Source organism: Neovison vison, chromosome X (assembly GCF_020171115.1).
Source record: "Neovison vison isolate M4711 chromosome X, ASM_NN_V1, whole genome shotgun sequence".
In the NCBI taxonomy this organism is placed as follows: Eukaryota; Metazoa; Chordata; class Mammalia; order Carnivora; family Mustelidae; genus Neogale; species Neogale vison.
Genome location: NC_058105.1, coordinates 29,086,237 through 29,195,211, shown reverse-complemented (window position 1 = coordinate 29,195,211; position 108,975 = coordinate 29,086,237). Strand labels below are relative to the sequence as shown.

At 40.8% G+C, this 108,975-nt stretch overlaps 1 protein-coding gene and 1 non-coding gene across 5 annotated transcripts; one reads left to right on the top strand and one right to left on the bottom strand.

The window, feature by feature from the left end:
- Positions 1–50,874: 50,874 nt before the first annotated feature.
- On the bottom strand, positions 50,875–101,922 carry CUL4B (cullin 4B). Of its 4 annotated transcripts, none has more exons than XM_044235729.1 (21): positions 101,847–101,922; positions 87,796–88,338; positions 85,559–85,674; positions 74,899–75,002; positions 73,934–74,003; positions 73,065–73,138; positions 72,049–72,211; positions 71,817–71,906; positions 71,435–71,517; positions 70,116–70,183; positions 68,863–68,981; positions 68,065–68,257; positions 62,386–62,490; positions 61,746–61,856; positions 61,421–61,512; positions 59,667–59,774; positions 58,689–58,802; positions 57,748–57,853; positions 56,085–56,257; positions 54,400–54,552; positions 50,875–52,264 (listed from the first exon to the last, which is right to left on the bottom strand). In XM_044235729.1, the coding sequence occupies exons 1-21, from the start codon at positions 101,905–101,907 to the stop codon at positions 52,169–52,171; spliced, it is 2,742 nt and encodes a 913-aa protein (XP_044091664.1). In that variant the 5' UTR covers positions 101,908–101,922; the 3' UTR covers positions 50,875–52,168. The 4 variants fall into 4 exon arrangements, with proteins under 4 accessions (XP_044091664.1, XP_044091665.1, XP_044091666.1 ...); XM_044235730.1 differs by having other exon boundaries at positions 61,427–61,512; XM_044235731.1 differs by lacking the exon at positions 101,847–101,922 and adding an exon at positions 89,098–89,183.
- LOC122897837 lies at positions 65,183–65,286 on the top strand. The gene has a single exon (XR_006382669.1). It is a non-coding gene; the product is annotated as a U6 spliceosomal RNA (small nuclear RNA).
- Positions 101,923–108,975: the final 7,053 nt, after the last annotated feature.

The following is a 108,975-nucleotide window of genomic DNA, read 5'->3' as shown; positions in this document are numbered from 1 at the left end:
CTTTAAATACAAGAAAGAAAATAGGAAAGAGAAAAGTAAGATAGGAGGATAAGGGGGGGGGGAGATCATCCATATTCCCACTACCCAGAGAGATAGTTATCTATCTATCCTTCCAGTTGTTTTTCCACATTTCCACATGGGAATATATTCTTTAATGAGTTTGTACTAAACATACTATTTGGTACACTTGACAAGTGAGCAGATGAAAACTAAAATAGTCAATAAAGGAAAGCATTCAAAAACTACTAAAAAATCTCAAGTTGAGATAAAGCACTAATTCTCAAATGTGAGTGTCCGAAAGAGCCATCTAGGGAGTTTTAATATCATACAGACTCCTATACCTCATTCACAGAGATTCTGAAACAGTAGGTCTCTGGCTGCCCTTGGAATCTGCTTTTTTAATAAACACCCCAGGTGGTTCTCATTTCTATGGTTCCTGGACTACACTTGGAGAAACACTAAAAAATCGAGCCCCAAAAGCATCAGATCCAAGAGATCTTAATCTGGTGTCAATGGATGAACTTGCCCAGAGTGGGGGAGGGTAGAGGGGACCATCTGTGAATCTCCAGACATTACTTGCAACATTTATGTATGTGTATATTTCAGGGGGAGAAGGGCTATAGCTTTTACCCGGTCTCAAGTGGGACCTGTAAGTCCTCACCCTAACACACACCTCTGCTCAAAAATTAAGAGTTATTGATATATCCCGTCACTTGCTTTAATATGGTTAATTCCTGAAAGTGCGAATACTTATTCACGAATGTCTTCTTCAAGGGTGCAACTGAGTCACGAGCAGCGGCTTGCTCTATGAGAAACTAATGTAGGCTACAGTATTAGGCAAAGCTTTGAGCAAAGGAAGGTCATTTGACTGTCCTACCATCAATAAGACTTGAAAGGAGCCATGTCCTGGAGAATCCTTGATTGAGGGGAGTCCTTACAAGTTTCCCCACCCATTCTTACTGATGGACTCTGTCCCTTCTCCCTCAGCTGTAAATCACCTAACTACAATGTTCAGCGAAACCCCAAGTTCTAGAAGAAGACACAAAAAAGCATAGTGGAAAGAACATTGGATGGGCAATCAGAAGAGTCAGGGGTGAGATACCATTTCCTGGCAGCGTGACCTTGGGCAAATCACTTCATCTCTTCTAGTGTATGGGCTGCCAACGTAAGCGCAAGTCACTTCATCTCTTTAACTTCTGTATTTTTACCCATAAAATAAAAGTGAGACCAGAGCAATTTCTTAATCCTGGCTGCATTGGAATAACTGGTGGAACCTTAAGTTGCCCCTTGGTCTCAGCCCTTGACTCTATTCGGATTCAGTTGGTAGGGAGTAGGGCCTGGGCATTGTTTTTTTTTCTCAGAACTCCCAAGGTCAATGTTAATGGGCCAGAGATGATCTCTAAGGTGGTCCCAGCTAAGATTCTGTATGAATAAATGTTCATTGGGTTCCTGGGTGGCTCAGTTGGTGGCGACTGCCTTTGGCTCAGGTCATGATCCTGGAGTCCTAGGATGGAGTCCCATATCCGGCGCCGTGCTGGACAGGGAGTCTGCTTCTCCCGCGGACCTCTCTCCTTTCATGCTCTCTCTCTCTCTCACTCACTCAAATAAATAATAAAATCTTTAAAAAAAAGAATAAATGTTCATTTATTGAAAATATAAGGAAACAGTGTCACAATTAGTCCAATGTCTGGTTTAATAAATCGTTGCCCTTAACTTTCTGCAGGTATCATCGAATAAAAAAATGGAAGACAGTGAGATCTAAACAGCCTTGTAAGCTAAACCTTCCCATCACAACCTTTCCCCCTGACCAAAAATAAACATTAGTTCCCTGACTGGGACAGGAACCTCAGGGGACAGAAAAATGGGGCGGGGGGTGTTGTTGTTTTTTTTTTAAGATTTTATTTTTTAGGGAGAGAGAGCTCAAGTGAGTCCACAAGTAGGCAGAAGGGCAGGCAGAGGGAGAGGGAGAAGCAGGCTCCCCGCTGAGCCGGGAGCCCGATGTGGAGCTCAATCCCAGGACCCTGGGATCATGACCTGAGCTGAAAGTAGACGCTTAGCTGACTGAGCCACCCAGACGCCCCAGAAAAATGTTTCTGAAGTAAGTAAATGGTGGGTGTGTTGTTAGAATGAATCAATTAAACATTCTCAAATCTTCGTTTGGTCTGAGCTTCCTTACTCACCACCATTTTGTATGAAACACTGAGAACCACTCCCTTTTATAGGCAGGGACCATGACCCCAGCCCAGCTGAAGGAGCTTAGCTTGTGTTTGGGACCAGCACCCGTGTTTGAGAAACTCTGTGAGATCCCTTCCCCTCTGAAGCTTCACATCTGGTGTCATGATTGTTGCTACTGCTGAATCCTGAGCGCTTTTATGTGCACTTCCTCTCCTACCAGACCGCCTACTTCCCCAGTGTGCAGAAATCCTCAGCACACCCCTCCCCACCCTCTACCCCCATAGGTAGTTCATGACTTTTTTTTTAAAAGATTTTATTTATTTATTTGACAGAGAGAGATCACAAATAGGCAGAGAGGCAGGCAGAGAGAGAGAGAGAGGAGGAAGCAGGCTCCCTGCTGAGCAGTGAGCCCGATGCAGGACTCGATCCCAGGACCCTGAGATCATGACCTGAGCTGAAGGCAGCGGCCCAACCCACTGAGCCACCCAGGCGCCCCATGACTTTTTTTTTAAGTTCTTATTTATTTATTCGTTTAAGCAAGCTTTACGTCGAACGTGGGGCTCAAGCTCATGACCCTGAGATCAACAGCCGCACACTTGACTGAGCCAGCCAGGTGCCCCTGTTTATGACTGTTTTTAATTTTTTTTCAAGATTTTATTTATTCATTTGACAGAGAGACACAGTGAGAGAGGGAACACAAGCAGGGGGAGTGGGAGAGCGAGAAGCAGGCTCTTCAATGGGCAGGGAGTCCCATGCAGGATTCGATCCCAGGACCCCGAGAATCATGACCTGAGCTGAAGGCAGACGCTTAACAAATGAACCACCAGGTGCCCCTTTGACTCTTTAAAAAAAAAAATCTTCTTCAGGAAGAAGATTTTATTTTTAAGTAATCTCTACACCCAGGGTGGGGTTCGAACCCACAACTGTGAGATCGAGAGTCGCACGCTCGTCACTGAGCCAGTCAGGCACCCCTATGACTCGGCAGCTTTGAGAGCGCATGACTTTTTGGCCAGGGAGCAGAGCATCGCTGGCAAACACATCCCTAAGTGTGAACACTCTGAATGGCATGAGAAATAATGGTCCCATCAGATTTGGTAAATGATAGACAATGAAACGTGTGGCTCAGAGGAAGGCAATAGATGTAAAGATACAGAGATTCAGAATGGGAAAGTGATAAATGTTTATGAAACACAGGGGGTACAGTCGGTGGTATTGTGATAGTGTTGTACCGGGTCAGATGGTAGCTACGCTCGTGGTGAGTGTAACATAACATAGATTTGTTCGATCACTATGTTGTACACAGGAAAGCAATGAAAATTGTGTGTCAACTATACCTCAACTTAAAAAGAAAAGTTTGGGGACACCTGGGTGGCTCAGTCGGTTGAGCATCTGCTTTCAGCTCAGGTCAGATCCCAGGGTCCTGGGATCGAGCCCACATCTGGCTCCCTGCTCAGCGGAGAACCTGCTTCTCCCTCTCCTCCCCGCTTGCACTCTCTCTCTCCCTGTCTGTCTCTCTCAAATACATAATGCAATCTTTTTTTAAAAATTTAAAAAAATTAAAAGTTTTCTTGGAAAAAAAAGGTCTATGAAATAAATGAATGAGTGGCCCTGGGGTATCAGCGTCACCTCGCGGCTGTCCTACGGTGGTTTTATTTGCTTTCTCGCTCTGCCATCTTTCCTTTCCCTAGCCCTCCTCCCTTAAGTTTCTCCTCCACTCCGTTTTCCATTTTCACTTTAGCATGTCCCCTTTTCTGGATCATGCCTCCCAATTGTGATAATACGGTCCTCACAACGCCAACAGAGGTCACCGTGGACTCAAGAGGCTGCCAACCTTTGAGCCCAAGCTCTCTGGGTGAATGGAGACCTGCTGTTTTGAGTTCTTCGTTTCCTTCAGCGGGATTCTTCTCGACCATCCCCCTAAAGGTATGGTTTTCCCTGCTAAAACGAAATGGTTTGAGCATGCATCAAAATAACCAAAAGAACCTTTTAAATCACAGATTGCTAAAAAAAAAAAAAAAATCAATCAATCAATCAATCATTCACAGCTTACTGAGCCCCACTATGGAGTTTGAGCAGGTCTGGTGTGAGGCACAAGAGCTCGCTTTTCTAGCAGCTTCCCAGACGATCCTGCTGCTGCTGTTTTGGAAACCATACTCTGAATAGTGAGGTCCCAAACTCGCCTCTGTGGCTACCTATCCTCTGGGGAGTGGAACTGAGAGGTGGGGGAGGAGGAGCGGAAGGGACTTTGATTAACTTCGGCAGTATTTACATTTTTACAGCAATTGCATTGTTTTTGCAATAATGATTTTTAAAATTTTTTAAATTTTATTTTATTTTATTTTGTTAGTGTTCCAAGATTCATTGTTTAATAATTATTTTAAATTAATGAATGCAAATTATTTAAAACGTCAAAAATTTAAAAAGGGATAAAACCAAAAGGAAACATCCTTTCCCTTTCCTTAAGCTCCAGTCACACCCCTCAGAGTAATAACTGTTAACGTTATTTTTTAATGCTCTCAGGAAAAAATTATTCATGTACCTGCATATGTATTTATATTCTTTTTTTAATTAGACAAATAGGAGCATGCTGTACACATTGCTTACTGACTTGCTTTTCTCACTTAATGGCATATCTTGAAGATATTTCTTAAAAGCCATGTAGCTCTATCTGATCCTTTCAAATGGCTGCTTAATATTTAATTGCGTAGCCATATCGTAATTCGTAAAAACACAAATGCGCTTAAACCGCTCCCTTCAAACAAATCCCTAGATCTGCCTGCAGCACCACCTTGTGGTGCACATAGGAATTGCATCATAGAACAGCATCAATATAAGGGAATTTTAATAAACCATCTAGACTGAAGTCGCTCGTGTGGAAAATTGGAAACTTAGCACAAGATAAACATTGCTGGTGTGGCCAGAGCAAAGTGGAGTCCAGCAGTTGTGATGCTGAAGTGGGTTTTGGGAACCCATTCAGCCATCAGATGATTATGCAAACTTCATGTTTTGCCCATCTGATATCCCTCTCCATGCCCAAATGAACACTTTCCCCTGTTCCCCTGGTCCCCCCCAGCCCGAGTTGGAGAAGACAGGAGCATATCAGCTGATGGCAAGAAATTGCTTCTTAGAAGAGGGCGCAGTTAAAACCCTGGTCTCCTGTGTGTATCGCTTTACTCTTTCAGGGAGGGGCAGCTCAGCCTAGGAGGGAAGAGAGGGAGCCCTGGCCTTGGACTGCCTCTGATTCCTGCTTCTTCCACTTCCTAACCATGTGACTTCTGGACCTCAGTTTCCTCAACCGTAAAATGGAAGTGATAACAGTGCTATCTATCACATAGGATTATTATAAGGATTAAGTGAGGTACGTGGAAAAGGCTCGCGTATAGAAAAGAATTAACAAATATTTCCAATACTGTGATCAGTGGGGCTCATTATAGTGGTCCCTTCCCTCGCTGTCAGCGTGTCACAGACCTAGGCAAGTTCCCCTTGGTGCTCACTGAGTAAGGGAGGGCCGTTGCTATCCTTTAAATTCTAAAATTCCTTCTATCTAAATGTGACATATTTCCAGTGAAGAATATTTGTGAAACACCGCTAAGCACAAAGAAAAAAAAAATCAAAAGCCTGTAGACCTCCTGCCTAGAACATTCCTTCTCTTCCCACCTCCTAGAGCAGGCTGGCTTCTGCCTCTCCAGGTGAAACGACTTTCTCCAAAGAAAGTCTTTAACCTTCTTTAACCAGCCCAGGCTGAATTAGGGGAGTTTTACCAACGTGCTCCCCCCCCCAATATCCTGGACTTCCCTCATCATGGCATCCATGACACTATAATTGTTGATTGGCCCAGACCCCACAGGAGCCTGCAAGTTTCCTCAGGGCAAAGGACGTGGCCATTTTTTTCACCAATCTCTTCTCATAGTAAGTGCTCGGTAAATGTATATTGGATTAATGAATGAATGGCACATCTAATAATAGGTTCTGGCTTTTGGAGACTATATGACCTAAGTGCTGAGCTGGAGGAATAGTCTCCCCAGCAGAATACTTCCTCAGTTTTTTTTCCATCTGAGTCACATCAGGGAAAGTGGCCGTCTTCTTTCCATTAGACCAGCCGGCTGACGATCGACAAACGTCTGCTTTCTACCTTTACCACCTTCTCTTTGTCTCTTGGTCTCTCTCTCTTTCTGAGTCTCTCTCTCTCTCTCTCTCTCTCTCTCTCTCACGCACACACACACACACACACACACACACTTACATGCCGCCTTTCATGCCCCATGATCCCTACATTCTCTTTTTTTAATATGTTATTTATAAATTTGCTTTTTTTAAAGATTATTTATTTATTTATTTGACACACAGAGATCACAAGTAGGCAGAGAGGCAGGCAGAGAGAGACAGGAGGAAGCAGGCTCCCCGCTGAGCAGAGAGCCCCATGCAGGGCTCGATCCCAGGACCCTGGGATCATGACCTGAGCCAAAGGCAGAGGCTTTAACCCACTGAGCCACCCAGGCACCCCTCAACACAACAGATTATGCGGGAGAGCGACCCCAGAACAGTATGACCCACAAGCTGAAATGATGTATTGCTTAGGAAATAATGTGCCATTTCCCTTCCTTTTCAGTAGGGGTTTGGAGGACAAATCCTTAACCCCACCTGGTGACAGTATTCATGGTGACGACAAGCTGACTCTGCAGGTGTAACTGAGAAGGCCACAGCCGGCTCTTTGGCACAAGATGGCGGCCCCTTGTTGCAGACCCTTGATTTGAAGCGATGGACAAGTTCAAATCAGAAGGGCCCTCGTCTGCGCCAACCTCTTCATTTTGCCCAGGAAGCTCATCTTGTTTACCCAGGTGTGCAGCCAAGCGGGGACTAAAACACTCACCTCTGTACTTCTTGTCTAGTGCTCTATTCTTGATTAGCTCACCCTGGGCTCTAAAAGGCCCCACTCGGGGCGCCTGGGTGGCTCAGTGGGTTAAAGCCTCTGCTTTCGGCTCAGGTCATGATCCCGGGATCCTGGGATCGAGCCCCGCATGGGGCTCTCTGCTCAGCAGGGAGCCTGCTTCCCCCTCTCTCTCTGCCCGCCTCTCTGCCTACTTCTGATCTCTGTCAAATAAATAAATAAAATCTTTTAAAAAAATTAACTTAGTAAAATAAATAAATAAAAGTCCCCACTCATTGACGTTTCCTGTCAGTGAGAGAGGCCCGGAAAACTCGGAGGGCGCTGCTCAGTGCTGATACAGAATTGATCAAACAGAGACCTTAGCACTCTTAGGAACTTAACTGTGGGAGTTTCCTAGCAACTTCCCTCGTCCAGATGTTATTTACTCCCTCTTTCCAGTTGACTGTTCCCCTAAGCACTTGCTGGCTTTACCATGGGCTTTAAGGAAGGACAGCCCATCGGCCTACCCCCGCACTACGGATTTAACAGAAGTCCAGAAAAACAAGTCCACGTCCCTTTGATTCCATCCCTTTCCATCGGCGTCTCTCTGTCCCCCAGACACAGTGGTTTCTGCGAGCCAGGGTGGCTTCCAGGGGTAGACAGGTCTACCTGAAGACCTGTAAAGCAGGATGAAGTCACCAGCCCTCCAGATAATACCTAAATGATGGGCTTTGCAGGGCCCCACAGAGCTTTGACTGTAATGCCCCATCTAACCCCCTGCTCCCACGGCATATTCGCTCACTCTCCTCAGCTTACAAACCAGGAAAGCCAGTTCCTGATCTCAGTGGCCTTTTTAGGCCACTTCATCTCTTTGGCTGCTTAATCGCACTTTACTATGTGTTTGAACTCCTGTCAGTGTTTCTCAAAGTGTGTTCCATGGCACCCTTGGGTTCAGGGGAGGTATCTCGGCATGCATAAGGAAGACAATGGCTCCAGTTTTCTTTGTTTTAGAGCACAAGTTTTCATGGCCCTGTTGCTAGAAAATTACAAAAAAAAAAAAAAACAAAAAACACTGTGCAAGAAAATCACCGTGTTCACTTTCAGCGGTACTAGTCTAAAATCCTAGGTTCTTTCTCAGGGTCCTGCCTTATGATGAAAGACTCTGGTGGATTTTGTTCTAAAACTAGAAGCTTGGGGGTGCCTGGGTGGCTCAGCTGGTTAAGCATCTGCATTCCGCTCAGGGCGTGGACCCAGCTGCATAGGGATCCCTGCTCAGTGGGAAGCCTGCTTCTCCCTCTTCTGCTCCACCTGCTTATGTTCCCTCTCTCACTGCCCCTCCATCAAATTAATAAATAAAATTTTAAAAAAATAAAATAAAAATAAAAATAGAAGCTCAAATGAGAACACTCAAAGAGCACATCCACGAGTCCTCTAGAATCACCTCTAAGCCGGAGACGCCCGAAAAGGAATAACAGCTAGCAGGTCCTATATGCCTCGGACTGTTGTTAAGACTTTTCCATGTACGATCTCGCAGGATGTCCATGACAGTTCTATACAGCAGGCACTGTTATCTCTGTTTTACAGATGAGGAAACTGAAGCACAGAAAGTTTAAATAACGTGCACATCTTTGTCAGTTTGAATTGCTATAATGACTTATCATAAGTTTTCATTCATTTAGTGCCAATGCTCATTGTGTCTGCGGCAGACATGGCTTGTTTCCTACTAAAGAGGTGCTCCCCCTACTTCTTTAGTGACACAACCTTGATTACGTTACAGGAGACAATATGCTGAGCTCCAAGAGATGAATCACAATTGTTTTAAGCCAGCCATGCAAGTCTTTGCTAGTGGTGGCTATAAAAGGGACAAAAGTGACCTAGTTCTGACTGAGACAGGAGGAGGACCCCGAGGGAGCTCTGAAAGAGATTTTTTCCTCTCTGAAAAAGAGACCAAAGTGATAAAGGCCTGCGTCCATCTATTGCTTGGGATACTAGAGTCAGGATGCAATGTTTGGTGCTGTCGCAGCCATCTTGGAACCATGAGGGAAGACATCATTGTCGCCCTGAGGATGTCAGAGCAAAAAAGACAAAATTTTTTTTTAAAGATTTTATTTATTTATTTATTTGACAGATACAAGTAGGCAAAGAGGCAGGCAGAGAGTGAGAGAGGAGGAAGCAGGCTCCCCGCTGAGCAGAGAGCCTGATGCGGGGCTCGATCCCAGGACCCTGGGATCATGACCTGAGCCGAAAGCAGAGGCTTTAACCCACTGAGCCACCCAGGCGCCCCTAGACAAAAATATTTTTTTTTAATTTTTTTTTATTTTTTATAGTTTTATTTATTTTTTTTTAATTTTTTTTCCAATTTATTTATTTTCAGAAAAACAGTATTCATTATTTTTTCACCACACCCAGTGCTCCATGCAAGCTGTGCCCTCTATAATACCCATCACCTGGTACCCCAACCTCCCACACCCCCCCCCAAAAATATTTTTAATATTGCTGAGTTGCTGCATAATTCCCACTGGGACTGCCCACCTCCCAACTTCTTGTTAAGAGGGATAATACATGTCCGTATAAACTTAAGTCACTCTTCATTGGGGAACTTAATTGCCTGACCTGAAGTCATCTGAAAGTAGTATCTTCCAGCCAGGAAGCTATCCATCTGTTTCACCATCATTCAGATCTTGAAACGTCTCCAAGATGCACCTCAAACCCTACCTGCAGACCCCACCCACCTCTTTCTCTGTTAAGATTCTGGACTAGTATTTACCTACCATGTGTCCTATTGCTCGATATTTTATTATGACGGGGTTTTGTATGACTTTTCACTCTAGGTTCTCCCGGGTTTGTTTGGACTCGCCAACTAGACACAGTTCCTTGAGGGTCATGCCTCCTAGTAGCTTATCTACCCCCAGCACGGCCAGCAAAACTTAACACTGTGTCACACACATGGAAGTCACAAAATTTCCTTGCAGGAATGAAAATGATGGCAATTACTACTGACGTTTTTAGTGCTGACTAAGAGGCACCTCACATCTCTCCTCACAATAAGTCTATTTTTACTCTCGGACAAGTAACTCGAGGTCCAAAGTAAACAGGTGACATATTATGAGCTCAAAGGATTTTCTTGAGATTTGGCAGGCAGCTAAAGATTATTTGACTCTCAAATCTCTACTGAAGAACATAGAAATCGGTGGTTCTCAGTAACGACTGCACGTTAGAATCACCTGGGGAACTTTTTTTTTTTAAAGATTTTATTTATTTATTTGACAGAGAGAGCTCACAAGTAGGCAGAGAGGCAGGCAGAGAGAGAGAGGAGGAAACAGGCTCTCCACTGAGCAGAGAGCCCCATGCGGGGTTCGATCCCAGGACCCTGAGATCATGACCTGAGCCGAAGGCAGCGGCTTAACCCACTGAGCCACCCAGGCGCCCCTCACCTGGGGAACATTTTTAAACCTGCAGATACCAAGGTCCTAGCCCCAGAGAATCTGACTCAATAGGAGGTATGATCTGGACATGAGAGGTGGTAAGAGTTGAGACCCGTTGTTCTAGATCACTGTGTGGAAGTCCTAAAGCAGGGGGCTCAGACTCTAGCGTCCGTAAGAATGACCTGTGGTTTAATGTCAGATGATTCCTGAGCCTCACTACTGGAGAATGGGAGTCTGAGTTGGGCTCAAGGGTCTGCATCTTTGGAGAATAGCCAGGTGAGTCATTTGAATGTGGTCTATGTGCTACATTTTATAACCAGAAAATTCTGTGGTGCATTTTTTACTTGCTTAAAAATATAGTTTTAGAGGCTCCTGGGTGGGTGGCTCAGTCGTTAAGCGTCTGCCTTCAGCTCGGGTCATGATCCCAGGTCCTGGGGTCGAGCACCCGCATCAGGCTCCCTGCTGAGCGGGGAGCCTGCTTCTCCCTCTCCTGCTTTACCTACTTGTGTTCCCTTTCTCGCTGTATCTCTCTCTGTCAAATAAATAAATAAAATCTTTAATATATATGTGTGTGTGTGTGTGTGTTTATGTATATGTATACACACACACACTTTTAGAGGAAAATTAACAGGAAAAAAAGTAGCTGTTACAGATCATTAAGGGGAAAGGGCGCATGGGTGGTCAGTTGGTTGAGCATCCAACCCTTGATTTCAGCTCAGGTTGTGATCTCAGGGCCCCGGGATCGAGCCCTGTGCTGGGCTCTGCCCTCAGCTTGTGAGCGCTCTCTTTCTCAAATAAATAAAATAATCTTTAAAAGACAGAAAGTTCAAGTCAAAGAAGGTGCTATCTCCCAGTGGATTCTGCCCCCGAGTCATGTATTCAGTTCTGGGTACCGCAGTTTTAGGGCACTAAGCTAGAGAGCCTCCAGAAAAGGGAGACCAGGGTGGGGAGGAACCGGAAAATCTCCCCATGGGCACATGCTCAGGCTGGACAATAGAAGTTTAAGCGGGGGTAGCAGTCTTCCAATACCTACAGGGCGAACACGGGGAAAGAGAAAGACTGTTCTCTGGAGTTCCAGGAGAAAAGGGGAAGGTTTGTTCAGACTTCCAAGGAGCCAGGATTCGGTTCAGTAGGAAGACCGTGGACCAGGAAGACCTTAACAAGTACTAACTCATAGTGACTTGTTGTGAGTTGCCGCAAGTGTTTAAAAGCAGCCGAAGGAGCGTTTGTCCAGAAAAATGTAGAATGAGTTTCAGCACCAGCAGAAAATTTCAATCAGATGACCTCTAAGCGCTCTATCAACTTGGATCCCGCAGCTTTTTGAAATTCCTTGTGCCTCAGAAGGAGGCAATTTAGACGAGGGAATTTACAATAAATGGAAAATCCAAAGGACGGTGATATCACGAAAAGAAAGGGACTACAAGATAAGGAATGCAGGCAGCCTATATAATGCAGAAAAGGCAGGGAAACGGAATCTGCGCCTGAGCCTCTAGGGGAAATGCAACCCTGCAGACACTTTGATTTGAGGACTTCTGGCCTCCAGAACTGTAAGATCATAAATACGTGTGGTTTTAAGCCGCCAAGTTTGTGGTGATCTGTCAAAGTAGCCAGTAGAAAACTAACAAACCAACACCTGTAGGCAAGACTCGCAGATTTTAGGGAAGGAGAGGTAGATCCCAGAGTATTGTGCCCTTAAAGCTGGCCTTTATAAGATCTTGGTGGAAAATGTAGTTTGTTGTTTGGGGGTTTGGGTCGGTTTATTTGCTGCCTTTGCTACTTAAAAAGTCCCAGAATAAAAGCAAATGCCACTTTTCGATGGTCTCCTGACAGGTTTCTCATGTAGCCTTCTAGAAACCTGCCAGTTTTGGTAACAACTATGGGCCAGTTTGGGGGCAGGGCTCGGCGGTGAGTCCTGTCTGCCCGTCCCACGCCTTCCACCAATCACCTTTCAGAAAGCCCACCCAGCACCTCCGTCTGGTAACTTCTTTCCAGCTCAAGCCCTGTTCAGGCCCTCATCCCTTCAATCTGCCCTGCAGGTGGGGTTGTTTAACCCACTGAGCCACCCAGGCGCCCCTAGAATGTCTTTATTATTATGTTTATCGTTTAGGGTTCGTCTTCCCCCACTAAAATGCTAAGGACCCAGGCGCAGGAATCTGTGTCTTTTCTGTTCCCTGAGGTGGCCTAGGCACCAGGAACAATTCCTAGAACATACTAGATACTCAGGAAGTACTGTTGAATGCATGAGTGTATTCTCTTCTCTGTGCTCATGCTTGGCCGGATCCTGGGGTAAAGCTGTAAGAGGAAGACGTTGTGTGGCTCAGGGTGGGTCTGCCCAGGGTGACGCACAGGCTGCATTTCACTGGGACTGGATGGGCTGTTGACACCTGGGGGTGCGTCCCCTGGCGCTCAGCCCGCTTCTCCCCTCCTTAGCACTGACTGCTGTTCCAGCGCTTGCCCATTCTCCCCACATTTCTCTCCTCGCCTCGTTGGGCAGGAAATGAGTGGGAAGGCAGTTAAACCACTCTTCCACTGACCTAGGCGCTTACGGATGTATTGAAACGCTTTGGAGGGGCGCCTGGGTGGCTCAGTGGGTTAAAGCCTCTGCCTTCGGCTCAGGTCATGATCTCAGGGTCCTGGGATAGAGTCCCGCATCGGGCTCTCTGCTCAGCAGGGAGCCTGCTTCCCCCCTTCTCTCTCTCTGCCTGCCTCTCTGCCTACTTGTGATCTCTCTCTGTCAAATAAAAAAAATTATTAAAAAAATGATGAAGCGCTTTGGGGAAAACACAGAAGATGGTTAGAACAACAGAGTTGGGAGTGATCCAACATGCATTTGCAGGAAAACCTCCAACAACTGCTAAACTTAAGCAAAAGTTCCGGCGTGGTTTGCCTTACATAAACCCAATAAAGGAGAACTCAAAAATGTAGGAAGGGGAGCAGAGCACAGTACCCCAAAGTGTGTCACTTGGGGATGTGGAACGGTTTGAGCTGAAGGCGATTAAAACCCAGCAAACTCAGGAAAAGCTTTTTACCTCTCCCCATAACCACTTAAATGAATTTAGATAGTATGTCTGTACCTGGAAGAGAGCTGTTAACCTGAGATAACTTTTTTGTTCTTCTTTTTGAGAGGGAGAGAGAGGTAGGGAGGGGCGGAGGGAGGGAAAGAGAAAAAAATCTTAAGCTGGAACGCAGCACAACCTTGAGATCCCGACCTGAGCTGAAATCAGGAGTTGGATGCTTAACTGACAGTCGCCCAGGCACCCCCAGGGTGAACTTTTTCTTTTCTTTTTTTTTTAAAAAGAGTTTATTTATTTAACAGACAGAGATCACAAGTAGGCAGAGAGGCAGGCAGAGAGAGAGAGGAGGAAACAGGCTCTCCACTGAGCAGAGAGCCCCATGCGGGGTTCGATCCCAGGACCCTGAGATCATGACCTGAGCCGAAGGCAGCGGCTTTAACCCACTGAGCCACCCAGGCGCCCCAGGGTGAACTTTTTCTATCAGAGAGATGTCTGGCATGGCAAATATTTGTTTACCCAACAATAGCTTTTCTCATCTTCCTGTGAATTGTCCTCCTCCCCCTTGAAGCCTGAGGCCACTACCCCCTTTCTCCTCAGCCAAGGAAGACAACACCAGCCTCTAGGACCTGCCTGTGCCTGGGGGGGGGGGTCTCATATTTTTATTTGTTCATTTTCCTCCTGTTAATCTGTCTTACGTCAATTTGATTATGAGGCCAGGCCAAGAAGCACAGAAGGGAAAAAGGGAAACGTTCTTCACCCCTTCGCCTGTAAGAATAGATTGAATCTGAGGGTGGAAAGAATTTACCTCTAGGTTATTTTAAAGAGTTTGCTCAATTGAAATTTTTTTTTATTATTTTTTTTAAAGATTTTACTTATTTATTTGTCAGAGAGAGAGAGGAGCAAGAGTGAGCACAAGCAGACAGAGTGGCAGGCAGAGGCAGAGGGAGAAGCAGGCTCCCCGCCGAGCAAGGAGCCCGATGCGGGACTCGAACCCAGGACGCTGGGATCATGACCCGAGCCGAAGGCAGCCGCTTAACCAGCTGAGCCACCCAGGCGTCCCTCAATTGAAATTTTTGAGCCAGAATGTCACCAAATGGAGGATTAGATGATGCCTGTTACATGAATACAGTGGACTATTAAGTGGTTATTAAAAGTTGTGTTCTTGAGGCGCCTGGGTGGCTCAGTGGGTTAAAGTCTCTGTCATAGGCTCAGGTCATGGTCCCAGGATCCTGGGATCAAGCCCCGCATCGGGCTCTCTGCTCAGTGGAGCTCTCTGCTCTCCCTCTCTCTGCCTACTTGTGATCTCTGTCTGTCAAATAAATAAATAAAATCTTTAGAAGTTGTGTTCTTAATATAATGGGAAGATGCCATTGTTGTAATGAGGGGGGAAAGTTGGAAAGGAAACTGTATAATTATGGAGGGGTGGAATATTAGCCACCCCAAAATGTCTCTTTAGCATGTGGATAATTTTAAGCTGATTATATATTTTTTAAAGATTTTATGTATTTATTTGACAGAGAGAAATCACAAGTAGATGGAGAGGCAGGCAGAGAGAGAGGGAAGCAGGCTCCCCGCTGAGCAGAGAGCCCGATGCAGGACTCGATCCCAGGACCCCGAGATCATGACCTAAGCTGAAGGCAGCGGCTTAACCCACTGAGCCACCCAGGCGCCCCTTAAGCTGATTATATTGAAGAAATGGAAGATTCAAGAAGTTTTTCTTCTCTCCCTTCCCTCTAACTGCCTAAAAGAATTGAAATAGAAAACCCACTCCAGGAAGGGAAGAGTCCCCTTAGATACCTACATTATACTATGAACTTGGGGTGGTGGACACAGAGGAAGTTAGCAAAATCTGTAAAAATTTCTCTCTATGTCCCATTGTTTCTGTATGACCCAGGAAACATTTTTCACCAAACATTTATTCTTTTTTCGTCTTCCTAGGAATTGTCTTCTTCCCTTTAAAGATCCAGAAACTTAATTCCTTCTCCTTAATGCTAGATGGTATATAAACCTCAATTCATAACTGCCTGTGGTCTCATATTCTTGGAGATGGAACAGAGCCCCCTCCTGTTAACCTGTTCAATCTGTCTCTTGCCAGTTTAATTCTTAGACCAGCCAAAAGATCCTTGAGTGGTAGAGAACAATTTTTCTTTCCAACGATTGAAATTTTTATTTTTATTTTATTTTATTTTTATTTTTTAAAGATTTTATTTATTTATTTGTCAGAGAGAGAGAGGGAGAGAGAGCGAGCACAGGCAGACAGAGAGGCAGGCAGAGGCAGAGGGAGAAGCAGGCTCCCTGCCGAGCAAGGAGCCCGATGTGGGACTCGATCCCAGGACGCTGGGATCATGACCTGAGCCAAAGGCAGCTGCTTAACCAACTGAGCCACCCAGGCGTCCCACGATTGAAATTAAAAAAGAAAAAAAAATTCCATAATAGGGGCACCTGGATGGCTCAGTGGGTTAAGCCTCTGCCTCCGGCTCGGGTCATGATCTCAGGGTCCTGGTATCGAGCCCGGCATCGGGCTCTCTGCTCAGCAGGGAGCCTGCTTCCCCCTCTCTCTCTGCCTGCCTCTCTGCCTACTTGTGATCTTTGTCAAATAAATAAATAAAATCTTTAAAAAAAAATTCCATAATAAAGAGACTGGAAAGACACCAAATCATTAACCAGAATTGTTCCCCAGCGTTGAGATTGTAAATAATAGCCTTTTTGTCTTTTGAATTGTCTGATTGTCCACATTTTCTATAATGAGTATTATTTTCATTATAAAGATTAAAATGAGGGGTGCCTGGCTGGCTCAGTCCGAGAAGCATGCAACTCTTGATTTTCAAGCCCCACACAGGTGTAGAGGTGACTAAAGCAAATAAAAAACTTGAAACAAAATAAAACAATAAAGATTAAAATAAACGTTTAAAAACAAAAACCAAGCTTTGTATTCTAAAAATTGAATTTACCCAAAACTTATCTGCATTGTCATTATTGGGATGCATTTCTGGGGGAGGGAGAAAAAGTTCCGGGACAACTGTTTATGAAGTCTTTATCTAATTCTTTCATTTACTTAAGAATGGATCTGTAATAATCCAGAACTAAGGTGGAAGAGTGAAAGAAAAAAAAAAAAAAGCCCGATGATCCTTTGAAGAAAACGTGTGGCAATTATTTAAAACCCCTAGCTTCTCATTTGGGAGCTTGAAACGAATTGGCTAAATGAATTGAACAGCTAATTTATTTGTTCGTTGTATCGAATGGGAGAATTCCGCTTAAATGTTCGGAATTGGTAGGTAGCACTGTACAAGAAAAGGTGAAGGCGGTGATGACAAACCAATAAATTAAAGGAGGCTGTTTGGCGAAATCGCTGAGTCAAGAGTCGGGCAATCACGTGAAGTTTTTAATAAAAACGAAACTAAACCAGAAGTGGTGAGCTTTGCCTCCCTTCCCCACCCCTTCTTGGTATTGTTACAGGCGCGGGGAGCGTCGTCGGCAAATTTCCTTCGGCTTCTCCGCGGGGTGGGCCGGGCGGGCCGGAGCGGAAAGGGCGGTGGAAGGAGGGGGATCTGGGCCGGCGGGTGCGCCTTTGCACTTATGGGTCGGCGTTTCGGGAACAGCGGCGCATCGATCCGGACCAGACATTGGCCTTTTGTGTCTCTTGCGTCTGGTACCTTTGGAGGGCCGGCTGCCGCTGTGGGAGGCTGCGCTCGGTGCCAGCGGTCAAGGAGACCTTGCTTGGCAAAGCGACTATTGTATTTTGAGCGAGTGACTCCCGGAGGCTTTGCCGCTTTCTAGGCATTTCTCCAGGAGCTTTCTCCCCCCTGGAGGCCTAGCTTCTAAATGCAGCATGTTTTTGCCTTGTGACGCTGTTTTATTCTCGGCTTTGGCGCCAAGAGTGGAATGCAATCCTTACCAGTTAATTATGGCTTCTTGGAGGAAAGAACAATAAAGTGTTGTCCTTTATGTCTAAAGTCGGTACTTCTGAGTTCAATCGCAGTAGTTGCTTTGAAGTCTTTACCTGGTGTAATTACTCACCTGGTACCCTTTATGAGCGCAGGAGCCTGCACCAAAGTGTGGGGCTCTCTTGGGTTGGCTCTAGTCAATTTCGACATAGAGACACCCCACTTGTGTCGCGTATGTACATATGTCAAACCTCATCAGATTGTACACTTAAAATATGTGTAGTGTATTGAATGTCAGTAATACCTCAACAAAGCTTTTTAAAATGAACACATTCAGAGAAGTAATAAATGGTAATCAAAATTAAGAACTGATAAAATGCAAAAATATATTTCTTTTATCAATGTCACTGAGTAGTGAAAAAAATTATTATCTCCTGCCTTTTCTTGGTGAGTTGTTACTTATTTTAAAGCCTTAAATTTCTGTAAATATAGGCACATGGTTTTACCTGTGAAGTTTTTCCTAAATGAGGACTTTTCATTAGTACTTTATTTACTATGGTTGTGACACCTAAGAAAGCACAATGCCATCGGGCATCAGAAACAGAGAAGAGGCGTGTCTGGGTGGCTCAGTCAGTGAGCCTTTAGCTCAGGTATTGCTCAGATGGGGAGTCTGCTCTTCTCCTTCTCCCTCTGCCCCTCTAATCCCACCATTAGTGCTTTTTCTCTCTCTCAATAAAACAAATAAAATCATTTTTTTAAAAAAACAAAACAAAACCAGAAAAGAAACATCACTGCCCAGGGGCACCTGGGTGGCTCAGTCATTAAGCAACTGCCTTTGGCTCAGGTCATGATCCCAGCATCCTGGGATGGAGCCCCATGTCAGGCTCCCTGCTCATCAGAGTGTCTACTTCTCTCTCCCCCGCTGCCTGCTGCTCCCTCTGCTTGTGTTCTCTCTCTCTCTATTTCTCTAAAATGAATAAATAAAATCTTAAAAAAAGAAAGAAAGGAACATCACTGCCCAGTAGATGTAACACATGACCAGTGTCAAGAAAAAGGCTAAAGAGTCAAGCTGGCCTAGGTCTGAACTCAAAATCTTGCCACTCAGCTGTAGGAGCAGCTAATTTTCCCGGGGCCTCAGCTTCTCACAGGGTCCTAAGTGAATCAGGGTCAGCAGAGGAGGAACAGAAAAAGGGATCATTTGGCCTCTATTCTAGAGTTGGGGGGAGGGGTTGGCTCGAATCTGGGCTGCTGCATGGTAGTAAAGTCTTGTGAAATTGATGGTAGAACGGTTATCACAGAAGTTAATCCTAAGTGCAGTCCATGGAACCCCAGTGCTAGAGGGTGGGAGCTGGTGTATGTCTCCAAGATCTGAAAACTCCCCAGGCCTTGAGGACCCTTAAGGAATAAATGAGATAGTAATTGTTAGGGCTGATTTAATGTTAAAACCTGTTTAACTATTAGGGCCTGCTTAGCCAGAGCAACTCCATATTGCCTAGGTAGCCATATTGTTGTTTACATCCACAGACTTCATTCCAGGAATAAATGCCCCAGTAGTTCCTGGTATGGTTCTGGGTCGATTCCGGGAGTCAACGCCTTAACAATAGAAGCCACATACCTTGGGTCTGCAGTTATGCCCTATAAAACCAGCCTGTGAGATCGAGGCGTCATCCCTCTCTTCGGAGGCGGCCCTGGCTCGTCACTCTGACTCATAATGCTTGGTATAGAATAAGAAGACTTGGCATAACTTTCACTTTGTCTCAGTCTCATTCCTTTGATAACGGACCCAACATTCTGAGGGCTCGTCCGCAATTAAATGACGAGAACTGAGTCAGCATCAGAATTTCTGGGAAAAGCCTCCGGAGGTAAGATCTCGAGATTTTATTCTGCAGGATCTGGTCTGTCTGGTTGTGGAGCTCCAGGGTATAGCCCACCAGGGAGAAGTTAAGTTTGTTGGTTTAATTAAGATAGACATGTCTTTAAAGTTACAGCAGAAAATGTGAAATGTTAATCAAATTTTACTGAAGGTCAAATAAGCTCATGCTATTTGTTAAAACCTATTATCAAAGAAATAACTAAACTGATGGTTAATTGTCTGTCTCAAAGTTTTAATGGGTAATTGTTAAAGTAACTTTCAAAGTCTTTGGTAACCTGAAACTTTAAAGTTTTGGTTGGATGATAAATGAAATTAAATTTGTTGGACATCTAGGTCTTAACCAAATGGGATAAAATGCTAACACATTGAGTATTTGATGTAGGTTTGTGCTTTTGACTTGTAACTGAAAAGAAACTAAGAATATTTAAATCTATTGGTAAACATATTTTGTGCTTAACTGATTCATAAATTTGCCCTCTACAGAATTCTGTTGTAACTATTCACAACTGGTTAGTACTTAACCATCACTAGAGACTGAAGTGTTTCTAAGAATAGAAAATTCTGCTAACTGTAACTAAGACTGATGGAAGTAAGAGAAAGAACCCTATATGTTAAAAAAAATAGGAGATACATAAGAAAGATAAGGAATGGGAATACATTTTGTTAAAGATAAAAGGTAATTTTGTCCTAAATGAGATGGTTGTTTGAAAGGAAATGGCTTGGGACAAAACCTGGATGCAAAAGAAAGTTGTAAAAGGTTTATGAAGGGAAATCTTCAGGAAAAAAAAATTTAGGTGTGGTCAGGACAGACTACAAAACAACAACAACAAAACAAAACAAAAACAAAAAAAACCCCACAAGGTTTTTATTAAGAGTTTTAATGTTGTCTGAAAAACCAGAAAAAAGACAGTTGACTGATAGTAAGTTTAGAAAAAACTGTACACACACAAAAAGAGGGCCCAAGAGAGTAAGTAGTTTTGTCTTAAAGTAAAAATGTCTGGTTGCACCAGAACATGAAAGGAGATAATAAAAACTAAACTTTAGGGTATATAATAAGTCATAGGAGGATTGGGGAAAATGACTTTTATTTGCCTTGGTTTATAGGTTTAAAAGGAAACAATGAAATATGTTGAAAATTTGACCATATTAGATCAGTTTTGATGGATTTATTCACAAGAAAAAAAAAGACTAATAAATCTTTTCCTGTAAAATGTTTCTGTTCAAATGAGGCATAGTATTTAAGGAAGAAAGATTAAAGCCTTCTGTTATGACAAATCTATATTGATGATCCACTCAAGTAAATGTTAACTATTATGTATTAATTGATCTGCTGTTAAAAAGAGAATGTAAATGGGGCGCCTGGGTGGCTCAGTGGGTTAAAGCCTCTGCCTTCACCTCAGGTCATGATCCCAGGGTCCTGGGATCGAGCCCTGCATCAGGCTCTCTGCTCAGCAGGGAGCCTGCTTCCTCCTCTCTCTCTTTGCCTGCCTCTCTGCCTACTTGTAATCTCTGTCTGTCAAATAAAATGAGTAAAATCTTAAAAAAAAGAGAGAGAATGTAAATGGTTTTCTCTTTGCCTGCCCAGAGAAACTAGTTTCTATGTTTTGTTTTATCAGATCTTAAACATCCTTAATCCTATTTAAGCATGTACTTTAAAACTTAGATTTTAACAATTGTCAATAAGATTTAAATTATAAATGAGATCTTTTTGACTCATAAGGCTTTTCCTTGGTATGCTAAGTTATCCAGGAAGTACTGCTAAACCAATGATAAACCTTGGGTTACATCTGGGTAAATGTTATAGCTATTATAGAGATTCTATGCATTTCCTAAAGTTTTAATGTTTTGATAGGGGTCATCACTTGATATTTAATCATATCTATTCTGAGTTTTTGTCATTTGTAATTGTTATAATTCTCTTGTAAAATGAATTCTGCCTTAAAGGAAATTCATATGGGAGACTTTCAGGACAAATACAGGTCTTTGATATGTTGAAATCCTGGAACTGAAATGGGTAAAAATTTCCAGAAATAAGAGCTGCATTCAAACTAAACCAGAATTAGTAACATGGGACAAGATGAACTAAAAGATTGTAATGTTATGTCTCTTAATGTTGTATCTGTTATTTTAAACATTGCTGGTTCTCTAATGTTTGCTCTTCCAGACTAAAAAAGCTTTTTTTCTTAAAATGTCTGTGACTTACAGAAATGTAAAAATATTCATTTGTAAACAAATCAAGACATTCAACTTTTCTATCTGAACCCTCTAAAACTTAAAAGGTCTCGGTAAGTATTCTTTCTTCCACGACAATCAGTCATTTGCATAAGCTCGATAAAAATCTGTTCTCTTTGTAACAGGACACCACTGGAAACACTGGTTATTTTACCAAGGCTTAGACTGGAATGTCAAATTTGAAAAAGACTCAGATATGACTAGACAGCTTTAAGGAACTAAGGTTGACTTTATGAAACCTGGAGCCATAAATCCCCTTGAAACTGTTGGCCTGATACCTTGCTCACAGAGTTCCCAACAGCCTCACCAAGTAAGTAAAGAATGTCACTTCCTGGAAGGTGCAGGAACCTCAGGATATATTGGGGACCTCAGAAAGAGGAATTCACCAAAATTGACAGGTATGGCAGTCATGTCTGATGGCAAGTACTTGGCTTGGCTTCTGGCCTGGAGAGGCTATTATAAGTTCAACCTAGAGATTCCTTATAAGAAGTTCCAGCAAAGGGGTGCCTGGGTGGCTCAGTGGGTTAAAGCCTCTGCCTTCAGCTCAGGTCATCATCCCAGGGTCCTGGGATGAAGCCCCACATTGGGCTCTCTGCTCAGCAGGGAGCCCGCGTCCTCCTCTCTCTGCCTGCCTCTCTGCCTACTTGTCATCTCTGTCTGTTAAATAAATAAATAAATAAATAAATAAATAAATAAAAAGAAGCTCTAGCATAGCAGATTCTAAAAGATCTATATGATCACTCACTGTTCTTGCGGAACCTATGTAAATAATTAGGCCAAGTTTGTTAAAACTGAACTTGTTTTTCAAATAAATTAGTCCTGATTTAGCTATGTCTGGAAATGAGGGTTATTTTAGAGAGAAAAATTATGTTTCAGTAACACACCTTTATGGATATTAAGTTCTAGATTTTGTTGTCTTTAAATGTTTATTTACCTAAGCTAGACAACTTGAGATAGACTTCAGAAAAGTTGCACAATAGCTTGTTTAGATGATCTTGCCTAATATTCTGTAGGGATAATAACAGAACCCATTGGACACAAATATATGTTAGTTTTATGGAAACGTTTTCAGACTGGGTAGAGGCTTTTTCCGCCAAACATGAGATGGCGGGAATAGTAGCCAAAAAACTACTACAAAAAAAATAATTCCTAAGTTTGGGTTGCCTCTCGAGATCAGGTCAAACAACAGCCCTGCATTTGTGAGTTCAGTCTCACAGGCATTGGCCAAGGCCATGGGCACTAATTGAAAACTACACTGTGCCTACCGGCCCCAGAACTCTGGACAAGTAGAGAGAATGAACCAGCCTCTTTTTTTTTTCCAATTTATTTATTTTAAGAAAAACAGTATTCATTATTTTTTCACCTTTTTTTCCCAATTTATTTATTTTCAGAAAAACAGTATTCATTATTTTTTCACCATGAACCAGCCTCTTAAAGAGACCTTGGCAAAGTTAATTCTGAAAACTGGCGGTGGATGGATGTATCTCCTTCCCTTCGCCCTCCTTAGGGTGTGATGTACACCCTACTTAAACAAGGTTACCCCATTTAAAGTAATGTTCCGGAGACCTCCTCCACTCTGTCCATGGCTATAAGAGGTTGCCCTAGCGGAAATGACCGATCAGTCTGTACTCCAGTCGCTGCAGGTGCTACAGTCTGTCTTAAAAAGAGCCCACACAGGGATCCAAACTGCCTACACTGAGACAGAGACAGAGGTGGAACCACATCCTTAACAACCCAGAGACTTGGTTTGGATATGCCACCACCAAGTGGGAAAGTTGAAGCCTCGTTGGAAGGAACTGTTTACTATCATCCTATGGAGGACCCAAAGGATTCCAACATCTTACTGCAGGAATTAAACGGACAGAGTGTGCAGTTCCCATCCTAATTCCGGCACTAGTTGTGGCAGGAATAGCAGGGTCCACAGCAATAGGAACCACAGCTTTAATAAAGAAGGACTTAACATACTATTCCTAAAAAAGAAGGGGCTCTGTGTAGCCCTGGGAGATGAATGCTGCTTCTGGGTGATAATGCCCTAATGTCACTTGTACAAAAAAAGAGGAATTGGGGCGATAAAAATGTCAATCCTACAAACTCAATATAACTCCTTACAACAGAAAGACATAAAACTGGCTGAAAGTCAAGAAATTGACTAATCTCCAAAGAAAAGGGGGGAATGTTAGGATTGATTTAATGTTAAAACCTGTTTAACTATTAGGGCCTGCTTAGCCAGAGCAACTCCATATTGCCTAGGTAGCCATATTGTTGTTTACATCCACAGGCTTTACATCCACAGATTCCGGGAATAAACGCCCCTGTAATTCCTGGTATGGTTCCGGGTATCGATTCTGGGAGTAAACGCCTTAACAATAGAAGCCACATACTTTGGGTCTGCGGTTATGCCCTATAAAACCAGCAAGATCGAGGCATCATCCCTCTCTTCGGAGGTGGCCCTGGCCAGTCAGTCTGACTTCTAAAGCTTGGTATAGAATAAGACTTTGCAAAAAAAAAAAAAAAAAAAGACTTTGCATAACGTTCACTTTGTCTCAGTCTCGTTCCTTTGATAATGAACCCCAATAGTAATGAGTGGGAAGGCTCAGAATAGTACCCTACAGATAGTAAGTACTGCATTCAATCAACGGACTTGTTTTTATTTTGTTATTGGTGGTGGTAGAACCACGTAGCCCACAGAGTCACTGTGAGCAGACCACTGATGAGACAGACAACATTCCCAGCAGCTAGCCCGACACGTAGAAGGTAAACTTAGTGGGTCTTAGTTCTCTTCCCCATTCTCTCTCCTTACTTTAAATTGTTCACCCCAAATTCAGGCCACTCCATGAAGCTTTCCCTGCTTCATGTCCCCCGGGCCAACAACGGGACCTTTCCTGTGGCTCTGGGACAAGATATAGGTGCTAAGGGGGTAGATTTTCCTCTACCTTTCAGAGTTTTGGCTGATACAAGAATTAAGTTGACATGAGACAGATTAATAGGAGAAAATAAAATTTGATTATGTAAGTATGGGGAACCCACATACACATGAGATTCCAGAGGCAGGCAAAAAAGAGGTATATACATCATCCTCAACTAAGGAGAAGGGGGTAGGGGTCTGGGACTACAAAGGGAAGGAAAGCAACTCACAGGAAGATGAAAAAGTAAACATTTGGTAAACATATGTTAGCTGGGCCATCTAGAAACAATAGGACACAGAGAGGAATCTTAACAAAGGGACTTTTCTAAATTCTTCTCTGTCTGGGCCCCTAATTCGTAATATACTGTAGTTATTTATGGTGGCCACTCTCTTCTGGAGCAGGTCCCCTATCCCAAGTCCTTCATGCAGTTAGGCAGGGAGGTCAACGTTTCTTCTCGAGTGTTTTGGGCCTTGTTTCCAGCTCGGAATAATCTGCATGCCAAGGGGGCACATCTTGGGGAAGCATAGGGTGGGCAAGCTAGGTTGGGTCACACACGCACAAGCATCTCTGTTTGCACTGACATGTTACCCCAGACTTTGTGGACTTTAGTGGTGGTTGCTATAAGGGTAGGAAGCGGGGTGTGACAGATTGGGGTTTCCAGAAGCAGATGCTGAGGTGGAATTTGGGGGCATGATGTTTCGAGGCCAGTATCTATGACAGAAATGAGTGGGAGGTGGGATCGGACGGAGGGAAAAGTTGGACAGAGATGTCAGCCGAACAAAGCCATGGCCGACTTCACAGGGAGGTCTGGAACATACCCATCAGAGTATCCCACAGCAGGCTGACAAGGCTGGGTCTTTATACCTTCCTCTCTTTCAATCACGGGATGTGGACTGTCCCAGGAAGAGCATGACCCCACAACCTTGAGTGGAGGCAGACCCTAAGTGGGTGCCAGTTGGTGTCTGAGCATGCATGGTGCCAGATCCTTCCTCGAATGGTGATCTGGATCATACATTCTGTGTCCACCACACTGGGGGGGGTGAACCAGCAACTTAGTAACACATATCAAGGAGCTGTGGTAAAGGAAGGACAATCCAAATGGGATCCTAAGTTACAGAAATAAATATAGGTATACTAGGTTTTCTTCTAGTTAATGTCCTGAACTCCCTGACTCTACACCAGGAGTCCTTACCCGAGGGTCCGTAGATGGAGTTCAGAGGGGCTCATGACCTGGGATGGGGAAAAAACAGCATCTTTATCCGAACCAGTGTTTTACTGAAATTGAGGATTTCCTTAAATCATGGGTATAGGCAACAACCCACAGTAAATTTAGCAAAACCTATGACTTAGTCACCAGTAGAAACTGTGGCTGTGTTTGATATCACATGACTGTTACTGTCAGTATCTGCATACGTGGTTTATGCTCAACAGTACTTCGACGTTGTTACTTTTTACATCTCTAGATCTTGCTATTTATTTTTTTAAAGATTTTATTTATTTATTTGACAGAGAGAGACACAGTGAGACAGGGAACCCAAGCATGGGTAGTGGGAGAGGGAGAAGCAGGCTTCCTGCTGGGCAGGGAGCCCGATGTGGGGCTCGATCCCAGGACCCTGGGACCACGCCCTGAGCCATAGGGAGACACTTAACCAACTGAGCCACCCAGGCACCCCTAGGTCTTTCTATTTTATATATTAAGAGAGAAGCCCATATTATATCACATATTATTGAATATTCTAATAATTATATTTTGATATAATTAGGTTCCTTTGTAATCTTATATATATTATATACGTGTGTGTATTTAAAACATTATTCTATGTCAGGGTTCACAAGCTTCATCAAATTCTCAAAGAGGTGCATGGCACAAAACACATTAGGAAGTCCTGTAGTAGAAGTTTATGCTGCCAGAGGTGACTTACATTAGGTAATTTATACACAAACCGTCCCCCTACCTCATAAAACACTACTCCCAACATTGCTCCCCATTATTTCCCAAATAAAACACATTAGAAAGAAAGACAGAAAATTCTGCTTCAGGACCTTTAAGTCATGTCATGCAGTTATTTCATTCACTCAGGGTTGTAGGTTCAAGCCCCATGTTGGGTATAGAGATTACTTAACAATAAAATCTTAAAAAAACAAAAACAAAATCATAGGGGCATATATATCTTTTTGAATTAGTGTTTTCATTTTCTTCGAGTAAATACCCAGAAGTAGAATTACTGGATCCCACGGCATTTCTTTTTTTAAGCTTTGAGGAGCCGCCATCCTGTGTTCCACAGCGACCACACCAGTTCACGTTCCCACCAACCACGCACGAGACATCCCTTTTCTCCACATCCTCACCGACACTTGTTGTTTCTTGTCTTTTTTAGCCTAGCCATTCTGACGGGTGTGAAGTTTGTCTCACGCTTTTCAGCTTTGAACCAGTTATTATAATTAATAGCTGTGCCAAAACAATTTGATTTCGGCTTAATAGATTTCCACTTTGAACTTCCAATTTCTATAGTCAGTCGCACAAGCTCTTGGCTCACCAGGTGGCAGGGTCAATGGGAAGTGTGGGAAATCACAGTGTTAGGTGTACATGGAGTATGTGTAGGGAATAGAGACTAAGCAGCCCTGCATATAGCACATAGAGAGGGCAGTCTGAACATTCTAGCAACAATGGTTATGCAATTTATGCATGGTATAAATCTACAGCTATTTATTTTACTGACTGATAGTGCTTTTCTGTTTTGCAGTAAATCCTCTTGGCAGTACTGAGCACAAATAAATGAACATATGTATTTATGAAAATGTAGGTACGGAATTTAATGATTTACATGTAACTCACCCAAGATGTCTGTTGGCATCTGACACCCATGCGGGCCACAGAGATAGAACTGATCACACAAAAACCAGAAGATACCTGTCCGATGACAAAACATCAGCATCTACCTCGGAATTCAGTAGTTATTTCACAATGGAATATTACTCAGCCATTAAAAAGAATGAAATCTTGCCATTGCAATGATACAGATGGAGCTAGAGAATGCAATGGTAAGAAAAGCAAGTCAGAGGAAGACAAATACCATATGATTTCGCTCACTGTGGAATTTAAGAAACAAAAAGGAAAAAATAAGAGAGAGAGAGAGAAAGACAAACAGACTCTTAACTCCAGAGAACACATGGATGGATACCAGAAGGGAGGAGGGTCAGGGGGTGCGGGAAATAGGTGATGGTGATGAAGGAGGGCGCTTGTCCTGATGAGCAAGGGAGGGGGGACTGTTAAATCACTAAACTCTACACCTAAAATTAACATAACACTGCATGTTAACTGTACTGGAATTAAAATAAAAAAGAAGTTGGTGGTTACTTTAATAATGTACATGCAGGTAGGAAAGATTTACATATAATGCTATAAAGCATAATTTTTTAAGATCAAATGGTTGTTCGAAACTCATTTTCTTATTTTTCATCCTTAATTTCCTTGTGTATGTATGAAAAATGAAGTGGCAGCTATTAAAGTGTTGGCTGAATTTAGCAAACAAATGGTCCCATGATACCAACTTTACATCAGGGTCTCTGGGTGCTTCAAATACAAGTTAAATTAATAATAGTGCAATGATTCCGTCCAATGTGTTGGATCAAATAACAGTTTTGGAAGTTAATACATTTATTTGTTTTTTTTCCAATGATAATGTGAACATAAATTCTAGCAGAGGAAAATGTGGTAAAAAATAATGTTTCACTCAATTAAGAAGTCTGTAATCACAGGAACATTGAGATTGGTCATAGTACACATATAACTGGTAACTGCATCCAAACAAACTGTAATATTTTTTCAAAGATTAATTATTTGAGAGAGAATCCATGCAAGAGAGCGAGCAGGGGGTAGAGGAAGAGAATCTTTAGTCTCCTCCTTAATCATGACCTGAGCCAAAATGTAGAGTCCGAATCGAAGAGTTGGAGGATTAACCCACTGAGCCACCCAGGCTTCCCAAACAAACTGCAATATTATGTATTTTCTCTACAGACACAATTAATGTCTGAACATTTTTTGTATGTGACAAAGTTCATGTTGACTACCTCCCAAAATAAGAAAAATTTAGCATGGCAGCATCAGATTTTAGAAACATTTGATTTTCTGAAGAACTACTTTGTTACTCCACCTAAGTGTCCTACAATGGCACTGGATTTTTTAAAAAGAGAGTTCTCTAAATTTCAGGGTCTTTTGTTTACCATCACGTGAAAATATTTAATCAAAATATTCAACAAATAGAAAGCTAAAAAAAATCCCTTTGGCTTTTGAAGCTTTTAGTGAGTTGCGGTTAATGAAAACAGGAAGGCATTAAAATGTTTCCCTAAAAAAGGATTGAGACAGATTACAGTGAGAAACAAATAGGACTGAATCATGAAATTCTGTAATTGTGCTTTGGGATATCTTGCCTTGTGAAAAGACACTTGACTTTTTTTTTTAAAGATTTTATTTATTTGTTTGACAGAGATCACAGAGAGGCAGAGAGGTAGGCAGAGAGAGCGGGGAGGGGGTGCAGGCTCCCCGCTGAGCAGAGAGCCTGATGCGGGGCTCGATCCCAGGACCCTGAGATCATGACCTGAGCCAAAGGCAGAGGCTTTAACCCACTGAGCCACCCAGGCACCCCAACACTTGACTTTTTGATAGAGTTCTTATTTCTTAATTGGATAAAATTTTAATTGGGTACATTTATATTCTGTACCTGAACAAAACAAAATTTAAGACGGCCTATGATTTTCAGCATCCAAATGTGGTGAAATTTCCAAAAGAAGCAAAGACAACTTTTTAAATGAGTTTTGTCTTCTGAAAACATTTGTTGAAGAATGACATTTTGGGGCGCCTGGTGGCTCAGTCGGTTAAGCATCTGCCTTCGGCTCAGGTCATGATCCCAGGGTCCTGAGATCGAGTCCCCCATAGGGCTCCCTGCTCTGTGGGGAGCCTGCTTCTCCCTTTGTCTGCTGCTCCCCCTGCTTGTGCTCTGTCTCACTCTATCGCTGTCAAATAAATAAATAAATAAATATAATCCTTTAAAAAAAATCATTTTTTAAAGTATTTTTGTCAGAGAGAGAGAGCGCACAAGCGGGGGGAGCAGCAGACAGAGGGAGAAGCAGGCTCCCCGCTGAGCAGGGAGCCCCCTGGGGGACTCGATCTCAGGACCCTGGGATCATGACCTGAGCCGAAGGCAGTGGCTTAACCCACTGAGCCACCCAGGTGCTCCTAAAATTAAATCTTGAAAAATAATTTTTAGGGGTGCCTGGGTGGCTCAGTCAGTTGAGTATCTGACACGATTTTGGCTCAAGTCATAATCTGAAGCATGTGAGATGGAGCTCCAAGTCAGGCGTGGAGCCTGCGTAAGATTCTCACTCTCCCTCTCCCTCTGGCTCTGGCCTCCCTGCTCTCTCTGTCTCTCAAAATAATAAAAATAATAAATTCACTTGAAATTTTTTTCAAAAAGATTTTATTTATTTACTTGAGAGAGAGTAAGAGAGAAAGCATGAGAGGGGAGAGGGTCAGAGGGAGAAGCAGACTCCCTGCTGAGCAGGGAGCCTGATTCGGGACTTGATCCCGGGACTCCAGGATCACAACCTGAGCTGATGGCAGTCACTTAACCAACTAAGCCATACAGGCACCCACTTTAAAAAATTTTTAATGGTGGGGGGCGCCTGAGTGGCTCAGTGGGTTAAACCTCTGCCTTCGGCTCAGGTCATAGTCTCAGAGTCCTGGGATTAAGCCCCGCTTTGGGCTCTCTGCTCAGCAGGGAGCCTGCTTCCCCCCTCTCTCTGCCTGCCTCTCTGCCTACTTGTGATCTCTGTCTGTCAAATAAATAAATAAAATCTTAAAAAAAATTTTAATGGGGATAATAGTAATAGACTCATTGGGTTATTGTAAGGATGAAATGAGGTAACATGCATAACACACTTAGCACAGTGCTTGGCAGATAGAGCACTCGATAAACATGAACTATTATTATTGTTTTTGTTACTATTATTAAGAGGCTATGTTCTTGATTGCTGTTAAATTATCTTTATCACTGACTTGGTGTCCTAACATTAGCAGATTGGTGGCTTGACCTTGTTTTTACTTAGCAAAGGAACCCAGTGATCAGAAAGATTCACCAAATTAAATCATAGCATTGACCAGCATTTTCAAGAATGTTTTCTTTAGAATGTTGGCCCTGGGGGCACCTGGGTGCCTCAGTGGGTTAAAGCCTCTGCCTCCGGCTCAGGTCATGATCCCAGGGTACTGGGATGGAGTTCCACATTGGGCGCTCTGCTCAGAGGGGAGACTGCTTCCCTCTCTCTCTGCCTGCCTCTCTGCCTACTTGTGATCTCTCCGTCAAATAAATAAATAAATCTTAAAAAAATAGTATGTTGGCCCTGTAGGATGCTCTGCCAGCAAAAGGTTCTGCAGTCGACTGCCATTGGGAAGCTCTAGCCATGTTCTTGCAAATTTGTAATACTGTGTTAGCACTGTAAAAATCTGAGAAGGCTTGCGGTAAAGAAACACTTTAATTTCGTTTAACCCTCATTTTCCCAGTTTATTTGTAGCCTCTCCTCTCTTCTTTGTATGTAATCCCTCAAAATTAGTAGAGTATTCTAAAAAATATATTTCATGAAACACGGATCCAGTCTTTTTCATCTCAAAAATGGAAGGCCCAACTGGGGGGACTTTCCCAAGGCCACACAGTAATAGTGGATTCTAAGGCCTTGATCTGAGGTCTCCAAATCCTTATGACTTTTTTTCTTCTAGGAAAGTCGTTTTATATGTTTTAATCTTTGGGCCATGGATCAACTAATGTGGGCTATATATTAATTAGGAAATGTATGATACCTTTGAAAGGACAAGACTATTTTATAGTAGCCAGAGGTTTTCTATTGTAAAATCTACGGCTTCAACGGCCCCCATACTCTCTGGGACTAAAGGTCTCCATTCACAGGCAGTAGGCAGGGGCCTTAGACCACAGTCAATGGGACATTGTCTCTTGAACTGACACAAGACGAACGCCAGGGGGCGCACTTTCCTAAGGCTATCAACTAAGATTTACAGAGCCACAAGGCATAGACGCAGGGAGAACGCAGAGTAAGACAGAAGACACTATCACTGGGGGCATAATGATGTTTAAGATATTAAAGCCATGGAAGACAAATTAGAAAAGAAAAGGAATCCAAATAGCACTATATCAATGTATAGTACTTCTGTTTCATAATCAACAAAAGTAAGGTAAAAAAATGTAATGGGGGTGTGCCTGGTGGCTCAGTGGGTTAAGCCTCTGCCTTCAGCTCAAGTCATGATCTCAGGGTCCTGGAATCGAGCCCCACATCGGGCTCTCTGCTCAGCGGAGAGCCTGCTTCCTCCTCTCTCTCTGCCTACTTGTGATCTCTTTTTCTCTGTCAAATAAATAAATAAAATCTTTTAAAATATGTAATGTGGAAAAAATGTGTGTATATATGTATATACATATACAATACATACACATATCCTGTCTAAATCTATCTAAATCTTTAACAGCCAAAACATGTCAACTTCATATTAGAAGAAATAATATAGAAATAGTTGCTAATGGGGAGCTTGGGTGGCTCAGTCGGCTGGGCGTCTGCCTTCGCTTGGGTCATGATCTCAGCGTCCTGGAATTGAGCCCCACATCGGGCTCCCTGCTCAGCGGGGAGTTTGCTTCTCCCTCTGCCTCTGCCTCTTCCCCTGCTTTTGGTCTCTGTCTCAAATAAATAAAATCTTTAAAAAAAAGAAATAATTGCTAATATTTATTGAACACATGCTATGCATTAGGTATCTTATGTGAACTATTTCATTAACACTTAAGCCTATGAGGTAGATATTACTTGAATACTGTCCTCATTTTACACATGAGAAAACTGAGGCTGAAAATCTTAAATAACTTGTTCAAGTTCACAGTACTAAGTAGAAGAGACAACTGAGCCTCCACTGTCTCCCTCCAGAGCACCCAACTACTCCCTCCCTTGTCATGGCTTACAAGGCCCTGTGGATCTCAGCTTACCTCTCCAGCCTTCCTCAACACAATTTGAATCCAGCAGGACAGAAGTACTTTCGGTTCCCTGAACAGGCCACATTCCCTACATAAGACCCTCTTCCCTTCATCTTTACCTGATGAAATCTTACTTATCCTTTTGGTCTCAGCTTAGACATTACTTCCTCCAAAAGTCTCTGCTCCCCAAGTCTGGGTTAGGTGACCTTCCTCTGTGCTTCTATAGCTCCCTCTCATTTCACCACACTGTATGACAATTGCCCATCTCCTGATCTGTCTCCTCTGCTAGACTAAGAGTTTTGGAAGAGCATGGGGCACCTGGGTGGCTCAGTGGGTTAAGCCTCTGCCTTCAGCTCAGGTCATGGTCTCAGTGTCCTGGGATGGAGCCCCGCATCAGGCTCTCTGCTCAGCGGGAAACCTGCTTCTCCCTCTCCCACTCCCCCTGCCTGTGTTCCCTCTCTCTCTCTCTGTCAAATAAATAAATAAAATCTTAAAAAAAAAAAAGAATTTGGGAAGAGCAGAGACGAGGTGTGTCTTGCTCCCCACTGCATTCTCAGCCCCTGAGGCAATGCTTGGCATACAGTAAGTTCCCTATCCACAGAAACTTCTCTACCTGAGACATTTCTCAGACTCACAAAGCTGTATGGAGAGAAAACATGGCCAACTCTTTCTGCCACTCGCAGATGGTTACTGACCATCATTTCGGTCTCTGGTACTAGTGTTCTTCAGGCATGTTTGCTGTGGTTTTGCTTTGGTTTGAGCAGTTTAATGAACATTATTTTTTTTAAGATTTTATTTATTTATTTGACATATTTTATTTATTTATTTGACAGACAGAGATCACAAGTAGGCAGAGAGGCAGGCAGAGAGAGAGGAGGAAGCAGGCTCCCCACTGAGTAGAGAGTCCCATGCAGGGCTCGATCCCAGGACCTGGGATCATGACCTGAGCCGAAGGCAGAGGCTTTAACCCACTGAGCCACCCAGGCGCCCCTTAATGAACATTATTAACGTATATCTGATACATACAAAAGCAGAGGGAGTGTAGAAAGTTCCAATAAGAAGCGATGTAGGGTTATAAAATGAAATGAAATGAAACTAGAATGAAATGAAACTAGAATGTGAAAGTTATCAGGGTTGCACAAAAAACTACATAAAGAGTAGTGAACATTCGGGGCATCTGGGTGGCTCAGTGGGTTAATCCTCTGCCTTCGGCTCGGGTCATGATCTCAGGGTCCTGGGATTGAGCCCCATATCGGGCTCTCTGCTCGGCAGGGGGCCTGCTTCCTCCTCTCTGCCTGTGTCTCTGCCTACTTGTGATCTCTGTCTGTCAAATAAATGAATAAAATCTTTTAAAAAAAAAAGAGTAGTGAACATTCTTTTTTTTTTTTTAAATAGGCTCCACACCCAGCATGGAGTTCAACATGGGGTTTGAACCAATGACCCTGAGGTTAAGACTGGAGCCAAGATCTAGTTGAACATTCAACCAACTGAGCCACCCAGGCGCCCTGACTAGTGAACATTCTGTTGGGGAAATACAAGATCATGCAACATGTGAAGTATGCTTTGCTTATGAAGGACTCCCTCCCTCCAAAAAAAATCAAGAACCATCTATCTCAACTGAGGAAATAAGTGTCCTAGGCTCATTCCCAGAGTACCTTATTTTGGGATGTGGGTAGAGCTAGAGGTCTTTGCCCGCCTTCCAAGTCTTTTGTCAATCCTTTTCTGAAATGTTACCTTCCCAAGCTTCTCTGAAAATGATTACTGTGAAATCTTGTATTTAAAGATGTTATAGCAAAAAGCCAGGATAATCGATCTTTATAAAGAAGGGTCACATTCTCTTAAAAAGAAAAAAGTCAGTGAATCTCTCCCATTGTGTATCCCCTTGTTCCATCTGTATAGGATTTTAAAAAATATTATCATCTGGATTTTGGAATATATTACCATTTTTTGAGTGCCCATTAGAGGTCAAACACTTCTTAACATTATCTTATTTAATCCTCACAATGTCTCTGTGATACAGATATTATCTCCTTCTAGATTAGGAAACTAGGATGCTTAAAGGTTAAGTAACTTCCCCAAAGTCACACAACTATGAAGTGTTTATACTGGAATTGGAAACATCATTTTGTTGGATTCCAACATGCTCTTTACACTATATCAACCTGCCCCCCTTAAGTTCATCCTTACAATAAACACATAAAGGAAGGTAAGAAAATTATTTCCCCCCTACTTGAATGAAAACAGTGAAGCCCAGAACTCAGATCTTCTGTCTCAAATCACTGTACTTTTACTTCGCTGGTTAAAGGTTAATGGTCAGAACCTTTACAAGGGGAACCCCTGGGGGGCTCAGTCAGTTAAGCTCTGTTTTTGGCTCCGGTCAGGATCCTGGGGTCCTGAGCCTGCCTGTGCATGCTCTCTCTCTCTCTCTCTCTCTCTGACAAATAAATAAGATCTTAAAAAAACAAACAAAAAAAACTTTACATGGGTTGGACTTTCTTAGTGACCAAGGAGTAAACACCTGGGGAGAGGTGGGAACCGGGTGGGCCTGCTCGCTTGGTGGGATGAGGGAGGGAACCAGCAGCACTGGCTCTAGCCCTTGGATTTTGTTCCCGAGCGCTAGGCACTTCCCTGGCTTTTTGGCAACATTCCTAATCTGCTCACTGGAAATTGTCCATTGTTGACTTTGACTCTTCAAATGCAATCCTGGCCAGACTGTGTGGGGCATGATAGGTTATGTGTGTCCTTTCAAAACACTATGTTCTGGATTAGGCCTTTGGACAATTGGTTTGGACAAATGGTCTTATAGGACTAATTACATCTTGTCCCATGGCTCTTTAAGGAAGTTGAAGAGAATGACCCATTTGAGGATTAACTCTTCACGTGCGATCCTGGAACCCAGGGCTGGCTGGGACAGGCTAGGATGCTAGGGCAGATATTAAAACCCAAGGACAGATTCTGGTCAAATTTCCTGAAATGATTTCCCTGGGAATTATAGGTTTTGAATTTTAATATGATTGGACCCCTCCCTTTCTAATGTATATGTGTGTTTATCCCTGTGGATTCCAAATATTACTATTGACTTTAGCTTGCCATTAATCTAATATTAAACATTTTCTAAAGCAGTTGCGTAACATTGATGCCAAGTACACAAAGATAAATGTATGAAAATGTAGAGGACTTCTGCCTCCATCCAAGAGGGAGTAACAACCCTTTGGATTTACCCTTTGCCTTAACCAACCAAGAAAAAAAATATATAGAAAATGCATCAAACAATAGTTTTCCAGGACCCATCAGGCAATGTAGGAAAAGTGATCCCTGAAATATGGTTAAAAAGTAAGGTGTACCCTCCAACCCAGGCTGGATACAAAAGTTGGGAGGTTCAGTACAAAAAAAATAGATGCCTGGGTCGCCTGGGTGGCTCAGTCATTAAGCGTCTGCCTTCGGCTCAGGTCATGATCCCTGGGTCCTGTGATGGAGCGCTGCCTCTCTACTCAGTGGGGAGTCTGCTTCTCCCTCTGCTTGCTGCTCCCCTGCTTGTGCCTTCTCTCTGACGAATAAATTAATAAAATCTTAAGAAAAAAGATAGGGGGTCCTTATTCAAAAGGCAGGGAAGAAGTTTCCCTTTCTCCCAGTTGCTCAACCTGTCATGGTGATTTTTTAAAAGGATTTGTTTTTATTCATTTATTTGACACAGAGATCACAAGTAGGCTGAGAGGCAGGCAGAGAGGGGAAGGGGAGGAAGCAGGCTCCCTGCCAAGCAGAGAGCTTGATGTGGGGCTCGATCCCAGGACCCTGAGATCATGACCCGAGATCATGACCTGAGCCAAAGGCAGAGGCTTAATCTACTGAGCCACCCAGGCGCCCCTAAAAAGATTTTCTTTATTTATTTGTCAGAGAGGGAGAGAGAGAGAGAGCACACAAGCAGAGGGGGAAGCAGGCTCCCCGCTGAGCAAGGAGCCCCACGCAGGACTGGATCCTGTCCCCAGGATCATGACCGAAGTCAAAGGTAGACACTTAACCAACTGAGCCACCCAGGCATCCCTGTCATGGTAATTTTTTTATGTGCTATTTATTGTTGCATTCCTCAGGCACGAGACCCTTTCAGGGCAAATGCAGACCCTCAGAGGTGCCCAGAAGCCGCGCCCTCTGACAAGGCATGACACGCACGCTTAGTGCACACCTGCTGTTGGCTTCCCCCTCACGCCACCTGCCGTGTCACTGCCCCAGGGAAGATGAGCAAGGAATTTGCACTTCCCTTAAATCTGACGCCCCCAAAGACTGTGGATGAGTAGCCCCCAGGGGTACTGAAAACTCTGGGCCAGGATGATTTGGAACCTGGATAAAAGGAGGCAAGAGGTTTATCCCTGCGGATCTTCTGCTGAATGTACCACGGGCTGCCGGCCTGCAACACGATGGTCACCACCATGCCCTGCCCTGATACACCACAGGGACAGACACCTAATTCTGACTCTCTCTGTGCCCAGGCCCATCCCCACTAGAGACAAGAGGGTGGCATTAGTTGCTGGGCAAGGGAAGAGAGGGTGAGGGAAGCTGTCCCAGAGAAGCAGCAAGACAGAGGGGAAGAGGGCCATGTGTGAACCCTGGTCCCAAGCCTTTAGTGCACGCGCTGCAGCCCCATGGGCCTTCACTTACAAAACACACATTCGAAGATAAAATTATAAGGAATTTAAAGATGGTGACCACAGAGCATTAAATCCAAACACGGGCCCTTTGGGGTTTGCGGCCCTGTGCCAGTTGCTTGGGCTACCAGTCTGTGAAGCTGTTCCTATTTACTAGGGAGGGGGAACCCAGACAGCCTGGCAGACTTCCTGAATTAAGGAGACATGGCTGAGCATCTGGAGATACCAAGGCAGCTAGAGCACGTAAGAAAGAAGAGCAGAGAGGAGAGAACTGCACAGAGGGAGAACTCCAAAGATCTGCAGATGGTGTCCCTCAAATATTCAGCAGAGTACTAAGCAGCGGGCGCCTGGGCGCCAGTTGGTTAAGCGACTGCCTTCAGCTCAAGTCATGATCTTGGAGTCTCAGGATCGAGTCCCTCATCGGGCTCCCTGCTCACTAGAGAGTTGCTTCTCCCTCTGACTTACCCCGTCTCGTGCTCTCTCTCTCATTCTAATAAATAAATTAAACTTTACAAAGGAGTACTAAGTAGTGCATTCACGTGAGAAAACTACCAGGAACAGGGGAAGAACCATCTGAAAGAATTAGAGGACACAGTGCCTAGTGCACACATAAGGCCAGAAACGGTGCCTGATCCCACCAGCCGGAATGCAACAACCTCATGATTTACAGGGCACCAAATAGAGTACAGCTAGGTATTGCCTGAGTAGTGCAGAATACTATGAAGAAGCTCAAGAAGATTTATAGGAATACAAAAAGATTCAAGACCCAACATAATGAAATTGACAGTGCCTGGTATCCAATCAAAATCATAAATGAGGCAAGTAAATACAAGCCATAATAAGAATTATCAATTTATCAAAAACAAAGCAGAAATGTTAGAATTAGCAGAGAAGAATATTAAAACAGTTATAACTATATTCCATATGTTTAAAAAATGAAGTAGAGACTTGGAAGATAGGCAAAAGCAAGAAAATAAAAGTAAACAAATGGGACCACATCAAACTAAAAAGCTTCTGCACAGCAAAGGAAACCAGCAACAAAATGAAAAGGCAATCTACTGAATGGGAGAAGATATTTGCAAATCATGCATCTAAGAAGGGGTTAATATATCCAAAATATATAAAAACTCATACAACTCAGTAAGCAAAAACCAAAACTAAACAATCTAATTAAAAAAATGGGCAGAGGAACTGAATAGACATTTTTCCAAAGACATACGAATGGCCAACAGGTACACGAAAAGGTGCTCAGCATCACCAGTGATCAGGGAAATGCAAATCCAAACCACAATGAGTTATCACTGTGTACCTATTAGGACTATCATCAAAAAGACAAGTGATAACAAGTGTTGTGGAGGATGTGGCGAACAGGGAACCAGCCTAAATTGTTGGTGGGAATGTAAATTTGTGCAGCCAATATATAAAACAGTATGGAGGTTCCTCAAAAATTTAAAAACAGAACTACAGTAGTTCCCTGAGATAAGTCAGAAAAAAATATTTAAAATATATATACAAATGTATATATATATGAAATATATACAATAAATATAAAATTTTCTACATTATATAAAATAATTTGTTCATTTATTCAGCAAGTATTTTTCACCTACTGTGGTAGACTAGACTGTCTATCCAACATAACATCCAAATCCCTAAAATGTATGTCACCTTATGTGTAAAAAGGGTTTTTGCATGTCAGATTAAGGAGTTTGAGATGAGATTATTTTGAATTATCTGAGTGGTTCCAAATGCCATCACAAGTGTCCCTATAGGAGAGAGGCAGAGGGAGATTACAGAGAAGAAAGCCATATGATAAAAGCAGAGTCAGAGAAGATGCTATGCTGCTAGCTTTGAAGATGGAAGGAAGGGGACAAGAGCCAAGGGCTGCAAGGAATACCACTTCAGTATCTAATACTGGAAATGCCAAGGAAACTGATTTTCCCTTAGAGCCTCTGCAGGGTGTGTGGCTTGCCAACACTTTGGTTTCAGCCTGGAGAAGCTGATTTCTAGCTTCTGGCCTCTAGAACTGTGAGAGAAATAATTTCTGTGAGTTTAAGTCACCAAATTTGTGGTAATTATTTTTACAGCAGCCACAGACAACAAATGCAACTATTATGGCTAGACACTGCTCTAAGTGTTTGAGATGATCAAGGAACAAAACGAAGGCCTCTGCCTTAATGGAGCTTAAACTCTACTCTAGTGGAGTAAACAGACAATATACCATATGCATATTAAACAAGTAAACTGATATTTTAAATACAGTGGCTATGGTAGGCCTCATTGAGGAAGTGGTGTCTGAGCAGACTTTTAATTTGGTGTTTATTTTAAAAATGAGGACAAAACTAAAATACTGCATACTACCTTGTAAGTTGGGAAAGAGATGATTATTATCTCAAGTGTTCTAACATCCACATAGTATTTGGAAGAACTGGTATTAACTTGAGACTTGTTAAACATACATGCTAACATATCAAGGGTCATCAATGAAAGAACAGAGATAGAATGTATAATCTCCAAATTAATAGTGTGGGAAAATGGAATAAGAAAATAAAATTCAATTTTTTTAAGCTGAGAAAGGAGAAAAAGCAAAGGAAATTAGAACAGATAGACAGCAACCAGTAAGATGTTAGAAACAAATACAAATAAATGTGACCTCAGAGATGCAAATGGATATAATATGCCAGTTAAAGGAGGTTGTCAAATAAGGGGAAGAAAAGGAAAATCCCCCTAATATGGAAAGATACTCCTAAAATATGAGAACACAGAAAGGCTGACAGTTAAGCAATGAAGAAATATACCAAGCAAATACTAGCCAAAAGCCTGAGTAGTTCTACTAATGTAAGTCAAAACAGAATTTAAAATGCATTGTTTGGAACAGAGAAGGTCACTACAGCAAGATAAAAGGTGGGGCAATGTAACGTTCCTTCCTCAATTTTTGATAGGTTAAAACTAAAGACAAAAAATTAATAACAATACAGAATGTTCAAAGAACCTAGTTAGCAAGCTTGGTTGGAAACTGCTATGAATATTCACGTACAAGTCTTCTAGTGCACTCGGAGCAGGCTTCTCCATTGTGAAGGTGGAATGCTTGATCATAGGGTTTGTATATTTTCAGAGAAGACTACAGATAGAATTCAAGCTCTGTGTACCCCTCTACCTTATTCTCCTCCACCCTTCCCCAAGAGATCACCACGGTCCTGGACGTGCTGTTTATCATTCTAAAGCAGTTTCAAAATGTACTAGTTCACATGTTTATGTGTAGCCCTTAAACATTATAAAGTATTATTTATACTTTAAAAAAGGAATTTTAGGGCGCCTGGGTGGCTCAGTGGGTTAAGCCACTGCCTTCGGCTCAGGTCATGATCTCAAGGTCCTGGGATCGAGGCCCACATCGGGCTCTCTGCTTAGCAGGGAGCCTGCTTCTTCCTCTCTCTCTGCCTGCCTCTCTGCCTGCTTGTGATCTCTCTCTGTCAAATAAATAAATAAAATCTTTAAAAAAAAAAGGAATTTTAATTATTTACTTCTTATAAGTTATTTAAAATTTATATAAATTGGGGGGCACCAAGCTGGCTGTCAGAAGAGCATGTGACTCTTGATCGCAGGGTTGGGAGTTCAGGCCCCACACTGGGTATGGAGATTACTAAAAGAAAATAAACTTAAAAAACTAAAACTTATGGGGGCGCCTGGGTGGCTCAGTCGTTAAGCATCTGCCTTCAGCTCAGGTCATGATCCCAGGGTCCTGGGATAGGGCCCCACAATCAGGCTCCCTGCTCAGTGGGGAGCCTGCTTCTCCCACTCCCCCTGCTTGTATTCCCTCTCTCCCTGTGCTTCTCTATCAAATAAATAAATAAATAATCTTGAGGGGGGGAAAATTGCTTAGTTTTAAGATGTGGGCACCTTTGACTTTACAAAACACTACCATGTTACTTTTCCAAGTAGTTTGTGCCAATGTATATCACCACCATCAAGTTTACATTGCTGATAACTGTCATCTAATATCGAGACTTTTCCATGTTTGCCAATCTGATGCATGTGAAATTGGACCTGTTTTATTTTGTGTCCCTGTGATTAGATTATCTTATAAATTCATTGGCTGCTAGGGCTTCCTCTTCTAGGAAAAGCCTATTCATACTCTTTGCTCAGTCTCCTGTTTTTCTTACTTATAAAATTTGTAATGTATGCACAGTAAGGTTCATTTAGGTGTATACTTCCACGTTGTAACAAATGCAATGTGTAACTCCACAATTAAGATACAAAATGGTTCCGTTGACTCCTGAGATTCCCTTTTACTGTCCCCTTTGTGGTCAAGTGCCTCTCCCCACACCAACCCATGCTAATCATTACTCTGTTTTCTACTCCTCGTTTTGCATATTGCACGATGTAATGTAGAAGGAATTATACCATATGCAGTCTTTTGATTCTAGCTTTTTTCATTTAACATAATGCATAGGAGAGCCACATTACTGAATGTATTAATAGCGTGTTCCTTTTATTTTTTTTAAAGTAATCTCTACAACCAAATTGAACTCTCAACCCTGAGATCAAGAATCATATGCTCTATCAACATCCTGAGCCAGCCAGATCCCCCAGTAATTTGTTCCTTTAAATTGCCAAGCAGTATTAGTATTCCATTGCATGTATGTACCAACCACTTGTTTATTCACCAGTGGGACAGCTTGATTGCTTTAAGTTTTTGGTAATTATAAATAAAATTACTGCATTTACATATAGGCTTTTGTGTAAACATACGTTTTCATTCCTCTTTGGTAAATTAGGAGTAGGATTTCTTTAATTTTAATATGCATACATAAGAGAGTCCCTTCTTCTGAACAGAGGCCTTACTACATTTATATCCCAAACTCTTTCCATCTTCTGTTAGCTTGTTTAGTGGCTTAGTGCCAATCTTATTTTACCTTCCCCAACAAAAATAGTCATTTTACTTTTAGTCCATGTTTATTTGAATGTATGAACATTTCAACAATTAATGTGATCACTATTTCTTCTTGCATCCCACTCACTTCTAAAAAGCACATTTTAATGATCTGCTTTGGAACGATAAATTGGATTAAGTGAACAGAATGTTCTAGTATTATGACAGAACCTGGTATCTCCAAAATACATATTCTTGGATGATAGAACCTAATCATCTATTTCATGTAGGATGCTACACACTGGCCCAGAACAATTGACTTTTCTAGTCCACTTGAGCTGTGAAGGAGATGACCCTCTGTTTATTATTGCCTACATAAGAGACGAGGGAGAAGGCTAACAGATGCCCCCTGGACCTCACTTCAGGATCCTCGAGGTTTTCATGCTACTGTTGTCTATAAACATTTGACCTGTGTATATCTAATTTCCTCTTAACATAATCAAATGAAAAATTATATTAAGCAGAATACTTAATATTCCTAAACATTTTATGAGTTATAAACTATCTTAAGAATATTTACGAAAGTCAGACAAAAAGGGGGAAATGTCTGTGGTACCTTTCTATATCATGAAAGAGTAATTAGAAACAAATCTTTGAAAAATACCAACTCCATAGCTCATATTGCAACTAGTGTTTTAGGACAGACATGTAGGTCTGATTCTGGGGAAATTTGTCTTTGCTTTTTTGGGGTGTTATCTTTTTAAAAATCTAGCAAATTCCATACTGCCCTTTTAAATATGTTAACCGCTGTGAAGAAGTTCCCATTATTTTTTTCAGAAAACATTTTAAAAATGTTTTCATAAGATATTAACATACCAATGATTTAAATAAATCAACAGTGAAATAGATGTGCTTAATAAAAACTGGCAAATGTTTTTGTTTCGGTATTATTGTGTGTGTGTGTGTGTGTGTGTATGTACTTACAGTTATCTATTTATCTACTTATTTATTTAGTAGGCTCTACACCCAGCGTGGAGCCCAATGCGGGGCCTGAACTCACGACCCCAATATCAACACCTTACCTGAGATCAAGAGTCAGACATTTAACCAACTGAGCCAACTTGGTGCCCCTGGAAAATGTTTTAAAAAATAACTTTTGGGGTGCCTGGGTGGCATAGTCATTAGGGTTTCCTACTCTTGGTTTCCACATAGGTCATAATCTTGGGTTTGTGAGATCGAGCCCTACATTGGACTCTAGTTCAACAGGGAGTCTGCTTCAGATTCTCTCCCTCTGCTTCTCCCCACATGCCCCCCCCCGTGCAAGTGCTAATAAATAAAATCTTTGAAAAAATAACTCTGACATAGAAGAAGAAAATACCTTTATGTATAGCAGGGACTTTTAATCAACACAAAACAGTTAAATACCTGAAAACAACTTACTCTTTGATAATTATTTTCAACTTAATGCCTTACTGGTTACTTAAGACTGATTTAGTAAAGATAAAAGACATTACCTCTATGTCAATGGGCATACAATGTATAAAGATATAATCTGTGAAAATAACCACACAAAGGAGGAGGTTAGAGTTGTATAGAACAGTTTCTGTATCCCACTGTAGCTAAGCTGGCTACTAATTCATATTAGTTTGTTGTAAATTTAAGATGTCAATTGCAATCTCCTAACCACCAAGAAAATAAGTAAAATGACAGAGAAAAAAGGAATGAGAAGGGAATCAATATGTATTGATGTATTACATAAAAAAAATGTATTACAAAAAAACACACAAAAAATGTATTACAAAAAAAATTCAAACACAAAAGACAGTAATAAAGGTGTTGAGAAACAAAAGATGTAAGATGTATAGCAAACAAATAGCAAAATGGCTTAAACTCTCCAATCAAGAAAGGCAGAGATTGAAAAAGTGGATTAAAAAAAACATTAACTATAGGCTGTTTATAGATACTAGCTTTAGATCCCAAAACATAAATAGGTTGAAAGAGGAAAAAGGGATAAAGATATTGCATGCAAATAGTAACCAAAAGAGAGCTAGAGTGGCTCTATTACAATCAGACAAAATAAACTTTTAAGTAAAAAAGTGTACAAGAGACAAAGAGCAATAATATATATTAAAAGGTCAACCCATCAAAAAGACAGAACAATTTTTATATATAAACACCTAACAGAGTCCCAACGTACAAGAAGCAGAAATTTAAAGAATAGAAGGAAGAAACAGACAGTTCTATGATAACAGCTGAAGACTTCAATACCCCACTTTCAATAATGAATACAAGATGAAGGTCAATAATAGAACAGGACTTAAACACTATGTACACTCTGAAGTCCACATGGAGTGTTCATTCTCCTGGAAAAATCTATGTTAGGCCACAAAACAAGTCTCAATAAATTAAAAAAAAAAGACTCAATCATACACAGGATCTTCTCTGACCACAATGAAAAACCTAGAAATCAGTAACGGAAGTGAATAGTTCACAATATGTAAAAATTACATAACACGCTCTTAAATTACAAATATATCAAAAAAGAAACCACAATGGAAATTAGAAAGTGCTGAGATAAATGAAAATACTGTATTAAAACTTAATGAGATACAGCAAAAATAGCGCCAACAGGAGAATGCATAACTGTAAGTGCCTACACTAAAAAATTTCAAATCAGGGGCACCTGGATAGCTCTGGGTTAAAGCCTCTGCCTTCAGCTCAGGTTATGATCCCAGAGTCCTGGGATCAAGCCCCACATCGGGCTCCCTGATCTGCAAGCAGCTTGCTTCTTCCTCTCTCTCTCTGCCTACCTCTCTGCCTACTTGTGATCTCTGTCTGTGAAATAAATAAAATAAAATTTAAAAAATTTCAAATCAATAAGCTAACTTTTATACCTTAAAGAACTAGAAAAAGAGGAGCAAACTAAACTCAGAGCTAACAGAGGGAAGTAAATAATAGAGATTAGAGTGGAAATAACAAAAGAACAGAAAAACAAAGGAGAAAAGCAACAAAGTCAAAAGTTGGCTCTTTGAAAAGATAAGCCTTTAGCTAGACTAAGAAAACAAGAGTAAGCTCCAATTGCTAAAAATCAGAAATGAAGGTAGGACATTACTACCAACCTTACAGAAACGAAAAGGATGAAAAAAATGCTATCAACAACTGTACACCAATGCATTGGATAACCAAGATAAAATCAACAAATTCCTAGAAACAAAATACTAAAAATGACTCAAGAAGAAATAGAAAACCTGAAAGATCTATAAGCGAAGAGACCGAGTAATTAAAAATTTCCCCTTAGAGAAAAGCTCAGGACCAGATGGCTCCACTGGTGAATTCTATTAAGCATCGAATTAACACCAATCCTTCTCAAAGTCTTCCAAAAATAGAAGAGGAAATAATACTTTGTAACTCCTTCTATTGAGAGAAAAGCCAAAGACACAAAGATACAGACCAGTCAATATCCCTTATGAATATATAATGCAAAAATCCTTATCAATGGGCTCCTGGGTGGTTAAGTCGGTTAAGCATCTGCCTGCAGCTCAGGTCATAATCCAGGGGTTCTGAGATTGACTCCCACATCAGGCTCCCTGCTCAGCGTAGAACCTGCTTCTCCCTCTCCCTTTGCCACTCCCCCTGCTTGTGCTCTTGCTCCCTGTCAAATAAATAAAATCTTTATTTTTATTTTTTTAAAGATTTTATTTATTTATTTGACAGAGAGAGATCACAAGTAGGCAGAGAGCAGGCAGTGAGAGAGAGGAGGAAGCAGGCTCCCTGCTGAGCAGAGAGCCCGACGCGGGACTCGATCCCAGGACCCTGAAATCATGACCTGAGCCGAAGGCAGCAGCTTAACCCACTGAGCCACCCAGGCGATCTTTATTTTTTTTAAAAGATTTTGTTTATTTATTTGACAGAGATCACAAGTAGGCAGAGAGAGGCAGGCGGGGGGGAAGGGGGAGAGTAGGCTCCCTGCTCAGCAGAGAGCCCAAAGTGGGACTCAATTCCAGGACCCTGAGAGATCATGACCCGAGCTTAAAGCAGAGGCTCAACCCACTGAGCCACGCAGGTGTCCCCAAATAAGTAAAATCTTTTAAGAAAATCATCAAAATTACTAGGCAAACCAAATTAAGCAACATAGTAAAAGAATTATACACCAGGGCGCCTGGTTGGCTCCCTGGTTGGGTTAAACCTCTGCCTTTGGCTCAGGTCATGATCCCAGAGTCCTGGGATCGAGCCCCGCATCGGGCTCTCTGCTCAGAGGGAGCCTGCTTCCTCCTCTCTCTCTCTCTCTGCCTGCCTCTCTGCCTACTTGTGATCTCTGTCAAAATAAATAAATAAAATATTTTTAAAAAAAGAATTCTACATCATGATCAAGTGGGATTTATGTCAGGAACGCAAGGGTGGTTCAAAATATGAAAACCAACAAAATGTAATACACCAGTTTAATAGAACAAAGGAAAAAAGCCACAGCTGTCTTAATTGATGCAGAAAAAGCATTTTACAAAATACAACAATCTTTAATGATAGACAGAAAACTATGAACAGAAGGAAACCTCCTTGGATGCCTGGGTGGCTCAGTCAGTTAAGTGTCTGCCTTCCATTCAGGTCATGATCCCAGGGTCCTGGGATCGAGTCCTGATGGGTCTCCCTGCTCAGTGGAGAGCCTGTTTCTCCATCTCTCTCTGCCTGCTGCTCTGCCTACTTGAGCTATCTGTCAAATAAATACATAAAATCTTTTAAAAAGGAAGAAGAAAACTTCCTCAACATTAGAGTATTTGTGAAACCCCCATGGCTAGTATCATTTTCAATGGTGGAAGACTGAAAGCTGTCCCCTCTAAGATGAGTAACAAGACAAGGATCCCTGCTTTAGCCACTTCTATTCAACGTTATAGTGGAAGCTCCACACAGAGAAATTAGGCAACAAAAACAAATAAAACATATCCAAATTGGGACGCCTGGGTGGCTCAGTTGGTTAAGCAGCTGCCTTCGGCTCAGGTCATGATCCCAGCGTCCTGGGATCGAGTCCCACATTGGCTTCCTTGCCCCGCAGGGAGCCTGCCTCTCCCTCTGACTCTGCCTGCCACTCTGCCTGTGCTCTCTATCTCTGACAAATAAATAAATAAAATCTTTAAAAAAAAAACATATCCAAATTGGAAAGGAAAAGGTATTTAAAAATAAATCTTAAAAAATTGTATATCCTAGTACCTCTTTGTAGAAAATGAAGGTGCTATATATAAAAAATCCTTAAAAATCCACAAAAATATGTTAAAACTGGCAAACAAATTCGGCAAAGTTGTAGGGTGTAAGATCAACACATAAAAACTGTATATGGGGTGCATGCCTGGCTCAGTCAGCAGAGTATGTGACTCCGATCTCAGGGTTGTGAGTTCAGTCCCATGTTAGTGTAGAGATTATTTAAAAATAAATCTTAAAAAATTGTATATCCTAGGGGCACTTGGGTGGCTCAGTTAAGTATCTGTCTTCAGCTCAGGTCATGATTCCAGAGTCCTGGGATCAAGCCCATGTCAAGCCCTGCGTCTGGTGCTTAGCAGGGAGTCTGCTTCTCCTTCTTCCTTTGCCCCTCCCTCTGCTCTTCCTCTCTCGCTCGTTCTCTCAAATAAAATCTTCCAAAAATTGTATATGCTAGCAATGAACAATCTGAGAAGTAAACTAAGAAAACAATTCCATTTATAACAGAGCCGAAAAGAACAAAATACATAGAATACATTTAGCCAGGATGATTTAAAAGACTTATATGGTGAAAAGTACAAAATATCACTGAAAAAATTCTTTTTTTTAAAAGATTCATTCATTGTAGAGAGAGCACTGGGGCGGCACATGAGCCAGGGGAGGGGCAAAGGGACTTCAAGCACACTGCCTGCTGTGCACAGAACCCCACCCAGGGCCTGATCCCATGAGATCATGACCTGAGCTGAAACCAAGAGTTGGATGCGTAACCAACTGAGCCACCCAAGAGCCCCTACTGAAAGAAATTTCTTAAAGACCTAAAATAAGTGGTTTAAAAATGTAAAGACATTGGGGCTCCTGGGTGGCTCAGTCACGTAAACATATGACTCGATTTCAGCTTAGGTCATGATCTCAAGGTTGAGATCTAGTCCCATGTTGCACTCTGTGCTTCACGTGGATCCTGCTTAAGATTTTCTCTCCCTGGGGCGCCTGGGTGGCTCAGTCAGTTAAGCGTCTGGCTTTGGCTCAGGTCGTGATCCCAGGGTCCTGGGATGGAGTCCCCCATGAGGTCCCTGCTTTTCCCTCTGCCCCTCCTCCAGCTCATGTTCTCCCTGACAAATAAATAAAAATTTTAAAAATGGTTAAAATGGAGAATTTTGTGTAATTTATAAACTTTTTTAATTAAAGGTTTTAAAAAATTTTATTACAATTAGAGATTATAGGGCACATGAGTGGTTCAGTCAGTGAAGCATTTGACTTTTGATTTTGGCTGAGATCATGATCTCAGGTTTGTGAGATTGAGCCCCATGTTGTTTCCATGCTGGGTGTGAAGTGTGCTTAAGATTGTCTCACTCCTCCCTCTGCATCTCCCACATACCCCCCCAAAAAAAGAAAGAATTAGAGGTTATGAGGGAGATATTTTTATAGCTATAGAACTATTACATTCTAATGTGTCTCCACAGTGTATTATATTCTGTATCAAATAAAAAATTTCTACATGGGACATCTGGGTAGCTCAGTCAGTTAAATGTCTGCCTTCAGCTTAGGTCATGAGCCAGGGTCCTGGGATGGAGCCCTGTGTGGGGCTTCCCATGCAGTGGGGAGCCTGCTTCGCCCTCTCCCTCTGCCCCTCTCCCTGCTCATCCTCTCTCAAATAAATAAAATCTCAAAAAAAAGGTTCTACAAAAGAAAGGTTAGTTTTGTTTTATTTTACTCTGCTAGATGTAAATTCTAGGGATTGGGTTTTTTTCTGTAGTATATTTAAAAAAAAAATTTTTTTAAAGTAGGCTCCACACCCAGCATGGGGCTTGAACTCACGACCCAGAAATCAAGAGTTGCATGCTTTACTGACTGAGCCAGGCAGGGGCCCCTAGGAATTGTTAAATATAAAAGTATACTATATTTCTGTTCAAAAAAAGAAATACCTATTTATAATAGCTAGGAAAATAAATGAACAAAATGTTATATTTGAATCAAGTGTTTCCAGGTGAATAAATTTTTTCATTATTCAAATATAAAGCAAATTTTTATAGGGAACTTGTACTGATTAATGAAGCATTAGCAAGGATACCATATAAAGCATAATTATGCATCCCATTAGTACTGTTCTTTTCTTTTTAATGAACAGTATGTTTTGGCAAATTTATGTAGACAACAGAACATGTTTATAACACTTCCTGCAGTTCACAGCATTAAACAGAATGGTCATTAAAACAAACAAAGAAACAGCTAATGTAAAAAAAGATTTATGGATACAAAGATTAAAAAAGAAGCTTCTAAAAATCTTGAGACCCAGATGTCTAAGTAGAATAAACTGATTTCCTGAACTGTACACACATGTACAAGGTTAAGAATTTTCCAGAGTATGGCTAGACATCATGGTAAGACTTCAAAAGACTCAGGAACTGGGTTAAAAAAGCTTCTTGATTCCTGGCTTGGTAAGGTCCTTGATGTGCCTCTTACAATGAGAGTCTATCGCTCAGAAGTCATATTGAAAGAAAAGGAAGATCAGGTGCCATTACTGAAATAAAAGTACTTAACCTTTTATTCTTCCCTCAATGTACATCTAGTTTCACATTAACTTTCTAGAAACTATTTGACTATTGAATATTTGAATGAAAGAAATTCGAATGAAACAGTGTTTATACTTGCACTTGATTTTTCTAAAATATGACATTTAAGAATGGATACTCACCTTGAGAACACCTGGGGATTGTACTCACCCTTTACCAATACCCTCCTCCATACTCCTATAGCAATACCACCAAACCACCACAAAAATTAAAAAGAGAAATTTTTAAAATAACAAAACTGACAGATGTGAATTCACTAAAATTATTAGGAAGATTTAAAGTTCTATGGTTTCACAACTTTCTTAAAATGCTTGAATTTTAAAGATCTTCTCTAGAAACTTTTTTTAAATAAAAGTTTTATTGGAGAAAAATAGAACCACCACGTACACAGGGAAAAGAGCACAAAAATTTAACTGATACAGAACAACTGAAAGTCACAATTACCCAATGTTTGCAATTACTTTTCAATGTCTTAAACAGCTCCCCTCAACTTGTTTTTAAAATTCTTGCCAATTTTTCAGTTGAAACAGCATCAAGTTTTCAAAAAATTAAGAGCCTCAGGGAAGGGACCAGCTTTCAAGATAACAAAAGTGACACCAACAGTCTCCTCCTAATAGGGACCAATTCTACCTAAAAATGCCTTAAGAGTAACTATTGAGTCTTGTGGAATAGTCTATATATCTCAGAGACCATCAGGGATGAATTAGGACATGGACATAAATGGTCCAGTGTAGAGAGAGGACAAACAGAATAGCTGCATTTCCTTGTCAGATGAGTTCATGCAAGGAAACCAGGGAGAAGCTGAGAAAATAGAGGCAATGGCTGCTCAAAAAGAATTAGGAAGGCATTCTAAATACCACATACTGTTAACAGTGTGCAAGTTGATGCAATTAGAGAGAAACGGGCAACTTTTTTTTATAACAGCTGGTCACAAATCTTGAGAATTCAAGAAAACAATCAATAGTAGACACAAGAGCCAAGTCTCCTCAGTCGACGGTTAGGACCTAGGTATTCTTCCAGATGCCTCCAGTCAAGAGAACATACTGCTGCCAAAAGCATCAAAGCAATTCTGATTTTTAAAAAATCCAAACAAAATTTTCTGCTTCTCCTCCAAGATCAGTTCCCTTCAAGGAAAAACAAGGAAGCAAAAAAACAAAACAAAACAACCCAACCACCAAACCCACAAAAACAAACCAACCAACACCCCACGGATGCTAAAGAGAAGCCTTTTTACTCACATTACAAATTTGAGTAACAATACTTTTGCTATTTTCTATGTATGAACAATCCTAGGACATTCCCCTGAAAAGCAGATGTCCAGTGACTATGAGAACTCTTCAAGAAATTTTGAAAGGAGCAAGATCAGCATAATACAGATTTTGAAATTCCCAACTAGGGGGTATATGGTGAAAATAAAGGAAGACCTTTACATCTATGTCTTGAGGAAGTTAGAAGGATGAAAGGTTTATTTAGCAAAACAGAGAGTTGGGGTGCTTCCCAAAAAAACTTTGGTAGAGAAAACAGGAATGCTAAATCCTAGGAAGCCTGTAACAATCTAATAATTGGTCCAAGTTGAAGATAAAACTGTCCAAACAACATTAAAGTCTAAAGGAAATTGAAAACTAGTTGATGAATTTTTGCTCTTATTAAAATTTACAAAACACATGGGTTTTGGTCTCTTTTGCAATATTCATATTGTTTTCATTTTTTGTATCAAGAATTGGGTTTTTCTCTCCTACCATGTTCTTCTAGTACAGCTGATCAGCAATTTTCTATTTCAGCTATTTTTATAAGTACCTGTTAATCAGAACAGTAAACAGGGCTAAGCCATATACACACATCCCATGGTCACAAACAGAACATCTTAGGATGTGCATATACAAGAGATTATGTAAGCAACTGTCCCTCTACTTGAAAACTTGTTTCCAAATAAGTTTTTTTTTTAAAACATCCCTTTCAGTGTAACAGAACATTACTTAGTAAAATATCAATAGCTATGACAACTTATTTTTCTTTTCAAGGGAAATCACAAAACAGGTGAACAACCAAGTCCAGGGTGGTTTTTCTATTTGATAAATACATCCAGAACTCTGTACAGTAAATAAAGTTTGCATGCAGTTTAAGTATCTTTAAATGACATTTTAAGCAAATAAACCCTTTGCTTCATAATTAATGGTGTATAAGAACCCCCCCTCCTTTTTTAATAGCCATTGGACCTCTTCCCCAGTTCCAAAGAGGAATCATGAAGACCAGGTACTTTCTTAAGAATTTTCTGCACATCATACTAAATAACATGCAAAGAGTTCAACAACATTCTTCTTAAAGGTTAAGTATTAACTCTTTAAATGGGCATGTTAACCACTGAAAAAGTCGACTCAACTATTTCCATTACACTGCTTCATTTGGTCATTGGTAGTATAAAAGAAGTCAAACAATATAGGATCAACAGGTTAGTTTATCCACTGGCTACTGTGTATGACACCAAATATTTGGAGGCCAAGGTTTTATGCGATATAATTGTACTGGTTTGGATTTTCTTTATCTCTTTCCATGTAATCCCGATCAATTAAGGATTCTATTCTCTTCTTAAGATCAGCAGGCTGTAAGAGAAGGCAAATTTTCAGTGTAAACCTTATAAATAGGCTCAAGCTATGTACCTATACCCCATTAAAAAAAAAGAAGTTTGGGCTCACTGATTTAATGTATTTAATCTCCCTATTTTTTTAAAGAGAAAAATTATAATGAAAATAAAACCAGATTAAGAAATGTTTTTATACTATACATATACTGTCACATCTTGTCATATCATTACACAATACTTTGTTACTTTCTATCTTAAAGAGGTTTTTTGAGGGGTGCCTGGGTGGCTCAGTGGGTTAAAGCCTCTGTCTTGGGCTCAGGTCATGACCAGGGTCCTGGGATCGAGCCCTGCATCGGGCTCTCTGCTCAGCGGGGAGCCTGCTCCCCCGTCTCTCTCTGCCGGTCTCTCTGCCTACTTGTGATCACTGTCTGTCAAATAAATAAACAAAATCAAAAAAAATCTTTAAAAAAAGAGGTCTTTTGAGAACCAGCTCTTCTTCTCTGCACAAATACAAAAGACTAACTTAATCATAACTTCACACAAGGAATACATCATAGTTTGGAAAAACAGAATTGCTATTTAGTTTTGCCAACAGAGTTTGAGAAGATAAGTAGGCCCTAAATTTGGGCAAAAGCTAGTTCGCAAAGTCAGGATGCATTTTTATAAATTAAGATAAAAACTGTACTATAGAAAACACTATTTACAAGAATGCTACAACAAACGGTCTGATAAGTGAATTACCTCACAGTTTAGGTCTCGGTATTTCAGGTTTAATTGTATTTGTTTTACTTTTACCTACTATAACAGTGTGGATTTCTGAATCCTACTTGTGGTTGAAAACTTCTAACTTGTTCTCATGATTGCATTCTTAGCTCTTAGAAGACAAAATTTCACTGTCTTTTACATGTAGCCTATAAAAAGAATATAATATTGCTGACAGAGCTTTCATAGTGTAAAATGCCACTTGATTCGAGAAGAGTAAAGAGCAAAAGTAGTTTGAGGGCGGTCAAAATCCAAAATTTATTTATATATTTATTTATTTAATTTTTAAAAGATCTTAAGTAGGCAGAGAGGCAGGCAGAGAGAGAAAGGAGGAAGCAGACTCCCTGCTGAGCAGAAAGCCCAATGCGGGACTCGATCCCAGGACCCTGGGATCATAACCCGAGCCAAAGACAGAGGCCTTAACCCACTGAGCCACCCAGGTGCCCCTAAAAACCAGTATATATTATACTGATCCTTTAATTGCCTCAGTGACCTCTTTGGCTGAAGGTGAAAGGGTTTAAGGCAGAACATAATGCTAAGAGTGTGGTAATGAGAAGGCAGGATTAGGTTTGGAGAAGACAGAAAGCCTGCCTTATTAGCATTAATAGCTAACAAGCACTTACTATGCCAGGCCCAGTGCTAAGCTTTGTACACAGATCGTATCTCATTTAAGCCTCACAATAAACCTATGAGGTAAGTACTATTATCATCCTCATTTCGCAAAACACGGTGAAGTGATTTACCTAAGCTCAAAGCTCCTGAGAACCTAAAGAGCCAAGAGTCTATCCAAACTCTACAAAGTACTTATCATCACAAAAGTTTGGGAAACTTCTTAAGAAAAATTTGGAAAACGGACCAATAAAACACCACACTGTCTAAACCTCTTTATTATTGGACATTTATACTGGAGCACATCCATTTAAATGACCAATTTCAGGTTGCCAGAACAATTGCTAAACTTTTCAAAAAGATGCCTGATGACTAATTATCTGTAGAGTTTTTAATGAACACTTACATAAGCTAACTAGACAGAAGATTAAAGTAACCAAATCCATCAAAATATCAAGGTATTTCAAAAAGAAAAAAAGTAACAAAATCACAAAGCTCAAAGGAAATACTGTGAATGAACCTGAAAATTACACACTCATTTAGCAGCTAAACTTTCAGATATAAGAGCCCTTATAGTGTTCCCCTTTGTCACAGTTACCCACATATGCTAACAAAGGGGTCTTTTGGGGAGGGGGTGTCACATATGAGCATGAGAAATGAGTTTTGTCCCTCCAAATGGTCTTGAGGCTTTAATCTATGTTTTTAAAAAGATTTGTGTCTGAAAACATAATGTGTTCTCTTTCACATATTACAAGCTTAATTCAAAAACAAAGAAGAACCTACCTTTACTGGAAATTTCAGCTGGTTGTACACTTCCGAAACAAGAAGATTGTGGCTAAGTGTCTTTCTCATCTTCATAATTCGAACAATTGCAGCATCAATTTGATACTGTCTGTCTTGAAATACTCTTTCTGTAGTGCTTGCTTGTTCCTCAACCTAACAAAAAAGTTTTTAAACTTAGCAACTATACCTAAAGTGAAACTTGCTTACACAAAACTGTACATTTTAGGGACATGACACCCTATTAATGACTTAAATATACTGATTTATTTTTAAAAACCTTATAAATACAGATGATGACAGAAAAAAACCTACAACAACTCCTTTCTGTCCTAATTATATTGTCCTGTACCAATGAAGTAATGCCAATATTAGTTAACAGAAAAATACCACTTAAAGTTGCCTTTTTAGAAGTAAGAGATGGCTGATGTAGCATTTACCATTTTCTTTTACTTTGTCCTCAAAATCTTCTAAATGTGTCACAAGGGGTTACTGACCAGATTTCTGTAGGACATTAGCTTATCTGCAAAACAGACTGACTCCGATCTGTGACTTAAAGAATGGTACTAGCTAAGCGAACTAGAGTCAAACTTTTTAAAAATTAATTTTTATTTTATAATACATAAACCAGAAATGTGGTGTTAGTGATTACTTTTGTTCAATACTAACAGAAATTTAGGTGTTTATGAGATAGTTTATCAATTTTAATGCTAAAACAAAAATGTCCATCTTTAGCACCTAAGTTAAAAGAATAGTTTGGGCTTTTTATAGCCAATTTCTTTCTGATATGGCATAAATATTTTAAAAGAATACGGTACTCTTCTAAGAGAGTATCACACCTTTGATGTGAATGTGAATAAGACAGGAAAACTTCTCTAAGATACTGACTTCAATCCCACATTAAAACTTTTCCTCATGTACTATATTAAACCTTGGAATTGAAACCAAATGGTTTCAGGAAATGCTGCAGATGTTTGTTTCTGTAATAAAAGTCTCTTATAAATTCAAATGGCAAAAAACCCCAGAAACTTCACTGTTAATCAAAGAAATACTAACTAAATCATTCAGAGATTTTACTCAGCAAGTTGGCAAAGATTTAAAAAAGAAAATGTCTTTACTGCTGGTAAGGGCACCATTAAGACAGGCATTCTCACTGCTAGATGGGAGTATAAATTGGTCCAGTATTTCTGGAACACAATACGACATCATTTTTAAGACTCTTACAATGCTCATACTTTTTAACCCCAAAGAAGTACTTCCATGAATTCATTATAAAGTCTCAGAGAGATTAAGATTTAGGTACAAAGATGTTTCTTGCAGTTTTATTGACAAGACTAAGAAATTATTAATTTAATTGCTCAACAGGCATTGGTTGAATAAATTATAATGGCCATGTAAAAGAACACTGTGTGGCCATCTGCCATTTTATGAAGATATTTAGTGGCGCGGAAACTCTGAAGATTTAACGTTAAGCAAAAAAAAAAAAAAAAAAAAACAGAATATAAATCCTGAGTGAACTTCCCCCCAAAAAACTTCAAGATCAAGTACTGAAATATATTGAGCTAGATACAGTCACAGAAAATGTTAGTTGGTGGCTGTAGTACAGGTGTAAAATCCTCTATATAAATATTTATTATGAACACGTCTAATTCCAGGACATCAGAACAAGGAGAATGCAAAAGAGATACCGTTTCTTTCATCTGGATTTGATTGATCTTTATCCTGAAAAGTTTGTGCTTGAAATCATCATTACAAATGAACTTGTCACCATCTTCAATATCTTTGCCCTTTGGATTTTTTGCCAGAACTCTAGCTTTGCCACAGGCCAATGACTGCAGTGTTCTCCTTAATTCTCCATCCTCTGAAGAAACAGTGGATTTGTTATTTGTTACTAGTTCACCAACACAAACCACTACATTCACTCCAATCTACTACCCCATCCCTCTATTAAAATGGTTTCCTTTTTCTCCCCAAGGTCATCAGTGACTTCCTCTTTGTCCTAACCAATGCCTTTCTTCCTGTGGTCCTCTAAAGGCTTTAAATGATTCCGTGTGGATAACTACCAAATCTTCAGAAATAATATCTCACTTCCTTCTAATCGCACATTCAAAAGACACCTCCAAGCATGCCCGGGTGGCTCAGTCCATTAAGCGTCTGCCTTTGGCTCAGGTCATGATCCCAGGGTCCTGGGACTGAGTCCTGCATTGGGCTCCTTGCTCAGTGGGGAGCCTGCTTTGACTTCTACCTGCCACTCCTCCTGCTTGTGCTCTGACAAACAAAATCTTTTTAAAAAAATCTTAAAAAAGGGGCGCCTGGGTGGCTCAGTGGGTTAAGCCGCTGCTTTTGGCTCAGGTCATGATCTCAGGGTCCTGGGATCGAGTCCCGCATCGGGCTCTCTGCTCAGCAGGGAGCCTGCTTCCTCCTCTCTCTCTCTGCCTGCCTCTCTGCCTACTTGTGATCTCTGTCTGTCAAATAAATAAATAAAATCTTTAAAAAAAAATCTTAAAAAAGATACCTCTACGTGGCTGTTTTACTCCAATATGTCCAAAGTTTAATTCATAATCTTCCCCCAAAAACTGCGTCCTCTTTCCACTTGTTAGCCCGAAACTACCAATCCACTCCGGTGTGCAACCCTGGTGTCATCTTGAACTATTCCTTCCCTTTCATCCTTCACGGACCTGGCAGTTACTCCCTTAGAGATAAATGTCTCCTCTCCTTTCTCACTGGCCTCATTCTAAACTAAGCCCCTTATCACTTTATGTCTGAACTACCCCCACGAGTTTCTGGACTGGCATCTCTTCAACCCACAAGCTGCTGGAATCTATTGATTCCAGGTAAATTGTCCAAACAAGTCACTTCTATTATGTCTCATACTTGAGACCCTATAGAGCAGGTTTCATCTGCTAGATCTGCAAGGCTTTCCACGATTAGGCTCTATTCATCTTACCTATCTAGCTTTGTAGCTCACTATCTGATGCTGTAGTTAAATACTTCGTGACTCCTGCCCACACGGTGCTCATTCCTAGTGCTAAGCCTTTTCTCCCACTACCTCCCCTGGCAGCTTATGCCATCTCCCTAACTAAAACTTGAAAGCCCACCTCAAATATCACCTCCTTCATGAAGGATTTCCCAATTATACCAGCCCACAGACATCTCCTGCTTCACTGAAATCCTAACACCACAGATTGGTAACTTACTGGTTGTGAAATTATTACAAATGTCATTTCCCCCTTTCCCCGTGAGTGCTGAGGAGAGGGATTATTCCTCTGTATCCCCCCAGAGCCCTTAACCTAGTGGAATGCACACAGTAGACACTGAATAATGCTTGCTAATTGACTGTTCAACACAAACCTATTCCAGTAGCCTGCTTGATTTCTTCTAAACTGAACTCTTCTCCCTCATTAAACATTAGCAGCACCAGGGTTTGGAAAAGAGAGACCTGGAGTTCTTTTTTACCCTGTTGGAGAAACAGCAGTATTTAGCCATCATTTTTTTTAACATACATGAAAATTAATCAAATATCTAATCTTTAACAGGAAAAACATTTTTCAATTAGTAGACTCAGAAACATGGATTAACATTATCCAGAAAAGCCAGTATGTTCAGTGTAGGGTTTAGGTGTGATCCTACCTTAAACAGGAAGGACTGGGTGACCTTTTTATAGGTCTTTTTTTAAGCCTTATAATTAAAACAGAACAACAAAGTAATGAAAATTAATAACTCAGCCTTACGTGTCATTACAGATTATTTTTCACAAGCAGCAAGAAATCACTATTTCAAATGCATTTTCAACTTGTTGGATTCAAATTAGTCATGAAAAGCTGCAGGGATTTTTTGAAATTAGATATGGGAACTGTTCTCCTTTACACCCACTCTATTCTCTAGCTCCCAGCAACAAGAAGTTTCTTGTTAAGAAGCAGCAATGAGAATTCTGCATCCACAGGTAGGGAAAGGATGGTAGGAAAAGGGTGACTGGTTTTAGGTTTTATAGCAGGGCCAATTCAACCACGAAGAAGATCACATTCTTATGATACACACAGAGCTATGAAAAGCAGTAACTCTGTCAGGTATTTAGGATAAACTTTAAAACAGCTTAAACCTTCAAGTGAAGAGGAATGACCTCTTGGTGAGCACAGCACAACATACACAGGAGTTGAATCACTATGTTGTACACGTGAAACTAATGTAACATTGTATGTCAACTTTAATAAAAAAAATTTTCAAGGAAAAAAAAGGAGGACCTCAACATCAAAGACAAAGATGAAAACTAGCCTTGGGGAACATCTACTTACCTCTTTAAATTCTGCCTTTAGTACACAGTGCCCTAGGGTTGACTGCCATTGAAGTTTCCGGCCACTATGTTTGCCTAGGTAAAATGTCTTGAAAATCTCCTGAAGTTTCACCATCTGCAATAAATAAAATACAGCTTCATTTAAGCTCTGTATCCAGTATCACTTTTCGCCATTCTTTATATTTACCTCATGTGTAACAGTTTCTACAAGTTTTTAGTATCAGGTTTTATACCCAGTAGCTCCACTGATCACTCTGATATAAGGTAATGGTCTCCCAACTACCAAATCTAATGGCATTATCCAGTTTTTATACTCTTTGATCTCTGCAACATTTAAACATCCAACTTTTGAAACATTCCCCTCCAATGGCTTTTGTGCCTCCAAACCATACTGGTTTCTTTATCTCACTATTGCTTCTTCACTGGTTTCCTTCAAAGGTTCCTCTTCCTACCATATGCAAAATGTGAACCTTTTCCAAAGTTCTGTCTCAGCCCTTTTCTTCCTATTTCTACATTCTTCCTCTTAATGAGGGAGCTCTCTAACCCCCTGGCTTCCATGATCATCTCCATGAAAGAGTCTCAATACCTATCTCTAGCCTTAACCCCCTTTCTAAGCTTCAGTCCTGAGTTTAAGACAGTTCCCTAAAACTTAGAACGGATTTACCCACTCACTCAGCAATCCAACCCCCAGGTGATAAATGAGCAAAATTTCTGAGCGCTAGGCAGACCTGGAGAACTAAAAGAAGAGTCAGAGAAATTGGCCCTGAACCCAGAAACTTAACATCATTAACTATGCTCTAATGATATAAGTACGAGAGTCATATGAAAAGAAAAGCAAAATATTAAAACAGTTGGCATTTGGTACTGGTGTGCTTACTGACACGGACTTTTAGAAAGTATTTATTTTTCAAAGACAAGCAAAACAGAAGCTTTATGTATTTCTATGCTTATAACTCAAGTCCTGAACAGCAACTCTTACCTCTGGTGGTAAATGGACTTCCATAGGCACATATGTTGGCCAATAACCCATTGTCAGGATATTCACAGTTAATTCAATATTCCCAGGTACATTCTGGTTCTGCATATACTACAATAAGATCAACACATACATTGAGATCTTAAGAATAAAAGTGCGTACATTTCATGTCATACTAAATGACCCATTCAAGAAGTTCCCCATTACAAAATTACATGCAAACACTGAGCATCTTTAAAATAAAATGCAACTGGGGTGCCTGGGTGGCTCAGCGGGTTAAGCCTCTGCCTCTGGCTCAGGTTGTGATTTCAGGGTCCTGGGATCGAGCCCCACATTGGGCTCTCTGCTCAGCAGGGAGCCTGCTTCCCCCCTCTCTTTGCCTGCCTCTCTGCCTACTTATGATCTCTGTCAAATAAATAAATAAAATCTTAAAAAAATAAGAGGCAACTGTCATAAAAGGACTATAAATGAAACCTTTATCAAATATACTAGCTAATATTTTATTACAATGGCACACAAGGATCACATGACCTTGTTAGAGGCATTATTGACTTAATTTCTCACTTTAGGCTGGGCTGTTATAGGTAGAATCTCATTCTCCTTTTTTTTAAGATTTTACTTATTTGAGAGAAAGTGGAAGAGAGAGAGAAGAGAGAGGAGGGTCAGAGGGAGAAGGAGGCTCCCCGCTAAGCAGGGAGCCTGAAGCGGGACTCAATCCTGGAACTCTGGTACCATGACCTGAGCCCAAGGCAGTTGCTTAACCAACTGAGCCACCCAGGCACGCCTCATTCTCCATTCTTTTCCCCCACCACCCGTAGTCCCCACCTTTGGAGACCTCTATGTGACTTGAAACACCTTGTAGCAAACCCCCATTCCTCACCCCACCAGCCAACCCAAGTCTCCGGTTTTTCACTTGCTCCACTGCATGTTTGCAGGGGGTGACCTGAAGAGGGGAAGAAAGAAGAAGGGGAAAGGGCAAAGCAGATAAACCCTACTCTGTCACTACTATAGGACCATGTTCTTGGTCTTGTGTGGTCCACTCTCAGCTCCTACCATAGCAATATAGTGGTAAAGAAGTCATTCCTAAAACCCTGAGAGGAAAATCTGTGATCACTATTACCTATGCTTTTAAGTATTTCAAAACCACCTTCTACCAAAATCAGCAATACTACAGATCTAGCTTTTCATTCTCAATGTCCCCAAAGGCCTTATACATTCTATTACCTCTCCTCCTTCCCTACTGACAGCTTTAAACATACCCATCACCAAAAGTGACTAGATGCTAGCAAAAGCCCTGTTCTCATGATCTAGCTATAGTTTTTCTTGTCCTGACTTCAGTCAACACATTTTGTTTTTTGTTACTGTGGGTAGACATACTGGGAATAAGTTCTGAAGTAGGTCAAATCATTTTTTTAAGATTTTTATTTATTTATTTGACAGAGAACACAGGTAGACAGAGAGGCAGGCAGAGAGAGAGGAGGAAGCAGGCTCCCTGCTGAGCAGAGAGCCTGATGTGGGACTCGATCCCAGGACCCTGAGATCACGACCCGAGCCGAAGGCAGAGGCTTTAACCCACTGAGCCACCCAGGTGCCCCAGGTCAAATCATTTTGTTGATGATTTTTTTCACTCTAATGTGAATATCCTCTAAGCTGCTATAACGTATTTACAAATACAGGTTTCTATTTATCCTCTTCAGTGCAAATCACAACACGAAGATAACTATAGTTAAGTTTGAGAAATTAAGAGTTTAACTCACTTTTACCTGTTTGAACTGAATCATGATGTCTTTAGAAAGCTCCATGTCTTTAAACATTCCTTCAAGTTTGCTGGTGAAAGCAGCTCCACATTCTATTAAAAATATTTATACATTTATAATATTTTAAAGTGGTAAAAAGAAAGAATTTAATATTGAAAATGAGAAATATAAAACTTACTTTAGCATAAAATATTATCACAAAAATGAAATTTACATTTTCATCATATGAACAATGATTAATCAAAGAGGCAAATAAAGAGCAAAAATTAAGCCAACATTTGCCCTCAGAAATCAAAGAAAAGGAACAGAAAGATGACAATCATACCATGTTTAAGTTTGGACAGCATCGATTTTTCAGCATCTACAGATGCACTCTTCCCAACTAGCAGGCGCTTGGCTAAATCTTTCTTATAGAAGGCCTCGAAAACATCCTTACCTACGTTAAATAATAAAATACAACTCATAGAGTCCAATAAAAAGTTCTGATAGAATCTTTAAAAAAAAAAACTTAAAAAAAAAGTTCTGACAAAAATTGCTCTAATGTGCTTAATAAATCACACCATTACTCCAAGTTATTTAAATTTATACATTTGGTCCAAGTTCATTATGCAACAGACATTAGAGGTAGATACTATGCTGGTTATTTCAAAAGTTCTTTGCTGTAAAGAATTAAGACTGCATTAACTTTTCTTTAAAAAAAAAAAAAACTTTAGTCAGATGGTGGCTTTAGCATCAACAGAAATTAAAACAAGTAGCAAAAATCAACGCTCTTAATAAATAGAATAAGTAGTAGCATAAGGCAATTAAGCAATATTCCTCAAGTAACCTAATGAATTAAATGCAACAAAAATAATATAATTTTCAATATCTAACTCCCAAATAAATCGTCCCTCCTGACTGACTATACTTGATAGTTTCTCTGCTGAGTGTTCTGTTTAAAAAGAAAAATTTTTAAAAACACTTACCATAGATAAATCTAAATATGATCATAATTTTATCCAACATTTTTTCAAGTTCTTCATCTGTAGCTTCTTTGTTGCCTGCACGAAGCTTTGAATCTACATACTTAGCTAAAATGGGGGGAAAGTTCATTGTTTAGTGATCATATTTAGGGATCATGAGTATCTGTAAGGTACCAGACACTATAAATACCTGAATAGGAGTGGGATACACTGAGTTTTCAATGTTCCAGAGGTATACATGCATTTTTTAAAGTCTCTAAAGTCAAGGACAGCAAGTGACTTATTCACTGCCACAGAGCTAATAAATACCAGAGCCTGAACTCAAACCCAAGTCTCCTGGATCCCATAATGTACTTTCCACTTCCACTATCTTAATGCATATTAAAATGGGGTAGCGGTATCTTGGGAGGGGGGATAGTGTATACAGAACCATGCTGGAGTCATCAAAGCCCCTGAAGATGTTCAGGAGGTCCAAGATGGCAGCACAGGAAGAGCCTGAACTCACCTCCTCCCATGAACACACTCCCAGCTAAGCTACATGGGATATTTCCTTTTTTTTTTTAAGATTTTTTATTTATTAGACAGACAGAGTTCACAAGTAGGCAGAGAGGCAGGCAGAGAGAGAGAAAAAGCAGGAAACAGAAACCCCGCTGAGCGGAAAGCCGGATGTGAGGCTTGATCCCAGGACCCTGGGACCATGACCTGAGCCTAAGGCAGAGGCTTTAACCTACTGAGCCACCCAGGCGCCCCAGGACATTTCCTTTTGAAAAACATCTGAAAACTAGATGAACTGTTCTCCACAACAAAGGATAAGAAGATCACATCAAGACAGGTAGGAGAGGCAGAGACCACACAGGTATAGCAACACACAACAGGGAAAGATTTCACCAGACAGGTGCTTCTCTTGGAGGAATAAGGGGTTGGTGTCTTACTTCAGGCACCCTGGCCCCAGTGATCTGCACCACAGAAAGGAGCACCTGAAACATCTGACTTAAAAAACCAACAGAACTGATTTCCGGGGATCCCAAAGTGCTTTGAAATGGAGAGTCCACTCTTAGGGGACCCTCTTATTGCCTGGCTCACCCCAAGACCCAGTGAAAAAACAGCAGTTTGAAAAGGACCTACACTATGTGTGAAAGATATATTTGCTGACCTGAGGGCGTATCAGCTGGCGAGGCAGGATACAGCTAATATGCTCCCTAGAGATCAAGGTGCTGGCAGATACCACCACTGCACTTTCCACATAGCCTGCTAGCTGAATTCAACAATACACTGAAAGGATCATACACCATGATCAAGTGGGATTTATTTAGGGGATGAAAGGATGGTTCAATATTCACAGATCAGTCAACATGATATACCACATTAACCAAATTAAAGATAAAGATCGTATGATCATCAACAGACATAGAAAAAGCATTTGATAAAATTCAACATTCATTTAGGATAAAAAAATCTCAACAAAGTGGGTATAGCACGAACATACTTCGACAAAATAAAGGTCATATATGACATACCCACAGCTAATCTCATACTCAACAGAAAAGCTGAAAGCTTTTCCTCTAAGTTCAGGAATGAGACAAAAATACCCACTATCTCCACTCTTACTCAACATCGTATTGAAGTCTCATCACAGCAATTAGGAAAGGAAAAGAAATAAAGGCGCCTGGGTGGCTCAGTGGGTTAAGCCGCTGCCTTCGGCTCAGGTCATGATCTCAGGGTCCTGGGATCGAGGCCCGCATCGGGCTCTCTGCTCAGCAGGAAGCCTGCTTCCTCCTCTCTCTCTGCCTGCCTCTCTGCCTGCTTGTGATCTCTCTCTGTCAAAAAAAAAAAAAAAGGCATACAAAGTGGAAAGGAAGAAGTAAAACTGTCACTATTTGCACATGACATGACACTAGAAGAAAACCCTAAAGACCGAGGAGCTATTAGAATAAATGAATTCAGTAAAGTTGCAGAAAACAAAATATACAAAAGTCTGTTGTGTTTCTATACACTAATAATGAACTATCAGAAAGAGAACTCAAGAAAACAATCCCATTTACAACTGCATCAAAAAGAATAAAATACAAGAGCAGTGGATTAAGCATCTGACTCTTGGTTTCAGCTTAGCTTGGGATCTCAGGGTCGGAAAAAAGGAATCCCACGTCAGGCTCTATGCTCGGCATGGAGTCTGCATTAAGACTCTCTCTCCCTCTCACTCTGCCCCTTTCCACTGCTCTCTCTCAAATAAATAAATCTTTAAAAAATAAATAATAAAATACCTAAAAGTAAATTTTTTAAAAATATTTCATCTGTTTATTTGAGAGAGAGAGCACAAGCAGAGGAGGGGTAGAGGGAGAGAGAGAGAAGCAGACTCCTTGCTGAGTAGGGAGCCTAACACAGGGCTTGATCCTAGGACCCATGAAATCGTGACCTAAGCCAAAGGCAGCCACTTAACTGACTGAGCCACCCAGGTGCCCACCCTAAAAATAAATTTAACCAAGGAGGTGAAAGACCTGTACATGGAAAACTACAAGATACTGATGAAAGAAACTCAAGATAGAAATAGAAATGGAAAAATATATCATTCTCATGGATCAGAGGACTTACTATTGTTAGTATGTCCATACCACCTGAAGTAATCTACAGATTCAATGGAATCCCTATTAAAATTCCAATGGTGTTTTCCACAAAACTATAACAAGTAATTTAAAAGTAGGAATGGAACCACAAAAGATACCAAATAACTAATCTCGAGAAATAATAAAGCCAGAGGTATCATGCTCCAATTTCAAAATATACTACAAAACTGTAGTAATCAGTGCTCACTTTGGCAGCATATATAACAAAAACTGGAAGGATACAGAGATTAGAGTGGCCCCTTGCAAGGATGACATACAAATTCATGAAGCGTTTCATAGTTATCTTTTTAATTTTTTATTTTTTAGAAGATTTTATTTATTTATTTGACAGAGAGAGAGACAGTGAGAGAGGGAACACAAGCAGAGGGAGTGGGAGAGGGAGAAGCAGGCTTCTCGAGCAGGGAACCCGATGTCAGGCTCAATCCCAGGGTTCTGGAATCATGACCTGAGCCGAAGACAGATGCTTAATGACTGAGCCACCCAGGAGCCCCACATTCCATATTTTAAAAAAACAAACAAATTTTAAAAAACCCTATAGTACTAATCAAAACAGTATGGTATTAACACATAAAGAGACATACATATCAATGAATAGAGAACCCAGATATAGACCCATGCTTATATGGTCAATTAATTTATACCAAAGGAGGCAAGAATATACAATGGGAAAAAAGTCAAATCTCTTCAATAAATGGTATTGGGAAACCTGGACAGCCACACACAAAAGAATTAAACTGGATCATGATCTTACACCATACAAAAAAAATTAACTCAAAATGGATTAGAGACTTGAATGTCTTTTTAATGGATGGATGAAGACCTGAAACCATAAAACTCCTAGAAGAGAAAACAGGCTATAGACTCCTGGATATCGGTCTAAGCAGTGTTTTTTTTTTCTGAATCTGACTCCAAATGCAAAAATAAACAGAGGACTTCAAACTAAAAAGCTTCTTCACAGAGAAGGAAACCATCAACAAATGAAAAGGAAACCTTTTTGGGAAAAGATGGAATGAAGATATCTGCAAATCATAGATCCTATAGGGTATAAAGAATCCAAAATAAAGAACCCATACAACTCACTTAACCAAAAAATCCATTAAAAAATTGGCAGAGGATCTGAATGTCTTTTTCCAAAGACATACAGATGGCCAACAAGCACATGAAAAGATGCTCAATATCACTAATCAACAAGGAAATGCAAATCAAAATCATACTGGGATATCAACTCACATCTGTCAGAATAGCTAGTATGGAAAAGACAAAAAATGGTGCTGGTGAAGATGTGGAGAAAAGGGAATCCTTGTGCACTGTTGGTGGGAATGCAAACTGGTGCAGCCACCGTGGAAAACATTACGCAGGTTCCTCAGAAAATTAACAGAGCCACACCATATGACCGAGCAATTCCACTACAAAGATAATGGGAACACTAATTCAAAAACATGCACACCTAGGGGCGCCTGGGTGGCTCAGTGGGTTAAGCCGCTGCCTTCGGCTCAGGTCATGATCTTAGGGTCCTGGGATCGAGTCCCGCATCAGGCTCTCTGCTCAGCAGGGAGCCTGCTTCCTCCTCTCTCTCTGCCTGCCTCTCTGCCTACTTGTGATCTCTCTCTGTCAAATAAATAAATAAAATCTTAAAAAAAAACATGCACACCTCTATGTTCACTACAGCATTACCTACAATATCCAAGGTAGAGAAACAACCTAAGTGTTCATCAATGGATGAATGGATAAAGAAGGGTGTGTGTGGGTGTGTGTGTAACAGAATACTACTCAGCCATGAAAAGAAAGAAATCTTGCCTTCTGCGGTAACATGGATCTTAAGGGTTTTATGCTAAGTGAAATGAAGAAAGAGAAGTAAGACAAATACCACGTGATTTCACTTACATGTGGAATCTAAAAAACAGAACAAAAACAAAATTCAGACCCAAATACAGACAACAGATTGGTGGATGCCAGAGCGAAGGGGGGTTGGGGTGCCAAAATGGATGAAGGTGATAAAGTACAAATTCAGCTATAAAATAAGTCAGTCATGGGGATGTAATATACAGCATAGGGAATACAGTCCACAAACATTGTATTAACTCTGTAAGGGGACAGATGGTAACTAGGCTTATTGCAGTGACCATTTCACAATGCATTCAAACACTGAATCACTATGTTGTACATCTAGAAACTCACGTAATATTGTATGTCAATTACATCTCAAAAAAAAAAAAAAAAAAAGCCACTGAAAGACCTCGCCCATCCTCTGGGGTGTCCATTTCACACTGATGTTAAGCAATCTTTTTTTTTTTTTTTTAAGATTTTCTTTATTTATTTGACAGATTTTCTTTATTTATTTGACAGACAGAGATCACAAGTAGGCAGAGAGGCAGACAGAGAGAGAGGAGGAAGCAGGCTCCCTGCTGAGCAGAGAGCCCGATGCGGGACTCGATCCCAGGACCCTGAGATCATGACCTGAGCCGAAGGCAGCGGCTTAACCCACTGAGCCACCCAGGCGTCCCGATGTTAAGCAATCTTAAACACTACTTCTGGCAAAACACACTAGACTTTCATCACAGGGTACCTCTCTTTCTGAAATTAAAGGGTAGTTTGGTAGGGAAATCTGAGAAACACTGCTGTATACCATAGCCTTATACTACATGGGCCCAAATTATTAAGCTTATTTTTTGTCCTGGACATTTGTCCTTGCAGGCTAGAAACTGTATTTCTTGCTACCCTCTCTTGTAGCATGAAGTGTGGGGTTCTAGAAGTAGAACCCTGCCCCACCTCTAAATTGCTACAGGCTTAGAAAACAGGTATCCAGCTTAGTATAAATAAGAGCAAATAGGGTTCAATGTATTATCTTATAAAGAACATGTTTGACACGTGAACTTGAGATGTTCTTTACGTTGAAGGACTTATTTCTTATATCTAGGTTCTTAGAAACTAACTACCTCTTAAGCAACCCCAAATAAATGTGTTAATAAACTACACACCCTTGTCAAAATTTCAAACTGACTGAAATTTTATGAGTAAAAGAACATTAAATAGCCAGGAAAAAAAAAGACTGGAAAAATACCTATAAGTTCAGCAGGCTTGTTCGGTCTTTTGTTAATGAATGTCTCAAATGCTTCCTTCATGGCATTGATAAATTTTTCATTTTTCAGAAAGCAAATATCAATTATATGGTCAACCTTATCTTTAAAATCCAGCAATTCTTGAACCATGGTTTTATCTTTTTCAGGATTAATTACAATAGTGCTGCCAAATGCCTAAAAAACAAAAATGACCACTTTTTAAAATTGGGATTATCTCTGATGAAAACAATTCCCAAATCATATTTTAAGTAGGTATACATATTTTTAAAATTCAAAATTTTAGACTAAAACTGTTCTGGAAATCTGGAAAAGAAAAATAAAGTCATTAAACATCAAGACTAATAACCATTTGTCTATAATCGCAAAGGAAGGAATGACCTCTACTGGGTATATAGCATTACAATGGGGCATTATTATGAGCCTCCAGGCTTTTGTCCCTACTTTTAAAGAAGTCAGGTTTTATTTTTTTTTTTTAAATGGCAATCTGGCTTCAGTGTAAGACTGAAGAAGGGAAAGAAATTTTGGACCCCAAAAAAGTCCTCTTTTGTCCCCCCACATTCACTGTTCTAAATATTAGAGCTAGAAATCCCATCAGACATCAATAAGATCACTTTTTTTGCGGATCTGTTACACAGCTATCATTCTCACGTTGACTGTCCTCAAAACTCCCATTACTTAAAAAAAAACAACTGGGTCTAACATGTAAGAAGTGTTTGCTGATATGTACTGAGTGTATAGATTATAAGACATAAGAGAAAAAAATGACAGGTTGTTATTACCTTAATATATTCAATCCACTGCTGCAGGAGAACCTGAACCCCACCTCGAACTCTACTGAAGAGTTGATACAGAAGAGATAAATCTTGAATTCGGTTTTCATCAAGGAGGTTATTTAAACCTGAATTTTCAAACATTTTGCCATTAAAAATAGTGAACAAAAACGCCAGGCATTTTAATGAAAATTAAGTTAAATTATTATTGTGATACTGATCTAAACTACTACTAGTTTATGAATTTTAATATAAAGATTTGTTCTCTATTAAATCCAAACAGATAAATCACCTTTTCAAATGAAAACTAAATATAGGAAGCCTTAGTTTATATAAATACAAGAACAATTCTATAATTATTTGTGCCACTGAGCATGGTAGCTCAGATGTATAAACCAATTTGTAAAAACCGATTTACTCAAATACACATTATAAATAACTCACTCGTATGTGCAGTGGCCATACTACATCTGGCACTAATTAGTATATACATCATTGTATTTCAGAGTACTGGATATGGTCTGTAGTATTTCAAAAACCATGCATTAATAAGCCAAGTTTGAACAAGATTCAATGTATCTGATTTTCAGAACGAACTAATAGTATTCTGCATAAAGGTTCTAAAATATACCATTTTATATAAAAGAAAAGATGGCTGGACAGAAAGTAAGGTTTCTGCCTATCTCTGGCACTGTCAAAGTAAAATTCAGGGTTTACCCTTATGATCACTCAGGATTAGAAGTGCTTGGTTTTGTAGGGAGAGGGTGGTTGGGTTATGGACATTAGGGAGGGTATGTGCTATGGTGAGTGCTGTGAAGTGTTTAAACCTGGTAATTCACAGACCTGTACCCCTGGGGCTAATAATATATTATATGTTAATAAAAAATTAAAAAATTAAAAAAATATAGCAAAGAAAAAAAAAGTCCTTGGTTTTATACGAGTACACTTTAGTGTAAGAAGAATTTCTTTTCTCTACCGTGGTCTTACAAATTAAGTCAAGAATTCCCACATTCCCACTTTTGGGGTTTTTTATTGGTGTTAGTGGACCCCTCTCATTTTCAGTTCCTATATCTTTAAGTTAAGCCAAGAACCATCTCCTCAAAGTTTACCATTGATACATGGGAAGAAAGGGTTATGTCCAGTCTCAGAAAAGCAGCCACAAGTATCAAACTTCTTGAAAGGGTAATCCTTAAGAATTTTTTTTTTTTACTTATTTGCTGCTACCATTTTAAAAGTGATCTCTTTACCAACTGGTCAATTACCTTTCTGAAGAATTGCGGTTAAGTGTTCACCTAGAAGTTGTTTTTCTACAGTAGCAATTAATGACTTCCTACAAGGAAAAAAAGGTTTAGAATTACTGACATTTGACTTTGCTGAAAACTTAAAGTCTTTCCGGGGTGGGGGTGGGGGAATAAACAGCTTGATGCTGCTGCACCTTTTTTTAAGGAGAGAGCACAAAGGGATGCCTGGCTGGTTCAGACAGTTAGATGCCTGACTCTCGATCTGGGCTCAGGTCATTTATCTCGGGTTTGTGGAATCAAGCTCCCACATGGCGCTCCACACTCAGAGGGGAGTATATTTTGGATTTGCTTTCTCCCTCTCCCCCAGTTCTCTCTCTAAAATGGATAAGTAAATCCTTAAAAAAAATAAAATAGAGAGATGGGGGCAGGAGAGGGAGAGAAAGAATCCCAAGCAGGCTCCACGCTCAGCGCCTGAGCCTGACTCAGGGTTCCATCTCATCACTCTGACATCATGCATGACCTGAGCCAAAAGCAAGAGCAGGGATGCTTAACCAACTGAGGAACCCAAGCACCCCTCAAATAGCTTGTGTTATGTCAATTTCAATATCCCTATCCTATGTTTAAATGTATTGGTGCTCAGAATTACTTTACTCATACCATAAGAAGGGGGGCGCCTCGGTGGCTCAGTGGGTTAAGCCTCTGCCCTCGGCTCAGGTCATGGTCTCAGGGTCCTGGGATTGAGCCCTGCATTGGGATCTCTGCTCAGCAGAGAGCTGCTTCCCCTCTCTCTCTGCCTGCCTCTCTGCCTACTTGTGATCTCTTTCTCTCTCTCTGTCAAATAAATAAATAAAATATTTTAAAAAAAAATAAGTATTTCCATGGTCTTGCTGTGGCTGGCTTTTTCCAAGTTTCTCTGCTTTTATTAGGAAAGTAGTTATCTATGCTGCTTACAGGAACTCCTTGGTCGGTACCTCCAAACATCTACTGAATTTTAAACAGCCTTTAGATTTCAAAGATCACATCAGGTTCTAATACAATTTTTTTTCATTTTTTACAGAAGTAAGCTCTATCCCCAGCATGGGGCTTGAACTCATGACTCTGAGATCAAGAGTCACATGCTCTACCAACTGAACCAGCCAGGCGCTCCTCTAATAATATTAAATTTAAATATTTTATATTTAAATTTTTAAACACACACACATTAGATTTACTTGATTAAATCTAATTAACTGGGGCAAACAAAATTTGTATAGAGAGAATAATTGTTAAAAAAATTTAAGTACCTTAAGTGATTCAATGACACTGGTTAAAGTCTATTAGGCTAAGCATATAATACTTACTGGGTGGTCTGATCTAAGTAAGTAATAAGTCTGTCTGCTTCTTCTTCTAGACGTTTGTTAACATGATGAAGATATTCAGGAACCTACAAAGACAGTTTTTTTATATTATTGTTTTCCTCCCCATAAATCACTCAGAAAATGTCAAGTCCAAAAGACCCCAGGAGCAGCCCTGTCCAATGTGACAGGGTTGAATCATATATAAACTATAAATAGTTTATGATCCAGAATTATAGCCTCTAAGAAGAGAGAAAAGAAAGGAACACCTAAGTGAGAAAAAAAGCATCACAATGTTGTCAAGATAAATGCCAAGGGCAGCTTATGTTCTAGAATGTAAGGTCTATCATGAGACATAGTGGATTTATTAATCATGATTTTTAAATACCTCTCTTTCCTGCATTAATTTTTGGCCTTCAGCTGCATAGAGCCGGTTAGTTTCTTCCAAAAATCGTTGTTCAAAAGAATCCTGATAAATCTGGGAGGAGGGATGAAAATAAAGGAGTTCATTTATTCAATAAATATTTATTAAATTGCCTCTATATGAATAGCACTATGAATCTGTTTTTTAAACACCAAACTAGGAATAGCAATCAGCTCTGTAATTGAAGTTAACTTACTTGCAAATCAGAGAGCATGCTTAAAAGGCTTCGGAGTAAACTTCTATCAATTGCTTCACCGTTCCTTTCCCTCTCAATCAAGAGAAGAATGCCATCAATTGTCTTATTCTGGACTTTCTGATCACTTATAATATGAGCCCTAAATAACTCCAGTCCCATGTCCCTAAAATAAAAAATATATAGGATCAAAATTAACTGACAACAATACCACTTCTAGAGAGGTCTGCTTAACTTCTCACTGCATGTTAATTAGGGCTTGAGATCTGAAGCAGCAATTGTAAAAAGATAAAATCCACAAATTAAATTTTACACATTATTAGAGTTAAAGCATACAGGAAACTCATTTAGTCTTTAATGAGAACTGAAGCTAAATTCCTGTCTTTCTCCATAACTAAGTTTTGTATTACTTCCTTTGGTGGATTTCTTCCTTGGTCAAATCATGAGACAAAATTAGTTCAAAGACAAAATGGCTTTCACTGTACTGGTAATGAAGGCTTAATTGGTCATTTGTCATCTGGCTTCAGTACTCAAAAATCAGTAAACTCTCTGATAATTGCTGTAGGTAGATGCTAGGCACAAGGTGGGGGAAAGAGCTCATTATACTATTCTATTTTTGTGTTTACATGGAATTTTCCATGGCAATGTTAACAGATAATGAGCAAATTTCTGGTAAGCAACAAAATCCATAGCAATGTTAGCAGATAATGAGCAAACTCTTGATAAGCAACAAAATAATGCACACTCCTAAACAGTCCAGAACAAACTTTAATCCCCTTAGCTAACAAAAAAACTTCTTCATTAAGTTATTATATGCTCAGGGAATGTTAGCTATCACCAGTATTGGACTAGGCAAACATAACTGAGAAGGTTAAACTGCTATAAATATAAGTCTAGAAGCCAAATTTGAGTTTTGGGGAGAATATTCATAGTACCACTTACTCTCTTCCCATTAGTGTAATTAAGATTTGACTATGATTTGTAACAAATTTTTTTGCATTTTTTTCTGGCATCCTTACCAAATGGAGGGTAGCATTGAATTTTGCAGAACGTAAGTTCTATCCAGAAACAGAAAAATGCTCCTGATCATGATCTGCCAACAAAAAAGAAATCGATTTTTATATTTTGTTAAGCTGAAACATTTGCTCTTGATTAAATAATAAAATTGCAGGGTTTACTTTTACATATACTAGACTACTACATACAGATAAAGAAATCTACCTGAGAATATGCCCAAATCATTTTTATTAAACTATTCTATTGTCTTAATCCTTGCTGTAGTTTCTAGAAGAGGGACACTTAAAATGGTCCTAAGACTTCTCTGCAACTTGAGATGTAACTGAAAATAAAAACAGGGAATTAAGGGGACACATATATAATTCTTCCTCAGTAACAGAGCTCATTCAGGATGAAGGTGCCCTAAATTGTACATGTGTGGTTTTGGGTAGGGGGATTTTTAGATTTTTTTTTCAGTTTGCAGAATATAAGGTATTAAAAAAATCCAGATTAAGGAGAAAGGAAAAAGTGGTGATGTGAAGAACTAGGCAGGACCCACCAGGTACCTTCACAGGCAATGGAGTAGGTGGGTAGGACATCCATCACGACTAACAGACAAATACGTAACTTTTTAAAAAATGAGCTACTTTTTGGTTAAGTGTGACAAAAATGATCCTAAGGTACAAGTCAATTTAAGATGGTGGTTTCCCTATAATCTACAGTTTTAAATTAGAAAACTTAAACCAAATTAGTGTTCAATTCAGAAAAAGAGCGGATATTGAGGCACTATCCCCCACCACACTGCAAAGCTTTTAAAACTAACATCCACGTATTTGAAGAAATTTATTTAACTACAATATTTAGCTGAAACATAATACTTTTTCCAGCTTACCATTTGTCTGCAATGGTTTTGCCAGCATCTATCAATTTTCTTTAGAAAAAGAACACTATCCAATGAATCCCTGAGACATGTCAAGGATATTTTTAAGTGCTTAGTACAATTAAAAATAAGAAATGTAAGAGCAGGGGCGCCTGGTGGCTCAGTGGGTTAAAGTCTCTGCTTTCGGCTCAGGTCATGATCCCAGCGTCCTGGGATAGAGCCCCGCATTGGGCTCTCTGCTCAGCAGGGAGCCTGCTTCCCCCCTTCTCTCTCTCTGCCTGCCTCTCTGCCTACTTGGGATCTCTCTCTGTCAAATAAATAAATAAAATCTTTAAAAAAAAAGAAAAAGAAATGTAAGAGCTTATTTGTCTTAAATAGGGAGCATCACACACTAAATAAAAATAGGCACGCCTGGGTGGCTCAGTCAGTTAGGTGCCCGCCTTCAGCCCAGATCATGATCCCAGGGTTCTAGGATCAAGTCACTTATGGGGCTCCTTGCTCAGCGGGGAGCCTGCTTCTCCCTCTGCCTGCTGCTCCCCCTGCTTGTGCTCACTCTCTCCCTCTTGCAAACAGATAAAATCTTAAAAAAAATCTAAATAGCACTTACAGAACAAAATGCTATTCCTTAAACTGTAAAAAAGTTTCAGGTTCCACTAAATACATTTTAAAGTAAGTCTTACACATAAGAGAGCATTATGTTGGTTACGATTTCCCTTAGATTATTTTTCTTTAAATGGAAATTTGTCAGGACAAAAAGGGTAAAGACATAAGGACATCTTATTTGCACTAACATCACAATGCAGACTTGGAACTTAAAGTTGAAAAGTCAACAACTCTTATCTTATTTCTCCAGAACCGTAAGGAACAGTAACAAATCTACAAAACACAGGCAACTGCATTTCAAGTTGGGTTAAATAGTGAGGGATAAGGAAGGAGGAAACATAAAAATATAGTATTTTTGGTTTTTAAAAGGATATTCTCTGAACTGATGAATTTGTGCTTTGATGTGATCTTCACAAATCTGTCTCAGCTGTTTGTACAAGTTTGCAGAAATCTTGTAGGAACAGAGATTTTCTACAGCCTGCAAGATTAAACACATATATGTTTAAGGCGAAAATGGGATTATTGATAATTTACATCAAATTCTTATTATTTTAATATTTTACACTGTTTTATTAAAAAGGGTATTTAACCATTTAAAACACAGTAAAGTAACAAAATATGAATGTGAGTGAACTTTTTCATAACTGATGTACCAAAAAAAAAACCAACTAATACATTTATTATGGCTGTTCAGGTTAAGGATGGACAGAATCAAACCAAGTCCTACCCTGTGGAGACATTCCATTTATAACACAACTACACATCAATGCTATCTTGTTCTTAAAAATGTTAATTGTTTTCATAAGCAGAATTCCATTCTGAATTTAAAAAACAGTTTCACCAATGTTTATCTGATGGATTGGGCGGTCTGACTGCCACTGAGTTAAAACTTGCGCTTTGTTTGGTTTTCTTTGAACAATGGATTCTTGCTAGCAGTATTAGAAATATGATGTAAACACCAAGTATTTTTCTCTAACATTTCAGATTATGAATGTTTAAATATAAAGGTTTGAGAATTTGTACAATTAAGTAAACATTAATTACACCAGAAATTACTATTTTTACTTCATTCTAATAGTTTAACTTGTCTTCTTTTATAACCAGATCCCAAAAGGACAAACTTCAGATTTCTTTTAGTTTCTTGTTATGTGTATCAAAGACTTTCAATTTTAAGACAACACGCATGGTAAAACTCTTTGGATGAACTCTGATACAATCTATAATTCCAACTAGTAATGACTTAAGTTTAACACCAGGATTCCTTCCTCACCACAACAAAAGGCAGAAAATCAATTAAAATTGACTCTAAGGGAGGATCCAAGTTCTGTAGGTTATTGGGAATTTTATAAATACTTACCTACTTGGAAGTCACATTCCCAGCATGCAGGGCCAGTAAACAAATTAGCAAATGAAAAGAAAGCTTAAAGAAAACCACTTATATCATTGCAGGAAAGTCACTGCACCTCACCAGGAACAGCAGGCCACTTAGATCCAGTAGCTAAGGAGGAAGGAGTAAGACCACTGATTCTCCTCTGGCCACTTTCCATGGGGTTAGGTTAGGCCACAAGTACCTAAAGGGTGGATTTATGCTTATTTCTGAGCCTTTCTGTTCACACTGGTTCTCTATGGACTCTTCCCCTTCCTTCTTTAGTATTCTTCTCATTGTATCCAATGTTCCTTTTGAAGGACTCATTTTCTCAGCACTTCTCATTTCCCTGCTTAGATTCTGTCTTTGTACTTATCTCATCCACATTTCCCACTTCAGTACTTCTCCAGCTCCCTCTTCTCCCATTCCCTTCTGCTGTGTTTCTCTTTTCTTCTCACACAAGATACCATATTCCTTTACTACTCAGCTAGGTTCCACCTCTTCCAATAAGCTCTGTTTACCTGCCTCACCTGGCACTATCACCAATCATAACACACTGACTTGTCACCGAGTCAATACTGTATCTTTTTTAAAAACAGGCAGAGAGGCAGGCAGAGGTGGAGAAGCAGGCTCCCTGCTGAGCAAGGAGCTGGATGCAGGACTCTCAGGACCCTGGGATCATGACCTGAGCTGAAGGCAGTGGCTTAACCAACTGAGCCACCCAGGCGTCCCAATACTGTATCTTATTTTAAAAACTCTATTTGTGTATATCTCATCCCCCAATTCTCCTTAATGAGAAAAAGACCCTATGTGCTCATTCATGTACCCACATATTCTTTTAATGCTTTTGGAGGCTTAAACCAGGCAATATGGTTAAATACCCGAAAAACTAATGTACTTACAACCAGCAATGTGTCCCACACATAGAGGAGGCTTATAGTGTAAGGAGAAAACTGATCAGAAAACAAAGAATTACAAAACATTGTGTTAGGTGCTATGATGAGGGTAAGCATCGAGGCAAAGGCCCTAACCCAGTCTCTTTAGGACTGGAGCAAGTCAGGAAAGGTTTCCTGAGCAGAGGTAAAAAGGTGGAATCCCAAAGACCAGAGGAAAATGAAGAGCTAGTGGGAATAATGACAAAGAGAGAATTAAGCTGGGTTTTAGATGCATACAGTCTCCTCCATGTTTAGTTAAGAGAGTTACTTAAGATGTTAGAGGCAAGAAAAGCAGGAATGGGAGCATCTAAGGTGAGTCCTGAAGGTCAAACTGGAACTGAACACTCTGCTTCTCTAGTTAGCATTGACTGCTTCTTAACCTATATAGACCAGATCTAGTAATTTCCCTTCCTTAACAACCCTTCATTAAGCTCCTCAAGTACTATTATGGAGAAATTCCATAATAGGTATTAAAAAATACAAAGGACTGGGGCACCTGACTGGCTCAGTCAGTGGAGCATGCGATCTTGATCCTGGGATTGTGGTTCAAGCCATGTGCTGGGTATTGTGATTACTCAAAAAAAAATGAATTCTTAAAAAAAATCTTTTAAAAAGTATAAAGGACTGAACCATGTGCTGCATGGTCTAATATCATTTATGTAAAAAAGACAAAATAATAAAAACACACAGTTATTTACACCACTGAAAAAGATACTCCCCAAACTAATGTTTGTGGATAGAGGAACTAGCTGGGGGGAGGTGGGTAGAAAACAGGGTGGAAGTTAAACTTTTCACTACATGCTCTGTAATACTTTATGGGTTTTGAACCAGATGAATACATTAAATACGCAAAAAACTTAAATATTCACCTCACCCAATAAACCTTTTCTATCTTCCCCACCACCACAGTTTTCAGCATGGCATTCAAGGCTCAATCTTACCATTTTAGTAGTCTCATGTCTGTGTATAATCTTCCATACCCACCATGATCTAAACACTCGGCTTTACTTACTTTTTAAAGCAAGATTTGTTTGAAGCAGTCATGTGTGCCTAAAACAGGGACTTCCAAAAATTTTTGACAAGCCACAGCAAGAAGTACATTTTATGTCACAATCTATTGTACGTAAAAAAAATTTATGTAACTGAAACAAAATCTTCATGAGACTACACTTATCGTTACTATGTGCGAAGTTCTCCGATTATTTTCTATTTTGCCTTTTAAAAAAATGCTGGTCATTAGGGTGCCTTGGTGGCTCAGTTGGTTTAGCTGTGCCTTTGGCTTGGGTCATGATTCCAGGATCCTGAGATAGAGCCCCACATCCTGCTCCCTGCTCAGTGGGGAGCCTAATTCTCCCTTCCTCTCTGTAGCTCCCCCTGTTTTTGTGCTCTGTCAAATAAATAAAATCTCTTTAAAAATAACAAAAAAATGCTGGTCACAAACTACTAATTTCATGAACCTACTAGAATATAATAAGCACCTCAGGGTCAGGCCTAAGTGATCTCTATATTCCCATGGCATCCACCCAGCTTTGCACACAGGAAGCAGTAACTGACTCAACAAGGACTGTTTACTAAGTAAGTACTCTGTACCCTGTTATGTGCTAGGACAGAAACAAGACTAGGAAGGTGTTAAATCATTACTTAAAGTTTGGGATAAGCTCTATTTTATTCCAGATCTTTAAAATGCACTATTAGGGCGCCTGGGTGGCTCAGTGGGTTAAGCCGCTGCCTTCGGCTCGGGTCATGATCTCAGGATCCTGGGATCCAGTCCCGCATCGGGCTCTCTGCTCGGCAGGGGCCTGCTTCCCTTCCCCTCTCTCTGCCTGCCTCTCTGCCTACTGTGATCTCTCTCTGTCAAATAAATAAATAAAATCTTAAAAAAAAATGCACTATTAGTATCAACTATTTTGTATCTCACTTCACATGCAACTATTTGTATCAAACAGACTCTACATAGTTTCATAAGTCTCTTAAATAAAACTTTCTTTTTACTCAAACTTCCAATCATTACTGGTAAAATACGTTGCCCTGAACCCTTCTTGAAGGTAATCAGATATAAAATAGAAACATTCTAGCAAGTTTCTAACCTTTATTCCTCTAAATCCCAGCCCCTATCCGCCAAAATCCATAAATGTCACATCAAAAAACATGTCTGAAAAAAGAAACACATGTTTGCCTGATACAAAAAAACCATACACTCCAAAGAAATGTAAACATGTAGCAAATGAAATGTAAAACTATAGTTCCCGAAATTTGATGCTTTGGGGAATACAGGATTTAAGAAACAGCAAAGGCACAAAAGATTGCATCTGGGACAAGGGAACGGAAATGAGGGTGAGCAGTATGGCTAGAATAAAAAATGAAGAGGATTAAAATAAGAATTAAAAAACACAAAGACTACAAACATAATTAAACATAGTAAGGCAGGAAATTTAGAAACTTTGCTGACTTAACAATAATAGACACCCAGAAAGATAAATTCTCATCAGGGTCCTGAACTCTGGGTCACTGGCCTAATGGGTTGGGTCTTATTTTTCAAACTATATGTTTAAAGAAAGGAAAGCACACCATAAAGTTTCAAGAAATGATACAGCAATAAACTCTAAATTATCTTTTTACATTTAGTAAAAATGGTTGAAATAAGATACTTGAAAAATATCAGAAACTAAGAACTTTCAGCAGGGAAGCCAGACATGAAATCTAATTTTTCTTTTTTTTTTTTAAGATTTTGTTTATTTGATAGAAGACACAGCAAGAGGGAACACAAGCAGGAAGAGTGGGAGAGGGAGAAGCAGGCCTCCTGCTGAGCAGGGAGGCTGATGTGGGGCTCGATACAAGGACCCTGGGATCACAGGACCCTGGGATCACGGACCGGAGCCGAAGTCAGATGCTTAACGACTGAGCCACCCAGGCGCCCCTCTAATTTTTCTTTTTACATCTAGTAACAGGGTTTAAGTTAGCTGAAAATTACCAAGGACTAAGAATTTGTAGTTGCACGCTTTAAATTGCAGGAATAATATTAAGTACTAACTTAATAGAGAGAAGCACTACAAAATGTAATAGACTAATCTTAAAAAAAAACAAGATGGACAATAAGTAAGCAACCTTACATAGAACACAATTAGCTACTCATCAATACAGAATACAAAAGAGGCGCCTAGGTGACTCAGTTGGTTGAGCGTCTGCCTTTGGCTCTGGTTGTGGTCCCGGGGTCCTGGGATCCATCCCCACGAGGAGCCCCGCATTGGGCTCTCTGCTCAGCAGGGTGTCCGTTTTTCCCTCTGCCTCTCCCCACTGGCTTGTGTTATCACTTACTTTTTCTCTCAAGTAAACAAAAAACCTTTAAGAAGTATATAGAATACAAAAGCTACTCATCGCTGCTAAGAATCTAACAGGTCTTCTGTAACCTCTGACTGTTTAAACCACCAGATTTAAAAAAAATAAAAAATAAACTACCAGATTTTACAATGGGTAATAACCTACACTGAGATGGACACACTCCTTGCTTCCAGTCTTACGGTCATCTACTTGATAAATGAGGTATTAGCAGAAAAGTTCATTATTTAAGATTTATTTCACAAAAAGCTAACCAAACAAGAGTTCCCATTAATAATAAATAAAACTATTTCCATTAGAATTGAAATATGGACTAGGCTTGCCTTCAAAGAAAACAGCTAGACATTTACACTAAGAATAAATGTTATACTTTCATATATAAACAACCAGCCAGCTCCAAAAAAAGGTAGCTGATTTAAAAACACTACACAGCTACTTACATAAAGGCTGAGAACAAGAGGAAAATAATCCAATAGCCAAAATTCCAACTATTATAAGATACCACATGTAAAAAACAAGACATATTCTTAAGAAGTAAAGGATACTGTTCCTAGACAGTTCCTCTCTTTTTCTGTTATTTTTTTCAATTTGGCTAATGGTGTCTACTGACACATATTTGGAATGTAATCTATTTATCGGCCAGCTGTTCTAGCCCACTGTGGATTTAGAATTTTAAAACATGTGTGGCTTTAGAGCTGTATAATAAAGTACAATCTTAAAATAAAGGTATCTTTTAAAAAGGCTCATTTATTATTATCATCATCACTGATGACACCAATAAGTAGCAGACAATGCAATAAGTAGTTTTTGCAGCATTTTGTTTACAACTCAACAATCCCGCTACATAGGTAATGTTGGTCTTCCAATTTTACAAATGAGGAAAACAGGGCTTGGAGAAGTAACTTGCCCAAAGTTATCATGAGTACCAGATCTCTAATTTAAGGCAGCTCAACTCAAAAGTCAGTGCATTTAACGATACTACCTGTAGTCAATCAAAAACAAGCAAACAAACCAAAAAAATGTCCCCAAATCAAAACATTAATCACTGCCTCATATTTTAGGATTTCAAGGTTTTCTAGGAAAGGTAATTTTTTAAACTCAAGTACAATTCTCATTTAAAATCACTTTTGGAGCGCCTGGGTGGCTCAGTGGGTTACAGCCTCTGCCTTCGGCTCAGGTCATGATCTCAGGATCCTCGGATCCAGCCCCGCATTGGGCTTTCTGCTCAGCGGGGAGCCTGCTTCCCCCCCTCTCTCTACCTCTCTGCCTGCTTGTGATCTCTCTGTCAAATAAATAAATAAAATCTTTAAAAAAGAAAAAGAAAAATAAAATCACTTTTAATGGGGCACCTGGATGGCTCAATCATTAAGCGTCTGCCATCAGCTCAGGTCCTGATCCCAGGGTCCTGGATGGAACCCTGTGCTCCCTGCTCAGGATGGGCTCCCTGCTCTGCAGGGAATCTGCTTCTCCCTCTCCTACTCCCCGTGCTTGCGTTCCCTCTCTCGATGTCTCTCTCTGTGTCAAATAAATAAAATCTTCAAAAAAGACCATTTTTAAAAATAAAAATCATTGAAAAAATGTCTTTCACTTTTCTTGCAAATGCACTCAGAACATGTTTTCTTTTTTTTAAAGATTTTATTTATTTATTTGACAGACAGAGATCACAAGTAGGCAGAGAGGCACGCAGAGAGAGAGGAGGAAGCAAGCCCCCTGCCGAGCAGAGAGCCTGACACAGGGCTCCATCCCAGGGCCCTGGGATCATGACCCAAGCCGAAGGCAGATGCTTAACCCACTGAGCCACCCAGGCACTCAACATGTTCTTTTCTATAAATTAAAAACTTAGGGAGGCAGTACAAGCAATCTGCACTAGGGACTTCTATGCTTAGGATTTAAAACAACGATTTTGCATGCACAGAAAAAAGTTCTTCATAGACATATGCCAAATAAGCATTTACTTCAGATATAAGGGAGGATGGGGGAATGAGGGGTTTGGTGAACTTTTCGTTGGTATACTACATACTTCTATAGTTTCAATTTTAGGAGACTTAGGAGAATACTTTTTTTTTTTTTCGGCCATTTCCCTCCCTCACCTACCCCCTCTTTGGGAGAGTACTTTTCATTTACATCTCAACCAGTCAAAATTAAACAAGCACCTGAAACCCAGATGGTATGAAAAAATTTTACTCCCTTATCGTTTTATCCCTTTTTGAACCTGAACTTCCAAAATAAACTTTCTGAGAATAATCCAGAGGAGCATTTATAAAGATTAAGGTCAAAAACAACAAAAGAGCTAGAAACAAATGCTTTTGAATTTATTACAGCAGAAACAGTAAAGTACTGTGAAAAGTGCAGAGAGCAGAAAGAACGCTGATTTTAGGCTAAAGAAACGCAACTGAACAATAGCAGGTAATAATTCTGAAGTAGAAGAAAATGAAAAAAAAAGTAAGCTATGAACTCTTGAAACATAAAAGAATTGAAGAGAATCAATTTAGCAGAAAAGTATTTTTTTTTAAAGATTTGTTTATTTATTTATTTGAGAGAGAGACAGTGAGAAAGAGCATGAGCGAGGTGAAGGTCAGAGGGAGAAGCAGACTCCCCATGGAGCTGGGAGCCCGATGCGGGACTCGATCCCGGGACTCCGGGATCATGACCTGAGCCGAAGGCAGTCATCCAACCAACCGAGCCACCCAGGTGTCCCTAGCAGAAAAGTATTTTTGAACCCAAAAGCTCTAGGAAAATATTCAAGGTAAAGTAAATAGGGTTCAATAACAATCACAATCAATATGCTATAAACAGGGGGCACATGGGTGGCTCAGCGGGTTAAAGCCTCTGCCTTCAGCTCAGGTCATGATCCCACGGTCCTGGGATCCAGCCCCGCATTGGGCTCTCTGCTCAGCAGAGAGAGCTTTCCTAAGCTCTTCCTGCTTCCTAAAGAAGTGATCCTTTAAAACAATATGCTATAAATATAAAACATAAAATAACATTATTGAAACTAAAGTTGCTGTATACCACCATACCCAAATAAACACCGTATATACACACACATGAAGGAAAAAATTACCTCAAGGAAATAATTACTTTCTTTGAGGACAGTTTTTTCCCTAAAGTGAACCGGTCTGCCTCTAACACTGCTCTACAGAGGTACTCAAAGTGCCACAGCATATTACTGAAGCAGCACAGGAGGGGAAGTGCACTGGCTTAAAACCTGGGCATCTCAATGGGAGTCTGGGCACATTATTTAACTTCCCTGACACTCAGTTTCCTGATCAATAGAGGAATAATAACTGCTACATGTCTACTTCACAGTTTCTATAATGCTTAAAAGATAATAAAAGATAAACCTGATATGTAGAGGACCATCTGCACTATATGAAGAAACACCACGGGACTACATGATCTCTTAAGGCCTTTCCAACTCTAATTCCATAATTCTACTTTTATTACTGTACAGCCCAGGAGCCACATATGCAATATACCAACACAGACATCTAAGGTGGGCTTCTCCTTAATAGCTTAGTACAGCTACTACCTGACACATTGTGTTACAGCGGTAATATTGTATGACATTATTAACTACGTGCTGGGCATCGTTCTGAGTCTTTCACATGCACTGACTCGTTCAGTTCTCACAGCAACAGAAACTGGTGATCTTAATTGACTTATTACAAGTGCAAAAGCCACACTGTGACTTATGAAAGAGCTTCACTAGTGATAACATCATCTTATATTTCTATAACATGGTGCCTCAAGGGGTTTCTCACATCTTAATTTGATTCTTAGAAGCAACCCCGTGAGGTAGGTAGGACAAGTACTCTTTTCCCTGTTTTACAGAGGAGGAAACTGAAGCTGAGGGAGGTCTAGCTTCTCGCTCAAGATCAGAAGGGTAACAGCCACCAAAAGAAGATCCCAAACCTGTCTTCGGACTCCTAATCCAGGTTGGGTTTGCCCATTACCATACCACCTCTGCAACTGAAATGAATAGATAAAAATGACAAATTCTCATCAATCAAAACAACTTAATTTCTTAGAAGGTACTTATCAATAAGAAAAACACAAACATAGTGCCTGGGTGGCACAGCTGGTTAAGCTTCTGACTCTTTGTTTTGGCTCAGGGTTATGATCTTGGGGACGACCCCGAGAACTCACTACCCCACTCAGCACAGAGTCTGCTTAAGATTCATTCTCCCTCTGCCCTCCCTGCTGCTCAGTCGCATATACCCTTGCTCTCTAAAATAAATCAATCTTAAAAAAAAAAAAAAGCACAACCTATTGGTACTCCGAATTTTTTTAAAGATTTTTTAAATTTATTTATTTGACAGACAGAGATCACAGGTAGGCAGAGAGGCAGGCAGAGAGAGAGGGGGAAGCAGGCTCCCTGCTGAGCAGAGAGCCCGATGCGGGGCTCGATCCCAGAACCCTGAGATCATGACCTGAGCTGAAGGCAGAGGCTTTAACCCACTGAGCCACCCAGGCGCCCCTGAATTTTTTTTTATATGAAACTGCTTGTGCTACAATGGAAAGTAACTTCTTGAAGTGGTTGTATCAAGAATACAGTAGGACGGGGTCCTTGGTTAGCTCAGTTAAGCGTCTGCCTTTGACTCAGGTCAAGATCTCAGGGTCCTGGGATCAAGCCCTGCACTGGACTCCCTGCTCAGCAGGGATCTGTTTCTCCCTCTCCCTCTGGTTCTCCCCGCAGCCCTGCTTGTTCATGTGCTCCCTAATAAAATCTTTAAAAAAAATACAGTAGGCAAAATATCATGGTAGTAAGCAGTCTAAATCAGTAATTGTTCTTAATAGTATATTTAAACTAAACAGTTCAAGTACAGACCCATTTGTTAAGCAAAAAAACAAACCTGAACCTCACTGGATTACAATCTGATGCCAGTTTTTGGCTAAGGACTGTCTTGTAGCCCACAAAATAAAACAAACATAAAGAGCAAGAAAAAGAAACAGCAAAGGGCTACTAATAAGAAGGAGGGAGGATAAAGTATACAGAGAATATCTGCATTTCTTGAGGTCTCCTATAGGCAAGTAACACCACTTAGCAAGAAGTAACCTAATGGAATGACATGTCACCAGAAATTATCTTTGGGATCCGGGCTGTAGGACTCCATTATAGGTAAAACCTTGATTATACCGAGGTACTCCTCACTGTAAATCCTAATAAGGGTCTAAGATAAACCAATATATATACCAATATGACCGTACTCATAGTTTGTCAGAATGTCCAGTATGTCAGAATATGTAGTCTGATTATAAAAGAGTGCACAAATTCATCAAGAAATTTTCATTAGAAGAAAGCTGTAAGTCTATATAAAGACTCATTTCAAAGTAAAATCCATATACATACCACCTCAATTTACGCTGGCAAATCTGGTTATCCACGTTAATACATACCTGATAGAGTTCTTCTAAATTGTACTTAATCGAAGTACTATTCTGGATAGCTTCCACTGCTTCTTTCAGCTTCTGCCATGTTTCATCCGTGTAGTTCTCTGGTAATTTGGGCTTATCTAGATAATATGTACAAGGTTGATATCAGAATATGTAGCATACAGTAAGGAAAGGATCCATTAAAGGTAAAATAATGGTATTACTGCTTTTTAAGGGTAAATTGTGATTTTTATAATTATTACAGCTAAATATTAAAGTCGCTACTGTATTTAGGCTTAGCAGAAAGAATAAAATTTGAAATGCCACAATACTGTTTAAGTCATTTTGACTCACCTATTAGAATGAAAAGTGAGGGGGTTTTTTTGCAATTGACTGTATTGCTTCAAAAAATAAAAATTCAAGAATCACAGATAAAAAATAACAATCTTGATCTTATTCCATCACATGTAAAACCTAAGTTAGTCAACATGAATTCAACACCTGAGATTTAAAACACTGAATGTCTACTATGCACAAGGCACTTTACAAACATCTTAATCTCCCTAACAATGCTCTAAGGAAGGTATTATTTATCCCTATCTTGCAACCAAGAAAACTAAGAAGACTCATTTAGTAAGGCTTGCCCAAGGTCATCAACAGCTAATGGCAAAACTAGGATTCTAATCCAAGTCTGCTTGACCCTCACATTTATGCACCATCCACAAATGGAGAGAAACATCTTCACTCAGGTTTTAATTTAAACTACATCTATGGTGCTCGCTTCGGCAGCACATATACTAAACTACATCTATGAGGAGAGTGCAATTTTAAAAAATCAGAACATCCAAATGACTCCAGAACCTATGTAGCATTTTCAGAATGGAAAGGACTCTCTTAACCCAGGCTTTAAACTTCATTGACCAGCAACGAGTATTTTTTTAATTAAAACATCCTAATATCTTAACGATATGTTTTTAGTTTAAGAGGGAAAGAAAAAACCCAAACAAAATCTCAGAGACCAGTACGCAAATGAAATTAGGATCATAGCTCATCTCTTTAAAAATTCTTGGCTATTAAATCGATACACTTTGAGTGGAACAGTGAACACGCTAGTCAATTACAATGCACATTTACTTCAAAAAGGTCTAATTAAATCAGAAAGATTACAACACTTAAGAACCTGGGGATGGGAGAAGAGTTATAGGAAAAAAAGAGAAGGTTAAAAACAAACACTATAATCCTTGGCTTTAAATAAAATAAAGCATGTTTCTGATTTCCACACTAATGCTGAAAACACAAGCATTGAGAATCTAATTTTCTCAATACTAATATTTAGCCACAAGACACTTATCTGGTAAATATTACTTCAGTTCATTCATTTACTTCTCCATTTAATAAACATCATCTATTACCTACCAGTTAAGGATGCTGAAAAACTAAGTCAGAAAAACAGAAACAGTCAACAGAAAAAAGTAATTCAGCTCACTTACGTTTTAAAAACTGTTGATTTTCTATGCATCAATACATTCATAATACTCTAAATCACGTACCTCAAACATAAAATGAACAAATTTTCCTAAAAACTGCAGGTCAGTACTTTAAAACCCATTTTAGTGAAAAAAAAATAGATGTAGTAATTGTTCCTATCTTTAGACTAGTGTACACAGAGTTACTACTTCTGTGTACACAGTATTTTTCACTTCCAAACCTTACCTTTGAAAAGAAATGCAGAGATCATAAATGTTTTTCTCCAAATGCTTACACAATGAGTTTCAAGAATATAGTACCCAACATTATCAATCTAACTATAAATCATCATTGAGCATGAAAAGATCACCATTGCTACCTGCATTTCTAGGGACTAGAGAATGTGGCCTACCGAAGCATAAAAATAAAAATCCCAGCAGTGCCTGGGCTCACTATGCACCTGAAATAAATAAACCTCTTTAGAATACAAATTTCTCACCTGTATAATCCAGATCAATCATATTGATTGTCAATGTTATAATAACAGATTAGATATAAGCTGAGCCAGATATCAAAATATTGCAGAAACATTCAGTGTATGCTTCAGCACAAGAATACTAACCACCCCCGGAAAATGAACCCTCCACCCAAAAAAGGACCTCCCTCCACCTCATTGATTATGCATAAAACATTAGGCCACCTCTATACTGTTTAATATATTAACATAAATAGAGCACGTGACCGTTCAAGTGTCAAATCCTTAGTAGGTGATTATGGATTTTGGCCTTGGTTACCTTTAAAGTTCTTGATCACTAACTTCTTAGCAGAGCCAGGCTTGCTGTTAGCAAAGCTAGAAGTGGTGGCAGAAGATTTGGCTAGGCCGTTTGCGTGATGCACCGAAGCCACAGAAGAGATTAATATACTCTTATTTTTAAGTTGCTGCTGCTGAGATGTTGCAGCAGTTGGTGAAGATGAGGAGGAAGAAGAGGAAGATTCCTCAGCCATCTTCGCATCAAACCCTACAAACTCCAGGGTGTCTTCAAAACGCAGCTTCTTCTGTATCGGTACGTGGCTGGAAGTAGCCACTGAAACCCCCAGGCAGAAGGACGAGGTTGAAGGGGATGCCGAATCCCTGGGTTGTAAAGGAGGAGTGGAGGAAGAGGAAGAGGCGGAATCAAAGTCTTCTCTCTCGTTACTACTGTTACTGCCGCTACTGCTGCTGCTGTTTAACTTTCTCTTCTTGGCAGAGGTGGGCGGAGTGGTGCTGGTATTACCATCAGTGGCAGATCTGACCTCCTGAGCAGCAGCAGCAGCTGAGGGATTGGGGGAAGAAAAACCTGTTGGAAACATGAAAATAGCGGGGTCAACAGGCAGAGGAGCATCAAAAACCTACGTTTATATGCCTGCGTGCGTGTAGGAGAGAAGGTGGCAATGCTAGAGGGGGAAGGGAAGAAAGAGAGGAGAAACACAGAGGACGAGAAGGAAAGTGAAGGGGGGGCTACAACGGGGGAATGGGAGGGTTTGGGAAGGCGGATAGGCTGACACCAGGAGTGAGCAGAACGAGGGGGGAGAGCGAATGAGGAGGCAGACAGGTAAACGGCTGTGCCGTCCCCCTCCCCTGCTTTTCGGTCTCTCTCCCCCCTCTCTGCAGGAGCGACTCAGTGAGTCTGTGAGGCTGCAGCTCCTCCTCCTTTTCTCCCTCTCTCTGGGAGGGGAGATGCCGTGGTTGGGGGGAGGGGGAAGGGGGAGGGGGAGAGAACCAGGGCTTGTTATTGTCAATAGCACAAGAGGCTAAAGATGGCGCCACTTCCGGTCACGCGGCGGCGAAGGAGGGGCAGCGCCGGTCCTCCGAAGTGGGGGGTGGAGAGAAACACTGCGGGCGCCCGGGGGGCGGGGGAGCTGACTCCCGGGAAGGCGGCGGGAAAGCGGCGACTAAGGCGCTCAAGACACTCGTGCTCCTTCGCTCGCTCTCGCTGTCCTATCCCCTCCCTCTTCCGCTCCCCTTCCCGGGCAGCACTGTCCTCCCCTGGCCCGCCGGTAACTCCCACCCCCTCCTTAACGGTCCCGCGGGGAGCTTCGCGCTGCAGCGCCCTTACCGGAAGTGACTGGGCAGACACTTTTCATAGCGCCCAGATCCCGAAGCCCCCAGGTCCGCAGGACTTGAGTGGGGGGGGTGGGGGAGGGAGAAAAGGGGGGGGAAGAGAAGTGGAAAGGGAGGAGGGGGCGGGCTTTCGAGACACCTCCCGAGCTCCTGATTGGAGCTTTCTGAAGGCGAGGCGGGCCGGGTGGGGGGAAGGTGGCGGGAGAAGCAGCGGGAAGAAGCCTGAAGGGGAGGGAAGGTGGTGACGGCGAGGGGCGGGGTGAGCTAGCTGGGAAAAAAGAGGAGGAGGAAGAGCGGAAGGGAGGGAGTAAAAAGTTAGGGAACCGAGAATGGAAACTTTGAAAGAGATAAAGGAATAAGGAGGGGTAGTAAGGCAAGGGGAGTAACCCGAAATGGAGGAAAACATAATCATGGCATTATGCCTGGTGCTAAGCAGAAATGTCATGTTAAAATAGAAAGGAAAAAGATCTTAAGATACAAAGAAAATTAGTTTTTGCTTTGATTGAGCTATAAATTATGTCAAAGACACCTCTGATCCAATATGAATAGGGCCTGAGTTTTGATACCTTTCTCAGTAATGTAGCTGCAAATCTTTTTACCTTCCTAACAGGAGCATTTTCTAAGATGGCTGGCCAGAGTTACGGGTGCATTCTAAGGCCCAAGAAACAGGAAGGTAACTAACACCTCCCCCCAACACACACACACACACTTCCCAGTACCAAGCCCAACCCTGATCTCGTTCGTCATCAATCCAGCAATTTACAGGGTAAACATAGCCTCTTTTACCAAATCTCAGTTCATACTGGAAGAACACATTTTAGGAGAATGACATTGGCAAAAAATCAATGTGTTCTACCAATGTATTACACAAGCTCAAATTTCAAAATGGATAACTCATAAGAACAAACCTCTAAATTTGGTTAAGTTAGCAACAATAAACCTTGTAAATTTCCTGCCCTAAATTTAACCCGAGGGCATGAGGGGGGCAGCACAATGTCAAATAAAACTAGATCTGCCAACCTGTTGATCATTCTAACTGCAGAAACATTAAACAGGCATATACTGAAAGAGTTTATGCCACACACTAAACCCAGGTCCCTGCCATTGGGAAGCCAGTAACAGTTTCAAAACTAATTTCTGTAACAGTTCTGTAACAGATGTACAAAGTGCTCTGGAAACAGATGAATCAAGAGATTTGGAGGAATTATTTATTGAATAGTCAGTTTCACAGAGGAATTGTTTATGCTGGGTCCCAAAGTGGGAATTGCCAAAAAGACAAGAGGGGAGAATGTGAAAGGCATTCTGGGCAGTGGAAATGGGCAAAGCAGGGAGTTGTGAAATGGTCTGGCCTGTTCATGGAAATACCGGAAGTGCAGCGAAGCTAGAAAGTAAGATGTCTGGTTGGAAGTAAGGAAAATGAGGCTCAAGAGTGCCTGGGTAGGGGCCAGAGCAGGTTGCCCAAAATGTAACATAATGGCATATTGATTATTTTGAATTGAAGCTACTTAGGAAGCAACTGGTGCAAGGACAGGAAGACCCCCTGCTGTCCCACTGAAATCAAGAAACAAATTCCCCATAAGAAAAATATCCTCCCTGTACTATGATATAAAAAAATCCTTATCACCAGAGACAGAGACTTTAATGCTGAGAAAGCTGCAGAAATATTCTTCTAATTTACCTCAGTCTAAATTCTGCTTAGAATTCCCTACTAATTAAAGCTCCCAAACACCTGTTTTCTTTATCCTGTCAATTCCTCACAAATTCGTTGTCTCATTGTCTATAATATATAGCAACTGCCTGTGTTAGTCATTTCTTGAGGTCTCAATTTTATTATTAGGCCTCTGTGGCCACATAATAAAACTTTGGTTTTTTCCTCCTATTAATCTATCTCATGTAAATTAAATTCTTAATCCAGATGGAAGACCTTGAAGGGTAGAGGAAGAATGTTTCCTTTCCTCCTCTGGCATACAAAGCCAAAAATCTGGTCTACCCTGTACCCTAGGATAGATAGCAAGGAGAGGAGGGAACAGGCTAGGCTAGTAAAAGCAGGGGAGTAACAGGATGGTGGGTGGTGTAAAAGCAGTTTCTATTGTATAGTTTGTGATAGACACATCAGAACTCTAAGAATAAATCCATTTTCTTGCTGTTTATACAAGCCCACTTTTTATTCATTTATTTTTAAAGTTTTAGGTCTTCAAAAGTCCTTGGTTAAAAGAAAAAAAAAAAAAAAGTCCTTGGTTAAAATGCAAATCCTCCTAGAGGCGCCTGGGTGGCTCAGTGGGTTGAGCCTCTGCCTTCAGCTCAAGTCATGATCTCAGGGCCCTGGGATTATGATCTCAGGACCCTGGGATTATGACCTCAGGACCCTGGGATTGAGCCCCAAGTGGGGCTCTCTGATCAGCGGGGAGCCTGCTCCCCCTCCCCTGTCTGCCCTCTCTGCCTGCTTGTGATCTCTGTCTGTCAAATAAATAAATAAAATCTTTAAAAAAATACAGATTCTCCTAGAAAGAGGTGCCACCTTGAGCCACTATCAGCCTTGTGCTGTTTGGTGACAACTGGCTGAGAGCAAGGCTCTGATGGACTTAAGCCCTGGGGCCACAGAGAACTGTGTTAGACACTGAAAAAGGGGGAAGATGGACTACTATGTTTTGAATATACCATTTTGTTCTTGCTGCCTAAAATGAGACTGTAACTCTTATCCTAAAACATTAAACTCTCCTTTATGGTGTCTCATATTTCACACGATGCTAAATAACTGTAAATGCAGAGTAGATACTTATTGAATTGAATATCTCTTTGAACGAGACTCAAAATAATGCCATGTCTTTACAGGGGAGGATTAACTGGCTAATTTTCCAGATTTAATGAACAGGGTTGTTCTAATTTGTATAGTTATACTCCTTGGAAGGGTGTATGGCTGGGCTTGCTGATAATGGCTCAAATTGATACTTTTTCTAGAAGGATTGGCAATTTAACCAAAGACTTCTCAAGACTAAAAAAAATAAGGCCTGTTCTAATTCATGTAATGATATTTCTTAAAGGGTATATGAAAGTACTAGATATTTTTAAAATTACAAATATTACTCTAGCTGAAAGGGAATGGACAGACAGAAAACTGCTTTTGTCATTCAAAGATAAACTTTCATACAAACATAAAGTATAGTTGAGAGTTAATATTCAATTACATTCTAATAATAATAATATCTCCCAATCCAACATGATTATCAAAGGCCTTCAGTCTTCCAAGTTATATGTTGTCTCTAAAAGCACAGATCCTTGGCTCTTAAGTGCTAGCTCACTTTGAATGACCTGGTAGTCTAACTTACTATTTAAGTTTTCCATGAAATATCCTTAAATGAGTTTTGTGGAAAAAATATTTTTCTTTTTTATCTTGGCGACTAACAGTAATCTTCTTTTGATATCCTAACAACCTTACTTTATTTTGTGACAGGTCACAAAATATTTACCATGTCTCACATATTTAGCATGTCTTAATATGGATATGTAATTTTAATGATGATTTTTAAATTTAACATTTAGATTTTGTGACACAAACCAACTTAGATATGACTATATGATGTGTGAGGGCCAGACCTTTGTGCCTTCTTGGACCCTTGGACCAATTTAAAAAGAAGAAAAACCTTCCATGTTTCTTTGTAAAACATCTTGTAAATCAAGAATAAAATAATTGGGCTAATTAAAACAGAAGCATATATATTCTATACACCTAAACATTTGCCAACCAACGTCAAACAAATTTTCAACATTAAAATACATTTCTCAAGGTTGAACTCACTGAAACCACAATAATCAAGAGATGCTATGTAGGACACCATACAATTATGGCCATTATCAGACTAAACCAGATTGGGCACTTAACACATATTCCATATATAGAAACTTTCATCTTGTGAGTTCAACTCATACCTTAGAAACATTAATTAAACTTTACAGTGCTGCCAGATGAAGTATAGTTATTATTGGTATTCTTTTAATCAAGCAAATAAAATATGTAGCTATTTATAAAAGTAAATATACACATACAGGAAGAAATACAAAGACAGGACTAATTTTTCTTATGTCCATTCCCCTATTTCAACAGTCATGTCTCTAAAAAAGAATTTGACCTGTTTCCTTCTTTTGATCACGGGGATTTCCCGAGGTGTTTGATTCTGAGTCTTCAGACATCTCGGAGCAGGGGCTTGTCAATGGACACAGAAGCCTTGCTATCCACAGATGGGATTTTCCTTAGAAGTAGGAGACACTGCTTGCTTAGAATACTAAAAATGTTTCTCCAGCAAGCATTGTTTAGGGATGTGTCTAGAAAACACAGCTGGTGGGTGAAAGGTAGTTCATGCTCCCTATCTGTCTTTCTGAAGGACCATCTCTGAAGCAGGGAAAGACAGAAAAGGCAAAGCAAGCTGGGGTGAGGGAGCCAATGTGACGTCATAATGAGGGCTTTGTGATGCTATCAACAGCAAGGGATAGCTATGGGATGACTGAGGTCAGAGCTTTAGCAAAGATGATCCAGCTACACAAGGTGAATTCACCTTTTGCCCATCATAGAGTTTAAAGCAAGGAACTTGATAACAAATGCTAAACCCATGGTGCTAAGTACAATGTAAATAAATGACACAGATGTCATATTTTTAACAAAATCATTTATCCGCTACATAAAATATCAACTGACGACTTACTGACTTGGGTACATCAAACATTTGAAGACTTAGCCCCTTAGTTCAGAGACTTTACTTACAGTCATAACTGTGAACCATCTGGAAAGCAGATTTAAGGACTAACAGTTAGGGCCAGGCCGTTTTCCTTGGGGTTTGGGGTGGAAGACTAGATCAGCCACAGATTACTTCCTTTGGTGCTGCCTAGCACTTGCTTATTGTGGAGTAGCTGGGCCTATTTTTAACCTTCCCTTCACTTTATCAATGACTCTCACCGTGCTTTAAGATTTGATCTTCCGGAGTGCCTGTGTGGCTCAGTGGGTTAAAGCCTCTGCCTTCGGCTCAGATCATGATCCCAGGGTTCTGGGATGGAGCCCCATATTAGGCTTTCTGCTCAGCAGGGAGCCTGCTTCCTCTCTCTCTCTCTCTGCCTGCCTCTCTGCCTACTTGTGATCTCTGTCTGCCAAATAAATAAATAAAATCTTTTAAAAAAAAAAAAGATTTGATCTTCCAATGGCATTTTGCTTTTCTTTTTCGCAAGAGCAAGGCCATTTTAGGCTTAAATCAGTGGTTCCCAGCTCCTCTGAGTAACGGCCTCAACTATCACTATTTCTTTTTTAAAAAGATTTTATTTATTTATTAGACAGAGAGAGATACAGTGAGAGAGGGAACACAAGTAAGGGGAGTGTGAGAGGGAGAAGCAGGCTTCCTGCCAAGCAGGGAGCCTGATGTGGGGCTCCATCCAGGACCCTGGGATCATGACCGGACTGAAGGCAGGCACTTAACAGCTGAGCCACGAGGCGCCCCTCGATTATCATTATTTCTAAGAAGTTCCCAGGGTGAACAATATACCTCCAAGACTGAGACCCTAGCCGTAGGTGAACTAAGCACCGTCATGATTTGAATGAGGCTGATAAGCCTATGTACCCTTTAATGCTTGAAATTTCACAAGTATTTATTCATTCCTTTTGATAAAAATAGTCTCCTCCTCCCAGACTCCTTTTTTTTGAAATACAGATTAGTCAGGGAGGCTCGGTTCCTGACCCTTTAAGGTGAATGCTCCTTAAACAAAGGATAATACAAAAGTCCTAAGTTCCTGGAGGTAAACAGAACTTGGACTAGGCCTTACAATGGGGGTTGTGGGGGGTAAAGTTACCATCAAGGGAGGTAAGATTTCTGAGAGTACATTTTGCTGACCTCACAGTATTGCCTGGGGCCAATCCTGCTTTGTGATGACTGCATATTTAAGATCTAGTCAAGTTTATCTCAGCTGCCAAAAGCTTATTCAAAGAAATTTAAATATTTTTTATAAGCAAAACAAAGACCAGACATTGGGAATGTAGATTTAATGCTATCTATAAATGCCCAACTCTTAATTATTCACCATATGGATGTTTTATTGCCAAGTGCTCTGTTTTTCCTGATTCCATTAAATGTCCTTTATTCCCACCAATAGCATTATGTTTCTTGCCAATTCATTTGGTCATTCAACAAAAATGTATTGAGCAACTACTCTGGGCAAGGCATGGTGCTAGATGTCATAAGGGAATACAGAACTAATACAAAATTCCATTTGTGGTTGATTTTACAGTTTTTCAAAGCACTTTCACACACAATCTTATTTTATCCTCATAACCACATTGAGATAGGTCAGGTGCCATCCGCATTTTACAGAGAGAAACAGGCTCAGGGAAGGAGGTTAAAATGACTTTCCAAAGACAAGAAGCATGCAGACTTAAACCAAACCCACTTTTTCTCCAAATCCAAATATGGTACTTCCCATAATTTCCAGTTTAGTAAGAAGACATGCCATAAAATTGTCTCAAGTAATAGTCAAGTTAGGAAAAGACATTCAGAGCCCCACTCACCAGGAGAGAAAAAAAAAGGAGGAATAAAAAATTACTCCTTTACTGAGATGACCCAAGTCATAGTGCCCAATAGGAGACCAAGACTGGATTCAGTTCAGGCAGGACCCAGCATCAAGCAATGCACATTCAAGGAGGCAGTAGCAATTTGCTTCTAGAGAATCAGAATCAGTCCATTCTTTGGCTGGACGCTAAGCCAATGGCTGATCTTCACCACAGGTAGAAACCAGCTCCCTCTATTAGCCAAACCCCGACAAACACTAACAGGCCTTGCCTGAGGACCCGTTATGACCCACTCATTGAGTATACAAAGACAACCCTTGCCCTCAAACAGTTCTCAACTGGCCTAGTGGGTGAGGCAGAAAATTAGAGGACAGACTGATAAAAGCTGCTACAGGAACACAGGAACACCTGCACAGCCTAGGAAGGTGGGGTGGGGTAAAGAAAAAGTGGGGGTGGGAGTTATAAAATTGCTTCCAGAGAAAATAATAGCTTCCAGAGAAAGTAATTCAATTTAAATCTGTGAGGGTAAGTGGGAATTAACCAGGCAAGAAAAGTAGGGGGCGGGCAAGGGGCACAAAGAAGGAAAACAGGGTGCAGGTTTAAATCCTGAAGGTGAGGGGTGACTCGGTGAGTCAGTGGGTTAAAGCCTCTGCCTTTGGCTCAGGTCATGATTTCAGGGTCCTGGGATCGAGCCCCACATCGGGCTCTCTGCTCAGCAGGGAGCCTGCTTCCTCCTCTCTCTGCCTGCCTCTCTGCCTACTTGTGATCTCTGTCAAATAAATAAACAAAATCTTAAAAAAAAAAGTTAAAAAATTAAATAAATCCTGAAGATGAGAAAGACCAAGACATATGCAGGATCTGCAAGGAAACTAGTTCTCAGGGAATAGTTTGTCTTAACTGAAACCCATGGAGTGTTAAGGAGGGAAATCAAGGCACCATCCCAGTCTCAAACTGGTATAATAATGCTTAGGCCTCTTAGTACCAGGCCTTCCTCCTATCCCATACTTGCCATTGGAGCTGTGGCTACTGATGATAATTCTTGCTTTGAGCCACACTGGTTCAGTAGTTGGGGGTTGGGGGGAGAGCGTGCATGGGGACAGATAAGCATGGGAAATAGGGTAATGAGAAAGAACTGAGATGCACATGTGACCACAATACTGGACAATGTTACCAGAATTCAGATGAACTAGAGCAGAATTTGAGGAAGGATAGTCAGTGGAATGAACCCAGCCAGCTGCCTATTTGATAAAGAAAGTTTTATTGGAGGGGCTTCTGGGTGACATAGTCTGTTTGGCGTCTGACTCTTGGTTTCAGCTCAGATCTGATTCTCTCTCTCACTGAAATAATGAAATCTTTTTTTTAAATTAAGTTTTATTGGAATACTGTCATACTCATTCATCTACATATTTTTTGTGGCTGCTTTTGTGTTAAAACAACAGAGTTCGGTAGTTTGGACAGACCATAGGGCCAGCAAGAGCCTAAAATATTTCCTGTCCAGTCCTTTACAGAAAAAAGAAATGCTGACCTTTGCCCTCGAATATACTAAGTATATAATAGATATATGGAGACTGTATAGTGGTGGCACAACACACTAAGGATTTTCTGTTCCTAGTCTGTACCACCTTTGATACAGACCTCAGAAAACAGCAAGAGAGTATTCTTTGATAGAATGACTAAAATTGGGGTATATTCACACAATGAACTACTACACAACATTGAAAAACTAATTACAGGGGCACCTGGGTGGCTCAGTGGGTTGAAGCCTCTGCCTTCAGCTCAGGTCATGATCCCAGGGAACTGAGATCGAGCCCTGCATCGGGCTCTCTGCTAGGCGGGGAGCCTGCTTCCCTTCCTCTCTCTCTGCCTACTTGTGATCTCTCTGTCAAATAAATAAATAAAATCTTTAAAAAAATTAATTACAGCTATGTGCATAAATCACAAAAATAATTATATGAAAAAGCAGTAATTACAGAATATATGCAGTTGATAACTTTTTGTAAAGCTCAAAAATAAGGGGTAGAAAATATGGTAAAACCATTAAAATATAGAAGGGAAAAAATAAACACAAAATCCAGGATAGGGGATTGCTCTGGGGTAAGCAAGGGGGAGAATTTAGGTAGATTCAAAAGCATTGGTAATATTCTAGTTCTTAGGTTGACGGTGGGTTCATGGGTGTTTGTTTTCTTATTATGCTCCATAAATTACATGTTACATATGTTCTTCTGTATGTATTAAAATTATATAATAACATTTTTAATTTTTATTATTATATTTTTTAAGTAGGCTCCACATGGGGCTTGAACTCATGACTGTGAGAGCGAGATCTGGGCTGAGATCAAGAGTCAGACATCTAACCAACTGAGACCCAGGTGACCCATAATAAGTTTGTTTAAAGTGTAGGCAGGCAACAGAATGCCTGTCTGGCGTAATCGGTAGAGCATGCGACTCTGTGAGTTCAAGCCTCATGTTGGGCATAGAGATTTTTTTTTTAAGATTTTTAAAAATTTATTTGGGAGAGAGAACAGGAGAGGGGTAGAGGGAGAGAATCTTCAAGCAGACTTCCTGCTGAACATGGAGCCTGACATGGGGCTGGATGTCACTGCCCATGAGATCATGACCTGAGTCAAAAGCAAGAGTCAGATGATTAACTGATTGAGCCATCCAGATGCCCCTGGGCATAGAGAAATCCTTTTAAAGAAAAAGGGGGGAAAGGAAGGGGTTTTTTGTTTGTTTGTTTGTTTGTTTTTTAAAGATTTTCTTTATTTATTTGACAGAGATCACAAGTAGGCAGAGAGGCAGGCAGCAGGGGGCGGGAAGGCTCCCTGCTGAGCAGAGAGCCCATCTTGGGACTGGATCCCAGGACCCTGAGATCATGACCTGAGTCGAAGGCAGAGGCTTTAACCCACTGAGCCACCCAGGTGTCCCAAAAAGGTAGTTTAAAAATAATAATAATAATAATAATAATAATAAAGTATAAAGACCAAGTGGTGAGTTGTTGAACGCTAGAGCATAGCAGTTTGGAGAAAGAATAGCTGGCAGAGATGGCATGACAACTGGGACTGATTTTTGGAACATTTAGGCATTTCTCATGGATTCCATTGGAAACCTGGGGGAATCCCCATGCAACCCGGTGAAAGAACAGACTTTCCATGGTCCACAAGATGGGGACTTAGAGTTATTGTAATTGTTTATTAATTATACGAATCTGAACTTAGTTTGTAGTATCGGGATGGCAAGATCTGGAAACCTATGGGTTACTTGGAAAAGGGAACAGTGTGTACAAACGTATGGATCTATGAGAAAAATCATGGCCCATTTAAGCAAATGCAGGTATTACCACACTGTGACACTGATGTGCAGTAGGCTTTGATGGAGGGATGGTGAGAGATGAAGACAAAGAGGCAGGCAGAGTTCAGATCATACATTACATGCCATGCTCCAGAGTCTGGATTTGATCCAGTAGGTCATGAGTAACCACTGAAGGGCTTCAAGCAGAGAAGGGAATAATATGATCAGCTGTACATTTAGAGATGTCCAGGTCTCAGAGTGCCTGGGTAGCTCATATGGTTAAGCATCTGCCTTTGGCTCAGGTCATGATCTCCAGGTCCTGGGATCAAGCCCCACCCTGGGCTGCCAGCTCAGTGGTGAGTCTGCTTCTCCCTCTCCCTCTGCCTCTTTCCCTCTTTGTGAGATGTCCAGGTCTCAAGAACCTTTAACCACAAAATAAGGTGATACCTCCCCTTTCTACTCCCCAACTAAGCCCATTCCCTAAAGCTAATTTCAGTTAATAGTTTGCTAATTAAAGTCTTTATCTTTGGGTGCCTGGGTGGCTCAGTCGTTAAGGGTCTGCCTTTGGCTCAGGTCATGATCCCAGTGTCCTGGGATCAAGCCCTGTATTGAGCCGGGCATCGAGCCCAGCGTCGAGCCCCGAGTCAAGCACCAAGTCAGGCTCCCCGCTCATCGGGAAGCCTGCTTGTGTTCTCTTTCTCTGTCAAATAAGTAAATAAAAATCTTTTTAAAATAAATTTTTTTTTCTTTTAAAAAATATTTTATTTATCTATTTAAGAGAGAGAGAGCCCAAGTAGGTGTAGGGGCAAAGAGAGAGGAAGAAACAGACTCTCTCCTGAGCAGGGAGCCCAACGTGGGGCTCAATCCCAGAACCCTGGCATCATGACCTGAGTTGAAGGCAGACATTTAACTGAGCCACCTAGGTGCCCCTAAAGACTTTTTTGATACATTTAGCAACATACTGCTTTTAAAAAAATAGATCATACTTATATGAATTGTTCTGTGACTTTATTTTGTTTACTATTATATCATGGACATCTTTCCTTGTCAGTATACATAAATCTGCCTTACCACTCTTAAGGGCAGCATAGTATAATATATATGAATATACATACTCCTATCACTTACAAAAATCTAGCTATTGCTTTATTGTTTCTTTTCTCCCTTTCCTTACTGGATTGACTTAATTTCATTTTTAGCTTTTTTTCAACTATTCGTAGTTGCAAACTTCTACACACTAAATTCTATTATTGGTTATCTTTCAGTTTTGTTAACTTATACAAATGACTTAACAAACACATTCTTGTAAAAAAGATATATAGAAGGGGCGCCTGGGTGGCTCAGTGGATTAAAGCCTCTGCCTTCAGTTCAGGTCCTGACCCCGGGGTCCTGGGATTGAGCCCTGCCTCGGGCTCTCTGCTCAGCGGCAAGCCTGCTTCCCCCCTCTCACTCTGCCTGCCTCTCTGCCTACTTGTGATCTCTCTCTGTCAAATAAATAGATAATTTTAAAAAGATATATAGAAGAATATACAATAAAAAGTCCCTTCATTGTTAGGTTTGGTGCATAGCATTTCTCAGCAATTTTGTACATATATTTGTACATATACAAATAGGGAGCTTTGGTATTTTTTAATGGTAACATTACTGTACATTTGGCTCTACAATTTGCTTTTTAAACTTAATATACTTTGGAGATCTTTCCATGACAGTACCTAGAAATCTCACTCTCTCTAAGGGCTGTAAACTGGGGCGCCTGGGTGGCTCAGTGGGTTAAAGCCTCTGCCTTCAGTTCAGGTCATGGTCCCAGGGTCCTGGGATCGAGCCCCACATCGGGCTCTCTGCTCAGCAGGGAGCCTGCTTCCCCCTCTCTCTCTCTTTCTCTCTCTGCCTGCCTCTCTGCCTGCTTGTGATCTCTGTCAAATAAATAAATAAAATCTTTAAAAAAAATAAGGGCTACAAACTACTTCATAGTAAAGACATACCATGTTTATTTAACCACTTTCTTATTTTTGAATATTTGGTTATTTCCAGTTTTTTTTCAACTACAAATACGCAGCAACGAACATCCTGTAATATAAATCTTTATGCACGTGGAAAAGTATTTCTGAGGATATATTTGAAGTAGAACCAAGGGAAATTTTGATAGATTGCCATCTTACTTTTCAGAAATGTAGTACATACACTCTCAAAATGACTGCTGATTGCCCACATCATCAGCAACACTAAATATTATCAAACTTCCAGGTTTTTTGCCAAAATAAACATGAATTCATTCTCACTGTAAAACAACCATGACAAAGCAGAAATGCTCTCTTTACCACCATCCTCTCTCCAGAAATTTATTTCCACCTTGCTATTAATTTTTCATATGAATGGTTTCATTGTGCTTGATTTTCTTTTTTTTTCTGTTTTTAAGTTGGGCTCCACGTGGAGTACAAGGCAGGGCAGTAACTCAGGAGCTTGAGATCAAGACTTGAGCTGAGATCAAGAGTCAGAGGCTTAACTGACTGAGCCACCCAGGTGTCCCAATTCTTTTTTTTTTTTAAGATTTATTTATTTATTATTTGACAGACAGAAATCACAAGGAGGCAGAGAGGCAGGCAGAGAGAGAGGAGAAAGTAGGCTCTCCGCCGAGCAGAGAGCCCGATGCGGGACCCGATCCCAGGACCCTGGGATCACGACCCGAGCAGAAGGCAGAGGCTTTAACCCACTGAGCCACCCAGGCGCCCCCCAATTCTTTTTTTTTTTTTTAACTAAGTAAGCTCTATGCCCAAAGTGGGACTGGAACTCACTACCTGAGATCAAGAGCTTCGTGCTCTACGGACTGAACTAGCCAGCCACCCTTTCCTAGATATATTCTTAACAATTATTTGTATTTAACTCTGTATTTCACTTTTACTAGTTCATTTACTCACCATTATCTTCTGAGATGGCTGCATCATCATTCGCATTCCCCGATTCTGAGGACTGTGACATAGTCTGTCTGTGAAAGGCTACATTAAAAAACAGAATTCATGTTTACAGCAGTCCACTCCCATATCTGATCAGTTTTCTGGATTCATTGACGCTGGCTTCTCAATCAATTGCATCCTATTTGTTTCATAACTTCCAAGAAAATCCTACAATTTTGGCCAGCTAGTCACACCCTTACCTGTTACCCCTTATGGTTACAGCTCTAATATTTAGTTTTCTAATTTCATTTAGTGCTAACTTAGGGGAAAACACAATTATTCAGGCTAACATCTTAAATTGGAAATCCGCCATGCCCTCTTAAATTACTATGGCTGGTGCCCCCCCATTCGCTGCCCACCCCCCTCCCACCCGCGGGCGGCTTCAAAGCCAACGGACTCCCTTCAGGGTGTCCTCCCGCTATTTCGGAGAGTCTCATTAATCTCACTGCAATCCGAACCAGGTCTCTATCTTCTATATTGGCCTCTTCATCGGGCTACAGAGCCACGGTTGTTGGGGTCCCCGCCCCATCGCTGTCACCATCTTGCTGAGAATTTTCTCTCAGCGGGTAACCATGGCTCTAACATGCTTTTCCTTAACTTCTCCATATCGCCGGTGAGTAAAGGCTGTAACTTCTATAGCAACATACCTCCTTTAAATGTTGCGGAATAACGAAAAGAAGTACAGCATAATAACTTAAAATTGCCAAAGGCGAGCCTTGGCTTTCGGGTCTCTTGGCTCGAAGACAGGATCTCAAGCCAGTAAGCTCCTAAAGGATAACCTCTCTGCTTTCCACCATCTCTGAGGGGCTGTTTAACTCACCGTCCCAGGACCAAGAGAATTTGCTCTGGCTACCGCCGTTCCATCTATTATTATTGGAACCCGCCAGCTTGGAATATGTAGGACAATTGGTCACTAGCAGCCGTTGGTCAAGCTAGCAACTGGTGGGCTTTCTTCTGGCTAAGTTCTGCCCACCCAACCTGGAGTTCCGGTGTATTTAACGGTTTTCAAGGAGGCTCATCCTTGATTGACAGCGGATCTGACCAATCCCTTCAGGGAAAACCCCACCCACGTAACAGGGGCCTAGTTGGCGCCAAAAGCGAAACCAGAAAACTCGCTCTGTGTCCGGTAACTGATGCATTTGTCAACCGATTGAGCCACCCAGGCCGCTCGCTGATTTTGACACATTTCTTAAAGTCCCGAGTTTCTCTGTCTTTAAAAATACCACTCAGGGAACATCAGCAGATGAACCAAAGTTGTTCTGTGCAAAACCTACAGTGACTGAAATCTTGACTCTCCGCTGGGTCGTCTCTGACAGCACCTCAGGGCTGGGGTGGGGGGAGGGGGCGTCAAGCTCCTCAGGTGGTCTCCCCTGAGGCGCGAGGGGTGGGGCAAGTGGGTAAGGATGGGAGCCTCATTTCAAACCGGCAAGGGTGGACGCCTAGACTCCCCACTCTGCTCATTGCTGACGTGGGTGAGGGTGAAGCCATAGGTTTTTTTCCGTGACATTTGGATAGAGGAGATCTATCTAAAAATTTCTATCTTGCCGGGTCACGCCTTTCCTGGTCCTTTGTCTAGAAAAACCAAAGCCAGCCAGCCTCAGCCAGCCTCGGGCTCTTGATCTTGGAGTTGTGGGTTGGAGCCCTAGATTGGGTGTGGAGATTACTTAAAAATGAAGTTTTAAAAAGAAGAAAAGAGGGGCGCCTGGGTGGCTCAGTGGGTTGGGCTGCTGCCTTCGGCTCAGGTCATGATCTCAGGGTCCTGGGATCGAGTCCCGCATCGGGCTCTCTGCTCAGCAGGGAGCCTGCTTCCCTCTCTCTCTCTCTGCCTGCTTCTCTGTCTGTCAAATAAACAAATAAAAAAATAAAAAAAAAAGAAGAAAAGAAAAAAAACCCAGAATTTTGTGGGGGCTTTATTTGTCTCTGCTGGTTGTTGTTTCACATATATCTTTCTCTACTCTTGTGAATGGAATAGGTTTTTTCCTATCTCTATTTCTGTTATTGTTAAAAAAGCTATTGGAATATAATAATAGAATGCTAATTATAAAATCTAGGTGGTGTGTATATTGGTACTCAAATTCTTTAAACTTTTCTGTATATTTGAAAATGTTTATAATAAATGATGGAAAATAAAACAAGAGGGAGTTGTTTTATAATACTTCAAAAAGAAAAGAAAAAAACAAAAGCTATGGGATTCGGTATATTTATCTTACATACCACTTATATTAGTTAGGATTCTTGTTTGCAAGTGACAGAAACCCAAGTTGAATAAGCTTGAGGAAAATGGAGTTTATTGGCTTCTATAGCTGGGAAGGACAAGACAGATCTCAGACACACCAGGATCCAGAGACTCAAATGGCCAGATTCTCAGTCATCTCTCCATCTCTCTTCTCTGCCTCTCTCTTCTGTGCATTGCCTCATTCTCTAAGACTCTTTCATGTTATAGAGACATGGAAACCAACCGCTTTGGGGTCACATCCTTACAATTTAATATCCAAAGAAAAGAGAAAGCTCGTTCTTTACCTCTGATTTAGATTATGACAAGGAAGGTCTTATACCTCTGGCCTGGGACACATGCTACACCCTTGGAGCTGCCACTGTGTCTAGCACACTTTGATATTATGATTAACCCATCCTGGGTTAGGTACACAGCCATGTGTATGGAGGGTGAATGGGGCAAGGTACTATCATTACCTGTCCCACCAGGACTATACTGAAAGGACAGTGAAGGAGGAAGAGCTCTCTAAAGGAAGAGGAGTGTTATTTCTAGAGTCGGAAGAAAGAATGCTGGGCAAACCAAAACAGCAGATGTCCACTCTACAGACTTCTTAGTTTTAATAGTTTTTAAATTGCATTTCTTGGATTCTCAACGTATATAATCTTATCATCTGTAAATAATTATTCTTCTTCTCTTTATTCCTTTTAGATTTATACAAATTGTTTCATTTTCTCGGTTTATTACATTTTAGAATCTTCAAAACACCATACAGGACATCTGTACCTTATTCCTGAATCTGATGGGAGATAACTTGGTCATGATGTTTACACATGGCTATTTGATACTCTATCCTATGTTTAGAAAGTTCTCTCCTATTCTATTGTACTTAGAATTTTTTTTAAAGATTTTATTTATTTATTTGACAGAGATCACAAGTAGGCAGAGAGGCAGGCAGAGAGAGAGGAGGAAGCAGGCTCCCCGCTCAGCAGAAAGCCCGATGCGGGGCTCGATCCCAGGACCCTGAGATCATGACCTGAGCTGAAGGCAGAGGCTTTATCCCACTGAGCCACCCAGGCGCCCCTGTACTTAGAATTTTTTTTTAATATTTTTATTTATTTATTTGACAGACAGAGATCACAAGTAGGCAGAGAGGCAGGCAGAGAGAGAGGAGGAAGCAGGCTCCCCGCTGAGCAGAGAGCCCGACGTGGGGCTCGATCCCATGACCCTGAGATCATGACCTGAGCCGAAAGCAGAGGCTTTAACCCACTGAGCCACCCAGGCGCCCCTGTACTTAGAATTTTTAACAAGACTTTATTTCTGTATTTGACAGAGAGATCATGAGAAGGGAGGAGGGGCAGAAGGAGAGGGAGAAGCAGACTCTCTGCTGACATGGGGCTCAATCCCGGGACCCCAGAATCATGACCTGAGCCAAAGGCAGATGCTTAACTGACTGAGCCACCCATGCACCCCCTGTATTTAGAATTTTTATAAGGAATAGGGACGCCTGGGTGGCTCAGTGGGTTAAAGCCTTTGCCTTCGGCTCAGGTCATGATCCCAGGGTTCTGGGATCGAGCCCCACATCGGGCTCTCTGCTCTGCAGGGAGTCTGCTTCCTCCCCTCTCTCTCTCTCTCCCTCTCTCTCTCTCTCTCTCTGCCTGCCTCTCTGCCTACTTGTCATCTCTGTCTGTCAAATAAATAAATAAAATCTTTATAAAAAAGAATTTTTATAAGGAATAGCTTCTGATTTTTATCTAATACCTTCTGGCCATCCATTGACAGACTAGACTACATAAAATAATGTTTTTTTGGTAAGAAGCAAAATACAGAAATCACCTGAAAACAGTAAGGGGGAAAAAAACTGGAATGTAGACTCCACCTTCCATGAAACTAAGAGATAAGTGTTACATGAAAGCATAACTTGTGCAAATGGGAAGTAGGTTGACAGGTTAACTGAATGATGCTAGCTAGCACTAGCCGAAGGACTCGCAGCGTAGTACGGACTGTTCTAAGTGCTGCACAGACGTTACTCTTGCAAAGAGGTTTATTATTTGTAGAAACTGAACCAGAGAGAGAGCTGGATGCTCATGATAGAGTTGGTTCTTCTTGTGAAAGTTACCCAGGTTGGATAAGTGGGTAGGTTGTGGGGGCAGGCGAGGGAGGTGGCCCTCTAGCATGGTCAGTAGAAGCCTTGTCCCTAGTTCCTGGGGATGACTCCTGGAGAAGCCTAGTGGTGGTTGATGGTCTCTGAGGGCTGTTAGTGGCATTTGCGTTAAAGACCTCTCCTCCTGATGCTGAGGGTGGATCTGTCTCCAGAAAGAGGGCCTAGTCTTTAAAACCAGAGCTCCCCCAGCTGCTGCATGATCTCTGGTTACTCTGCAATGTAGGATTTGCAAGGGCTTAGGAAGTCAAAAACCCGTCTCTTGGAGCAGAGGGTGGTGGGGAGCAGAGGTTGCTGGCACAGGAGGCCTACTTGAGCTTGAACTTGACCTCTCAGCCCTGTGGGGGTGGGTGGAATTGGGAGAAGCCCCAGAGGGTGGAGGCTTTTTGTCTCTGGGCGATGTAATTGACATTAGCCGAGGCTACCATTTGCTGTACGCGGTCCTGCAGTATATGTCCTGCCCAGGGTGCATATTTGAAGGTGTATGTTGGAGGAGGGTGAGAGGAGCCTGTAGTCTGCCAGCCTTGTGCCCTCATGCAGGAATGCCCCTATCAGCAGAGAAGGGCAAGCTTTTTTACAATTGGCCTATCCAAAGGGGTGCCACTTTCTTTTTTTTTTAAGATTTTATTTATTTTATTTGACAGAGAGAGAGAGATCACAAGTAGGCAGAGAGGCGGGCAGAGACAGACGGGGAAGCAGGCTCCCTGCTGAGCAGAGAGCCCGCTGCGGGACTCGATCCCAGGACACTGAGATCATGACCTGAGCCGAAGGCAGCGGCTTAATCCACTGAGCCACCCAGGCGCCCCGGGAGGTGCCACATTCTAATTAATTTATCCTGAGGGGGCACTTGTGTGTGTGTGTGTGTGTGTGTGTGCAATTTTTCTACTCTGAGGGTTCTGACTACTAGCGGCCAGCTTGGCTCTCTCAGAAGCACTGATATGCAGATACTAGGTTTCTAAATCCTAATGGGCCTTAATTAGTAGTCCTGAGTAATCAGAAGCCTGGGCTGCAAGAGGCCATTTCCCCTTGTCTCGGAGGGCAAGTCCTAGCCACTCTCCTTGCCTCAGGCAAATTGACGTAAGAAAATTACTTTGGTCAGATTAGACTAAGAGGGCAGCCATAGGCACTGGTAACTTCATCCCTATCTTCTCTGCCCAAATCTTTTAAAAGGACCGAGAGTGGTGTAATTAAAGGAAAGTGTACCATCAACAGTTCAGAAATTGTGAAGAATCCCTTGAGGATAGAAATCAGATGTAGTCATATTGATGAGAGGAGGAAGAGCCCTGTCTCAAACATGCAAGAAAAAACTGCTGGAGCAAATGCAGAGAAAATCAAATCTCAGAATGAATAGAAAAAGCGGTGGGAGGGGGGTGGTCCCTCCAGTCAATTAAGGAGTTGCATTCAGAAAAGAAGGGTCAGATCGGCCCCTCTGTGACCAGCCCTGCCCCTGCATCCCTCCACTCATTACAAAGCAAAAACCTAAACTTTCACACTGAAGGGAGCTATGTGCTTCCCAAACTTGGCTTCTATGAGTATAGGATTCTAGAAAAAAAAAACAGAGCAGACCTTGGTATGTATAATCTAGACTTTCACAAAATATACAGAGAGAGAGAGAAAGAGAAAGAAGCTCCTCTGGCCAGGAGAGAAATACCCTCAAGTCCTGCGGGGATCCAGGGGGAACAGACAGACTTTCTATCACCTCAATACCCACCCACTTTAAGGTGAAGCCTCCGGGGGTGCCTGGGTGGCTCAGTCTGTTAAGCGTCTGCCTCTGGCTCAGGTCATGATCCCAGGGTCCTGGGATTGAGCCCCACATTGGGCCCCATATTGGGCCCCACATTGGGCCCCACATTGGGCTCCCTGCTTGGGCAGAGAGCCTGCTTCTGCCACTCTCCCTGCTTGTGTGCTCTCTCTCTCTCTCTCTCTCTGGGTCAAATAAATACATAAATAAACTCTTTTTTAAAAAATGACACTGATGAGATAGATATTGGCAGGCTGCACAGGGCCTCAGAGGCTATGCTAATGATTTGTGTCTTTATTCTAAGCACAGTAGGGATTATTGAAAATATTAAAAGTGAAAAAGACTATTCTGTCTGTAAAAGGCATTAGATGAGGGGCAAACATCAAAGTAGGGAGCTCAATTAGAAAGCTACAACTATATTTCTGGTGAGAAAAGAAGATAACTTAGTGGTAGGGGAGAGTGGTAGACATTGAGAGAGAAGAGAGCTTTAAGGGATGCTTAACAGGTGGGATGTCTGGATGGCTCAGTTGGTTAATCATGATCCCAGGTCATGATCCCAGGAGGGATCAAGTCCCACATGGGGCTCCTTGTTCAGTGGGGAGCCTGCTGCTCCCTCTGCTCATGCTTTGGCTTTCTCTCTCTGACAAATACATAAATAAAATATTTTTAAAAAAGAAAGAAAAGAAAAATCCATAATTGGTAACATTGGTAGCACTCTATGGTCTAAATACATTTAAAAAAAAGATGCTTAGTGGGCAAAATTGATAGGGCTTCAGGATGGGTTGTGCATGAAAATAAGAGAGAGGGAGAACATGGCAAAGATGACTCCCTGGTGTCTGGCTTTTGCAAAGGGATGGATGATGGTGCCATTCACTGAGATAGGGAACACTGCAAGAGGACCAGATTATTGTTTTTGGCTTTTAAGGGAAAGAGGAAGAGAAGAGTTCGGTTTTGAATATGTTGAATTTGAGACGCTTTT

Bases quoted from the DNA above. Each gene is read 5' to 3' on its own strand.
- CUL4B (XM_044235729.1), bottom strand. From the start codon at position 101,907: ATGTCACAGTCCTCAGAATCGGGGAATGCGAATGATGATGCAGCCATC. The intron at 68,258-68,862 runs GTAATAACAACC...TTTGTTTTTTAG, and splicing joins AGTGGATTGAATATATTAAG to GCATTTGGCAGCACTATTGT. The intron at 58,803-59,666 runs GTAAGAGTTGCT...TATTTATTGCAG, and splicing joins AAGTCCATTTACCACCAGAG to ATGGTGAAACTTCAGGAGAT.